The sequence below is a fragment of the Pongo abelii genome, chromosome 15 (assembly GCF_028885655.2).
Source record: "Pongo abelii isolate AG06213 chromosome 15, NHGRI_mPonAbe1-v2.0_pri, whole genome shotgun sequence".
NCBI lineage: Eukaryota > Metazoa > Chordata > Mammalia > Primates > Hominidae > Pongo > Pongo abelii.
The window spans coordinates 24,939,010-25,071,170 of record NC_072000.2 but is presented as its reverse complement, the minus strand read 5'-3'; the positions used below and the strand labels follow the sequence as shown (position 1 = coordinate 25,071,170).

At 43.3% G+C, this 132,161-nt stretch overlaps 4 protein-coding genes, 2 pseudogenes and 2 gene segments (V, D, J or C); 5 read left to right on the top strand and 3 right to left on the bottom strand.

The window, feature by feature from the left end:
* Positions 1–3,762: 3,762 nt before the first annotated feature.
* On the bottom strand, positions 3,763–4,713 carry LOC134759966 (T cell receptor alpha variable 1-2-like). The segment is given in 2 exon segments: positions 3,763–4,150; positions 4,441–4,713. Coding segments are annotated over 2 exon segments (471 nt in total).
* Positions 4,714–12,524: 7,811 nt separating this feature from the next.
* Positions 12,525–13,633, top strand: LOC134759963 (olfactory receptor 10G2-like). The gene has a single exon (XM_063715325.1). It carries the CDS (start codon positions 12,625–12,627, stop codon positions 13,579–13,581), a length of 957 nt encoding a protein of 318 aa, XP_063571395.1. The 5' UTR covers positions 12,525–12,624; the 3' UTR covers positions 13,582–13,633.
* An 11,259-nt stretch (positions 13,634–24,892) lies between these two features.
* LOC134760129 (T cell receptor alpha variable 1-1-like) lies at positions 24,893–25,877 on the bottom strand. The segment is given in 2 exon segments: positions 24,893–25,200; positions 25,539–25,877. Coding segments are annotated over 2 exon segments (402 nt in total).
* An 8,896-nt stretch (positions 25,878–34,773) lies between these two features.
* Positions 34,774–35,248, top strand: LOC134759962 (ubiquitin-conjugating enzyme E2 N-like; annotated as a pseudogene).
* An 8,985-nt stretch (positions 35,249–44,233) lies between these two features.
* Positions 44,234–45,272, top strand: LOC134759961 (olfactory receptor 10G2-like). Its single transcript, XM_063715324.1, is given in 1 exon segment — positions 44,234–45,272. A coding segment is annotated over 1 exon segment (945 nt). The 3' UTR covers positions 45,179–45,272.
* Positions 45,273–75,828: 30,556 nt separating this feature from the next.
* Positions 75,829–109,271, top strand: LOC134760054 (olfactory receptor 10G3). 3 transcript variants are annotated; one of them, XR_010136938.1, is made up of 3 exons: positions 75,829–76,764; positions 108,161–108,332; positions 109,168–109,271. XR_010136938.1 is itself a non-coding variant. In XM_063715511.1 (2 exons), the coding sequence occupies exons 1-2, from the start codon at positions 75,829–75,831 to the stop codon at positions 108,161–108,163; spliced, it is 939 nt and encodes a 312-aa protein (XP_063571581.1). In that variant the 3' UTR covers positions 108,164–108,686. The 3 variants fall into 3 exon arrangements, 2 of the variants coding, with proteins under 2 accessions (XP_063571581.1, XP_063571580.1); XM_063715511.1 differs by lacking the exon at positions 109,168–109,271 and having other exon boundaries at positions 108,161–108,686; XM_063715510.1 differs by lacking the exons at positions 108,161–108,332; positions 109,168–109,271 and adding an exon at positions 89,408–89,615.
* On the bottom strand, positions 88,263–89,260 carry LOC134760055 (histone-binding protein RBBP4-like; annotated as a pseudogene).
* Positions 109,272–115,293: 6,022 nt separating the features above from the next.
* On the top strand, positions 115,294–131,402 carry SALL2 (spalt like transcription factor 2). 2 transcript variants are annotated; one of them, XM_063715499.1, is made up of 3 exons: positions 115,294–115,679; positions 126,824–129,648; positions 130,237–131,402. In XM_063715499.1, the coding sequence occupies exons 1-3, from the start codon at positions 115,607–115,609 to the stop codon at positions 130,471–130,473; spliced, it is 3,135 nt and encodes a 1,044-aa protein (XP_063571569.1). In that variant the 5' UTR covers positions 115,294–115,606; the 3' UTR covers positions 130,474–131,402. The 2 variants fall into 2 exon arrangements, with proteins under 2 accessions (XP_063571569.1, XP_063571570.1); XM_063715500.1 differs by lacking the exon at positions 115,294–115,679 and adding an exon at positions 124,702–126,429.
* The last annotated feature ends 759 nt before the right edge of the window (positions 131,403–132,161 follow it).

The following is a 132,161-nucleotide window of genomic DNA, read 5'->3' as shown; positions in this document are numbered from 1 at the left end:
AGAAAATCTACCCATATTAAGACTTTGAGTAAGGGAAATGCAGTAAAGAGAGAGGATTGTAATTCCTTTCCCTGTTTTTTCTATGCCCAAAAGTTTTTACACAGCTGTGATTATTCTGCATATTCAATTATGCACCCTGGTTTTCTTGATTCATTGTTATGTCATAAGCAGTTCACCATTTTTATACAGTCTTAATGAACATCCTTTATTTGCTATGTGGTAGGTAAAATTTCAGTGAATAGACCCAAGATTCCCTGCCCTAATCCCCAGAATCTTGAATGTGATGCAATATTACTCTGGTGATTGTGTTGGGTTCTATGGCACAGTTGACTTTTTGTTTTGTTTTGTTTTATTTTATTTTATTTTATTTTTTGAGACAGAGTCACCTCTGTCCCCCAGACTGGAGTGCAGTGGTGCAATCTCGGCTCACTGCAACCTCAGCCTCCCGGGTTCAAGCAATTCTCCTGCCTCAGCCTCCCTAGTAGCTGGGATTACAGGTGCCCACCACGCTCAGCTAATTTTTTTGTATTTTTAGTAGAGATGGGGTTTCACCATGTTGGCCAGGCTGGTTTTGATCCTGATCTCAAGTGACCCACCCAACTCGGCATCCCAAAGAGTTAGGATTACAGGCGTGAGCCACCACGCTGAACAAACAGTTGACTTTTTTTTTTTTTTTTTGGAGATGGGATCTCGTACTGTTGCCCAGGCTGGACTGCAATGGCACGATCTCGGCTCACTGCAACCTCCGCCTCCCAGGTTCAAGCAATTCTCCTGCCTCAGCCTCCCAAGTAGTTGGGATTACAGGCGCCCACCACCACGCCCGGCTAATTTTTGTATTTTTAGTAGAGAGACAGGGTTTGAGACCAGCTGGTCTCAAACTCCTGACCTCAGGTGATCCACCCACTTCGGCCTCCCAAAGTGCTGGGATTACAGGTGTGAGCCACCACACTGGGCCCACAGTTGACTTTTTAAAAGGGAGATATCTATGTACCGGTTGACATGAGACCTTAAAAACACATGAACTTTGGAAGATTAAGCCAGAAAGATTCCAAGCATGAGATGAAATTCACATGCCATTGCTGGTTTGAAGATGGTGGGACTCACATGAGAAGGAGTGCAGATTGCTTTAAGGAGCTCAGAAGTGCCCCCAGCCCACAAACATTAAGAATATGCGAACTTTAGTCCCACATCTACATGGACTAGAATTCTGATAATAATAAGAACTGGCCGGACACGGTGGCTCACACTAGTAATCCCAGCACTTTGGGAGGCTGAGGCAAGCAGATCAGTGGAGGTCAAGAGTTCGAGACCAGCCTGGCCAACAAGATGAAACTTCATCTCTACTAAAAATAGGAAAATTAGCCAGGCACGGTGGCGAGCGCCTGTAATCCCAGCTACTTGGGAGGCTGAGGCAGAAGAATCACTTGAACCCAGGAGGCAGAGGTTACAGTGAGCCGAAATCATACCACTGCACTCCAGCCTCAGCAACAGAGCAAGACTCCATCTCAGAAAAAAAAAAAAGCACCTGTAATCACAACTCAGAAGGCTGAGTCCGGAGGATTGCTTGAGCTCAAGAGTTCAAAACCAGCCTAGGCAACATAGCAGGACCCTGTCTCTACAAAAAATATATATATTAATTAGCCAGGTATGGTAGTATGTGCCTATAGCCCTAGCTACTTGGGCGGCTGAGGTGAGAGAATTCCCTGAGCCCAGGAATTTGATCCTGCAGTGACCTATGATCATGCCACTGCCAGAGAAACACCTTGTCTCTAAATTTTAAAAAATATATAAAAAATAGACCGGGCACGGTGGCTCACACCTGTAATCCCAGCACTTTGGGAGGCCAAGGCGGGCAGATCACAAGGTAAGGAAATCAAGACCACCCTGGGTAACATGGTGAAACCCTGTCTCTGCTAAAAATACAAAAAATTAGCCAAGTATGGTGGAGGGCGCCTGTATTCCCAGCTACTCGGGAGGCTGAGGCAGGAGAATGGCATGAACCAGGGAGGCGGAGCTTGCAGTGAGCCGAGATCACGCCACTGCACTCCAGCCTGTGTGACAGAGCGAGACACCGTCTAAAAATATATATATATATATATATATATATATATATAAAATAGAAAAAAATTTAAAGAATTAACTTGGAAGAGGACTCTGAACTCTGGGTGAGCACTTGAGTACTCACCCAGCCAATGCCTCGACTTTACTATGGTTATGTCTTAAGCATAGAACTCAGCTGAACTTGCTTGGGCTTATCACCTACAGAACTACAAGCTAATATATGGGTATTGTGGTAATTTGTTATGCAGCAATAGAAACTAATACAACTTTAAAATATTCCATTGATCATAGCATTCACCATATCATTTGCATAATATTGTTTTCCCTAATTGATAACTATATGAACAATTCATACTCACCAAGTCCAAAGCCCTTAAATATCATTTCTATGGCTTCTTTGGTTTTCTTGTAAACTGGAAAAAAACAAAGCCTCATTTCTAGCCTGCATTTATTTAAATGAGAGCTCAAAAAAATGAATTATTAGACAAAAGGAACATGAACATTTCGGTGGCCTGGATTCACGTTGTCAAGATTACTTTCCAGTATGACTATGTCTGTTCAAATTCAACCTCAAATGTTCATTTTATAAATTAGAATGAAAAAGCACTCCTATCTCACCCAAAGAGAATTTTGCTTAATCTTTGACTGCAAAAAAACATATATATGTAACATATGACTGGCCATATAATTATGTTAACTTGGAGCAGCCCTCACTTTTGATGTCCCAATCACCTGCAACCTGAGCTTCTGCTCTCTGATAGGCTTTATCTCATGTGGAGGTAGCCACACAACAATCGTGTACTCTCTAAACCTAGCTGACAGCAAGTTGTAGCATTTAACAGACTTCATTAAAAGATTTGAAGAGAACATAAGGGAATTATAAAGCAGGAAAGGAAAATCTTAACATTTACTGTAAATTTTTATTGTGCTTAATGCCTACTGACTACATCTTGTCATAGGAATCTGCTACTGGCTCTCCTGCCTCACCCAGATTTGCCACCAAATTGTTTATGTTCACTCTTCCTTCCCATCTTCTATAGACTCCCCTGATTATGTTCATGCTCCCCAAGTCTAAAGCCCCTAAACTTCACTTCTAGCCTGAGTTATAAACCTTCAAAATATGTTAAGATTATATTTATTTATCAAGGATGCACATAATGAAGATAGCCTTTCATAATTAATCAGACTACTTAACATCTCACTCTGAAACATTTGCATTTGGATTTCCAAAGTTCAGAGTCCCACCAAAGAAAATGAGTATCACCACAGTGATCCTTCCAGAGCAACAATCCACCCGAACGACAAACTCCATCTAATAGCTTTAGATCCACAAGATACAAGTAGTGGTCAGGATTTCACCTTCCACAAACCAAGGGTAGAGAAATAATGAGTTCCAGTCCCAGAGGTCCTACCACATAATACTTAGTGAAAATTCAAGACTAGAATTGAAATAACTAAACTTAAATAAAGCTTACTGTGTGCCACTACTTCTCTGAGTAACACTAGATATAGCTATAAATAGAGATACAGATGATATAGAGAGTCATAACTCACAACAGCCTTGTGAGGTAGATACTCATTATTCTCACTTTCTGGATAAGGAAATAAACCAAAAAAAAAAAAAAAAAAAATAGTGACTGACTTAAGACCACCCAACTAGAAAGTAGCAAACTCAAATCCAGGCAGTCTGGTTCCAAAGTCCCAGTCTTAACTCACAGCAGGCATACACTCAGGAAATACAACTTCTCGCTGCTGTGGTTGACTTTTGAATTTTGGTGCAGCCAAAGAGGCCTCATAGTCACTGTGTCTCTCACAGCACAGAGGTAAGAGGCAGAGTCTTTCATCTGGAGCTCCTTCAAAAGGAGGTAACCGTACCCTTTAGAGCGACTAAGGAATGAAGAAACATGACCTTTCTCGTCCAAACCATCCAGAACATTGTAAGAGAGAAATGTGGGTGCTTCTCCAGCATGTTGCTGGTACCAGAACAGCCCGTTGAACCCAGATGTCTGGTACGTGCAATTGATCTGGACAATGGCTCCTTCCGTAGCTGTCATCTCAGTGGGCTGGTCAATGTTTTGTCCTGTAGTGCCTAAGACAAGATACACGACTGTTACTAGGGCAGCACTCCTGGAAACCCATTATTATTAAAAATGATGTCTCCATGTGGTCACAAAAGAACTGCCATTAAGGAGAGATTCTTAGAAATAAATGGCAGCAAAGTAGTTATTATTTGATATCCAATAACCATTAGCACCACATAAAGAAAATATCTATTAAGAAATACTCTTTTGTTACAAGTATCAGAAATGGCAATCATTTAGCTGAAAGAAAATTGTTTTGAAAACTCCCAGCAGCATTTGCTATTAGATTGAGACTTACCTCCCATCTTCATGGAAACATAAAGAAGGAAAGCTCCCCACATCTGCTGCAGGGTACCATGAGCCTGGCACTGCATCCCCGGTTCCTGAGCCATTGGAGTCTGCAGAAGGTAGACACTTCATATGGGTGAGGGAAGGAAGCTCAGTCTGGATGCAAAACCCAGTAGAATTACAAGGGGAGGAGCCCCTTTCTTGAAGGGATGACTTTCAACTTCCTTCTAAGGAGAAGCTATAGGTTCTGTTACTACAAAATTGTCTTCACATGAACATTTCCTACTGAGAAATCCACAGGTTTTAATCCAAGTGATTCTGGTAAAGTTGAAAAAGCATAATGTATAAAGAACAGAGATGGTAAATGGGAATAACATAAGACAAAGTATTCAATTTCCCCATAAGTGTTTCTCTTCTCAAGACAGGAAAAAATGGAAACATTTTGTTGCAATTAGAGGTGGTGTGTGTGTATGTGTGTTGGTGGTAGTGGTGGTGGTGGTGTTTGTGACAATAAGGAAGAGACAGAGAGTTTTCAACCATCTAAATGGTTGAAATTAATACCTGATCAGGTATTAATTTAAAGTTCAAAAGAAACATAATTTGTATGTCTGTATGTGTATGTACATGTATGAATATACAGGAAGAAATGAGAAAAAACCTATTAACATTAGTTACTGCCAGGCATGGTGGCTTACGCCTGTAATCCCAACATTTTGGGAAGCTGAGGCAGGTGGATCACCTAAGGTCAGGAGTTCGAGACCAGCCTGACCAACATGGTGAAACCCCATCTCTATTAAGAATACAAAACTAGCCAGGCATGGTGGTGCATGCCTGTAATCCCAGCTACTCAGGAGGCTGAGGCAGGAGAATCACTTGAACCTGGGAGGCGGAGGTTGCAGTGAGCTGAGATCACACCATTGCACTCCAGCCTGGGTAACAAGAGCAAAACCCTCTCTTAAAAAAAAAAAAAAAAAAAAAAATTAGTTACTTCAGAGGAGTGAAATCAAAAGCAAATGGTGAAAATGTTAACTTTTTCTTATATATCTCTGTTTCGTTTGACTTGAAATTTGTTACATAATAAACTGAGAATGTGGAAGAAAGAAAAAGAAGGAATAAAAAAGGAAGGAGGAAGACTACGTGTAAAACAGGAAGGAAAAGATGGAGGGAGGAAGAAACCTATATTTCAAACTATTTCCCATGTGTTACAAAAGGAAGTTAACTCTTTTTGATACATAGTTTTCCCAAACTAATGAATGCCTCACATATGATATCTTTACCAAAGTAATTTATATCCCTCATGAACTCTGGATTTATTTCTATTTACTTCATATAGCAACTGTACTCTGTTTCAATAAAGATGATGCTGTCATCTTGTGGCAAAATGTAGCAGTGCAACTTCACACACACACACACACACACACACACACCCCCCTAACATTTTCTTACTTTAGAATTGAAAAGAAACTTAGAAATCATCCAGTCTTTGTCGAGCTCCATCATCTTACAGGGGAAGTTCTTGAAACTCTTGAAGCTTTTATCACACTCTAGGCTTCATATCTTCATTTGTAGTCAATTTCCCAGTGTTATTTAGATTAACATGAATTTTTTTTTTTTTCCAGAGAGAGTCTCTCTCAGTCGCCCATGCTGGAGTGCAGCGGCGGGATCATGGCTCACTGCAGCCTCAACCTTCTGGGCTCAAGCAATCCTTCTGCCTCTGCCTCTCATGTAGCTAGGACTACAGGCATCCAGCTAATTTTTTGTGTTTTATTGTTGAGATGCGGTCTCGCTATATTGTGCAGGCTGCTCTTGAACTCCAGGCTGCAAGCGATCCTCCTGCCTCAGCCTCCCAAACTGTTGGGAATACAGAGCCACTGTGCCCTGCCCAACATTAAATATGAAAAAATGAATAAACGGATTTCTGAAGCTACTTGTCCTGGTATATGTAGGTCACTCGAGGATCAATTTGATGTCAGATCTACTCCAGGTAATTTTAAACATTAGATTTATATTTGAAACCACAGCTTTTTTTTTCTGCCCACAGCATTTAACATGTGTGGCAGTTTCAACTATTAATTTATTCAGAAGTACATACTGAGAAATTATTACATGCCACCCACTATGCTAGTAGTGCTGGGGATTCAAAGCTAAGCAAAACCCATATTCTAGTGAAGGGAGACAAGCAGTAAACAAACAAGTAAATACAGTGTGTCAAATGGTGGCAAGTGCTGAGAGAAAAATAAAATAGGGAAGGGAAAGGAGAGAGTCAACAGAAACCTCTCTGATTAGGTGATGCCTGAACAGAAACCTGAAGATGATGGTGGAATCCTGACGAGTATTTGGGGAGGGAAGGGGATCAGTTGAGACTTCATAACACCTCTAAGAAATTAGAGGTCATTCAAATAACATGCAAACAAGGTTATTCCCCACAGTTCCCTATCCAGGGATCCTACTGGAAACATTTCCAGCCTCTCAAAACAAAATAATGAGGATTTAGTGAGGAAAGATCTCATTAGGGACATACTTCAGAGTAGGGTTTCCCTCGAGGTTAGAATTTTTCTTCAAATCTCTTGGCAGTGTCTTTTTTTCTTTTAATCCAAAAAAGCAACAGCTGATGGAAACTGATATAAAATATGACTGAATATATACAGAAGTCACACTTGTCCAAGAACCCCAAAGACAGGCGTTCTCACAGATTCTGAACACTTATTTGCTGAGCCAAACTCCTAAAAAAAAAATTATAAAGGCTTTCTGAAACAGATGTTGGAGCCCTTTATAGTAGGCTAGACTGAATCTCTGAAGACCATCTCTCCATCCGCTGGACCGTTGCACTCAAGGACAGCCAGCCTCCTCCACAATTGTGCAGCTCTATACATGTGAGTCTAAAAGAATGGAAAAAGCAGCCCTGACACCAGCTATGTTCAAAATAAGGCTGCAGACTAATTTTGGAACTTCAAGACTTTCTGTTATTTTGTCCGAGTGTTAATGTAATCCATCTCTTTTCTCCATCTGTTTCCTCCACTCTTTCCCAAACTGCTAGAATTAAGTTCCTTCTTTTCTTTCTTTCATCTTTTTTTTTTTTTTTTTTTTGTTGAGACAGAGTCTCACTCTGTCACCCAGGCTGGAGTGCAGTGGCGCAATCTCGGCTCATGCAAGTTCTGCCTCCTGGGTTCACGCCATTCTCCTGCCTCAGCCTCCCGAGTAACTGGGATTACAGGCGCGTGCCACCATGCCCAGCTAATTTTTTTTGTATTTTTTAGTAGAGACGGGGTTTCACCATGTTAGCCAGGATGGTCTCGATCTCCTGACCTCATGATCCACCCGCCTCGGCCTCCCAAAGTGCTGGGATTACAGGCGTGAGCCACCCTGCCCGGCCAAATTCCTTCTTTTCAAACTTGGGGAAACTCTTTTTGTGTTGAGAAAATGATTCAAAAAAAAACCTTACAACACTATTTTCTTTTCATGTTCTCTTTTTATTAGGGCAGTGATAAACGGCAGAGTTGGGCAGCAATAAACTCAAAGGGGTCTTAAAGAATATTCTTCAGTGATTATGCAAACACAAAGAAAGGCTGGATTCACAACCTTTCCCTTCTCCAATGAAGAGGGCACTAAGTACTTTTTCCAAAGCAAGCTCGTTTTTTTTAACCTCCGGTAATAGGAAAGAAGATACTCTTGTGAATTCGATAAAATATGTCTAGGCCGCCTCAAATTCTATCCATTTCCTCTACTCTGCTCTAGCTCTACCAGGATGTCTAACTTGAATAAAGGATGACAGAAGGTGAAACTTCTTTTTGGAAGCAGATGTGGGTTGAGTCTTGTCACAAGGGTAAACAGGAGTCCTTTGATCCTAATGTGTCCAACGCAATGCTGCACCAGCCTTCACTCCTCATCTTCAAGATTTCATAACCGTTGCGTAGTAGTCCAGATCCCAAAGGTCACTGTAGAAACCTAAAGTTTCAAATTGCTGGGTAGAGGCTTGCCCTCCTCGGCACCTCTCTAAATACACTGCAAGAAATGTGTTCACATCAAACTAGCTTGATTTGGGGCAGAGTAGGGGCATAGAAAGCAGCTTATCCTGTGATCCCATAATGCCATAGAGGTCCCTTGAAGGTGTTCTTGACCCTCCCTGTCCTTACCTTCTCAGTGCTACTCTTTCACCTCATTCCCAAAGTCTCTTCCTAGAGTTTCCAGGATAATTGCTTTGTAAAAATATGCTGTTTATTCTCTGATGTCACTGGGCTCTTATTTTCAGATGCCTTTTATATTGAACTTTAACTTTTTGTTATTTTCATGTGTTTTGATTATTTAAATTCTGACCTATCCAATTGGAGAATATCCAATACAGTCTAAAACTTGGGAAATTTTAGAATATTTTGGTTATCTAATTAGCTAGGGTAGATATACTAAAATTGTATTTAACTTTCCTTATCTTAAATATCCTAAGTTTCAAAAGCTAAAAAAGAGGAACAGACCAAAAATAAAATGACACAAATCTGGAAGATAAGGGAGGGGGAAAAGAGGATACACAAATATGGCCTCTACGTTTGCCTTTTTCTTTTTTTTTTTTTTTTTTTTTTTGAGACAAGGTCTCAACCTGTCACTCAGAAGGAGTACAGTGGCATCATCATGGCTCACTGCAGCCTCGACCTTCCAGGCTCCAGTGATCCTCCTGTCTCAGCCTCCTGAGGAACTAGGACTACAGGTGCACACCACTATACCTGGCTAATTTTTAAAATTTTTTTCACAGACAGGGTCCCACTATGTTGCCTAGGCTGGTCTCAAACTTCTGGGCTCAAGCGATTCTCCTGCCTCAGCCTCCCAAAATGCTGGGATTACCGGCATGAGCCACCATGCCCGGCCTTTCTTTTGTCTCCTCTAAGGTGGTCCCAGACTGTTCACCTCTCTTGCCAAGAAAGCCAATCCTTCTGTAAACACACTCTTTGTTTCTCCAAAAATCTACCTTCTGGAAGTCTAAGCTGTCTTCCTCTGCAGCCTCTGAACACCAAACACCAAGCTAAAACCACTGTTCTTTACCAAGTCTGCCTGGAAAGGTATCCTGTCTTCAAATCGACCAGCTATAACCCATCTCAGTTTCCTGCCTCCTCCCAGGCAGGGAACCCAGAACCCAGAGGGGTAAAAAGAGCTTTCTTTCAACAGGGAGCCTGGGAGAAATGAAACCAGACTTATGCACAACAAAAGGGGGAAAATCAGACTGACAAAGTAGATAAATTAGGAATAAACTTTTCACTATACGTAAGTATGCATCATGGAAGTCCTTCAAATAATTGCCCCAGTGGTACAATTCTATCTGACTTTAAATATAAAAATTGATTTTCATAAAACATTTCATGAATATAGTATTTGCCTAAGTAGAAGCATACTAGTTTATATTCTTGTATTGACAAAGAAAATTACTTTAGCTCAGACGGGTGCGGTGGCTCACGCCTATAATCCCAGCACTTTGGGAGGCCAAGGTGGGTGGATCATGAGGTCAGGAGTTTGATACCAGCCTGGCCAATATGGTGAAACTCCCTCTCTACTAAAAATACAAAAATTAGCTGGGCGTGGTGGCACGCACCTGTAGTCCCAGCTACTCGGGAGGCTGAGGCAGGAGAATGGCTTGAATCTAGGAGGCAGAGGTTGCAGTGAGCCGAGATCAGGCCACTGTACTCCAGCCTGGGCAACAGAGCAAGACTCCATCACAAAAAAAAAAAAAAGAGAAAAAGAAAATTACTTTAGCTCATAATTAGTGTATACATACATACACATATATATATATATATATATATTTTTTTTTTTTTTTAAGAGACGGAGTCTCACTCTGTCCCCCAGGCTGGAGTGCAGTGGTGCAATCTCGGCTCACTGCAACCTCCACCTCCCCGGGTCACGCCATTCTCCTGCCTCAGCATCCCGAGTAGCTGGGACTACAGGTGCCCGCCACCATGCCCAGCTAATTTTTGTATTTTTAGTAGAGACGGGGTTTCACCGTGTTAGCCAGGATGGTCTCCATCTCCTGACCTCGTGATCTGTCCGCCTTGGCCTCCAAAAGTGCTGGGATTACAGGCCTGAGCCACCGCGCCCGGCCGCAATTAGTATTTTATGCACAATTTTAATCTCAACTCTTTCTGTTTTTTCTCTATATTCTTTTTTTTCTTTTCTTTTCTTTTTGAGACAGAGTCTGTCTCTGTCACCAGGCTGGAGTGCTGTGGTGCGATCTCGGCTCACTGCAACCTCTGCCTCCTGGGTTCAAGAGATTCTCCTGCCTCAGCCTCCCGAGTAGCTGGGACTACAGGCGCCCACCACCAGACCCAGCTAATTTTTTGTATTTTTAGTAGAGACGGGGTTTCACCATGTTGGCCAGGGTGGTCTCGATCTCTTGACCTCGTGATCTGCCTGCCTTGGCCTCCCAAAGTGCTGGGATTACAGGCGTGAGCCACCACGCCCACCCTCTTTTCTCTATATTCTAACCACAGAAATAAGATTTAGTTTTCCCTTCCATTTTCAAATAAATCAAAGTGTCCTCCTGAAACTCAGGCAATAAAAATCTGATATTTCTTCGTTCTTGGTGGGCAAAGGGCAAGTTTAACATTTTCCACAGACTTCAAAGAGCCAGATATATTCGGTATTATTATTATTACTACTAATAACTCTTGAATGTTAACATATGAATTAAGTTGTTTCAGAGAATACTTAAGATAAAATCTCTTTGGAGAATTTCTGATAGAGATTAAATAGTTAAACTTATTAATATTCGCATGCTGTTTATAATTAATCTATTGTCATTTTAATTGCTTTCTGAAAATAGTCATTTGCATTACAAAGATATTTTGTAGTTAAATGAAAGATAAATGCATCTCAAACCATACATACAGTGAAAAGTCTTTATCAAGCAACCTATTCAACAAAAAGAGTGAAACAAACACATTCCAACCCTCTATCTATTTTATCATCTGGTTCAGATACTTGAAAATCTGTAAAGGTCTTTAGAGAGAGTTGCTGTTTGATAGACTGCAATACATAGATATTACACACAAGCACACTAAAGATCAAGTCCTGCACTAATCAATGACCTTTTAACAAACAATAAAAATTCCTTTGTGACCTCATACCAAAAAAAAATCCAATCCCAAACCAATCAACCATATAAATCAACAAATAAATCTAAATTATATCCTGGGGCAATAACAGGCATAAATGTTTCTTGGAGTTTTTTATAATGAAATTATACCCATATTACATGGTGAATGAGGTGGTCCCTTGACCTAAAAGTCCCAGCCATGTGAGCACAAGGGTCAGACAAAAAAGATCAAGAGAAACAATGTATTCAGTCAGGGGGATTTGGCAACATCCATTCAATCTGCCTCAGTCATTCAGAAGATAATTATGGTATTTATCACTTTTAGCATGCTAGACGGGATGACTACTAAGGGAGAAAAACAGAAATTAGACAATGCAACATAATGTATGTGCTCAGAAAAGTATAAGCATTGCCCTCAGGGATCGGGAAAGCCTTCTTGAAGGTGAAGACACCGGAACTGAATCCTGAAGGAAAAGTGGGCACTACCTATGTGAAGGGAGCAGAAAAGATAGTGTGTGCATAAGTCCCAAGTTAGAGCACACTACCGTGAGAATCTTGAGGAGTGTCATGCCTCCCAACAATAAGAAGGAATTACAAGTGGTACAATAGCGATATAAATAAGGGCCAGATGAGGAATATTTTTGCATGCTATGGTAAGGAGATGAGATTTTAGCTGAGGACAAAGGGGACAATTATAGTAGGTGAAGAAAAAGTAGATGTGGTCATTATAGGGTGTTTGTTCCACACTGCTCTGCGTCAACTTATAGCCCCTCCTTGGCGAACTCACTTTTTGGTTTGAATTTTCGGTACTTCTCTGTCACTCTCATGTGTCCCTCTTCCTTCATCTGGTAAATCCTGGCTCTCAGCATTTCTCAATGGACAAGAGTTTCCTCCCATCTAGGAAACTAACCAGCCTCTGGAGGGCTTCTCCTATTAAGTAAACTTAAATAACTAATGGTGACACCACCTCCTCTTTTAAAAAACAATTTGACTCTATCTTGTTTACCTCATAATTCCTAGGCATCAATCATCCGATAAAAGCATTCACTTACAACATCATTGTGCTCTGTTTTCTCTTATCAGACTTCACCATTCATCTCAGCAGACTACAAAAAAGACATGGGAAAGACCAAAAATACATCGCTGGACACCGTGGTGACAGATTTCATTCTTCTGGGCTTGTCTCACCCCCCAAATCTAAGAAGCCTCCTCTTCCTGGTCTTCTTCGTCATTTACATCCTCACTCAGCTGGGGAACCTGCTCATTCTGCTCACCGTGTGGGCTGACCTGAAGCTCCGTCCTCGCCCCATGTACATTCTTCTGGGAGTGCTCTCATTCCTGGACATGTGGCTCTCCTCAGTCATCGTTCCTCGGCTTATTTTGGATTTTACTCCTTCCAGCAAGGCTATCCTGTTTGGTGACTGTGTGGCTCAACTGTTTTTCTTTCACTTCCTGGGCAGCACCCAGTGCTTCCTCTACACCCTGATGGCCTATGACAGGTACCTGGCAATATGTCAGCCCCTGCGTTACCCAGTGCTCATGAATGGGAGGTTATGCACAGTCCTTGTGGCAGGAGCTTGGGTCGCTGTCTCCATTCATGGGTCTATCCAGGCCACCCTGACCTTCCGCCTGCCCTACTGTAGGCCCAATCAGGTGGATTACTTTATCTGTGACATCCCTGCAGTATTGAGACTGGCCTGTGCTGACACAGCTGTCAATCAGCTTGTGACCTTTGTGGACATCGAGGTAGTGGCTGCCAGTTGCTTCATGTTAATTCTGCTCTCCTATGCCAACATAGTCCATGCCATCCTGAAGATGGGCACCACTGATGGGAGGCGCCGGGCCTTCTCCACCTGTGGCTGCCACCTAACTGTAGTCACAGTCTACTATGTCCCCTGGATTTTCATCTACCTCAGGCCGGGCTCCAAGAGTCCCCTGGATGGGGCAGTGGCTGTGTTTTACACTGTTGTCACTCCATTACTGAACCCCCTCATCTACACACTGAGGAACCAGGAAGTGAAGTCTGCCCTGAAGAGGATAACAGCAGGTCGAAGGGCTGTGAATGAAAATAAGTAACTGCATCTGCATCATCATCACTGCCACTCTCTTCAGCTACTGCTGCATGTGACAAATGCCCAATAAACTGCTAATGATTTAAAGTGAATTTACTTTCATTTTCTTTGGCAGAAAATTCTGAATTCTTTTGACCCAAAATCTTTTCCCCTAATTAAATTGGTTCAAGTTGTTTTACATAATCTTTTAGAAATAAGTGGATACATTACTTCTATCACCTCTGACTATCTTGTGAGATGAGAAAATGCCTTACCAAAGGTTGAATAGGATGAGAATGTGTCAATGTCTTAGAAGGTATATCATACCAGAAAATTTGAAAAGAATAAAAAGGGGGCTCCATAACCCCTTTTTTCATTGTCTTTGCTCGTAATCCTAGACCTCTCTAAATTCCATTTCTTTGCTTGTGCATGGCATGAATATTTCCAAGCACTTGAACTTGAAAATTCTGGATTATTTGTGTTTTTTTCCTGTCCCTCACCCTCGTCATGTGCTAACACATCAGATTCTGTCTCCTCAAAACTATGAAACCAGCTCAAACTGATTCGATGTAGACCGTCTCTCTTAATTCCTGACTAGTCTTTTATCCTTTTCCTCCTCATCTAGACCACAATCAAAATTACCCTCTGAAACACAGAATCTGTAGGACTCTTCGGTGAATGTAGAATGAGTAAGGCCAGGCTCCTTAATCTGGAATTCAAAGTCCAGTGCAATCTTAGCCTCACATACATGTTCTCTCAAGCCATTTCCTCCGTTTCCCTCTCCCACCCTCAGTGATTTATTGCCGTTCTGTGAGCATGCCCTATATTTGCCTGTACTCTTTTGCTCAAGCTCTCTTCTCTGCCTAGAATATAAGTCCTCCCTCTCCATATTGACCAAGTGACAATTTATGCTTCCTTCAGATCCATATTAAATACTTCCTCTACTGTTTTTCCCAGGCAGGACTTAACTCCTCTTCCCTGGTATTGCCATGGCTTCTTTACTATAGACCTTGCCACAGTCTGTCATGTACTACAGTCAAGAATTTATCTCTCACCGGGCACAGTGGCTCACGCCTGTAATCCCAGCACTTTGAGAGGCCGAGGCGGGCGGATCACGAAGTCAGGAGTTCAAGACCAGCCTGGCCAACATAGTGAAACCCCATCTCTACTAAAAATACAAAAAGTTAGCCAGGCATGGTTGCAGGCACCTGTAATCCCAAAAACTTGGGAGGCTGAGGCAGGAGAATTGCTTGAACCCAGGAGGTAGAGGTTGCAGTGAGCGGAGATTGCACCACTGCACTCCAGCCTAGGCAACAGTACGAGACTTCATCTAAAAAAAAAAAACAAACAAACAAAAAAAAAAGTCTAAAAAAGGAATTTATCTCTCTTTCCACTTCAAATGGATTGTGAGCCCTCAAAGGACATAAAGCATTCATTTGTGTTTGTCTGCCTCTATTGCCTAATAACTACGAGCAGACACAGAAATCAATATTGGCTGCTGAATTTTTTTTTTTCTTTTTGAGACGGAGTTTCTCCCTGTCGCCCAGGCTGGAGTACAGTGGCGCAATCTCGGCTCACTGCAAACTCCACCTCCCGGGTTCACACCATTCTCCTGCCTCAGCCTCCCAAGTAGCTGGGACTACAGGAGCCCGCCACCACGCCCGGCTAATTTTTTGTATTTTTAGTAGAGACGGGGTTTCACTGTATTAGCCAGGATGGTCTCGATCTCCTGACCTCATGATCCGCCTGCCTCGACCTCCCAAAGTCCTGGGATTACAGGCGTGAGCCACCGCGCCCAGCCATTTGTTGCTGAATTTAAACCGCACTGGGAAAGTCTCTTGAAATGTATCTTAAACTAAAGAAATTATTGTCAGTTCTGCCTATTACCTGTCCTGGTCTCACCTGGAAAAAAAAAAAAAGAGAGAACATTTAAGAGAAACTGAAGACAGAAGATTCAACTACATGGCAACCTAAAAGCAAGCATGGACAGTTCCTTGGTGAATAAACGAAAACAAGGTAAATGTATTCTTTCATTCGCTGACGTATTTTTCACTTCTTTGGATGTGTGGTGTCATGTTGGCCCATTTTAACAGTAAAATTTAAACAAATGCATGGAAAGATTCAAAATTCATAAAGGTAAAAATATATTAATGTGGATATAAGAATCACACTGTGCTATACAGAAACACCATAATATCAGGAAGGATATTATATGTTATACACACATATAATACATGTTACACACAGTATGAGATGACAAGCAAGGCAGTACAGGGTCCACAATAATTTGTTAATCTTGAAACAAGCCATTGAAAATTTCCAACTGGACATTTAAAAAATAGCATTTCTAATAGAATCTAGAAGACATTGATTGACCAATCAATCAATGTCTTCTATGTGGCACTTAAGCCAATGCGCCATATTGCTCTTGTCGGAAGAGATGAGATCTTAAGGTCATATGTAAGTTGATCCACAAACTATAACTACTCTTAGCATTATATGTATGAATGCTAAGTTCATCATTAAAACAGAACTAATCTTGAGTGATACTGAGTGATTTGTGTGTGTGTGGTACAGAGTTGTTAGCAGGAACTCACCTAGCCTCAACAAAGAAAACTCTGAGTCAAAACGGTGAAACCAGCTCAAACTCTGAATCAATGTAAACAAACATGAGGCTGCACCTGTGCTTGCTTCTGTTTGCTGTATGAAACCTGGATCCCACATGAACAGACACTTTTCAAAAGAAGACACACATGCATCCAACAAGCAAATGAAACAAAGCTCAGTATCACTGATCATTAAAGAAATGCAAATCAAAACCAAAATGCAAATCAAAACCATCTCACTTGAGCCAGTATGGCTGTTATGAAAAAGGCAAAAAAATAATAGATGTTGGTGAGGTTATGGAGAAAAGGGAACACATACACTGTTGGTGGGAGTGTAAATTAATTCAACCATTGTGGAAATCAGTATGGCGATCCTTCAAAGAACTAAAAGAAGAATTACCATTCGACCCAGCAATCCCATTACTGGGCGTATACACAGAGGAATACAAATCATTCTACCATAAAGACACATGCAAGCGAATGTTCATTGATTGCAGCACTATTCACAATAGCAAAGACATGGAATCAACCGAAATGCCTATCAATGACAGATTGGATAAAGAAAATGTGGGACATATACACCATGGAATATTGTGCAGCCATAAAAAAGAATGAAATGTATGTTTCTGTTCCTGGGTTAGTTTGCTAAGGATAATAGCCCCCAGCTCCATCCATGCTGGAGGAACCAGGAACAGAAAACCAAATATCGTATGTTCTTACTTATAAATGGGAGCTAAATGATGAGAACTCATGAACACAAAGAAGGGAACAACAGACATTAGACACTAGGGTCTACTTGAGGGTGGAGGGTGGAAGGAGGGAAAGGAGCAGAAAAGATAACTATTGGGTACTGGCCTTGACCTGGGTGATGAAATAATCTATACAACAAACCCCTGTTACACGAGTTTATCTATGTAACAAACCTGCACATGTACCCCCAAACCTAAAATAAAAGGTTAAAGAAAGCAAATATAAAGTGAGCTTTTAAATCTCTGGAAGAAATAGGCTAGTTTTAAATAAAGACAAAATAAAGACATTCAAGATAAACAAAAGCAGGGAAAAATTTGTTAGTAGAAGATTGCTTTACAACAAAAAATAAAGGAAGTTCTTCAGGCAGAAAGCAAGTGACATCACACAATACCATTTGAATCTACGCACACACACACACACAAAAAAGTGCTGGTAAAGGTAATTATGTAGGTAAGTATAAAAGAAAATATAACTGCATACTTCATCTCTTTTATTCTCTTAACTGAATTAAAAAGCAATTTCATTTAAAAAAAAGTGGGCCCCTTCATTTCAACAGCATCCTTTCTGAGATCTATTTCCACCTCCTTTTGCACAACTGCTTCTTTCTTCCTTTATTCCATCCCCTTTAAGATAACTTCCATTTGTCTGAAGAAACTAGAGGAACTGATTAAATTGATTCATGCTAAATATGAAGGGTGGCGGGTCACTTAACTTCCCAGGATAGTTGAATATCAATTTGCAGATAGTTAGTGAAAGATAGCTTTACTTCAGTGACCCCAAGTTTTAATGATAAAACCTGATAAACTTGCAGCATATCTACCCATTTTTAAAAATATATTGGCATGAAAAGGAAAGAGTACAACTTTTAGAGTCTGTTAGAAGAATCTTGGTTCCGCCATCAACCAGCTCTGTGTCGTTGGGCAAATTAACTATCCTTTCTAAACCTTGATTACTTTACATATATAATAAGGGCAATAAGACTTACTTCAAAGGAGACATAATATGGTTTGCATTTGTGTCTCTGGCCAAATCTCATGTTAAACTGGAGGAGTGGCCTGGTGGGAGGTGAGTGAATCACGAAGGCAGATTTCCTCCTTGCTGTTCTTGTGATAGTGTGTGAGTTCTCATGAGATCTGATGGTTTAAAAACTTGTGGTATTCCCTCTTGGCTCTCTCTCTTCTGCTCCACCATGGTTAAGATGTGTTGCTTCCCCTTTGCCTTCCGCCATGATTGTAAGTTTCTTGAGGCCTCCCAGTCGTGCTTCTTGTTAAGCCTGTGGAACTGTGAGTCAATTATACCTCTTTTCTTCACAAATTGCACAGTCTTAGGTAGTAAGTGTAGCAGTGTGAAAACTGACTGATACTAACTGATACTAATGAGATCTGATGGTTTAAAAGTGTGTGGCACTTCCCCCTTCACTGTCTCTCTCTCCTGCTCCACCATGGTAAGCCATGCTTCATTCCCCTTCACCTTCCAGCATGATTGTAAGTTTCCTGAGGCCTCTCAGTCATGCTTCCTGTTAAGCCTGTGGAACTATGAATTAATTAAACCTCTTTTCTTCATAAATTACATAGTCTCAGCTAGTTCCTTATAGCAGTATGAAAATGGACTAAAACAAGGTATTAAGAGCGTTGAATGAGATAACTAACGTGAAGTTTCTGAAACATGGTAGACACTTAATAAATATTGAGTGCTGCAATCATCACTCTTGTTATCATCCGGGAGTTAAAGAAGGGTTTGTCTTAAGGGATGAACAGGGAATCATAGAAGAGTGCAAATACAGAAAACATTTTGTGATGAAGGGGCCATCATTCCCTCCAGAAAATGGAGTGAAATACTGGAGGGTGAATTATCAGTAAACCAGACACGTGGAGGGTGCATCAGCAACAATCAGCAACAGCCACAGAAGCACAGACAAAGAGATTGTACATTTTCACATTCACAGAGCACTAGGAGGACCAACTTATGCTGCTTCATGAGAGCAATGACCAAACTATAACAAACTTTTAGTTCCTGAAATTTTTCATCTCCACAAGGACTGGTCTTGATTGTCTGAGGAGCTTGGACAGGTAATTAAGAGCCTTCTGTTCTTTTTCTTTTTTTTTTTTTTAAGTAGAGATAGGAGTCTCACTATTTGCCCAGGCTGATCTTGAACCCCTAGCCATCCTCCTGCCTCAGCCTCCCAAAGTGCTGAGATTACAGGTATGAGCCACCGCACCTAGCCAAGAGTCCTCTATTCCTCATGTTGATATTTATCCCTCAAAAAATGTATATTTAAGGTATCTTTAATGTGTCTTTACTAAAATGTGTACTAAACCTTAGAAGACCATGATGGCCCTGAGGAAGGGCTTGCTCTTTTGAAGTTCTTCTCCAAGGAGACAAAGGCAAAGAGTGTAAGAAAGAAAAGTCTTTAATGGTCCCTGGGTGCCCACTGATCTGAGCACAGGTGTCACATACCTCAGTTTAACATTGGACCTCAGGCTCATGTTTCTAGAGAGCAGCAGGTGCAAGTTATAAGAGCAACTCACAATGAAAGGAAGGAATGCCAATATTAGTAACCAGCAACCCCTCATCTGCCTCACCATCCAAGATGGGGCACTCAGCCACTTTTTGACCCTTGTACAATAAATTTGGGTGAGTTTTCAACTCTAGAGGTTTAGTCCAATTTATCTTTTAAGACTGTAGTTTTCCAACTTTGTTTCATTTAGAATCACTTGGGAGACTTTTATTTAAATAGTTCTGGCTCCATCACCAGAAATTCTGATGAAATTGACCCGGGATGGGACCTAAGCATAGGGAATTTTAAAATATGATTCTAATGCAGACTGAAAAGTATTGCTCAAGTAGATCTGACAGTCCTCAGGGAGATCTTACTTTCCAGATCAAGACTTGGTTAGCAAGCCGAAAAGTATGGCTAGTTTGCAAGTCAGTCCACAGACTTGGAAGGTCAAGTCCCCAAACCTAGGTTGCAATTCCCAAGGTAAGTTGTCTAGACCAGTAAGTGTAAATCTTATTTATTCTAGTTCTGCCTACTGATTAGCCACAAAATGGGCACAGGCCTCTCTTAATCAGCAGTATTATTTAAAGGTATGCCTACCTGGCCGGGCACGGTGGCTCACGCCTGTAATCCCAGCACTTTGGGAGGCCAAGGCAGGCATATCATGAGGTCAGGAGATTGAGACCATCCTGGCTAACACAATGAAACCCCGTCTCTACTAAAACTACAAAAAATTAGCCAGGCATGGTGGCAGGTGTCTGTAGTCCCAGCTACTCGGGAGGCTGAGGCAGAAGAATGGCGTGAAGCCGGGAGGCGGAGCTTGCAGTGAGCCGAGATTGCACCACTGCACTCCAGCCTGGGCAACAGAGCAAGACTCCATCTCAAAAAAAAAAAAAAAAAAAAAAAAAAAAAGAAAGGTATGCCTACCTAGGAAAGGAAGTTCTGAAATACTTCCTAATCCCCTCAGAAGTTCATAAGGAAATGTAACAACAGAGAACAGGAGATTCTGAAGTACCAGGATTACATAATTTAATTATGAGATGTAGCACCTGCTTTTCAAGTCACCTCCATCCCCACACTCAGTGACTAAGTGCTTTCACAGAAGTCAAGTTTCAGCTGAGGGGATAACTGAGGAATGGCTGGGACAAAATGGGAAGGTGAGTGTAAAAGTCCATGCCCAAAATTGGCCCAGGAGAACACAGCTGAGGGAAAGCTCATGTATGACCAATGGATGGATATGGGTCAGTTGAAAAGTACAAATGCATATAAAACTCAATAATGAATAATGGATAAGCATGTGGTAACCACTGTAGAGGCAGAGTCAAAATATACTTAAAATTCGGAGTATATGTGAGTCAAATATGTGAACTAATGGCTTCCAGGCAGGAAGCACTTGCTTGAGATTCAGAAAGATGGCAAATAGGAAAATTATGTGCTGGCACTTGCTCAAAAGCCACACAGAATACTGCCTAGCAGAACATTCAACCAAAGCTGTGTTTCACCCTCATTTTCTTTTTTTTTTTTTTTAGATGGAGTCTCACTCTGTTGCCCAGGCTGGAATGCAGTGGCACCATCTCAGCTCACTGCAACCTCCGCCTCCCGGGTTCAAGTGATTCTCCAGCCTCAACCTCCCGAGTAGCTGGGATTACAGGTGCACCCCACCATGCCCAGCTAATTTTTGTGTTTTTAGTAAAGATGGGGTTTCACCATATTGGCCAGGCTGGTCTCAAACTCCTGACCTTGTTATCTGCCTGTCTCGGCCTCCAAAAGTGCTAGGATTACAGGCGTGAGCCATTCATCCTCATTTTCTATCTGGAATTGAGATTCCTCATTTAGGAAAAAAGACAGGGTTTCAAAAGGGCACTGGCGGAGTCCAGCTTAGAGTTTTACTCCACCTCATAAACTGATCCCTCAAAATGTCAGCTTTTGTCTGCCTTTACCCTTGGTTCAGTATCCAAACCACAGCCTCAAGGGTTGTCTGAGAAGGGTTATGTGTGCATTCTGGGCCTCCAGCGCTCATGTCCTAAATCCAGTGGTACACAGCACACTCCTTGTTTCCCATCCAAATTCATATTGTCAAATCTCTTAAGGATTTTTCTTAGAAAAAGATCCAACTATTCCTTCAAAATTTTTAAACTCTTCTTAATGAAGATCTTGGTTTTTGTATTTCTTCCAACTGACCTCCTTCACTTCCCTATACCCCTGAGTACACGTGCAAATCACTCTTAAGGCACATGGATGGTGCTGATTTTCCAAAAAGCAATAGATAGCCTACTCAAAACATGATAATTTGAGGAGAGTTTTCTCTGCATAGGAACTATGTACAAAGATATGGGAATAGAGGAACCACAAGGAACAGTTGAGTAAACTAGGGCTCAGTAACACCTAAATTATTTACCACCCTTAAGCCAAAAGAAACAAGAGAGGTATCTAAGTTTTCCTGAGTTATGTATGTAATAGTGAACAGTTCACCTCCAAGATAGAGTGTAGTCTTCTTGATGCAAGCCTCTTCCACCTGTGTTCTTTTGTTTGTCTTCCTTAGGAACTAGAACTAAAGAGAGGTTAACTGCCACAGGGAGAACATGCTCCAGACATCTGAGTATCAATATGGCTCTGGAAACTCCACAGATACCACAGGACTAGAAAATACTGGACAATGGGATGTTCTATCTTGCCCGCACTGAGGGATATAAAAAGCTCCAAAGGTAAGATCTCGAGGCAAGAGACATTGAAGCTGGACCCATCCCCAACTACTCAAGAGAACAAAGTCAAAGAGATGCTCAAAACTCAGAGCTTTACTCAAACATTGTAGAAGATAGATTTGATACATGTCAAATTCCTTCCAATCCTTCCTATGTTTCTTTCATGCTGTGAGATTTTATCTGATCACCCTGTGAAGCTTGGATTTGAACTTAGAAATATCTAACTCTGAAGTCCAAACACAGCTACTGCTCTTTGAACATGACAACAGAGCTGGGTTCCCACTTTGATCTACAATAATTCGAAAAACCTTGTCTCCTATCCTCTGGTAACGGTTTGCTCCAACATCCAGCATCCAACCACCTTCTAGGTGGAAATGAAAGAAGTTGCTGGGTTAAAGAGAAACTCTACTAGCAGAGAGAGAAAGTAACAAAGAATGGTACTCTTTCTTCTTGAAAATCTCTGTGGCAGAAAAACATGTTATCTAAAAACTTAAGGCTTGGCCGGGCATGGTGGCTCATGCCTATAATCCCAACACTTTGGGAGGCCAAGGTGGGTGGATCACTTGAGGTCAGGAGTTCGAGACCAGCCTGGCCAACATAGTGAAACCCCATCTCTACTAAAAATACAAAAATTAGCCAGGCATGGTGGCATACCTGTAATCCCAGCTACTTGGGAGGCTGAGGCATGAGAATCACTTGAACCTGGGAGGCAGAGTTTGCAGTGAGCCGAGATAGTGCCTCTGTACTCCAGCCTAGGCGACAGAGTGAGACTCCATCTCAAAAAAAAAAAATTAAGACTTTAGGAGAAAATAGATATAAAAACAAGGTCAAAATGAACCTATAAAAATTCTTACGTATACTCTTCATGGTCACTAAATTAAAAAGATAAAAAGATAGCATACTGATTAAGGAGAATATCAGTAACTTACATATCTTCAAATTTAAGATAATTGATTTTGTATAGTTCATTTCCATTGACCATTCACTCCTTGCTGAAAGTTTTTTAGACTTTATCTCCTTCTTGATTTCAATGAAGCACTTGAAATTTTTTTCATTTTTACAAATAACTCACATGTTAAAGGTCATTTGCCTCAGTGTTAGATTCTCCATCCAAATGTTCAGTATCTTTCTGATTTTATATAGGGTCCCACTATAGACACAGCCACATTTGAATAATTTGAAAGACTGAGATTCTTTGGATAACTTGACTTTCAGTCTTATAACTATCCAATGTTATACATCCCTTATTCAGCTGATGATTAATTTATATTATAAAATTATAACAAGCACGGGCCATCAGCATTGCTTACATACATCTCAGCTCTCTTCCTATTAAAGACAATGAAGCTGAGTTCTGAGGGTCAAATGTATTTTCCCTGTGCTTTCAAAGTCTGCTAAAACATCTATTTATTCTCTCTCTTCACAAGAACATAAGCAACCTCAGTGCAGGTATGGTTTATTTAGTGATGCACCATAGCAACTGAAAGAGTGCCTAGCACATGTAAGTATTCAATAAAACATTTGTTGAGTGAAAAACATCCACTTTACCTTTCTACTCCCTACCACCAAGTCCCTCTTATTCTGTTTACCCCAAAATGAGTCATTAAAAATTAGCTAATAGAGATCAGCGCGGTGGCTTACACCTGCAATCCCAGCACTTTGGGAGGCTGAGGCTGGTGGATCACGAGGTCAGGAGACCGAGACCATCCTGGCTAACACGGTGAAACTCCTCCGTCTTTACTAAAAATAGAAAAAATTAGCCAGACGTGGTGGCCGATGCCTGTAGTCCCAGCTACTCAGGAGGCTGAGGCAGGAGAATGGCGTGAACCCGGGAGGCGGAGCTTGCAGTGAGCCGAGATCGGGCCACTGCACTCCAGCCTGGGCGACAGAGCGAGACTCCATCATAAATAAATAAATAAATAAATAAATGTACTAAAGCCAAAAAAGAATTCACCTATGGGGAAGAAATTCTGCATTGCCCTCTAAGGACAAACTATATAGGCTGAAATGTTTAACAAACTTCAAAAACATTTAGGATAGCACACAAAAATTACAATTCAGTAAAAGAAAATCTTTAAACTGAATATTTTATATTACTGTTCTGTCCATTATCCAGTGCTTTTACAGGAATTCCCTCCTGACCAACTCCTTCCACGCTTCACCCCCACCTCATTGCGTGACCTCACTCTTCTGTTTCACAGAGAAGAGCTCTCCATGATCTTCTCTTCACCCTCTAAGTCCACAGCCCCCACACTCTCCAATATGTTGGATAAATCCACCAAGAAATGTTAAATAATATCAAAATTATCACTCAGGTAAATACAAAAATGAGGACATATTTGACATAATTAAGTGAAATCGTACTATCTCAAGCTGAGGAATTTGCATTTACTTCACAAATGTCAGAGCCTCCCAAGGATACATGAATATGAATGTAACTTACTACTGCATAAACTACAGCACTCACCAAGGGATCCTTCCCTTGTATAAAAAAGCTTCCTCCAAAAGTAAATTCCATCTTCCATACGTGGAACCACAGGATACTGGAGGCGTAAATAAGCAGGAGGAAGGGGAAAAGAAGAAAGAGAGAGAGAGAAAATAGTTTATCCTTCTCTTTAGCAATCAATGGTTCGGAAAATAATGGGGTTCAGTCTCAGAGCCCTATGCTACATATTCTAAACAAGCTTAAAATTAGACGGTAAGCAAATATACACTCAGGAAGTTCTAGAACTTCTCAAGCCCACCTGTACTCCACTGGTTGTCTTCTGAATTTTGGCACAGTTAAGGAGGCCTCATAGTCACTGTGTCTCTCACAGCGCAGAAGTAAGAGGCAGAGTCTTTCATCTGGAGCTCCTGTAGAAGGAGGTAACCGTAACTATCAGAGCGACTAAGGAATGAAGAAAAATGACCTCTCTCCTCCAAACCATCCAGAGTACTGTAAGAAAGAAATGTGGGTGCTCCGCCATCATGTTGCTGGTACCAGGACAGCCCATAAAATCCAGATGTCTGGTATGTGCAGTTTATCTGGACAATGGCTCCTTCCACAGCTGTCACTTCAGAGGGCTGCTCAAGGCTTTGTCCTGCAGTGCCTATGACAAGATACATGATTGTTACTAGGGCAGCACTCCCAGAAGCCCCATCATTATTAAAAATGATGTTTCCTCCAAAAACTATTGAAATAATTTTTTAAATGATGCTTCCATGTGGTCACAAAAGAACTGCCATTGATGGGAGAATTTCTTAGACTGAAATAAAGTGTTGCAGTAACAGCAGCAGCAGTAGTAACAGGAAGACAATTAGCACCACATTAGGAAAATGCATATTCAGGAAATACTCTCATTACAAATGTCAAAATTTGCAATAATTTAGCTGAAAGGAAATTGTTTTGAAAATTCCTAGCAGCATTCGCTATTAGATTGAGACTTACCTCCCATCTTCATGGAAACATAAAGAAGGAAAGCTCCCCACATCTGCTGCAGGATACCACGAGCCGGGCACTGCATCCCCGGTTCCTGAGCCATTGGAGTCTGCAGAAGGTAGACACTTCATGTGGGTGAGGGAAGGAAGCTCGGTCTGGATGCAAAACCCAGTAGAAATACAAGGGGAGGAGCTTCTTTCTTGAAGGGATGAGTTTAAGCTTCCTTCCACTGGAGCAGCTATGGTTTCCCTTACAGGAGTATCTTTACATGAACATTTTCTACTGATAAATCCACAGGTTTTAAGCTGGGCACAGTGGCTTATGCCTGTAATCCCAGCTACTCAAGAGGCTGAGGTAGAAGAATCCCTTGAGGCCAGGAACTGGAGACCTGCCTAAGCAACATAGTGAGGTCCCTATCTCCAAAAAACAATCCACACATTTTAATCCAAGTGATTGTGGTGAACGTCGAACATGCAAAAAACAGAGAAAACAAATGGGAACATAAGGCAAAGTCAAAACCAGTCAATTTGACCATACTAACAGTTTCCTTTCTCATGACACAACAAAATGAAATCCAGGATCAATTAGAGATGCAGTGTGTGTGTGCATATACCAAATATTGTTTATTTGTATGTCATCTATATTTTGAAAGCTAGAAAGAGAAGGAAATTTACCTACCATTTAAGTGTGCTTACAACAGCTAATATAGAAATAATCTTCAATATATTCAAAAGTTGCAGAGTGATGAGTATTGAATGACATTTTTATCATAAACTTATGTACATATGCATAGAGTTTTAAAAGTGTGAGGATATACTCAATAAACTACTAACATTGGTTATGTTAGGGGTTACGGTGGAAAAGTTGAGTAAGTTCATTTTTTTTTGTACATCCCTACATTGGTTAATGTTAAAATAGACATGTTTGATTATGTAATTTTTTTAAAAACTTAAGGAAAGAAGAGAGGTATAACAGGAAAAAAGAGCTGCGAGCAGTGGCTTACACCTATAATCCCACCATTTTGGGAGGCCAAGGCAGGCAGATCACTTGAGGTCAGGAGTTTGAGATCAGCCTGGTCAACATGGTAAGACCCCATCTCTACTAAAAATACAAAAATTAGCCAGGCGTGGTGGCATACGCCTGCAATCCCAGCTACTCAGGAGGCTGAGGCAGGAGAATCGCTTGAACCCAGGAGGCAGAGGTTGCAGTGAGCCGAGATCAGGCCACTGCACTCCAGCCTGGGCCACAGAGTGAGACTCCATTTCAAAAAAAAAAAAAAAATAGAGGAAGAAAGATCTGAGAAAAAAGGAGGAAAACAGAGAGGAAAAAATGAAAACTTCAACAATATGTTAAACTATTTATCAAGATGTCTCAGAAAGAAATTTCTTATATCTAAGAAATTTTTTCATACCTATTTTTCATACCTATTGGCCTCTCATTAATACTATTTAATATCAAAGGTGGCTACAATTAAAGAAAGACCTATAATAACAAGTGTTGGCAAGAATGTGGAGAAGTTAGAAACTTCATACATTGCTGGTGGAAATTTAAAATGGTGCAACCACTTGGAAAACAGTTTGGTAGGTCCTCAAAACATTAAACATAGATTTACCATGCGACCCAGGAATTCTAGGTATCTATCCAAAAGAAATAAAAACATATGTTCACACAAAAACTTGTACATAAATGCTAATAGCAGCATTATTCCTACTAGCCAAAAAGTGTAAACAACTGAAATGTCCCATCACCTGATAAACTGATAAAATATGGTATATCCATAAAATGGAATATTATTCAGCCATTACAAGGAATGAAGTATTAACTACATGCTACAACATGGATGGCCCTTGAAAACATTTTGCTATGTGAAAGAAGCCAGACTCAAAAGGTCATGCATTGTATGATTCCATTTGTGTGAAATGTTCAGAATAGGTAAATCCATACAGATAAAAAGTTAATTAACCGTTGCCGGGAATTGGGGGCTGGGAGAGCCAGGGTAAGTACAGGGAGGGGCTACTAATGTGTATGGGATTTCTTTTTGAAGTGATAAAAATGTTCAGGAATTAGCTAGTAATCAATTCACAACTTTGCAAATATACTAAAAATTCCTAAGTAATATACCTTAAAAGAATAAATTGTATGTTATGTGAACCAATGTTCATAGATATTGGAGAATCTCACTCTGCTTGAAATCAATGTACCATATTTTTTAAAAAGGTATTTACTGAGTCCTGCCATGAGCACAGTTCAGCTTTTGTAACCTGCTGTCTGACTGGTATTTTAAATCTTTGCTGCTCCTTTTTGCCACAGAGTCAAAATCATCTTCCCACAAAGAAAGCTATGGAATCAAGAATGTTAAAATTGGCCAGGACTAGGAACAGTGGCTCACGCCTATAATCCCAGCACTTTCAGAGGCTGAGACAGGAGGAGCACTTGAGCCCAGGAGCTGGAGACCAGCCTGGCCAACATAAGGAGACCCCATCTCTAGAAAAAATAAAAATAAAAAACTAGCCAGGCATGGTGGTATGCACCTGTGGTCCCAGCTACAAAGGAGGCTGAGGTGGGAGGATCACCTGAGCCCAAAAGGTCAAGGCTGCAGTAAGCCATGATTGCACCACTTTGGGAGGCTGAGGCAAGAAGATCACTTGAACCCTGGGCAACATAAGGAGATCAGCCTGGGCAACATAGAAAAAACCTTTGTCTCTATAAAAATTTAAAAATTATCCAGGCATGTTGGCAGGCACCTGTAGTTTCAGCTATTCAAGAGGCAGAGAAGGAAGGATCACTTGAGCCCAGGAGTTCCAGGCTGCAGTGAACTATAATCATGCCACTGTACTCCAATCTGGGCGACAAAGCAAGACCCTGTCTCAAAAAAAAAAAACTGACGCTACTGTTGCACCATGGGAAAAAAAAGTGTTAAAACTACTGCTGGGTCCATGCTGACTTAAGTTTCTCCTTGATTTTCGTAAGTATATACTGTAACTTGTATGTGCTGAATTCAGTCTCTTGTACAACAGCAGACTTTTGCGTAACAGTAGGTGGATTGAGAATGTGGAGGAGAGGGGGTATTGCCTCCCTCCTCACCTTAAACAGCATTATTTGTGCATTTCGCCCATGTTTCATAAAAATTAGTAGAAAATGAGAAACTTAAATTTTTAGTGCCAGGGATGAAAAAATTGAAATAAACTGCATGCAACTAGGATAAAGATAGAAATAAGCTTGCTGTAAGCAAAAAAATTTCAAAGGCAATTTATATTCTTATGAACCCACTGAAAGCATTATTTTCTATTTACTGCACATAGTAGGCTCATAGCACCTGGATATAATAAATATAATGCTGCCATCTTGTGACACCACATATCATTGCCATTTTATACACACAACCCCAAGGATTAAAATGTTCTTTCCCTATCAAAAATATAAAAAAGAGCTCAAGGTGGGCCTTAAAGCCAGGCTGGAGAGTTTGGACTTAGTCCTTAGGGCAGTGAGAAGGCACTGAAGAATCCAGACCAGAGAACTTCAGAAAAATGGCAGATAGGAGACAGGACTAACTTGCAGCTCCCACTTGGACGCACAGAGCAGCGTATGGAGACTCACATCATAAACTTCTGCTCCCAGGACTACCACAAAAACATACGAGGAAAGCCGAGATAATCCACAGACCTTTTGGAGGAAGTGGATTGCTGCTGCAGGCCCCTGAAGACAGCTGAAAAACTGTGAGTGCCCAAAGTGTGAAAGTGTGAAAGAAGAATCATCTGCCCCCAAACACACACCCTCACTGGGGAATCTGAAGGCCCAAATCACAGGAGAAGAATTTGACCTCACATACAGCTGAGACCAATTTAGAGAGCTGAGCAAAATACAGGGGTAGAAGAAGAGGTGGGAAGAGCCCTTTGGGTACCCTCAGTCCCCAGAGAAGCCATTTCTAACTTTGTCTCACAGGAGCTTTGGGAAGGGCTGCCAGAAGAACTAGGAAAAGACCATGGCGAGAAGAAAACTTCCAGCTGAATCTTGTAACAATTTCCACCAAACACAAAGTTTCCTGGACAGAACCTAGGGGAGGGGGTGAATCGGAGCGCAGACACAGCACAGAAGCCATGGCAGGCAGGGGTGCAAAACCTGAAAGCCCTGCTTGCTTTCTCAGCCAGGAGGCTGGTAGCCCCGGGCAAGTTCTCAGCTCTGCTCACCCACTGCCTGGAAATAAACTCAGTGTTGTTGGGAGTGGGAAAGGAGGGTCATGACAGGAGTGAGACCAGCCTTTTGGGCTGCATGGGAGCTGGGTGAGACCTGTAACTGCCGACTTCCCCCACTTCCCTGGAGACCCTCATGACACAGCAGAGGGAGCCATGATCCCCCTGGAAACATAACTCCGTTGGCCTGAGAACCACACCTCCATCCCCCACAGCAGTGGCAGCAAGCCCCACCCAAGGAGAGTCTGAGCTCAGACACGCCTAGCCCTGCCCCTGCCTGATGGTCTTTCTCTACCTGCCTAGGCACGGATGGGCAGAATGGGTAGAATCAATATTCTGAAAATGATCATACTGCCAAAAGCAGTCTACACATTCAATGCAATTTCCATCAAAATATCATAGGAAAAACAATCCTAAAATTCATATGGAACCAAAAACAATTCCATATAGCCAAAGCAATACTAAGCAAAAACAACAAATCTGGAGGCATCGCATTACCCAACTTCAAACTGTACTGTAAGGCCACAGTTACCAAAACAAAACAGCATGGTACTGGTATAAAAATAAGCACGTAGACCAATGGAACAGAAGAGAGAACCCAGAAATAAACCCAAATATTTACAGCCAACTGATCTTCCACAAAGCAACCAAAATCATAAAGCGGGGAAAGGACACCATATTCAACAAATGGTTCTGGGATAATTGGCTGGCCACATGTAGAAGAATGAAACTGGATCCTCATCTCTCACGTTACACAAAAATCAACTCAAGATGGATCAAAGACTTAAGTCTAATACCTGAAGCCATAAAGATTCTAAAAGATAACATCAGAAAAACTCTTCTAGACATTGGCTTAGGCAAAGAATTTATGACCAAGAACCCAAAAGCAAATGCATCAAAAACAAAGATAAATAGATGGAACTTAATTAAACCAAAAAGCTTCTGCACAGCAAAAGAAATAACCAGAAGAGTAAATGGACAACCTACAGAGTGGGAGAAAATATTGACAATCAATACATCTGACAAAATACTAATATCCAGGATCTACAAGGAACTCAAACAAATCAGCAAGAAAAAAAAACAAACAATCCCATCAGAAAGTGGGCTAAGGCCGGACGCAGTGGCTCACTTTAGGAGGCCAAGGCGGGTGGATCACCTGAGGTCAGGAGTTCAAGACCAGCCTGGCCAACATGGCAAAATGCAGTCTCTACTAAAAAATACAAAAATTAGGTTGGGCGCGGTGACTCATGCCTGTAATCCCAGCACTTTGGGGAGCCAAGGCAGGCAGATCACCTGAGGTCGGGAGTTCGAGACCAGCCTGACCAACATGGAGAAATCCCATCTCTACTAAAAATACAAAAAATTAGCCAAGTGTGGTGGCACATGCCTGTAATCCCAGCTACTCGGGAGGCTGGGGCAGGAGAATCACTTGAACCCAGGAGGTGGAGGTTGCGGTGAGCCAAGATCATGCCATTGCACTCTAGCCTGCGCAACAAGAGTGAAATTCTGTCTCAAAAAAAAAAAATACAAAAATTAGCTGGGTGCAGTGGCAGTCACCTGTAATCCCAGCTATTCAGGAGGCTGAGGCAGGAGAATTGCTTGAACCCAGAGGCAGAGGTTGCAGTGAGACGACATTGCACCACTGCACGCCAGCCTGAGAGACAGAGCAAGACACCGTCTCAAAAAAAAAAGAAAAAAAAAAGTGGGCTAAGGACATGAATAGACAATTCTCAAAAGAAGATATACAAATGGCCAACAAACACATGAAAAAATGCTCAACATCACTAATGATCAGGGAAATGCAAATCAAAACCACAATGCAATACCACCTTACTCCTGCAAGAATGGCCATAATAAAAAAACAAAAAATAATAGAGGTTGGGATGGATGTGATGAAAAGGGAACATTTTTACACAGCTATTGGGAATGCAAACTAGTACAACCACTACGGAAAACAGTGTGGAGATTCCTTAAAGAACTAAAAGTAGAACTACCATTTGATCCAGCAATCCCACTACTGGGTATTTACCCAGAGGAAAATAAGTCACTATATGAAAAAAATACTTGCACGCACATGTTTATAGCAGCACAATTTGCAATTGCAAAATAGGAAACCAACCCAAATGCCCACCAATCAAGGAGTAGATAAAGAAATTGTGATATTGATATATATGTTGATATATATATACACACACACACACACACACACACACACACACACCATGGAATACCACTCAGCCATAAAAACAAATGAAATAATGGCATTCACAGCAACCTGGATGGAGTTGGAGACCACTGTTCTAAGTGAGGTAACTCAGGAATGGAAAACCAACATCGTATGTTCTCACTCATATGTGGGAGCTAAACTATGAGGATCCAAAGGCATAAGAATGATACAATGGACTTTGGGGGCTCACGGGAATAGGCTGGGAGGGTGATGAGGGATAAAAGACTACAAATTAGGTACAGTGTACACTGCTTGGGTGATGGGTGCACCAAAATCTCAGAAATTACTAAAATCATGTAAACAAATATCACCTGTCCCCCCAAAACCAATTGAAATAATAAATATAAAAATTTAGAATCAAGGCCAGGGACAGTGGCTCACGCCTCTAATCCCAGCAGTTTGGGAGGCCAAGGCAGGCAGATCACCTGAGGTCAGGAGTTCAAGACCAGCCTGTTCAACATGGTGAAACCCTGTCTCAAGTAAAACTACAAAAATTAGCTGGGTGTGGTGGCACATGCCTGTAACCCCAGCTACTCGGGAGGCTGAGGCAGGAGAATCCCTTGAACCTGGGAGATTGGGCCACTGCACTCCAGCCTGGACGACAGAGTGAAACTACATCTCAAAAAAAAAAAAAAAAAGAAATCCTTCTTATTCTTATCTCTTACCACTATTTATATGAGCCCCCTTCCTTGGGTGTGCGTCCAGTGATTAGCACTTGCTAATTCTTCTTGAGGGGCTGGAGGAATCTGTTTGTCAAGTCACATGTACCTGAGTCTCACTGGGAGGCTCTAGTCAGTGCCAGTGAAGAGAGAAACATCTTGGATGTCTCTGGACAGACAAAACACACAGTGATTCAAACATATGAGCTTCAAATTGGGAGCCACCGGGACAAATGCTCAAAATTGCAGGGGTAGATTTGTAATCACGCTGCTTCTCATCTAGACCACTTGATTCTGCATTAGCCTAAATTAATAGTAGTAGGGCTTTATTTGTTTAACGATGGTTACTCTTATTTTGAACAACTTTTGGGAAAAAACCTGGTTTTGGATATAGGAACAGAGCCTTATAAGGAATTTTGCTACCTACTCTAGATTTACATATCAATTGTAGAATGAGACAACTAAAAAGGACTATATGGTTTTTAAGCTTTGTTTTGATTCTAAATTTTTTTTTTTTTTTTTTTTTTTGAGACAAAGAGTCTCACTCTGTCATCCAGGCTGGAGTGCAGTGGCCCAATCTCAGCTCACTGCAACCTCCGCCTCCCACGTTCAAGTGATTCTCCTGCCTCAGCTTCCCGAGTAGCTGGGACTACAGGTGCCCACCTCCATGCCCGGCTAATTTTTGTATTTTTTTAGTAGAGACAGGGTTTCACCAATGTTGGCCAGGCTGGTCTCCAACTCCTGACCTCAAGCGATCCACCCACCTCGGCCTCCCAAAGTGCTGGGATTACAGGCGTGAGCCACTGCACCCGGCCAGGGATCTTATACTAACAGAGTATCAGTGTTGTTCACCATAGTCTATCTCTATTCCAAACTACATTTTAAACAGATACATGAGTGATCAATGTACAATTTCAACTTGGCTGTGACATTCTCCTACTTAAGGTCTTCAGTGGCTCCCCAGCCCCTACAAAGTAAGGGCAGATTATTATTCCATCATATAAAGTTCCAACTATGTATCACTTAAATCCACTTAACCTATACTGCAGATACTCTGAATTACAGCCTGGTGTGAATGGCCTTTCCCCATTCACACAGGGCGGCTTCAAGCACCCCGCCTTTTGCTCCCTTTTTCCTCTGCTAAAGTGTCCCTCCATGTCTACTTATCTTTCAAGAGGAGCACAGGGCTACCCACTTGGTGAAATTTTTCTAGTCTCTGCCTCTAATTCCACTAAAACCATCAGCAAACATAACTTCACTCTTCTTTGTGGTCCCACTCTAACCTGTAGTTAATATATTCTTCCCACTATAATATAAACTTATTGAAGATGAGGTAGGACTAAACCATTTTTTCCCCAAATAAATACCTGTGTGTATATGTATAGTCACCGATGATCTTGAAAACAAAAGTTTTATGAAAGTGGAAGACGAGGAAAATCCTACTGCACTAAATTTAAGAGATAAAGTCAAGACAGTGAATATTAAGTAATATTTGAAGGATTTTGGCATAGAAGGAATCATGGAAATAGAAAAGATGTGGATAAAATGTATAAGATATATTATGAGTAATATACAATTTTTTATGTGAGGTTTTGCTCTCCCAAAAGAGATAGTGGTGATGCTAGAATGGGAAATGAGAATAAATATTAGATGAGGGAGAAAGGAACAGCCTGGATTCAGAGAGGGGGAAAAGTATGCTTCCAGGAACAATGTGGGGGTGGTGAGAAGGCAGGCCTCCAAACTCAGCTCTGTTGGAAGAGGGTTACACTTACCTGAGCTAAACCAAAGAGCCAGGTCACTGAGGAGCTGTGGCAATGGCAGCCCAGGCTGTGGTGGCTGTGGGAAAACAGCATGGCTATGGCAGTGAGGGGAGAAAGACATCCTGCCTACATTTGAACAATAAGAGATCATGACTGGGTTGATGGAGGGAACTTGCCCATGGCACTGAGGCAGAGATGGCAAAAAATCTTCTGGACCACCAGTGACATCATGCGGCCAAAGATCACCAGACTTCTCTACTAAAAAGAAGTTGCTGGATTTTCCCTTCTAGAGAATGTTACAATTACACTGACCTCTAGAAATGAATAAGCCAGCCCAGGACTTCCACTCCTGCCTGAGGGGAGCGGAGCCGGAGACGAGACCAGAGGTCGAACTCGGGTTCTGACAAGATGGCTGGGCTGCCCGGCAGAATCATCAAGGACACCCAGCGTTTGCTGGCAGAACGAGTTCCTGGCATCCAAGCAGAAACACGTGAGAGCAACACCCGTTACTTTCATGTGGTCATTGCTGGCCCTTAGGATTCCCTCTTTGAGGGAGGGACTGTTAAACTTGAACAATTCCTTCCAGAAGAATATGCAATGGCAGCCCCTAAAGTACGTTTCATGACCAAAATTTATCATCCTAATGTAGACAAGTTGGGAAGAATATGTTTAGATATTTTGAAAGATAAGTGGTCCCCAGCACTGCAGATCCGACAGTTCTGCTATCGATCCAGGCCTTGTTAAGTGCTCCCAATCCAGATGATCCATTAGCAAATGATGTAGTGGAGCAGTGGAAGACCAACGAAGCCCGAGCCATAGAAACAGCTAGAGCAGCGACTAGGCTATATGCCATGAATAATATTTAAATTGATCTGATCACCAAGTGTGCATCGCTTCTCCTGTTCTGCCAAGACTTCCTTATTTTTGTTTGCATTTAATGGAGACAGTCTTAGAAACATTACAGAATTTTTAAAAAGCCCAGACATCTTCAGCCTTAGGTGATTAAAAGCAAAAAAAAAAAAAAAAAAAAAAGGTAATGGATAAGCCCCAGGGTCCTTGAATTTATCACATAAAAAAGGTAGTGGTGGCAGGCCGGGCGCGGTGGCTCACGCCTGTAATCCCAGCACTTTGGGAGGTCGAGGCGGGTGGATCACCTGAGGTCAGGAGTTCAACATGGTGCCTGGCCAACATGGTGAAACCCTGTCTCTACTAAAAATACAAAAATTAGCTGGGTGTGGTGGTGCATGCCTGTAGTCCCAGCTACTCGGGAGGCTGAGGCAAGAGAATCGCTTGAACCCGGGAGGCAGAGGTGCAGTGAGCCGAGATCGCACCACTGCACTCAAGCCTGGGTGACAGGGCGAGACTCCACCTCAAAAAAAAAAAAAAAAAGAAAAAGGTAGTGGTGGCAATAAGAATATTTTCACGATAGCTACATGGAGACTCCTGAAATTTAACTCAAATATTCAAAGCTGCCACTTTATTTTATATCACAAGGTGAAGTGAGACATACCAGCTCCTTATATTCCTCCCAGCTATAGGAAGAATCAGTCTTAATCCCTCTGTCCTTTAATACCTCTGCAAAGAAGCAATACTTTTATATATCTTGATGTGCTCTTCTATTCGCAAGTCTATGAATAGCACCTTATTCCTAGCCACTTAAAGCATCAATATGCTGGGAAGGGGGAAAAGGGAGGAAGTGTGGCAAAGATTAAGATAGCAATGTTGCAGTAGAAATAAGCAAGATAAAAAGAATCATTATTCAGCTTCCCATAGCCAAAATAGGTTTTCATGTCTGCAGCAAGCCAATCAGCTTGAAAGGCAGGACTTGTCATGAAAGAAACAAGTTTTCTAAATTAATTTATCTCCCTCTGTAATACATCAAGCCAGGCTTGGTAGACTTGGTCAAAGAATTTATATGTTGAAGGCTCTACATAGAATTAAGTGAAAGCAGGAAAATCTCGCCCCTGCAAATTTGGGAGGATCATGAAGGGAAACAGAGGTAAACCAAGGAGGTTAGATGCCAGGGTTCTTTTTTTTTTTCCTTGACTTGAAACCAACCCTTAAGATAAATGGGAGCTTATGGAGTATAAGAAAACCTAAGGTCACCAAAGATAGTAGCATGTTTCTGCGGGCATGACACAGACAGGCTGCAGATCCGTAGAACAACTCTGGCTCATTGTATAAGGGGACATGACTATACGAATCCAGTTTTCCAGTGCCTGGAAATAAGGAAATCAAAGGTGCCTGTATGTTTTGCCAGGGAAGATAGAGAAGCATGCAGAACAATAGTGCAACAGCACAAGGCTAGAATCAAAGCAAAGTTGCTACAGCATGCAATGACTTCCAGGAAGAACAGGAGCTAGAGATTCCAGCCATGAGTATGCTGTTAAATATTTAAAAACTCTCTATCAGAAAAAAAAAAAAACCCTGGTAGGTAGTATTTGCCCATTTTTATGGTGTAAATAATCCCACTATAGTCAATTTCAAGTTCCAACATGACACCACTACTTATGAGTTTAGTAAGAGATATGTAGTAGCACACTATTTTATGGTATTTCTACCATAAAGATATGATAGATGTGAACGATCTCATAGATATTAGTAAAACACAGTGAAATAATTAGGAAATGATGAGTTTTTAGTATTGTATTGTTTTGATATAATTTATTTAATTGAAAATGTCTATTAAGTACAAATTTATATAATATATATATATTTTTTTTTTTTGAAACAGGTTCTTGCTTTGTCACTCAGGCTGAGTGCAGTGGCATGAACATGGCTCACTGCAGCCTCAACTTCCTGGGCTCAAAGGATCCTCCTGCCCCAATCTCCCATGTAGCTGGGACTACAGGCATGCGCCACCACAACTGGTTAAACTTTTTAATTTTTGTAGAGAAAAGGTCTTGCTATTTTGGCCAGGCTGGTCTCGAATTTCTGGGCTCAAGCTATCCTTCTACCTCAGACTCCCAAAGAGCTGAGATTGCAGGCATGAGCCACTGTGCTAGGCCTACAAATTTATATTTTAATTGCAGGTTTAGCAAAGAGCTCACAAAATTTCTGAAATTTTAACAATTAGCTATTGCAAGCCAGTACAAACCAACTCCAGCACATGATTGATTCTAGCTATGGATAAGAGCAAGCACCCCAAATGTCTAGGCATCACTGTCCTTACCTATATGATTCAAGAAGTCGACCAGACCTACCTGCCACACCCCAGCGAAGAACAAAAGTCAGGCTGAGCACGGTGGCCCACGTCTGTAATCCCAACATTTGCGGAGGCTGAGGTAGGAGGACTGCTTGAGGCCACGAGTTTGAGACCAGCCTGGGCAACAGAGCTAGACCCTGTCTCCGTTTTTTTTTTTTTTTTTTTTTTTTGAGACAGAGTCTTGCTCTGTCGCACAGGCTGGAGTGCAATGGCATGATCTCGACTCACTGAAACCTCCGCCTCCCAGGTTTAAGCGATTCTCCTACCTCAGCCTCCCGAGTAGCTGGGATTACAGGCACTCACCACCATGCCCGTCTAATTTTTGTATTTTTAGTAGAGATGGGGTTTCTCCATGTTGGCCAGGCTGGTCTCAAACTGCTGACCTCAGGTGATCCGCCCCCCTCGGCCTCCCAAAGTGCTGGGATTACAGGCATGAGCCACCACACCTGACCTTTTTTTTTTTTAATTAAAAGAATTTCCAAAACAAGAAGAAGAAGTATCTAAGGAATGCTCCAACGATCTGAAGCCATCTTTTTCCCCACTGTTATAAAAACAATGGAGTCATCCAAGACTTTTTAGATTCTCTGGCAAATTTGTTTGGCATTTGTTTGTTTGTTTTGTTTGTTAGACAGGGTCTTGTCATGTTGCTCAGGCTGGTCTCAAATTCCTGGGCTCAAGTGATTCTCCCAACTCAGCCTCCTGAATAGCTGGGATTACAGGTATGAGCCATTGCCGCCCAACTCAATTTTTTTTTTTTTTTTTTTTTATAAACTGGAAGTAACTAAATTTAGTCAATTGACCTAAATTTAGGGGATTTTTTTTTCTCTCAGGTCCAGAGAAATGGGAATATGTAAGAAAGATTAGCTTAATTATTAAAAATTCGACACATTTTCTTTTTTTTCTTTTTTCATTTTTTTAAACGGAGACACTCTTAAAAATTCAGTACATTATCAGTTCACTTCTGAGTATAATGTGGGTAAATGTGTGACCCTCACAACAACTTAAATAAAGAAATCACAGAAATTTGAGGTCATTCAAACAGCTCATGTTGTTCTTCACAGCTCACTTTCTAGATATGCAGAAATGATTCCTGCTTGCTGTCAAAACAAAAAATAACGAGGATCTTGGGAATGTAGTTCTCATTTGGGAAATGTTTCAAGGTAGAATTCCAAGGAGGTGAATAGTTTTCTTCAAATCTCTTGACAGTGTTTTTAAAAACTGGATCAAAGGAGATCCAGCTAATAAGGGTAATTAATTCAAGATCATAAGTAGAAGAGTCACACTCCATAAATAACCAAGTCTCATCGATTCTTAAATCAGTCAATGAGCTGATACCTTGGAAAATTTTAATTCCATTCCAAAGCAGAGATTCAGTAAGCCATCACCACAAGCCAAAGGGATGTTCTGAAGGATGCTTTCCTTACCTGCTCCGCATTCCACCTGAGAATACACCAACTTTCTCCAAGATTTTGCTGCTGTGTCCATGTGAGTCCAAGAAGAAAAGCATTCCTAAAGCTGGGGCATTTCACAATGGAACAAATACTTAATTCCCAGACTTTAAACATTTTCACAATTTTGTCTAAAACAGTATTTAATCTGTCTCTTTCCCCCTCATCTTCTTTCTCAACTCACCCTCTACACCCAGAGTTAATTTGTTAGGCAGATAAATTTTGAATTAAATTATTATTTCTCCCAATTAAAGAACATTCTTCTTTGAATTGAGGAAAATAATTTTAAAGAGCTATCATTTATTTTCTCTCTTTTGGGAAAGATGATAAAGCAATATAGATGATGTATCAGATTAACTGTTACTGTGTAAACACAGTAAGAGATGGATTATTTAACCCTGGGTTTTCCAGAACACATTTAGTTCAACCTACTTGAAAACTGGAAGGCCTTTGTTTCAAGCAACTTTTCTTAAGTAAGCTCTTTTTCTTTTAACTAAGAATACAAGAACACTGGCAGAATAATCAGAGCAAGAAAATATGAGCTCTGCCTCCCCACTGTACCCAAACTCTATTCATTCTCCTTGCTTCAACTCTTTGCTCAGGCTGCCTAATGGCCTAAAAGGGCTATGGTCAAGTCTGGCCCTAAAGGCAAACAAGAGTGAACAACTCAATGCTGGGTCAGCCCTCATCTCTCAGCCTCAGGGATTCACATCTGCTCTAAATGGGGATCGCACCAACTCAAAAGTGCCCTGTAGGAACCCCAGCTCAGTGCAGACATGCCAGAAAGAAACCAGCTTTTCTCTGGGATAATCTGATTTTTTACAAAGTGAAAAATGCTACTGCCTGCAAAGCATTCAACATGAATTGGCCTCCTAGTAAAGAAGAGCACAGTACTTAGCCCATCCTATGGTTTCCTACCTAACCCTATCTCATCCCTTCCTTACCATTCTCTCTCAATGCTCACCTCATTCATTCCATCCCTAGGACCCCCTCCTTTGAATTTCTGGACAAAAGCCCCTGCACCTAATTATTTGCTGTTTTAAATGCTGAATCTATCAGTGGTATATTCTTATTTTCTTTAATCATATATTTTGATATTAAATTACAACCATTTAATAAGATGACCTTAACAATACTAAATACTATTTAAATAGGAAATTTTAGAATATGTAACAGATTAGCCAAGATGTAGACACTTAAAATTTTTTTTAATTGATACATCTAAGTTTCCTTCACTCCTCAATGTAAGAAGCCTAAGACTCCACAGCTTCAAAAGATTAGTAGGCTCATAATAAAATATCACATTTACGTTACAAGGGAAAACATTTGATCAGTTTTCTTCTTTTGTATTTTTCTAGGCTGGCCCATTTTTCTCTAGAACAAAAAAAAAAAAAAAGACTTCTCTCTTCTAAAACCACACTCTCTCTCTTAGAATGACTTGGTCCTTCTGCAAACATGCTCCCTGCCCTACAGAGATTCCTCCTTCTGAAATTCTCCTCTACCCACATTCCCATAGTCTGCCTTCCTCTGCAACCCCATTACACCACATCAAAATCACCATCTTCTGCTGCCTCTGCCTGGAAAAGGAGCCTTGCCCTTATACTCACCCACTGTGAGCACCACCAGAGTCCCTGTCCTGCCAACCAGGATGTCCAGGGCCAGATAGGAAAGCAGGGTGAGGGTGGAAGGAACCTTCTCTCAGCAGAGGATTTGGGAAAGTGTACCCATATTTATGCACCACAGCCAGGGAAAAACTCAGATTGGTGAAGAAAGGTAACATTTTCCTTTTTTTTTTTTTTCTGAGACAGAGTCTCTCTCTGTTGCTCAAGCTGCAGTACATGGCACGATCTCGGCTCACTGCAACCTCCACCTCCCAAGTTAAAGAGATTCTGCCTCAGCCTCCCAAGTAGCTGGAACTACAGACACACACCACCATGCCCAGCTAATTTTTTTTTTTTTTTTTAGTAGAGATGGGTTTTCACCATGTTAGCCAGGGTGGTATCGATCTCCTGACCTCGTGATCTGCCCACCTCAGCCTCCCAAAGTGCTGGGATTACAGGCATAAGCCACCGTGCCTGGCCGAAGAAAGATAACATTTTTCATTATGCATAAGGATTTATTATGTTCGTTATGTACGAACATCCAAATGGTTGACATTTTAGTATAATTCTAATATGATTTAATGTGTGAAATTTTGATTTTTATAAAAAGTTTTCAAAATACATTATTTGGCTGGGCACGGTGGCTCACACCTGTAATCCCAGCACTTTGGGAGGCTGAAGCGGATGGATCACTTGAAGACAGCAATTCAAAACAAGCCTGGCCAATATGGTGAAACCCCATCTCTACTAAAAATACAAAAATTAGCCAGGTGTGGTGGCACCTGACTGTAGTCCCAGCTACTGGGAAGGCTGAGGCAGGAGAATCACTTGAACCCAGGAGGCGGAGGTTGCAGTGAGCTGAGATGGTGCCACTGCACTCCAGCCTGGAGGACAGAGGGAGACTCCATCTAAAAAAAAAAAAAATTATTTGTCTAAAGTAGACTCACATTTATAGTGTATATCTCCTCTAGTATGTATCTCCTCTCACTGGTAGAATATAAATTTGGCTCATAATTGGTTCATATACAAGTGCTCAAACTTTGCCATTTCTTTCCATTCTAGACAAAGAAAGTACCATCCACCCATCCTAAAAGAAATTATCCTTCCTTCTGAAAATAAGGTAATAAAAATCTAATATACTCTAATAAAGAGATCTGTGGGCAAAGTCTGTACTTAACATTTCTAAGGACCGTATAATTAGTATAAATGCATTATTAATAATAATTAGTAAAAATGCAGTATTATTAATAATTATTATATGCACTTAATTCCTTTTAAATAATAATGAAGATAAAATTTGTTTGAGTCTGACATTTATAAACGGGAATTTTTCTAATGGCATCCCTGTGGTTATAACTGTTAATGCTCAGATCTTTGTATAATTAATTTCTTACTAGTTTGATTTTTGTTTCTTAAAGGACACAAAGTAGCAAGTATACAGAATGAACAAGTCTAAAGCTCTAATGTACAACATGAGGACTATAGTTAAGAATATTGTATATTTAGGATTTTTTGCTAAATGACTAAATTTTAGCTGCTCTTGCCACACAATAAAATGGGTAACTATGTGAGATGATGAATATGTTAACTTACTTCACTGTAGTAACCATTTTACTATCTATATATTTCATAACACCATGTTGTATATTTTGAATATGTATAATAAAATTTATTTTAAAAAAACAACAAACAACAAAAAAGAACTGTAAGATATTTTAGTTGAGCAATGGGTAAAAGTACCTAAAACACTCTTTTTTGAACAAACCATTTATCAAAGAGAGTTTTTTGTTTTGTTTTGTTTTGTTTCAAGACCTAGTCTCTCTCTGTGGCCCAGGCTGGAGTGCAGTGGCCTGATCTTGGCTCACTGCAACCTCCACCTTTCAGGCTCAGGTGATTCTCGATTCTCGTGCTTCAGCCTCCTGAGTAGCTGGGATTACAGACATGCACCACCACACCGGGCTAATTTTTGTATTTTTAATACAGACAAGGTTTTTCCATGTTGGCCAGGGCTGGTCTTGAACTCCTGGCCTCAAGTGATCCGCCTGCCTTGGCCTTCAACAGTGCTGGGATTACAGGTGTGAGCCACTGTGCCCAGCCAAAGGGAGTTTTTAAATAACATCTGGCTTAGATGTTTAATATCTTTGAAGGCTTTTTTGAAATCCTATTTGTTGGAAGGCAAACAAAATCTATTAAAATAACAATGTACTAAAAGCCAAATCCTATAATAATCAATGCTGTGGCCGGGCTAGGTGGCTCACGCCTATAATCCCAGTGCTTTGGGAGGCTGAGGCGGGTGGATCACCTGAGGTGGGGAGTTCAAGACCAGCCTGACCAACATGGAGAAACCCCACCTCTACTAAAAATACAGAAATTAGCCGGGCGTCGTGGCACATGCCTGTAATCCCAGCTACTCGGGAGGCTGAGGCAGGAGAATTGCTTGAACGTGAGAGGTGGAGGTTACGGTGAGCTGAGATTGTGCCATTGCGCTGCAGCCTGGGCAACAAGAGTGAAACTTCATCTCAAAAAATAAATAATAATAATAATAATCAATGCTGTTATCATCCAAATGAACAAAACTACTAAACTACTTAGGTCAATTAATAAATGTAAATAACATTCCAGAGCAAACAGAAGGTACAAATTAGACTTTGTTTACACTGAGCATAGGCTCACATTGCTTGAAGTGCAGGCCCTGTCCTACAGTCTTGACTATATGGAAAAAGCATGAGAGATGTGATCATGGAGGGAAACATGATACAGGATTAGTAGGACTTGACACTATCCACTTAGCCAGTCAACCAACAAATATTTATTAACTTATTATTGCCAAGCACCAGAGTAGTTGCTGCAAATACATCAAAGAACAAAATAGACTGCTCTTTGCTCTGAAGGATCTTAAAATCTAGTAGAAGAAACCGGTAAGTACCTAAGCAAATAGCTCTTAGAATATTGTACTGTAATCACCCTTTAATATAAGTTCTTATTTCCCAGAAAATTGTCTTCTAGTGGAGGATAATTCTTTCCAAGGAGGTGACAGATGAAATGAATCCTGAGGAATGAAGACATATTAGATGAATCAGCATACTCCTAAGTCCAGAGGAAGGAGGGTGTGGTGATCTGAGAGAACTAAAACAAAGAAGATTATTGAAATATGCAAGAACCAGATCATAAAGTTTCTTGTAGATCTCAGAAGGAGACATTTCAAGGATATTAAGTCATAAACCAACAATAGGAATGATAATTGTGGGGTAATAGTTCCACACTGCTTCATATCACCAAAATCTATTTCTCTGTGGTCCCCTTTGGGGGCATAGACCTATCATATGCCCTTACACTATTATTCAGACACAACCCTGTGCTTGGTTTCTAATACCTGTATGTCGTATCTGCCATTAAAGAGGCATTTCAGGGTACCTAGAGACTAAACAGCCTCTGAAGGTTGTTTTGCCAAGCAAACCCAGGTGACTGATGGCAAATGCTTTCTACTTAAAATATAGAAGACTTCTGTTTACCTCCCAAATTCTGATCATTAGACAAAAGCATCCTGTTATCACTCCACTCCTGCATTTTCCTTATCAGACTTCACCATTCATCTTAGCAGACTACAAAAAGACATGGGAAAGACCAAAAACACATCGCTGGACACCGTGGTGACAGATTTCATTCTTCTGGGCTTGTCTCACCCCCCGAATCTAAGAAGCCTCCTCTTCCTGGTCTTCTTCGTCATTTACATCCTCACTCAGCTGGGGAACCTGCTCATTCTGCTCACTGTGTGGGCTGACCCGAAGCTCCGTGCTCACCCCATGTACATTCTTCTGGGAGTGCTCTCATTCCTGGACGTGTGGCTCTCCTCAGTCATCGTTCCTTGAATTATTTTAAACTTCACTCCTGCCAACAAGGCTATCCCATTTGGTGGCTGTGTGGCTCAACTGTTTTTCTTTCACTTCCTGGGCAGCACCCAGTGCTTCCTCTACACCCTGATGGCCTATGACAGGTACCTGGCAATATGTCAGCCCCTGCGCTACCCAGTGCTCATGAATGGGAGGTTATGCACAGTCCTTGTGGCAGGAGCTTGGGTCGCCGGCTCCATTCATGGGTCTATCCAGGCCACCCTGACCTTCCGCCTGCCCTACTGTGGGCCCAATCAGGTGGATTACTTTATCTGTGACATCCCTGAAGTATTGAGACTGGCCTGTGCTGACACAGCTGTCAATCAGCTTGTGACGTTTGTGGACATCGAGGTAGTGGCTGCCAGTTGCTTCATGTTAATTCTGCTCTCCTATGCCAACATAGTCCATGCCATCCTGAAGATGCGCACCACTGATGGGAGGCGCCGGGCCTTCTCCACCTGTGGCTGCCACCTAACTGTAGTCACAGTCTACTATGTCCCCTGTATTTTCATCTACCTCAGGCCGGGCTCCAAGAGTCCCCTGGATGGGGCAGTGGCTGTGTTTTACACTGTTGTCACTCCATTACTGAACCCCCTCATCTACACACTGAGGAACCAGGAAGTGAAGTCTGCCCTGAAGAGGATAACAGCAGGTCGAGGGACTGAATGAAAATAAGTAACTATCTACGGCCGTACCACCCTGAACACACCCGATCTCGTCTGATCTCAGAAGCTAAGCAGGGTCGGGCCTGGTTAGTATTTGGATGGGAAAATAGGTAACTACAGCTACATAACCATCGCTACCACTCTCTTCAGCTACTGCTGCATGTGACAAATGTTCAATAAACAGATATTAGTTTCAGCTGAAATGAATATAATTCTACTAGGAAGAAGCTTCTGGTGCTATATTCAACCTCAAGAAATTATCCATAACTGTTTTACCCTTTTCTGACCCAGCTCTCAAGAGAAAGCACATATGTTGACTCTGAGAAATTGATGCTTTCTTCTAGAAGGAGGGGAAATTATTCCAGGCAAATTTGGGGAAAACCAACATAATACTGTCCTACATTCATTCGCTTTGCTCCTAATTTCCCAAGACTCTAGGCATTCAGAATTGCTTTGCTCACATCAAGACAAATCCATTCTTCCAGGTACTTACTTAGAATCTCTGTGTGGCTCATCTGTGTTTCCTTTCAGCCCCTCACTTTTCTCCATGTAGTAATTCATCAAATCCTGTTCACTCTGCCTCAGAAATGTCTTTCTGGCGTCTTAAGTGGTCTCCTTGTCACCTCCACTTTCCTCCATACAACCACCAGAGTTTTCTTTCTGAAACATACAACTAAATATTTTATTTCCTGTCCTTATAAATATCTACTGGCTTTCCACTGCATATAAATAAAGCCCTACCTCTTAGCTTGGAATTCAAAGTCCCCCACAATCTGGTACCAACATACCTCATCTCCCAAAATATCTCTACCTCCCTTTTCTCTTCCGGACCTATTAATTAACTGTCATTCCTTAAACATTCTCTGTACTTCCCTGCCTCTGAGCCTTTGCTTGAGTTATTCTCATATCTGAAATAGCCTTCCTCCTCTATATTGGTAAACTGATGTTTTATGCTTACTTTGAGGTCCAGGAAAAATCTTTATTCCTACAAGAAGTTTTCTTATTCTTCCACTCATAAGTTATATCCTCCTCCTTGTATTCCAGTGGGCCTTCAAATTTTATAATAGTACTTTTCTTTGGCTGGACTGTATTATACCTTAGACTGGAGTTTCTAGAGAAAGGAAAGCATTTTTTTTTCTTTGAGATGAAGTCTTGCTCTGTTTATCACTTTGCATCTCAAAGCGCTGGGATTACAGGTGTGAGCCACTGCGCCTGGCCAGGAAAGTATGTTTTATTGATGTTTATGTTGTAGCCTCCTTTTCCCCAGTATCTACTAGTATCCACTTATAGAGGAGATGGCTGGGTGTCCACAAAAATCCATTCTCTCTTTCCCTAGTTAGAAGGCTGTAGCTAGAATGTGGCTGCTCTTCTGTGGATATTTCTCATTGTCTGTTGCAGCCAGATCTAGTTACATATCTAAGTTTTCCCAAATTGAATGTGAGAAGACTGTATATGTGAGATACTTCCACCTACATATACACATAAGGCCCTCAAAACTGGCACATGACCAGGCACAGTGGCTCACATCTGCAATCCCAGCACTTTGGGAGGTCAAGGCAGGTGGATCACCAGAGGTCAGGAGTTCAAGACCAGCCTGGCCAAAATGGTGAAACCCCATCTCTACTAAAAATATGAAAATTAGCCGGGCATCATGGCGCATGCCTTTAGTCCCAGCTACTCAGGAGGCTGAGGCAAGAGAATCGTTTGAACCCTGGAGACAGAAGTTGCAGTGAGCCAAGATCGTGCCACTGCTCTCCAGCCTGGGCAACAGAACAAGACTCCATCTCAAAAAAAAAAAAAAAAAACTGGCACATGAATTTTTCCACATTCTTTTTCTGCTCTGAGCTGGAAAAGGCACATGATGGGCACCCACAAGGAGCAACTTCTGACCAAGTAGAGAAGAGTAACCTACCAACCTGGATCATTCACCTCAGAATTTTAAGTGAGAGGGAAATAAATCTTTAGCTTCTTTAATCCAGTGATTTATTGTTGGGTTACTTTGTTAGAGCAGTTTTTAATCCACTGATTTATTGTTGAGTTACTTGGTTACCTAATCCTAACTAATGCTTTACCCAATCAACAATTTTTTAAATTGAAACAGCACCAGGGTTGAGCACGGTGGCTCAAGTCTGTAATCCCAACTACTTGAGACTGGGAGGACAGTTTGAGGCCAGGAATTCAAGACCAGCCTAGGCAACCAAGCAAGATCCCATCTCTAGAATATGAACAAACAAAAACAGCACCAGGAAAGTCTTTTGAATTGCATCTAAATTGTCCAAAGCATCCAGAAAAACTTTTGGTTAGTTATCACAAGCCAAGTAGACAAAGACCTAGAAGCCAACCGGTCAGTCATTCAGTAGGTCACTGAGTAAATCATGCAATGTCTTCTGACCAGGCCAGGCTGATGTAAATAACCCTTGCATTTTCCTCTGTGACCTATCCTGGTCTTACCTGGAGGAAAAAGAAAACATGTAAAAGAAGCTGAAGACAGAAGACTCAAGTATGGAACAATATGAGAGCAGTGTCAATCGCTCCTTCCAGAAAAATGAAGGACAAGGTAAATGTGTTCTTTCATTTGCCAACAGTTTTTTTATTCATCTGTATATGAGAGATCATGTTGGCCTAATTTTAAATAATAGATCAAGCCAAAGACTCAGAAAAATAAATAAATAAATAAATATATATATATATATATATATATATATATCTGAGACAACTGGAATAAACATGAACATCAATTTTGTTAAATGCCTTTATGACCAGCCTGGGCAATATAGCAAGACCTCATCTCTACTAATTAAAAAATAAAATAAAATAGGCTGGGTGCGGTGGCTCACACCTGTAATCCCAGCACTTTGGGAGGCTGAGGTGGGCGGATCACGAGGTCAGGAGATCGAGACCATCCTGGCTAACACGGTGAAACCCCGTCTCTACTAAAAATACAAAAAAAAATAATTAGCCGGGCATGGTGGCGGGCGCCTGTAGTCCCAGCTACTCGGGAGGCTGAGGCAGGAGAATGGCGTGAACCCTGGAGGCAGAGCTTGCAGTGAGCGGAGATTGCGCCACTGCACTCCAGCCTGGGTGACAGAGCGAGACCCCCTCTCAAAAAAAAAAAAAATAGCCAGACGTAGTGGTGTACACCTGTAGTCCCTGCTGCTTGAGAGGCTGAGGCAGGAGAATCACTTGAGCCTAAAAGGTGAAGCCTTCAGTGAAACATAATCATGTCACTGCACTCCAGCCTGGGCAACAGAGAGACCCTGTCTCAAAAGAAAAAAAATTATTTATGAGAAAAAACTGTTACGGTGAGATTACAAGATATATTTATATCTTCTCCTATAAGAGAAGCCATTTAAGACAACTTCTGCATCTACAGTAATTTATTTTTTCTCAAAGCCAATATTTTTCACCAATACATAATAGATATATTTTTTTTCAGGGTTCATGTGGTAGTTTAATACATTCACATAATTTGTAAATATCAAATCAGTGTAATTGAGATGTCCATCAACTTAAATGTTTGTATTTTCTTTATGCCAGAAACATTTGAATTATTATTTTATAGTGACTTTGAAATATACAATAGTTTATGATAAACTATAGTCACACTACTAATCTATCAAACATTAGGTGTTACTTTGTCTACCAAATAGTATATTTGTACCCATTAATCAACCACTCTTCATCCCTACCTACTTCCCACCTTCCACCAATCTACTCCCTATATTTATGGGATCCACTTTTTCAGCTCCCACATATGAGTGAGAACATGCAATATTTGTCTTTCTGTGCTTGGCTTATTTCACTTAACATAATGGCCTCCAGTTCCATCCATGCTGCAAATGACAGGATTTGTGTGTGTGTTGGGGGGTGGGGGCACTAAATATTACGTTGTTGTGTATATATACCACATTTTCATTACCCATTCATCTATTGATGAGCACTTAGGTTGATTCCATATTTTGGCTATTGTAAATAGTGTTACAACAAAGAGGAGAGTGTAGATATTACTTCAATATATTGATTTCCTTTCTTTTGGATATATATCCAGTAGTGAAGTTGCTGGATCATATGATAATTCTATTTTTAGTTTTTTGAGGAACCTCCATGCAGTTTTCCATAATGCTTCTACCAATTTACCTTCTCACCAACAATGTTCAAGGGTTTCCCCTTCTCCGCATTCTTGCCAGTTTTCATTATTCCCTGTCTTTTTGATAAAAGCATTGTAACCAGGGTGAGATGATATTTCTTTGTAGTTTTGGTTTGCATTTTTCTGAAGATTAAAGTTGTTGCACATTTTTTATATAACTATTGGCCATTTGTGTGTCTTCTTTTGGAAAATATCTATTCAGATCTTTTGCCCACTTTTTAGTTGGATTATATGGGGTTTTTTGTTATTGAGTTGTTTGAGCTCCTTATGTATTCTGATTATTAACCCGTTTTCAGATGGATAGTTTGCAAATATTTTCTCCCATTCTGTGAATTGTCTCTTCACTTTGTTTATTGTTTCCTTTACTATCCAGAAGCTTTTCAACTTGCTACCATCCCATTTGTGTATTTTTGCTTTGGTTGCCTGTATTATTGAAGTCCTACACAAAAAATCTTTGCCCAGATCAATGTCCTGGAGCATCATTCAATATCTTCTTGTAGGAATTTCATAGTTTCAGATCTTAGATTTAAGTCTTTTGTCCATTTTTATTTGATTTTTGTACATGGTGAGAGATAGTGATCCAGCTTCTTTCTCCCGCGTTTGGTTATCTAGTTTTCCCAGCACCATTTATTAAAGGACTATCCTTTTCCCGTCATATGTTCTTGGTGCCTTTGTTGAAAGTGACTTGGCTGTATGCTTGGATTGATATCAGAGTTCCTTATTATGTTCCACTGATCTATGTGTCTGTTTTTATGCCAATACCATGATTTGGTTATTATAGATTTGCAGTATGCTTTGAAGTCTGGTAGTGTGATACCTCCACCTTTGCTCTGCTTCCTCAGGATTACTTTGGCTATTCAGGGTCTTTTGTAGTTCCATATTAATTTTAGGGTTGTTTTTCTATTTCTGTGAAGAATGTCATTGATATTTTGATAGAGATTGCATGGTATCTGTACATTGCTTTGGGTAATATTGACATTTTTAAAAATATTAATTCTTGGCCGGGCACAGTGGCTCACGCCTGTAATCCCAGCACTCTGGAAGGCCGAGGCAGGCGGATCACCTGAGGTCAGAAGTTCAAGACCAGCCTGGCCATGGTGAAACCCTGTCTCTACTAAAAATACAAAAAATTAGCCGGGCGTGGTGGTGCACACCTGTAATCCCAGCTACTCGGGACGCTGAGGCAGGAGAATCTCTTAAACCTGAGAGGCAGAAGTTGCGGTGAGCCGAGATCGCACCATTGCACTCCAGCCGGCAACAAGAGTGAAACTCCATCTCAAAAAAAAAAAAATTAATTCTTCTGATCCATGAGCATGGAACATCTTTCCATTTCTGTGTCCTCTTCAATTTATTTCATCAGTGTTTTATAGTTTTCCTTGTGTAGATCTTTCATTTCTTTGGTTACATTAATGCCTAAGTATTTTATATTATTTGTAGCTACTGTAAATGGGATTGCTTTCTTGATTTCTTTTTCACATTGTTCACTGTTGTTCTAAATAAATGCTACTAATTTTTGCATGTTGATTTTGTATCCTGCAACTTTTCTGAATTTGTTTATCAATTCTAACAGTTTTTGGTGGAATCTTCAGATTTTTCTAAGTACGAGATCATGTCATCTGCAAACAAGGCTAATTTGCCCTCTTTCTTTCCAATTTGGATACTCTTTATTTCTCTCTCTTGCCTAATTGCTCCAGCCAGGACTTCCAGTATTACCCGGAATAAAAGTGGTGAAAATGGTTGTCCTTATCTTGTTCCAGATCTTAGAGGAAAGGCTTTCAATCTTTCCCCATTCAGTAGGATGTTGACTGTGGGTTTGTCATATATGGCCTTTATTATTTTAAGGTATCTTTTTTTCTATACCCAGTTAGTTGAGGGTTTTTATCATAGAGTGATGTTAAATTTTATCTAATTTTTTTAGCATCTATTGAAGTGGTCATACGGATGTTGGTTTTGGTTCTGTTAATGGCATACGTCGCATTTATTGATTTGTGAGGGCATTGTTTTTGGGTTTTCGTGTCTTTTGGTTTTTGTTTGGTTTTTTTTGGGGGGACAGATTCTCCCTCTGTCACACAGGCTGGGGTGCAGTGGTGCGATCTCAGCTCACTGCAACCTCTGCCTCCTGGGATCAAGTGATTCTCCTGCCTCAGCCTCCTGAGTAGCTGGGATTACAGGTGTGTGCCACCACACCTAGCTAATTGTTGTATTCTTAGTAGAGATAAGGTTTCACCATGGTGGCCAGGCTGGTCTCAAACTCCTGACCTCAAATGATCCACCCACCCTTGGCCTCCCAAAGGGCTGGGATAACAGGTGTGAGCCACCGCACCCAGCCTAATTTGTGTATTTTGAACTATTCTTGCATCCCTAGATGAATCCCACTTGCTCATGATGAATGATCTCTTTAATTAATTTTTGCGTCTATGCCCTTCAGCTTTATTAGCCTATAGTTTTCTTCATTTGTTGTATCTTTATCTGGTTTTGGTATCAGGTTAATGCTGGCATTGTAAAATGAGTTGGGGGCCGGACACAGTGGCTCACACCTGTAATCCCAGCACTTTGGGAGGCCGAGGTGGGCGGATCACTTGAGGTCAGGAGCTAGAGACCAGCCTGACCAAAATGGTGAAACCCTGTCTCTACTAAAAATACAAAAATTATCCCGGTATGGTGGTGCATGCCTCTAATCCCAGCTACTTGGGAGGCTGAGACAGGAGAATCACTTGAACCTGAGAGGCAGAGGTTGCAGTGAGCCAATATGGCACCACTGCACTCCAGCCTAGGTGACAGAGCAAAAGATTCCACCTCAAAAAAAAAAAAAAAAAAAAATTAGTTGGGAAATATTTCTTCGTCTTAAATTCTTTTGAAGAGTTTGAGTACAATTGGTATTAGTTCTTCTTTAAATGTTTGCTAGAATTCAGCAGTGAAGCATCAGATCCTGGACTTTTCTCTGATGAGAAACTTTTTATTATGGTTTCAATCTCATCACTTGTCATTGGTTTGTTGAGGTTTTCTATTTCTTTTTTTTTTTTTTTTTTGAGACAGTTTCGCTCTTGTCACCTAGGCTGGAGTGCAATGGCGTGATCTTGGCTCACTGCAACCTCTGCCTCCCGAGTTCAAGAGATAAGAGATTCTCTTACCTCAGCCTCCTGAATAGCTGGGATTACAGGCATGCACCACCATGCCCAGCTAATTTTTGTATTTTTAGTAGAGATGGGGTTTCACCATGTTGGCCAGGACGGTCTCGAACTCCTGACCTCAGGTGATCTGCCTGCCTCGGCCTCCCAAAGCGCTGGGATCACAGGCATGAGCCATCGCTCCTGGCCTGAGGTTTTCTTTCTTCATTGTTCAATCTTGGTATGTGTGCAGGAATGTATCTATTTCTTCTAGCTTTTCCAATTTGTCTGTGTATAATTATTCATAATAGTCTTTAATGATACTTTGTAGTTCTGTGGTCTCAGTTGTTATGTCTCCTTTTTCATTTCTGATTTTATTTACTTGGGTTTTCTCTCTTTTTTTTCTTAGTTGGTCTAGCTAAAGGTTTGTTAACTTGGTTTACATTTTCAGAAAAACAACCTTTTATTTTGTTGATCATCTGTGTTGTTTTTCTTTTTTTTCTTTTTCTTTGAGACAGGGTTTTACTTTGTCACCCAGGTTGGAGTACAGTGGCACAGTCATAGCCCACTGTAACTTCAGACTCCTGGGCTCAAGGGATCCTCCTGTGTCAGTTTCCTAAGTAGCTAGAATTACAGGTGCATTCCACCATGCCTGGCTAGTATTTTTATTTTATTTTTTGTAGAGACAGGGGTCTCATTATGTTGCGGAGGGTGGTTTCAAATTCCTGGCCTCACAGAATCCTCCCACCTCAGCCTCCCAAAGCACTGGGATTATAGGCATGAGCCACCATACCTAGCCTTGTTTTCTTCATCTCAATCCCATTTAATTCTGCTTTTATATTTTTTCTTCCTATATTAATTTTAGGTTTTGATTATTCTTGCTTTTCTAGTTCCTTGAGGTGCATCATTAGGTGGTTTATTTGAAATCTTGTTTTCTTTTCTTTTTTGAGACAGGGTCTCACTCTCTCACCCATGCTAGAGTGCAGTGGCACAATCACAGCTCACTGCAGTCTTGATCTTGTGGGCTCAAGCCATCCTACCACCTCAGCCTCTTGGGTAGCTAAGACTACAAGTGCATGCCATTATGCCCACACAATATTCTTTATTTTTTGTACAGATGAGGTCTCGCTATGTTGCCCAGGCTGGTCTTGAACTCCTGACCTCAAGTAATCCTCCTGCCTTGGCCTCCCAAAGTGCTAGGATTACAGGCAAGAGTCACCGCCCCCAGCATATTTGAAGACATTCTACCTTTTTGATATAGGCATTTATTGCTGCAAACTTCCCTCTTAGTTCTTCTTGTCCTGTATCCCATAGATTTGGGGATGCTGTATTTCTATTTTCATTTGTTTCAAGAAATTTTTTTAACTTCTTAATTTTTTCACTGACCCACTGGTCGTTCAGGAGCTTATTGTTTAATTTCCATGTGTTTGTGTATTTTTCAAGGTTTCTCTTATTATTGACTTCTTTTCTTACCAATGTGATACTTGATCAGTGTGATACTCGATATAATTTCTACTTTTTTGAATTTGTTAAGACTTGTTTTGTGGCCTAAGATATGGTCTATTCTGGAGAATGTTCCATGTGCTAACGAAAACAAAAATGTGCATCCTGCAGCAGTTGGGTGAAATGTTCTATAAATGTCAGTTAGACCTATTCGGTCCAGTGTGTAGTTAACTCTGATGTTTCTTTTTTTTATTTTTTTATTTATATATATATATACATTTTTTTATTTTTTAGAAGGAATGTCGCTCTGTCGCCCAGGCTGGAGTGCAGTGGCGCGATCTCCGCTCACTGCAAGCTCTGCCTCCCGGGTTCACACCATTCTCCTGCCTCAGCCTCCCGAGTGGCTGGGACTACAGGCGCCCGCCATCACGCCTGGCTAACTTTTTGTATTTTTAGTAGAGACAGGGTTTCACCGTGTTAGCCAGAATGATCTCGATCTCCTGACCTCATGATCCACCCACCTCGGCCTCCCAAAGTACTGGCATTACAGGCGTGAGCCACCGCTTCCAGCTCTTAACTCTGATGTTTCTTTGTTGATTTTCTGACTGGATGATCTGTCCATTGCTGACAGCGTGGTGTTGAAGTCCTCAGCTATTATTGTATTGCTGTTTATCTCTCACTTCAGATTTATTAATGTTTGTTTATATACTTGAGAATTCTCGCATTGGGTGCATATTTATAATTGTTATATCCTCTTTCTGAATTGACCCCTTAGTCATTATATAGTGACCTTTTTACAGTTATGGTGTCTCTTTTTACAGTTTTTGATTTGTAGTGTATTTATATAGTGTATCTTTTTATAGTTTTTGAGTTGTAGTCTAGTTTATCTGACATAAATATAGCTACTCCTCCCCTTTTTTGTTTCTAGTTGCATGGAATATCTTTTTCCACCCTTTCACATTCATTCTATGTGTGTCTTTATAAGTTGGGTCTTATTTCTTTGTTTATTAAACCACTTTGTGCCTTTTAATTGAAGAATTGAGTTTGTTTACATTTAGTGCTATTGATATGTAAAAACTTACTACTGCCATTTTGTTGCTTGTTTTTTTGGTTGTTTTATAACTCCTCTCTTCTTCCTTTCTTACTGTCCTCCTTTGATTTATTTTCTCTGGCAGTATGTTTTAAATCATTGCTTTTTATTCTTAATGAATCTATTATATGTTTTTACATAGCAGTTACCATGAGGCTTACAAAAAATATAGATATAACAAGTTATTTTAAAGAGATGACAATGTATCTTACATCATGAATAGAACAGAAATAGAGAAAAATGAGGTTGGGCACGGTGGCTCACACCTGTAATCCCAGCACTTTGAGAGGCCAAGGCGGGTGGATCACGAGGTCTAGAGTTCAAGACCAGCCTGAACAATGTGGTGAAACCCCGTCTCTACTAAAAATACAAAAATTAGCCGAGTGTGGTGGCAGGAGCCTGTAATCCCAGCTACTCTGGAGGCTGAGGCAGGGAACTGCTTGAACCCGGGAGGCAGAGGTTGCAGTGAGCTGAGATTGCGCCACTGCGCTCCAGCCTGTACAATAGAGCGAGACTCTGTCTAAAAAAAAAAAAAAATTTTAATTTTAAAAAATTTTAAAAAAAGAAATAGAGAAATATGAAAACAGAAACTCTGTACTTTAACTCCATCCCCCCATATTTTGATTTTATGTTGTCTCAATTTACATATTTTTGTTGTATGTGGTGGCTCATGCCTGTAATCCCAACACTTTGGGAGGCCAAGATGGGTGGACCACTTGAGGTCAGGAGTTTGATACCAGCCTGGCCAACATGGTGAAATCCCCTTTCTACTAAAAATACAAAAATTAGTTGGGCGTGGCGGCGCAGGTCTGTGTTCCCAGCTACTCAGAAGTCTGAGGAAGGAGAATCACCTGAACCCAGGAGACGGAGGATGCAGTGAGCCAAGATGGTGCCACTGCACTCCAGCCTGGTGACAGAGCAAGACTCCAGCTCAAAAAAAAAAAAAAAAAGAAAGAAAAAGAGAAAAAAAAAACATTTTTATATTGCCTACCTCTTAACAGGTTGCTGCGGCTGTTATTGGTTTTTTGTTTGGTTTTGTTTTGTTTGCTTGCTTTTTGAGATGGAATCTGATTCAGTCACCCAGGCTAGAGTGCACTGGTGCACTCTCTGCTCATTGCAACCTTTGCCTCTCAGGTTCAAGCGATTCTCCTGCCTCAGCCTCCCAAAGTAGCTGGGACTACAGGTGCACGCCCCCACGCCTGGCTAATTTTTGTATTTTTAGTAGAGATGGGGTTTCACCACGTTGGCCAGGCTGATCTCGAACTCCTGACCTCAGATGATCCACCCGCCTTGACTTCCCACAGTGCTGGGATTACAGGCGTGAGCCACCATGCCTGGCAGCTATTATTGTCTTTAATAGATAGCCTTTTGGGCCTCATACTAGAGTTATGAGTATATTACACACTACAATTACAGTATTAGAGTATTCTAGGTGTGTCCATGTACTTTATTTTACTAATGGATTTGATACTTTCAAATGTTTTCCTTTTTTTTTTTCTTTTTTTTTTTTTTTGTGATAGAGTTTTGCTCTTGTTTTCCACGCTGGAGTGCAATGGCACAATCTCAGCTTACTGCAAACTCCACCTTCTGGCATCAAGCGATTCTCCTGCCTCAGTCTCCTGAGTAGCTGGGATTACAGGCATGCACCACCATGCCCAGCTAATTTTATAGTTTTTTTAGTAGAGATAGGGCTTCTCCATGTTGGTCAGGCTGGTCTCGAACTCCTGACCTCAGGTAATCTGCCCACCTTGGCCTCCCAAAGTGCTGGGATTACAGGCGTGAGCCACCACATCTGGCCTCAAATGTTTTCTTTTTGCCCATTAGTGCTTCTTTTTTTCTTTCAAATTGAAGAATTCCCTTTGGCATTTCTTGTGGGCCTCATGGTGATGAATTCTCTCATCTTTTGTTGTCTGGGGAAAGCTTTATCTAACCTTCATATTTGAAGGGTGGCTTTGCTGGATACAGTATTCTCAGATGGCAGGTTTTTTTTTTTCTTTCAGCATGTTGAAAATGTTGTCCCTTTCCCTCCTGGCCTATATGGTTTCTGTTGAGAATTTTGTCACCAGATGAATTAGAGCTCTTTTATATGTTATTTGCTTCTTTTCTCTTGATGCTTTTAGGATCCTCTTTTTGTCCTTGACCTTTGAGAGTTTGATTATTATATGCCTTGGGGTAATCTTATTTGATTCAAATCTGTTTGGTTGTTGGAAATAAATTTTTGGTGCCACAAAAGAAATAGCACTCCAACATAAATTTTCTCAGCAAGGCAATTTTACTTCTATAGAAGGGTGCATCTCATGGATGGAGCAATGGCGAGAGCACACCTGAACAAGGGAGGGGAAGGGGTTCTTATCCCTGACCCAGGTAGCCCCTACTGCTGGGTCATTCCCCTATTGGATAGGGTTGGACCACACAGTCTAAGCTAATTCCGATTGGCTGTTTTAAAGAGCAGGGGTACGAGCCAGGGTGTCAGGGTGAGTAGTTTGGCGGGAAGGATGGTTAGGAACAAATGACTAAAGGTGACTCAGATCAAGCAGGTGACCAGGGGTGACTCAGGTCAGAGCAGGTGACCAGGGGTGACACAGGACAGAGCAGGTAACCAGGGGAATAAATGTGAACTACTGATTAGAACTGCTGGGAAAGGCTGTTTACTGAAACTAAGGGCAAGGAGACAAGGAGAATGAGGAAGTTAAACTTCAAAATGGAGAATGAAGAACTGAACATACTGATATACTGATTCTTTGAAGAGAAATTTAGAACTTACTGTATTTAACATGGTGTTATCTGACCTTGCCATACCTGGATATTTATCTCTTTCTCAAGTTTTGGAGTGTTTTCTGTTACTAGTTCTTTGAACAAGTTTTCTACCCTTTGCCCTTGCTCAACTCCCTCTTGAACACCAATAATTCTAAGATTTGGTCTTTTGAACTACCTTTCTGTATCTTGTGGGTGATCTTTATTCCCTTTCATTTTGCTCCTTTTCTCCTCTATGTTTTTGCAAATAACCTGTCTTAAAGGGCACTGATTCTTTCCTCTGCTTGATCCATTCTGCTGTTGAGAGTCTCTAATGAATTTTTCAGTTTAAAAAAAAAATTTCTCAGTTTTAATATTTGTTTCTTTTTTTATTATTTTAATCTCTTTGTTAAATTTCTCTGATAAGTTTCTGAGGTCCTTTTCTGTATTGGACCTCACTGAGTTTCTTTAAAGCTGTTATTTTGAATTCTTGGCCAGAGAGTTCACATATTGACATCTTATTAGAGTTAGTCACTTGCTCCTTGTTTTGTGAGTTTAAGGAGGTCATCTTCCATGATTGCTGTTGTTTCTTGTGGATGTACATCTATGTCTTTGCATTGAAGGATTAGTTATGTATTCTAGTGTTCTCTGTCTGGCTTGTTTTGGTTTCATTACATATGTTTGCTTAGAGATTGTTTATAATTTACCTGTTGATTTTCTTGCTTTTTTTTCCCACTAGGCCACTGTGTCCGTTTCAGTACTAAATGGCATCTTAAGTCCAGGTTTGCCTCAGTTCTAGTGAACAATCAGAATGCCCCTTATTCTGAATTGAAGAAGTCTTAAAGGAGATATCTCAGTAATGTGGGAAAGCTGGTTAAGGGCACATACCCAGGGGGTGTGGAACAAACCTCAGCACGGTGCTGTTGAACCGCCACTCTGATTTGGCCCAGTTACAGAGCACAGTTTCCAGGGCTGGGGATGGTAGTCCCACTTCCTGTCTTTGTCTCTGGCTGTCCTCAGGAATATTTCTCCTTTCAGGCACTCCTGATGTTTCTTATAGAACAGGTCTCCTGCCAGGGAACCCAAGATGGTGGGGAAGCAGGTTGTCCACCTCAATCTCACCTTTTTCAATGTAAATATTGTGAGCCAAGGGAAAATTTTTGTGTACTTGGTGCTGGGCATATTATGGGGAGGGGCACTGCAGATATGTAAGTCCAATTCTTTTACCATCAGCTCAAAATTTTTTCATTTCTCTGTGACCCGGGGAACAGTCTCATCTCATGTTTGAGTTTTGGTTTTTTATGGGGAGGAATGAAGCCAGTTTGCTTCTTTTTTTTTTTTTGAGACACAGTCTTGCCTTGTCCCCTAGGCTGGAGGGCAATGGCGTGATCTTGGCTCACTGGCTCACTGCAACCTCCACCTCCCAGGTTCACACAATTCTCTTGCCTCAGCCTCCTGAGTAGCTGGGATTACAGGCACGCACCACCATGCCCAGCTAATTTTTGTATTTTAGTAGAGACGGGGTTTCACCATTTTGGCCAGGCTGGTCTCGAACTCATGACCTTGTGATCCACCTGCCTCGGCTTCCCAAAGTGCTGGGATTACAGGCGTAAGCCACTGCACCCGGCCCCAGCTTGCTTCTATGTCACCCTTTGGAAGCCAGAAATCTCAACTCATAGACCTACAATAATTTATTAAGGTTGGAGCAGCTACTTTTGTTTGAATTGCCAATTGTGACATAAATAAAATAATGTTAGATAGAAACCAGAGTTAAGGGACATGTGTTTTGTATAGCACCTAAGCTGGAAAACCTTATTGTTCTTGTCAGTGGAAATGAGATGCTGTTAAGGCTGTGAGATCTTGGGTTCATATGTAAGTTTAATCCATAAGACCTAACTACTCTCTTAGGGGTATATGTATCATTACAAATTTCATCAATAAACATATTTTTGTAGAATACAGAATGACTTTTGTAGAACAGAGCTGCCAGCAGGGACTCAGCTAGCTTCAACGTGAAACTAGACCAAGATGTGAACAACTTTTAAAATGATATATAAACCTGCACCTATTCATATCTCACTTCATAAAGTACCTCCTCACACATACTCTGGTTGCCACATACAAACCTGGTCCCATAAAATTTACAATTTCCTTTCTGAAACCTACTTCAAGTGAAACCTCCTCCCTTCCCCAGTTCTTTTCTTTTCCTTCCCTTCTTCCTTTCATCCGTACTAAAATGGTTTCCATCTTACTGACAGGATCTCAAGTAGCATTACTAAGGAACTGATTAAACTGAGCCACACTAGGTGAAAATGACTGATGCACACTCTAACCATTTCAAAGGTGTTTAGGGCACCTGGGCATCTTGGCTACCTGGGGAAAAGCAGCACGAGGACACCAAGTTGTAGGGTGGGAGCAGGAGTGAGGAGGAGAGAAGGGAGAGGATGAGGAGGCCACAGTGGGACAGGGGAGGTATGGCCTGCCTGCCTGGGTTGTGGATAGTGCTGGGTGGTGGATAGTGCTGACTGAGCCTGATGCTTTCTTGCTATTGCTTTGCCTTCCCAGATCCCCATCCCACCCACCCCCCACAGAGAAGGCAGCTCAGCTGTGGATGGTCAGATGCCTCATCTCCCACTGCCAATTTCTGGCCCCTATCAGCATGGAACAAGTGGCAGCGGCTGCAGCAGCAGCAGCAGGGTAAAAGGAGGAAAGATGACCTGACAGCTGACAGCCTGTATAGCAGACTGTGGCACTGGGTATACAAAACCAGGATATGTCCAAAATAAAGAATTTCCGTTTACCATCCCTTCCTGTACTGCCATTAACAACTCAACAAAAGTGAGTGGTCAAGTTCAAAAGGAGGGTGATGAAACATGCTGATGACTTAGACATCTTTACCGGTGATGAAGCATTGGAAAATCTACATATACAACAAAGAGCCCATCCATCATGGTCTAGTTAAAGATTGGAACTTGGTGGAAAGCTTTATAGAGCAAGTGATCTTTAAATATTTAAGGGCAGAACCTGAAGACCATTATTTTCTTTTGACTGGACCTCCACTGAATACTCCAGAAAGCAGGGAATGTATTCCCGAAATAGTGTTTGAGTCCTTCATTGCTCAGGTTTGTACATTGCTGTGCGGGTTGTTCTTGCTGTAGCTACATCCTGGACCACAAGACAAATAGGAGAATAGATGCTGACTGGTAGGTTATAGATAAGTTGAAACGGTGTCACTCATGGCATTTCTGCGTCTGAAGGGTATGTGATTCAGCGACTTTGGATATCACTTGCAATGAGATATGAAAAGAACTGTAGATGTCAGGCTGACCTTAAGTGAGGAATTAAGTAGCAGTAGATTGAAGCCAGTAGCTATTGATGTACAAGTCACACTACGTGGTGTACACACCACGTAGAGCAATATGCAATTTGGTTTGGAGGATCAATGCAGACTTCTATGCTTGAGTTCTATCAAGTATGCCACCCCGAAAAGGATTATAAAGAAATCGGACCTAGCATTTGTCATCACAATCTAGGGTTTGGAGTCATGTCATAAAATTGAGTTTATACTTATTGAGGTTAGGGAGGTGGGGCTGAGATAATCTTTCTGATTACCCATTTTGTCTGGATGGCAGATTTTGAAGTTTTATATCTGACTTGAAATAGTAATACCAAATGTGATTATGCAGGAATATTTTAATAAATGTATCAACATGCAACCTAGAACACAGTAAAAATGATTGCTTTTCTTCAGACTGAATATTTGAATCTTGTGTGTGACAAAAATAAAGTGGGTTTACTTCTTTCTGTGCCCTGATATTTTGTATATTCACGAGTTATCCAAGATTTTATGCAGTTTATCAGTGTGTAGATAGTTCTATAACTTCTTTTTGTTTTTGTTTTTGTTTCTTTTTTTTGTTTTGTTTTGGTTTTGGGTTTTGTTTTGTTTTGTTTTTGAGACAGAGTCTTACTCCATTGCCCAGGCTGGGGTACAGTGGCGCGATCTCAGCTCACTGCAACCTCTGCCCCCCAGGTTCAAGCAATTCTCCTGCCTCAGCCCCCCGAGTGGCTAGGATTACAGGCACCTGCCACCGCGCCCGGCTAATTTTTTTTGTATTTTCAGTAGAGACGGGGTTTCACCATCTTGGACAAGCTGGTCTTGAACTCCTGACCTCGTGATCCACCTGCCTTGGCCTCCCAAAGTGCTGGGATTACAGGCATGAGCCACCGCACCCTGACCGATAGTTCTATAACTTCTAACTGTACAATACAAGAGCTTGTTTATATTTTATATTTCATATGTGTTATCCTTTGAGGGGAAAAAGTCAAAGAAAAATAATACTTATTATTTGAGAGAAAAAAATGACCAAGTAAAGGATAATTCAAAAAATAGCCTCATGAGACTTGGCACCGTCATGGGGTTCCAGTTATTATGATGTGCTTCAATCCCCCTCCTCCCCTTCCCCTTAAAAGTTTTTCTTTGCAAGTGCTTTTGGAATTAAGAAATTAATATCTTCTATTAACTGTTGCCTTCTAGGGCTTTCTGATTACTTGCATTCTGTTTCTTGCTTTAAAGACAAGGCAGGCTGGGCGCAGTGGCTCACACTTATAATCCCAGCACTTTGGGAGGCCAAGGCGCACGGACTACCTGAGGTCAGGAGTTCGAGACCGGCCTGGCCAATGTAGTGAAACTCCATCTCTACTAAAAATACAAAATTAGCCGAGTGTGATGGTGCACACCTGTAATCCCAGCTACTTGAGAGGCTGAGGCAGGAGACTCACTTGAACCTGGAAGGCGGAGGTTACAGTGTGCTGAGATGGCGCCACTGCACTCCAGCCTGGGCAACAGGTGAGACTGTCTCAAAAATAAATAAACAAATAAAAATAAAAGACAAGACAAGAAGTGGGACAGGGGAAAAAAAAGATATTTGAGCATCATGTTGCTAATGGGTGGTAGAGAAAATCTTTACTGGAGGGACCCAGTGTTTTATCTGGTAAATATACATGCCTTTAAACAAAGTACTCTCTGATTAAATCCTGGTATGTCCTTTAGAGAGACATCATGATATAGTGGAGTAGAAAGAGCATAGGTATTAAAAAAAATACACTGGATTTGAATCCTGACTTTTCCACCTACTGGAAATATGGCCTTGTGCCAAATTCTAATTAAACTCTATGAACTTAGTTGCCTCTTCTGTAAAATAAGGATATTCATATCTACCTCAATAAGAATTTATTAAATTAACACTTGTAAAACTCTTAAACATGGGAGGTATCCAACAAATAATAATAAACATCGTCATCCATACTGTATTCTTAGTAGTAGCATAAATAAAGAGTCTTAAAAAAGATGTGTCAGAAATTTGAGAACGAGGATCATAAGCTTAGATTGCTAAGTATGGATGACTGTGGAATCAGAAAAATTCTTTGATGAAAATGGCCACAATCCCCTACAAGAGGCAGAGTGAGCCATTCTGTGGGAGGTGACCAACCAAACCAAAGATACATAAAAAACTGAAAGCGGCCGGGCACAGTGGCTCACTCCTGTAATCCCTCCACTTTGGGAAGCTGAGGTGGGTGGATCACCTGAGGTTGGGAGTTCGAGACCAGTCTGGCTAATGTGATGAAACCCTATCTCTACTAAAAATACAAAGAAGTAGCTGGGCATAGTGACACATGCCTGTAATCCCAGCTACTCAGGAGGCTAAGGCAGGAGAATCGCTTGAACCCAGGAGGTGAAGGTTGCAGTGAGCCAAGATCACACCACTGCACTCCAGCCTGGGCAACAAGAGCAAAACTCCATCGCAAAAAAAAAAAAAAAAAAAAAAATTGGTCTGTCAGTCACAGGAGTACTGGAAGAAGTAGAGATGGAGACCTATTGAGTTACCATAATAAGGCCACACACAATTTGGACCAAATGATGTCTTCTTCTGATAGGGACAACAAAATATCCCAGTCACCAGAGCTGCCCTATATTCTGATTCATTCCCAGTTCCTGACCAGTCCATCATCATGAGGCCCAGCTCTGCTGCAGATCCTGTTTGTCTAGGCAATTTGGCTGTCAGTAGTTTGTATTTTTTTACTTTCCACATGTAAACATATGGTACACTTTATTACTTAAGCTAATCTTAGTGTAGCTATGTTCCTTGCCACCTAAAAACAAATCTAAACAATCAGTAATCACAATCATCTTTATTAATGTTTTCATTTGGAGACAATCTCCCAAGATCATGCAGAAGAAAACACGAGGAGAAAAAAAAAAAGAAAGAAAACTTGAGTTCCCAGATTACTGCCTGGTTTAAACATGATGTCTGGGTACATGACTCAATGCAATATTGCATTTCATGCTGAAAGTATGCTTCCTGGAGTAGTAGAAGCAACAAAATACAAGAAAAGATCAGGACGTCAAGGGGAAATACCAATATTTGCGTGGCTTCACCTGCCCACCTGCAGCAGTCTTCTACCCACACGTGTGGTATAATGAGTTTGATTATTGTCACCCATCATAGTTCTATGCAATTTATCCTGTAGGATACATGGCAGCCCTCTTCAAATCAGTCCCAGAGCAATCCTACTTTCCAACTTAATTCCTGGTTATTTGCAAACCAGTCTATACCCGGGGAACAGATCACAATCAGAATTATGAGCCCACAATTTGTTGGAAGGTCAAATCTCAAACCTAAGCTGCAATTCCTGAAGTTATGGGGATCAGTATGGGTTGTGGCTCTGCACGAAATCCACACACACAGACTTGCAGACATTTCTCCTCACTGATTAGCCACAAACATGCTTCCTGTTTCCCCAGATCAGCTCTATTCACCTGTGCGCCAAATTTCATGTGTTCTGTACAACCTGTTAAGAACTTACTTTTTTTTTTTTTTTTTTTTTTAAGAAAAGATCTCAGACCGCGCGCGGTGGCTCACGCCTGTAATCCCAACACTTTGGGAGGCCGAGGCGGGCAGATCACGAGGTCAGGAGATCGAGATCATCCTGGCTAACACGGTGAAACCCAGTCTCTACTAAAAATACAAAAAATTAGCTGGGCGTGTTGGCGGGCGCCTGTAGTCACAGCTTCTCGGGAGGCTGAGGCAAGAGAATGGCCTGAACCCGGGAGGCGGAGCTTGCAGTGAGCGGAGATCGCGCCACTGCACTCCAGACTGGGCGACAGAGCGAGCCTCCGTCTCAAAAAAAAAAAAGGAAAAGAAAAAAAGAAAAAGAAACGATCTCACTCTGTCACCCAGGCTGGAGTACAGTGGTACAATCACAACTCACTGCAGCCTCATCCTCTCGGGCTAAAGTGGTCCTCCTATGTCAGCTGCCCAAGTAGCTGGGACCATAGGCATGCGCTACCACATCTGGCTAATTTTTTTTTTTTTTTTTTTTTTTTGGTAGAGAAAGAGTCTCACTATATTCATTATGCTGGTCTTGAACACCTGGGCTCCACCTTCGCCTCCCAAAGTGCTGGGATTACAGGTGTGAGCCACTGCACCCTGCTAGAACTTACATTTCTTAAGTAGTTGAAAAAAGCAAAATGAAAATAATATTTCATGATACATGAAAATTATGACATTCAAATTATAGTATCTATAAGTAAAGTATATAATTAAGTAAATAAATAAAACCATGCCGGGGTTGGGCTAGGTGGCTCACTCCTGTAATCCCAGCACTTTGGGGGGCCAAGGTGGGCAGATTGCCTGGGGTCAGCAGTTCGAGACCAGCCTGACCAACATGGTGAAACCCTGTTTCTACTAAAAGTAAAAAAATTAGCTGGGCATGGTGGTAGGTGCCTGTGATCCCAACTACTCGGGAGGCTGAGGCAGGAGAATCACTTGAACTCAGGAGGCAAAGGTTGTAGTGAGCCGAGATTGCACCACTGCACTCTAGCCTGGGCAACAGAGCGAGACTCCCGTTTCAAAAAAAAAAAACCCATGCCCATTTGTATGTGTATTTTATGGCTACGTTTGCATACAATGGCAGAGTTGAGTAGCTGCAACAGAGACTGTATGGTCCTCAAGGCCAAAAACATTTATGATCTGCCTCTTTAGAGAGAAAGTGTGCTTACCTCTGCTTTAGACACTTTAACACAATTGTGGCTTGGAAGCTATAGAGACCTCCACAAAAGTTTGGTGATAAAAATAATAAAACTAAACCATATTCAAGGTGTTCTCTTACAACATAGACCATCTCTGGACATTTGAAGAAAGTTGGGAAAAAGGTTGGAGTAGTAGAAGCAACAAAATACAAGAAAAGATCAGGATGTCTAGGAGAAAGTAAGTTAGACCAAATTCAAAGTATTCAAAGAAACAAGACCAAGAAATACTAAGAAAAATAACAGGCCAGGCGCAGCGGATTGCACCTGTAGTCCCAGCATTTTGGGAGGTAGAAGGAGGAGGATCACTTGAGCCCAGGAGTTCGAGACCAGCCTGAGCAATCTAGTGAGACCTAGTCTCTACGAAAAATTTAAAAATTAGTCAGGTGTGGTGGTATGTGCCTGTAGTCCCAGCCACTTGGGAGGCTGAGGTGGAAGAATCGCTTGAGCCTAGGAGGATGAGGCTGCAGTGAGCCATGATCATGCCACTGCACTCCAGCCTGAGTGACAGAGCAAGACCCTGTCTCAAAAAATAAATAAATAAATAAATAAATAAATAAATAAATAAAATTGTAAAATTAAAAAAGAAAAATCACTGTTCAGGGAGCTTGACTTAAAACATTACAGATGATAGTTGGATCAGATGACCCCTAATGTCCCTCCAACCCTGAAATTCTGTTTCTTCTAGTCTGTGAAGATCTATGTTAGCACCTTAGTAATTCAAAGTGTGAATTTCATAAAATGTGAATGCACCAATAAGAAAACATCTCTTACCAAGTAACAACCATGTTAGCTTTTTCTTCTCTTTTTTTCCAAATTTACTTTGGAACAGAAAGAAAACCACAGATCTGAAGATTTCAACGAGACCTGTTAAGCCCCACAGACTTTGTCCCACCTGCTGTTACAAAATTGGAAAAAGCTAGAAACCCAGAGAGTCTCCTAGGAAACAAACTATGGATATTGGTCTTGCCTATCACAGGAGTGCTGTTACAATATTCCCCAAGCTGAAGGTCGCACACATAAAAACTGACTCTGAGGGAAATAAAAGAAGTAGTAGAACACAGGAGAGACCAACCTTAACAGTTACCTTCAGTAAAAGCCACAGCTCTTCCCCCAGTTCATAAGGAAGCTGGAAGCAGATATCTCTACAAATAAGCAGGCAAATAATAAATTAAGTTTCCGTAGTTTGACCCTTTACTTTGATCCAGCCAAAAGTAATTAGTTGGGTCTTCTGCCACGAGCTCTTCATAATAATTGCTGCTGACCTATGAGATATTCAAGATTCTCTAGGAATAGATTTGTATCCTTTCTCCCCATTTGCAAGAAGAATTTTTGATGGATGCTGACACCTTCAGATGAGAGTACTCTCCTCTCAAAATAGCACCTGCCACTGTTCTAATCCCATTTTTCAGAGATAAATGTTAAGTCCAAACATTGTGTAAGGGGTTTCTCTACTCTGAGTCACTTCATCTCTCAATATCCTTACTTGTTTAGTTACTCAGTATAGTTCTTTTTCTGCTGTCACAAAAATTTTCTTTGCTGTTCTGCTCATATGACTATGTAACTACCATTTAGCCTTTTTATAAATAGTGGCTAATAGGCCGAGCATGTTGGCTCACACCTGTAATCCCAGCACTTTGGGAGGCCAAGACGGGCGGATCACCTGAGGTCAGGAGTTCAAGACCAGCCTAACCAACATGGTAAAACCCCATCTCTACTAAAAATACAAAAATTTGCTGGGAGTGGTGGTGCACACCTGTAATCCCAGCTACTTGGGAGGCTGAGGAAGGAGAATCACTTGAACCTGAGAGATGGAGTTTGCAGTGAGCCAAGATGGCACAACTGCATTCCAGCCTGGGCAACAGAGAGAGACTCCATCTCAAAAAAAAAATTAAAATTAAAAAAATTAAAAAATTAAAAAATAGTGGCTAATATTGGATAACACTATTTCCCCCAGGCTTTTAATTGGCTACATTTTTCTCCAAAGCTATTCTCCATTAAAAGTCCATTCACTGGTTTTAATACCAACCAGACTAGGAAGAGCATCTTCGAGTTCTGAGGTGGTGCCACCCTTGCTCTGTTCTTTTTGTCCTCACCAGGTCCCTTCCACCTATAAGACAAGTTCTCTGCCCAAAATTTGAAAAATGGACATGAGTAAAGCTATAACCTGATTTCTTTATTGGCAAATATTTTAAACAGACAATTCTGACTCATTGCTAATAAGAGTTTTACATTTTAATAGAAATTCTGTCTCATGTGTCTCAATTTAATAACTCAAACTTTTCTCATAGTATATATGTATTTATTTGTTCCATTGTTATTCATCTTTAGATTATTTTCCATTTTATTTGTCTTATTGTGAAATTTATTTTAAAAAGAAATTAATTATATTAGTTTTCTAAATATTTGAAAAGCTTTTTATAAATAAAAACGTGTGTTTGAGTCGATTTTCAGAAAATAATAAAATTTTTAAAGTTTTCTTCATGGCCATTTGAAAGATGAGTTAGGGATACAGTTTGGGACCAGAATTAAGTAAAATTCATTTGCTGTAATGAGGTTAAGCCTGTGCCCTTTGCCTCATTAGAAAAGGTGTCTAATCTCCTTGGTTGATCAAAATTACACACTTGTATTTAGTTTGTGGTCCCCTGATATTTCTCATATATTTTTCAAACATTCTTGTACTAGATGGTCTTTTATTTTATATTATTTACGTATTTGAGATGGAGTTTCGTTCTTTTTGCCCAGGCTGGAGTGTAATCACACAATCTCAAGTCATTGCAACCTCCACCTTTAAGCTATTCTCCTGCCTCAGCCTCCCGTGTAGCTGGGATTACAGGCTCATACCACTATGCCCGGCTAATTTTTGTATTTTTAGTAGAGACGAGGTTTCACCATGTTGGCCACACTGGTCTCAAACTCCTGACGTCAGGTGATCCACCAGCCTTGGCCTCCCAAACTGTTAGGATTACAGGCGTGAGCCACCGCAACCAGCCTCTAGATGGTCTTTAATATTTGATATCAGATGAGAATTCAAAAACACATTTAATCAATATCTTCAAAGACTAAGTATCTGTGAAACAAAAACACTACTAAGTCTTCAGGCTTTTTTGTGTTTTTTTTTTGAGTCAGAGTTTTGCTCTTGTTGCCCAGACTGGAGTGCAGTGGTGTGATCTCAGTTCACTGCAACCTCAGCCTCCCAGGTTCAAGCGATTCTCCTGCCTCAGCCTCCTGAATAGCTGGGGTTACAGGCATTTGCCGCCACACCCAGCTAATTTTGTATTTTTAGTAGAGACAGGGTTTCTTCATGTTGGTCAGGCTGATCTTGAATTCTCGACCTCAGGTGATCTGCCCACCTCGGCCTCCCAAAATGCTGGGATTACAGGCTTGAGCCACCGCGCCCGGCCTCCCTCGGGCTTTTTTAAGAAACACTCAGTGTGATAGATTGTCAGACAATGAAGGAAGTCGGGCAACTTCATGAATTCATTGTAACTAAATTTCACTCTAGTTTGATTTTAGAACTTGCTCTTAACTCCACTGTGTCTCAATTTTGAAATAGGGTAGTAACACCAGTTTAGAATCCTTGACAGAATGAACCATAAAACTCTTAAAATTGTTATTCAGTTCACATGATTTACTACATTATTTTGATTTGGTTCCTTGTGGGAAGGAATTTTCAGTAAAATGTAGAAAGAGTGCTGGACTAGAAACAATACAATCTGGTTGGAGTCCTTACTCCAGCATTATACAGCTGTGAGACTCCTCTGCCATTTAACCTCTAAGGATTCTAAGAACACTACACAGGTGGACTCCTCTGCCATTTAACCTCTAAGGATCATAAGAACACTACACAGGTGTATCTCTCTCTCCCTCCATGTCTCTTTCTCTCCCTCCGTATCTCTCTCTCTCTCTCTCTTATTTTTGAAAGCATTTAAATAAAGTGTCTCAGAACCACATGTGGATATTAATGAGCCAGAGAGTATGCAGAAGGGTGGTTACCTAGCAAATACTAAGCTTCATGCTTGGAGGTTTATGATAATGGCAGTGACACAGGGAGAAAGGTCTTAACAGATCAGAGGTAAAGGGAAGTTTTTCTGTTAATATTTATAACTTACTGAGGAGGAAAAAGTTAGAGAAACAAAAAGAAGAAAACAAAAAGAGGTAACTGGGATGAAATCACACCCAATAAAGATAGTCAGTATTACAAATAAAACTGCATTACTTCCTCTCATTCGTCCCATTAAGATGGTTCTAAAATCTAAGGACAAAGAAAATACTATTCTCTCTGATTGAATTAAACAAGAATCATCATACTATGGGTAGACTGTCATTCCCTATCAATGGAAAATTTTGCAAAAGAAATAACACTTTTTAGAGAGTAAATCTTAGAATATTCTCCAAAGCAAACAAGAAAACAGTATGAAAAATAAATCAGGGAAACATAATTGGGAACTCTAAAAAGTTAGGAAAATGTTGAAAAAGAGCCAGTGGAAATAACAAAGGCAATCTAAAAAGATAGAAATTCAGGAAGAAAATAATTAGAATAAAATTTTGTTGATGTATCTTCGTTACTGCCCAAGGGAAAAAGATAACTGTATCTGAAGGGAAAATTGAAGTATTCCCTTAGATAAAGATGCTGTGTGATTTACCAGGTGTAATTCACCGTGACCTAAATTAAGTGTGCTTCATGAAATTCCCCTTGCTGTGATTCAAAACTCAGAAATACACATTTGATTTCTAATTTGATTTCCAGGGACCTTGATAGTATTAATAAGTGGGTGCCCTGGGCAGTAGACACATCATTTCAGTCATGGGAGCAAGATCTCCCACTGTAAAGTAATAAATTATTTGTTTGGTTTTTAAGTCATTCTCTCAGGTACTTGAATAGTGTGAACTGATTTCCCTCAACCTGATTCTCCCAGAGAGACCTAACCAAATCAGGCTTCTAAATCTGGACACTTTAACATCAGACCTCAGTGACCCCAGAAAACTATAGCATCCCATGACACGACACACAGACCAGAGCAGCCACCTGAGCTCCTTCAGCTCAGGGCTACCAATGTGCACTGCCATGAATTTCCCAAGGAACCTGTGTGGGACCTTGAGCCTCTGTACTTTCTGAAGTCAAGGAACGCGGGGAGGAGGACAGCATCTGTAGCTCTGGCATCTGGAAGACGATTGTGGTCAGTTTTTGAAGTTCAACCGTCACTGTGTTCCTGTGACTATAATGTTTAAAACTGAAGAATTTATAAACTGCATTTTATTTACTTGAAAGAGGATAAAATGGCATGGGGTGGCTGGATTTACTGCTTTTTTTTTAAGTTTCATAACAGAGATGGTTAAATGATGAGAGCTAAGCTCTGAAAGAGCTTGGGTACAGCAGTTTTAAAGCTAAGTGTTTAATGTAAAGACTATTGAGCCGAGGGCAGTGGCCCACATCTGTAATCCCAGCACTTTGGGAGGCTGAGGTGAGCAGATCATGAGGTCAGGAGTTCAAAACAAGCTTGGCCAACATGGTGAAACCCCATCTCTACTAAAAATACAAAAATTAGCCGGGCATGGTGGCGCATGCCTGTAATTCCAGCTACTCAGGAGGCTGAGGCAGGAGAATTGCTTGAACCCAGGAGGCAGAGGTTGCAGTAAGCCGAGATCGCGCCACTGCACTCCAGTCTGGGTGACAGAGCAAGACTCCATCTCAAAAAAAAAACAAAAGACTTGAGGCCGGGCACGGTGGCTCACACCTGTAATCCCAGCACTTTGGGAGACCGAGGCGGGCGGATCATGAGGTCAGGAGATCGAAACTCTGTCTCTACTAAAAATACAAAAAATCAGCTGGGTGTGGTGGCGGGCGCCTGTAGTCCCAGCTACTTAGGAGGCTGATGCAGGAGAATGGTGAGAGAACCCAGGAGGCAGATGTTGCAGTGAGCCGAGATCTCACCACTGCACTCCAGCCTGGGCAACAGAGCAAGACTCTGTCTCAAAAAACAAAACAAAACAAAAAAGACTTGAATATAATTATCCCTTGTTTTTCACTATTTGTCAAAATTGGATCCACAGTCTCATTCCGCATCCTCATATCCCCAGTGAAGAAATTGAAACCCAGAGGAGTTGGCTTTTTTGTATGTTGTTTGTGTTTTTGTTTTGAGACAGGGTCTCTCATTCTGTCACCCAGGCTGGAGTGCAGTGGTTCACCTTGACCTTCTGGGCTCAAGCAATCCTCCCACCTCAGCCTCCCAAGTAGCTGGGAACACAGGTGCGTGCCACTACGCCCAGTAAATTTTTTTTATTATTTTTTATAGAAATAGGGTCTTGCTATGTTGCCCAGGTTTGTCTCAAACTCCTGGGCTTAAGCAATCCTTCCGCCTCAGCCTTCCAAAGTGCTGGGATTACAGGCATGAGCCACCGCACCCAGTCCCAGAGGAGCTTTGAGACTCGCTTAGAACCAAGAAGTAAGCTAATGACCAGATCCATTATGATGACAAGCTGACGACTGAGATCCATTATAATGTTTACATTTGTTGCTCTCAGCCAGCAACAGGACCATCTGTCTATGATGACTTACTTCTTCACCAAGGCTGCCAGTTCCCTGCTCTCCACAGTCCCCCGACCCAACAAGGCAGAATGCTGCCCTGCACAGGAGTGAAGGTAAAGAGAATCATTAATCAGAAAGCTCCTGACATTTCCCTGTTAATCTTACTCTCCTCCTTCTGAGTGGATGGAAATCAGTCCAGAGAAAAAAAAAATCAATCAATTTCAATTTTTTTGACATCCTACCTCAAGTCATGAGTATTTTTCAGTAAAAATTTTCATCAAGCCTGTTTTATTTAAACTTTTATTTTTAATCAATAAATAATAGTTAAATTAAAATGTGATGTTTTGATAGATGCATATACATTGTAGAATGATTATATCAAACTAACATATCCATTGCCTCACATACTTGTCTTTTTTTGTAGTAAGAACACTTAAAATAAGCTCTTTTAGCAATATGAAATATATAATATATTATTATTAACTATGGTCACCATGCTGTACTCACTTCTCCTGTCTAACCGAAACTTTGTACTTTTTTTTTTCTTTTTTTTTTTTTGAGACAGAGTCTTGCTCTGTCACCCAGGCTGGAGTGCAGTGGCACGATCTCAGCTCACTACAACCTCCACCTCCTGGGTTCAAGCAATTCTGCTGCCTCGGCCTCCTGAGTAGCTGGGATTACAGGCACGTGCCACCACACTGGGCTAATTTTCTTATTTTTAGTAAAGACAGGGTTTCACCATGTTGGCCAGGCTGGTCTCAAACTCCTGACCTCAAGTGATCTGCCTGCCTTGGCCTCCCAAAGTGCTGGGATTACAGGCGTGAGCCATTGCACCCAGCTGAAACTTCATACCTTTTGATTAACATCTCTGCATTCCCCATCCACATTCCCATCCCCGGCATCTAGTAACCACCATTCTCTTTTTTTCTTTTGTAAGTTCAGTTTTTTTTAGATTCCACATATAAGTGAGATCATGCAATATTGTCTTTCCATGCTTGGCTTATTTTGCTTAATATAATGTCCTCCAGGTTCATTCATATTGTCAAAATGACAGAATTTCCTTCTTTTCTAGGGCTGAATAGTATTCTGTTGAATATATATGACATTTTTCAGACAAATGTGGTAGAACTTTTCCCGTTTTCTTCTAGTAGTTTTACAATTTCAGGTCTTATGTTTAAGTTTTTAATTCATTTTGAGCTGATTTTTGCTAATGGTGTGAGATAAAAGTCCAATTTCATTCTTCTGCATATGGATATCCAGTTTTCCCAATACCATTTATTGAAGAGACTGTCCTTTCCCCATTGTGGAACAAAAAGATACTGAATAGCCAAAGTAATCTTGCACACACATAGAAAAAGCCACAGGCATCATATTATCTTATCTTAAAGTATATTATAAAGTTATAGTTATCAAAACAGCATGGCACTGGCATAAAAACAAACACATCAACCAATGACAGAATACAGAGCCCAGAAATCAACCCATCCATTTAAGATCAGTTAATTTTCAAAAAAGGTTCCAAGCCATGAGTTTAGATATCTGAAAATTATAGGACTAGAAGGAATTTTAAAAGCTCATTATTCCAACCCTTTTCTTTTTTTTTTTTTTGTTTGTTTGTTTGTTTGTTTGAGATGGAGTCTCGCTCTGTCGCCCAGGCTGGAGTACAGCAGTGCAATCTCTGCTCATTGCAGCCTCTGCCTCTCAGGTTCAAGCAATTCTCCTGCCTCAGCCTCCCAAGTAGCTGGGAGTACAGGCACCCACCACCACACGTGGCTAATTTTTGTATTTTTAGTAGAGATGGGGTTTCACCATATTGGCCAGACTGGTCTCGAATTCCTGACCTTGTGATCCATCTGCCTTGGCTTCCCAAAGTGCTGGGACTACAGGCGTGAGCCACCACACCCAGCCTTTTTGTTGTTGTTGTTGTTGTTGTTGTTGTTTGAGATAGAGTTTCACTCTTTTGCCAGGCTGAAGTGAAGTGGTGCAATCTCAGCTCACCTCCACCCGCTGGGTTCAAGTGATTCTCCTGCCTCAGCCTCCTGAGTAGCTGGGATTATAGGTGCCCACCACCGCGCCTGGCTAATTTTTGTATTTTTAGCAGAGGCGGGATTTCACCATGTTGTTCAGGCTAGTCTCGAACTCCTGACCTCAGATGATCCACCCTCCTCGGCCTCCCAAAGTGCTAGGATTGCAGGCATGGGCCACTGAGCCCGCCTGCCAACCCTTTTCTTTAGGTTAAAAAATACCAAATAAGCTGGGTGTGGTGACTCATGCCTGTAATCCCAACACTTTGGGAGACCAAGGCAGGCAGAGCACTTGAGGCCAGGAGTTCAAGATCAGCCTGGCCAACATGGTGAAACCCCATCTCTACTAAAAATACAAAAATTAGCCAGGCATGGTAGCATATGCCTGTAATCCCAGCTACTCGGAGGCTGAGGCATGAGAATTGCTTAAACCTGAGAGGCAGAGGTTGCAGTGAGCTGAGATCATGCTATTGCACTCCAGGCTGTCTGACAGAGAGAACTCTGTCTCAAAAAAAAAGAAAAAATGCCAATCAAGGAGTTGGACTAAGAACTTAAAATAATTCTTCCACACTGAGAATGGTTTGTTTTGGTCTAGCAATCCTCTCATTCTCTCCAATCATCCTTTAATTTTCCTTTAATCTCTGACTTCTCACTAGAGCCAGCCCTCATTTCTACTTTCTCTCCCCTCTTTACCATGTCTTAAGGCTAAATGATTACATGCAAAGCAACTGAATTATATAGCACCAACTACCAACCACAGTGCATAGTGGCGATAGTCCTCACCTTATTTATGTACTTACAGCTTCATGGTCATTCTCTTCCTTTTAATGGTAAAGAACTTGGAAAGTAGATCTGTACAGCATCAAGCACTGTCACACATAAAAATCAGCCACTTATTCAAAATTCTATTTCATTCTTTATACAGAAATGGGTTTCTGCATTTCCTTTCTGCATATTCCCCACTCTATCTAAGTTTATATGCTGGCAGAGATAAGAGTGAGCTAGTGGCCTCTGGAAGATTCTGAGCTGGCAGAGCACCTAATAAAACAAATACCCTTTCTCACATATGTCATGTTTCCAGGAAATCCTGGCCTGTACTAACACAACAGTCAATGATTATTTTCCAAAGGTTATTGGAAAAAGTGCTCTGAGTACAAAACCCTCGGTGCAAACTTTTTCTATAAATGTCCAGGGAGTAAATAGTTTATGTTTTGCAAACTAAATACAACCACTCATCTCTGTCATAGTAGCTCCAAAACAGTTACAGACAATATGTAAATAAATGAGCAAGGCTGTGTTCCAATAAGAACTTGTTTACAAAACACCTGCCAGAGAACATTGTTTCTCTCTACTTGTCATCTTTCCACGTAAGAAAGAAACTTCTCTGCCACCACCCCTAGTTTTTACAATCTCTTTTTCTAGTTCCCCCTCACTTTCCTCTCACCTCTGTGTTAATTTTTGTTTTGTCCATTCTCTAGGTAAGATTCTCTGGGATATGGAAAGAAACAACAGTACACTGTTGACTGCGTTTATCCTGACAGGAATTCCTTATCCACTCAAGCCTAGGACACTCTTTTTTGTGTTCTTTTTGCTAATCTACATCCTGACTCAGCTGGGAAACCTGCTTATTTTAATCACTGTCTGGGCAGACCCAAGGCTCCATGCCCGCCCCATGTACATCTTTCTTGGTGTTCTCTCAGTCATTGACATGGGCATCTCCTCCATCATTGTCCCTCGCCTCATGATGAACTTCACTTTAGGAGTCAAACCCATCCCATTTGGTGGCTGTGTTGCTCAACTCTATTTCTATCACTTCCTGGGCAGCACCCAGTGCTTCCTCTACACCCTAATGGCCTATGACAGGTACCTGGCAATATGTCAGCCCCTGCGCTACCCTGTGCTCATGACTGCTAAGTTGAGTGCCTTGCTTGTGGCTGGAGCCTGGGTGGCAGGATCCATCCATGGGGCTCTCCAGGCCATCCTAACCTTCCGCCTGCCCTACTGTGGGCCCAATCAGGTGGATTACTTCTTCTGTGACATCCCTGCAGTGTTGAGACTGGCCTGTGCTGACACAACAGTCAACGAGCTGGTGACCTTTGTAGACATTGGGGTGGTGGTTGCCAGTTGCTTCTCCCTGATCCTCCTTTCCTACATACAGATCATTCAGGCCATCCTGAGAATCCATACAGCTGATGGGCGGCGCCGGGCTTTTTCAACTTGTGGAGCCCATGTAACCGTGGTCACCGTGTACTATGTGCCCTGTGCCTTCATCTACCTGAGGCCTGAAACCAACAGCCCCCTGGATGGGGCAGCTGCCCTATTCCCCACGGCCATCACTCCTTTCCTCAACCCCCTTATCTACACTCTGCGGAACCAAGAGGTGAAGCTGGCCCTGAAAAGAATGCTCAGAAGCCCAAGAACTCCAAGTGAGGTTTGAAAGCTTTCTCCCACTTAGGGAAGCTGTCACAAGTAGAATTTATTATAATGTTTAGGCCTCAGTAACTTTTTTCTTTTCTTCTTGCTTTTTCTCTTTTATATAGCCATATTGTATGATCAAACACAGTTTAAGGTAAAATACTAACTTTCTAACAGTTCCTTAGTATCCTCTCAAGATAACTCTCAGCCACTACAAGAGTAGAGAATGAGACCAAATTCTCACAAACTAAACCACATTAAACAATCCAGAAGAAAGAATGCAGTAGTGTATTTTCCAATGTCTCAGTAATAAATTCTCCCACACCAAAATGTAGAGTTCAATATGATATTTCCCAATATGATATTTGATATTTAATATTGAGTGTCAACTTGATTGGATTGAAGGATACAAAGTATTGATCCTGGGTGTGCCTGTGAGGGTGTTGCCAAAAGCGATTAAGATTTGAGGGCTGGGAAAGGCAGATCCACCCTTAATCTGAGTAGGCGCAACCTAATCAGCTGCCAGCGAGGCTAGAATACAAGCAGGTAGAAAAATGTGAAAAGAAAGACTGGCCTAGCCTCCCAGCCTACATGTTTCTCTTGCGCTGGAAGCATCCTACCCTCAAACATAAAACTCCAAGTTCTTCAGTTTTGGAACTTGGACCGGCTCTCCTTGCTCCTCAGCCTGCAGACAGCCTATTATGGGACCTTGTGATCATGTGAGTGAACACTTAATAAACTCCCCTTTATATATATATATATATAAAATATATATATATAAAATATATATATATAAAATATATATATATAAAATATATATATATAAAATATATATATATATAAAATATATATATATAAAATATATATAAAATATATATTTTTTTTTTTCCATTAGTTCTGTCCCTCTAGAGAACCCTGACTAACACCAGGCGCGGTCACTCACGCTTGTAATCCCAGCACTTTGGGATGCTGAGGCGGGTGGATCACGAGGTCAGGAGATCAAGACCACGGTGAAACCCCGTGTCTACTAAAAATACAAAAAAATTAGCCGGGCGTGGTGGCGGGCACCTGTAGTCCCAGCTACTCAGAGAGGCTGAGGCAGGAGAATGGCGTGAACCGGGGAGGCGGAGGTTGAACTGAGCCGAGATCGCGCCACTGCACTCCATCCTGGGTGACAGAGTGAGACTCCATCTCAAAAAAATAAAAAATAAAAAAAAAGAGAACCCTGACTAACACAGGGGTGAAAGATAACAGACTACATATTGGGTACGGTGTACACTGCTTGGGTTACGGGTGCACCAAAATCTCAGAAATCACCGCTAAAGAACTTATCCATGTAACCAAAAACCACCTGTACTCCAAAAACTATTGAAATAAAATTTTCTTAAAAAGCAATTTTTTTTTAATTACTATTTCTGGGGCCAGGCATGGTGGCTCATGCCTGTAATCCCAGTACTTTGGGAGACTGAGGAGGGCAGATCACCTGAGGTCAGGAGTTTGAGACCAGCCTGGCCAACATGGCAAAACCTTGTCTTTACTAAAAATACAAAAATTAGCCAGGCGTTGGCCGGGCGTGGTGGCTCACGCCTGTAATCCCAGCACTTTGGGAGGCGGAGGAGGGCGGATCACCTGAGGTCAGGAGTTTGAGATCAGCCTGACCAACATGGAGAAACCCTGTCTCTACTAAAACTACAAAATTAGCCGGGCATGGGGGCGCATGCCTGTAATCCCAGCTACTCAGGAGGCTGAGGCAGGAGAATCGCTTTAACCCGGGAGGCAGAGGTTGCGGTGAGCTGAGATCACGCCATTGTACTCCAGCCTGGGCTCGAAACTCCATCTCAAAAAAAAAAAAAAAAAAATTAGCCAGGCGTAGTGGCACGTGCTTGTAATCTCACCTACTCAGGAGGCTGAGGAAGCAGAATCGCATGAACCCGGGAGGCAAAGGTTGCAGTGAGCCGAGATATCACTGCACTCCAGCCTAGGCGACAGAGCAAGACTCTGTCTCAAAAAAAATTAAAATAAAAATAAAAAATACTTTTTCAAAGCCATAGCCACAAGAATCTCAGGAAAAATAGAGGTACAAGCTAGTACAAGGCTCTAGGATGGAAAAAGAAAAAAAAAGCTTGGCATGTTTGAAAGGAAAGCTAGTGTTGGTGAAAGGTAGTATATGGGGGAGAGATTACATGACCATACTACACATGAAGGGTAGATATTGTAAAGCCTCAGAAACTATGTAGGAAGTTTGGATTTAATCTAACATAATAGGCAATGTGTTAGCAGCAGAAATTTAGCGCCTTAAACAACATCCAGCCGGGCGCAGTAGCTCACGCCTGTAATCCCAGCACTTTGGGAGGCCAAGGCGGGCAGATCACCTGAGGTCAGGAGGTTGAGACCAGCCTAACCAACATGGAGAAACTGCATCTCTACCAAAAATACGCAATTAGCCAGGCATGGTGGCGCACGCCTGGGAGGCTGAGGCAGGAGAATCTCTTGAACCCAGGAGGTGGAGGTTGCAGTGAGCTGAGATTGCACCATTGCACTCCAGCACTCTTAGGCAACAAGAGCCAAACTCCGTCTCAAAAAAATAAAAAAGAAACAACATCCGATTTATTAGCTCACAGATTTATAAGTCAGCAGTCCATGCACAGGGTCTCACAAGGTTAAAATCACTGTATCCCTGTGTCCCTGAGTTGCATTCTCTTTGATTGTTTTTGTAGAGACAGGGCTGAGGCAGGAGGATCGCTTGAGATTGGGAGGTCAAGGCTGCAATGAGCTGTGATAGCACCGCTGCACTCCAACCTGAGCAACAGGGCGAGAACTTGTCTTAAAAAAGAAAAACAGGAAAGAAAGAAAAGAAATTTGGCTGGGCACGGGAGCTCATGCCTGCAATCCCAGCACTTTGGGAGGCCAAGGCTGGAAAATCACGATGTCAGGAGTTCAACACCAGCCTGGCCAACATGGTGAAACCCTGTGTCTACTAAAAATACAAAAATTAGCCAGGCGTGGTGGCACATGCCTGTAATCCCAGCTGCTCGGCAGACTGAAACAGGAGAATTGCTCAAACCCGGGAGGTGGAGGTTACACTACAGCCTGGGCGACACAGCGAGACATCATCAAGAAAGAAAAAGAGAGAGACAGAGGAAGGAAGGAAGGAAGAAAGGAAGGAAGGAAGGAAGGAAGGAAGGAATTATACAAACATTTCTTTTTTTTTTTTTTTTTTTTTTGAGACAGAGTCTCACTCTATTGCCCAGGCTGGAGTGCAGTGGCATGATCTTGGCTCACTGCAGCCTCCACCTCCCGGGTTCAAGCAATTCTCCTGCCTCAGCCTCCCGAGTAGTTGGGACTACAGGTGCACACCACCACGCCCCTCTAAATTTTTGTATTTTTAGTGGAGACAGAGTTTCACCATGTTGGCCAGGCTGGTCAGACTTCAGGTGATACGCCCTCCTCAGCCTCCCAAAGTTCTGGGATTACACTTGTGAGCCACCGCGCCCTACCCTCATGTCAATTTCTATTGCATTGAGAGCCCAAGAACCCATGGTCTGTAACATCACCACTATTAAATAACATTGTTCTGAAAGCACTAGCCAAAATTATTAGACAAGTGAAAAAATAATGAGTGAACATTTGAACGCAGGATCTGAAGAAGAAGGGGTTATATCCCAGTTGATGCCATTGCGAAGGGCCCCCGGTACAAAGACAAAACGGAGCTTTCTTGCTCCCTGGCCATCCTGGCTTCTGCTCTTGGTTGGGGTCCTTCCCGCACCTAAGGCCAGAAGATGCTGACCACAAAGAAGACAAAATGTCGCTGGAGTCTATCAACTCTAGGCTCCAATTCATCATGAAAAGTGGAAAGTACGTCCTGGAACACAAGCAGACTCTGAAGATGATCAGACAAGGGAAAGCCAAATCAGTCATCATCACCAACAACTACCAGGCTTTGAAGAAATCCGAAATACAGCACTATGCCGTATTGACCAAAGCTGGTGTCCATCACTGCAATGCAATAATACTGAATTGGAGGCTGTGCATGGTGGCTCATGCCTGTAATCCCAGCACTTTGGGAGGCCAAGGTGGACGGATCACTTCAGGTCAGGAGTTTGAGATCAGCCTGGCCAACATGGCGAAAACCCATCTCTACTAAAAAGGTACAAAAATTAGCTGGGCGTGGTGGCACACGCCTGTAATCCCAGCTACTCAGGAGGCTGAGGCAGGAGAATCGCTTGAACCTGGGAGGCAGAGGTCGCAGTGAGCTCAGATCACGCCACTGCACTCCAGCCTGGGTGACAGAGCAAGACTCTGTCTAAAAAAAAAAAAAAGTAGGCTGGGCGCTGTGGCTTACGCCTGTAATCCCAGCACTTCGGGAGGCCAAGGCGGGTGGATCATGAGGTCAGGAGTTCAAGCCCAGCCTGGCCAAGATGGTGAAACCCCATCTCTACAAATACAAAAAATAAAAATAAAAAAAAAGCCAGGAGGCCGGGCGCGGTGGCTCACGCCTATAGTCCCAGCACTTTGGGAGGCCGAGGCAGGCGGATCACGAGGTCAGAAGATCGAGACCTAACACAGTGAAACCCCGTCTCTACTAAAAATACAAAAAAAATTAGACGGGCGTAGTGGCGGGTACCTGTAGTCCCCGCTACTCCAGAGGCTGAGGCAGGAGAATGGCATGAACCCGGGAGGCGGAGCTTGCAGTGAGCCGAAATCGCGCCACTGCACTCCAGCCTGGGCGACTGAGCGAGACTCCGTGTCCAAAAAAAAAAAGCCAGGCATGGTGGCGGGCGCCTCTAATCCCAGCTACTTGGGAGGCTGAGGCAGAGAATTGCTTGAACCCGGGAGGCGGAGGTTGCAGTGAGCCGAGATGACGCCACTGCACTCCAACCTGGGTGACAAAGAGAGATTCCGTCTCAAAAATAATGATAATAATAATAATATTGAATTGGGCACAGAATGCAGAAAACAGTACAGACTGTGCACACTGGCTCTCATTGATCCAGGTGATTCTGATGTCATTAGAAGCGTGCCAGAACAGACGTGAAAAGCAAACCATGCAAAATTTTCCTTTATTAAATTTACAGAGCTTATTTTATTTATATGTATAATTTATTATATATAATATATATAATTACATATAATATAAAATATATTTTATATAAAATATATTATATATTATATATTATATAATTATATATATTATATATATGGGGTTGGGAAGTTGGAAGGAATGTCTGTGGACACCCCAGAGAGAAGACAGGAGAGAGGCAAATCCTGAATATGACTGAAATGTCTAAGAATTACCAAATTTCCTGGAATTTACCTGGAAGTGGCTCAAATAGACTGGGTGCAGTGGCTCACGTCCATAATCCCAGCACCTTGGGAGGCCGAGGCAGGTGGATCACCTGAGGTCAGGAGTTCCAGACCAGCCTGGCCAATATGGTGAAACCCTGTCTCTACTGAAAATACAAAAAATTAGCCGGGCGGGGGCGGGGTGGTACTTGCCTGTAATCCCAGCTACTCAGGAGGCTGAGGCAGGAGAATCACTTGAACCCGGGAGGAGGAGGTTGCAGTGAGCGGAGATCATGCCATTGCACTCCAGCCTGGGCAACAACTGTGAAACTCCATCTCGGAAAAAAAGAAAGAAAGAAAGTGGCTCAAATAAGTGTTTTTTTGTTGTTATTGTTGTTTTGTGAAGGGGTGGGTCGCCCCTCCAAACCTGTGGGTGTTTCTCGTTAGGTGGAACGAGAGACTTGGAAAAGAAAAAGACACAAAGTATAGAGAAAGAAATAAGGGGGCCCAGGGGACCAGCGTTCAGTATATGGAGGATCCCCCTGGCTTCTGAGTTCCCTTAGTATTTATTGATTATTTGTCGGTGTTTCTCAGAGAGGGGGATGTGTCATGGTCACAAGACAATAGTGGGGAGAGGGTCAGCAGACAAACACGTGAACAAAGGTCTTTGCATCATAGACAAGGTAAAGAATCAAGTGCTGTGCTTTAGATATGCATACACATAAACATCTCGATGCTTTGCTAAGCAGTATTGCTGCCCGCATGTCTCACCTCCAGCCCTAAGGCGGTTTTTCCCTATCTCAGTAGATGGAACGTACAATCGGGTTTTATACCGAGACATTCCATTGCCCAGGGACGGGCAGGAGACAGATGCCTTCCTCTTGTCTCAACTGCAAGAGGCATGCCTTCCTCTTATACTAATCCTCCTCAGCACAGACCCTTTATGGGTGTCGGGCTGGGGGACGGTCAGGTCTTTCCCTTCCCACGAGGCCATATTTCAGACTATCACATGGGGAGAAACCTTGGACAATACCTGGCTTTCCTAGGCAGAGGTCCCTGCGGCCTTCCACAGTTTTTGTGTCCCTGGGTACTTGAGATTAGGGAGTGGTGATGACTCTTAAGGAGCATGCTGCCTTCAAGCATTTGTTTAACAAAGCACATCTTGCACAACCCTTAATCCGTTTAACCCTGAGTTTGACACAGCACATGTTTCAGAGAGCATGGGGTTAGGGGTAAGGTCACAGATTAACAGCATCTCGAGGCAGAAGAATTTTTCTTAGTACAGAACAAAATGGAGTCTCTCATGTCTACTTCTTTCTACACAGACATAGTAACAATCTGATCTCTCTTGCTTTTCCCCACAGTTTTGTTTTTTATTTTTGACGGAGTCTCGCACTGTTGCCCGGGCTGGAGTGCAGTGGCGCAATCTCACTGAAACCTCTGCCTCCCGGATTCAAGCGATTCTTCTGTCTCTGCCTCCCAAGTGGTTGGGATTATAGGTGCCTGCCACCACGCCCAGCTAATTTTTTGTATTTTTAGTAGAGATGGAGTTTCACCATGTTGGCCAGGCTGGTCTCAAACTCCTGACCTCGTGATTTGCCCACCTTGACCTCCCAAAGTGCTGAGATTATAGGAGTGAGCCAGCGCACCTGGCACAAATAAGTTTTTTATATCAGAGGGAATGAGAGTTCCAGATAAAAGAACACTGTACATTATAGAAAAATCAAAAAGGTTACCTTTTTTTTTTTTTTTTGGAGACAGAGTCTCACTCTGTCACCCAAGCGGGGGTGCAGTGGCACAATCTTGGATCACTGCAACCTCCGCCTCCCAGGTTCAAGTGATTCTCCTGCCTCAGCATCCTGAGTACCTGGGATTACAGGTACATGCCACCGCATCTGGCTAATTTCTGCATTTTTAGTAGAGACAGGGTCTCGCCACGTTGCCCAGGCTGGTCTGGAACTCCAGGCCTCAGGTGATCCACCCGCCTCGGCCTCCCAAAGTGTTGGGATTACAGGCTTGAGCCACCACGCACAGCAGGTTACTTTTTTTGAGTTTATATAAATGTGAAAGCTATGCACACTTTATGTGCAAATTATATAAATAGAGAATTCATAGAAAAAGGAATACAAACAGGTTTTACATACAGGGAAAGATAGTCAACCTTGTCCACAATAAAATAAATATAACTTAAAAAACAGTGGAATGGCATTTTTTTTTTTTTAATTTTTATTATTATTATTATTATTATTATACTTTAGGCTCTATGGTACATGTGCGCAATGTGCAGGTTAGTTACATATGTATACATGTGCCATGCTGGTGCGCTGCACCCACCAACTCGTCATCTAGCATTAGGTATATCTCCCAATGCTATCCCTCCCCCTCCCCCCACCCCACAACAGTCCCCGAAGTGTGATGTTCCCCTTCCTGTGTCCATGTGTTCTCATTGTTCAATTCCCACCTATGAGTGAGAATATGCGGTGTTTGGTTTTTTGTTCTTGCGATAGTTTACTGAGAATGATGATTTCCAATTTCATCCATGTCCCTACAAAGGACGTGAACTCATCATTTTTTATGGCTGCATAGTATTCCATGGTGTATATGTGCCACATTTTCTTAATCCAGTCTATCATTGTTGGACATTTGGGTTGGTTCCAAGTCTTTGCTATTGTGAATAATGCCGCAATAAACATACGTGTGCATGTGTCTTTATAGCAGCATGATTTATAGTCCTTTGGGTATATACCCAGTAATGGGATGGCTGGGTCAAATGGAATTTCTAGTTCTAGATCCCTGAGGAATCGCCACACTGACTTCCACAAGGGTTGAACTAGTTTACAGTCCCACCAACAGTGTAAAAGTGTTCCTATTTCTCCACATCCTCTCCAGCACCTGTTGTTTCCTGACTTTTTAATGATCGCCATTCTAACTGGTGTGAGATGGTATCTCATTGTGGTTTTGATTTGCATTTCTCTGATGGCCAGTGATGGTGAGCATTTTTTCATGTGTTTTTTTGGCTGCATAAATGTCTTCTTTTGAGAAGTGTCTGTTCATGTCCTTTGCCCACTTTTTGATGGGGTTGTTTGTTTTTTTCTTGTAAATTTGTTGGAGTTCATTGTAGATTCTGGATATTAGCCCTTTGTCAGATGAGTAGGTTGCAAAAATTTTCTCCCATTTTGTAGGTTGCCTGTTCACTCTGATGGTAGTTTCCTTTGCTGTGCAGAAGCTCTTTAGTTTAATTAGATCCCATTTGTCAATTTTGGCTTTTGTTGCCATTGCTTTTGGAGTTTTAGACATGAAGTCCTTGCCCATGCCTATGTCCTGAATGGTAATGCCTAGGTTTTCTTCTAAGGTTTTTATGGTTTTAGGTCTAACATTTAAGTCTTTAATCCATCTTGAATTAATTTTTGTATAAGGTGTAAGGAAGGGATCCAGTTTCAGCTTTCTACATATGGCTAGCCAGTTTTCCCAGCACCATTTATTAAATAGGGAATCCTTTCCCCATTTCTTGTTTTTGTCAGGTTTGTCAAAGATCAGATAGTTGTAGATATGTGGCGTTATTTCTGAGGGCTCTGTTCTGTTCCATTGATCTATAACTCTGTTTTGGTACCAGTACCATGCTGTTTTGGTTACTGTAGCCTTGTAGTATAGTTTGAAGTCAGGTAGCATGATGTGGAATGGCATTTTTAGTTGTCAGATTAGCAAAGATCAAAAGCTGGATAATACTCAGATTACCTTGGCTGGGAGAGGTGGCTCACACCTATAATCCCAGCACTTTGAGAGGCCAAGGCAGGCGGATTACGAGGTCAAGAATTCGAGACCATCCTGGCCAACGTGATGAAACCCCATCTTTACTAAAAATACAAAAAGTTAGCCGGGTATGGTGTCGCACACCTGTAGACCTAGCTACCCAGGAGGCTGAGGCAGGAGAATCACTTACACCTGGGAGGCAGAGGTTGCAGTGAGCCAAGTTTGTGCCACTGCACTCCAGCCTGGGCAACAGAGCAAGACTCTGTCTCAAAAAATAAAATAAAATAAAATAAATAATAAACTGTATATTTTGAAGTAGCATGGTCTTCAAGACATGTACTTAACTGAGGCCAGGCACAGTGGTTCATGCCTGAAATCCTAGCACTTTGGGAGGCCAAGGCGGGCAGATTGCTTGAGCTCAGGAGTTGGAACCCAGCCTGGGCAACATGGCAAAACCCCATCTCTACAAAACATCCAAAGAAATTAGCCAGGTGTGGTGGCGCACACCTGTAGTCCCAGCTACTCTGGAGGCTGAGGTGGGAGGATTGCAGCCCAGGAGGCAGAGGCTGCAGTGAACTGAGATTGTACCACTGAACTCCAGCCTGGGTGACAGAGCAAGACCTTACGTCAAAAATAAATAAATAAATAAATAAATAAATAAAGACATATACTTGACTGAAAAAGTAAGGTGCGGAACAATGTATATCGCCTGTGACTTTTTATTTATTTTTTGAGAGGGAGTCTCACTCTGTCACCCAGGCTGGAGTGCAATGGCGAGATATCAGCTCACTGCAACCTCTGCCTCTGCGTTCAAGTGATTCTCCTGCCTCGGCCTCCTAAGTAGCTGGGACTACAGGTGCACACCACCACACCTGGCTAATTTTTGAATTTTTAGTAGAGACAGGGTTTTGCCATGTTGGCCAGGCTGGTCTCCAACTCCTGACCTCAAGCAGTCTACCCCCCAACGGCCTCCCAGAGTGCTGGGATTAAAGGCATGAGTCACAGCCCCTGGCCAAAGGATACATAATTTTAATATTCATAGATATTACTATGTTTCTTCCCCCAAAATTGTAGCAATTCATGCTCCTAATTCATACACCCACCCCTAATTCATACACCCACGAGCCATATGTATGTGTGCTTGTGCGTGTGTCTGTATCAATGCCTACTCCCACACTCACCCACACTGAACCTTATCAACTAATTTTTGCTAATCTAATGGGCAGTTCATTTTAGTTTTAATTCCTCCTGATGAATAAAGAGACTGGGTAGATTTTTTTTTTTTTAATGTAGAAAAGAATTTATTGCATTTTAAGCACTTACACAGTTTGTCATGGAGAGTAACAGGCCTGCTGGTGAAACAGGTCACCCAAAATGGAGATGGCATCAAACTAGTGGTCAAGGACTAACTCCTAAAAAAAAAAAAAAAAAAGAAGCAGCAACTTTTATCAAGGATTAATTTAATTTTTAAAACAAATACAAATTATTGATTCACTCTTCTCAACTTGACAGTCTACCTGTGGTATTACTGTCAGGTAAAAACATACATCTTTACAACTTGGTATTCCTAAGTTAAAAAAAAAAAAAAAAACCATTTCACAGAAAGGAAAGAAACAACATGAAAACAGCTTAAGAAACACACGAACGGCTGGGTGCGGTGGCTCACGCCTGTAATCCCAGCACTTTAGGAGGCCAAGGCGGGTGGATCACGAGGTCAGGAGATCGAGACCATCCTGGCTAACAGGGTGAAACCCCTTCTCTACTACAAATACAAAAAATTAGCCGGGCGTGGTGGCGGGTGCCTGTAGTCCCAGCTATTCGGGAGGCTGAGGCAGGAGAATGGCGTGAACCTGGGAGGCGGAGCTTGCAGTGAGCTGAGATTGTGCCATTGCACTCCAGCCTGGGCGACAAAGTGAGACTCCATCTCAAAAAAACAGACAAACAAAAAAAAAAAACCATAAACTAGCAAAAATATATGGGGAAAGAGGAACGTGTAGTTCTGACTTAACTGAAGAAACCAAGAGGAAACTGTTTCCTGTTTCCTGGTCTACTGGTCTTCATGTGCATCCTGGAAAGTCAGGTTATCAAGATTTTCGAGTAGGAATCTATATGACTTGAATCTCCCCTATTTCCTGAATAAAAGTGACATCTTTCAGTATTTATACTTCATGGCTCAGACACCTACCTCATTTGGCTCTATTCCTTACTCACTCTAGCCTTTACTTAAATGAGTCTGAAAAACTTGGGGATATAGCATAAGAAGAAAAATAATCACACATAATATTCCCCTTTCTGTAGCTACTTTAGCCCTGGTTTTGTTACTAGAAAATTCCTGAAAAAAAATTCAGTGTAATAAGTCTGTGGCTTTGCTGAATCAAGCCCCCCTACCATTAATATTTAGAAAACACCCACTGTTTGGGCTAATAGCATTATTGGTGGTAGCTATTACATAGAGGGATAGCTGAACAAAGTTTGTGTCTCAAAACCAGTGTTAAATCACTCTCAGGGTTGAGAAGAAAAAAGGGGAGTCTAAAATCACAAGAAGTAAAGATAAATCTAGGACCCTTGTCCTTCTGGATCCACACTCCTTTCAGGTTCTTCACCGTTAGAAATGTTCTCTGCCATTTGCCACACTTCCATGATGTTGTTTTCTGATACAGAACAAATCATCTGAGGTTCATTGGGATTCCAGGAGAAATCAAGTATCTTGGCAGTGCGACCACCATGAATAAACAACTCTGGTGGCCCGTCTTCTGCATCTTCTGGGGATTGTTCCTCTGTGATTTTACTTAAATCCCAGACATTCAGTCTGTGATCAGTACCACTGGAAGCCAAAATAGTCTCATCGTGAGGTGACCACTGAACCTGGAATATTTCATCCTTATGTGACTCAAAGGAATGTAACTTAAGTTTCAGATTTCTCAGATCCCACAAGGCAACAGTCTTGTCAGCTGATCCTGTAGCAAGAATGAACTCACCATAAGGATTGAAAGAGAGGCAGTTCACTTCAGCAGTGTAAGCGTCAACTGAGTGGCTTGGTTTGGAAGTATTTTTTGAACGAGTATCCCAAATCATAAGTTTCTGATCATCAGCAACTGACCTAAACAGAGACTCATGAAGCAGATGCCAGAAAACATCTTCTGCTACAGCTGTATGCCCTGTAAAGATGGTCCTCGCATCCACTTTTCCCTCCTTTGGAATGGCACTGATGTCCCACAGGCAGATGGTGTGGTCATCTGAAGCACTAAGTAAGTACCCACCGAGATTGTGCGTTCCGTGAAAGCCCATAGCCTTCCTTCTGACGTCCATGGAGACGCAAGTCTGGGTTGCACTCTCCAGAAGGATCTGGTTTAGAAGGGTGTTTTGTATAGTCAAAGACAAGAACATCACTGGAAGGAGTCTTTGTTGCAAAGATGCAAGGGTTCTGGGGCATATAACGGGCCCTGTTTACTTCTCCTTCACGGTTGATCTTGATTTCTATTTCAATTTTTCCACTAACTGAACCAAAACCTCCAAATTCTCCTTTCTCACTGTCATAGTGTGACGCATCAAACTGAGCACTATCATTAGGGGTTGCACACTGGCTATAACAAGATTTTTTTTTCATCCAATGTGTGTGTCCCCAGGACAAGTCGATGAATGCTGAAATCTTTCCCTTCTGGTCTGGTTTCATCTGGAAGCCACTGGGCAGTTAAGCTGGCCACTCCAGAGCATGGGTCATCTCCAAATCGTAAAGAAAAGGGGTGTTTTTTTTCCGTATTTTGTACTCATCGTTGATCACTGGTCTTCCACTCCCTCATCAAAGGCTGCTTCCTTGACGGCCATGGCAGGCAGGCAAGCCGGGGGAATCCTGGGGTCGAGCATTGCGGGAGGGGCGGGGAGGCTGCCTGGGTAGCTTTTATTAGACTTATTTACCATTCAGAAGGCTGGGCGTGTTGGCTTACACCTATAATCCCAGCACTTTGGGAGGCTGAGGTGGGCGGATCACGAGGTCAGGAGATTGAGACCATCGTGGCTAACATGGTGAAACCCCGTTTCTACTAAAAAATACAAAACTTAGCCGGGCGTGGTGGCCCATGCCTGTAATCCCAGCTATTCGGGAGGCTGAGACAGGACAATTGCTTGAGCCCAGGAGGCTGAGGTTGCAGTGAGCTGAGATCACGCCACTGCACTCCAGCCTGGGCGACAGAGTGAGATTCTGTCTCAAAAAAAAAAAAAAAAAAAGACTTATTTACCATTCAGAATTGCTCGTCTGCCTTTTGCCTGTTTATATCATTTGCCTATTTTTCTATTGAGTTGTCAACTTTTTCTTCCAATACTAGGTCTTTGTATATTAGAAAATTCATCCAATGATGGTATGGGTGCAAATATTTTCTACCAACTGTATTATTTGTGTTTATGCTGTCTTTTTTCATCTCAAAGATTTTATTTTTGTGTAGTAATACTTTCTTTATAGATTCTAGGCTATTTTGTTTAAGAAGTGCATCCCCAGGCTGGGCGCGGGGGCTCCCTCCTATAATCCCAGCACTTTGGGAGGCCGAGGGGGGCAGATCACGAAGTCAAGAGATCGAGACCAAGATCGTACCACTGCACCCCAGCCTGGGCAACAGAGCAAAACTCTGTCTCAAAAAAAAAAAAAAATGAAGCACATCCCCATCCCAAGATTTTATAGGGTCCTAAATTTTCTTCTTTTTTTGTTTGTTTGTTTGTTTGTTTTGTTTTCAGATGGAGTTTCAGTCTTGTTGCCCAGGCTGGAGTGCAATGTGCCATCTCGGCTCACGGTAACCTCCGTCTCCCGGGTTCAAGCGATTCTCCTGCCTCAGCCTTCTGAGTAGCTGGGATTACAGGCTTGCCCCACCACACCCAGTTAATTTTGTATTTTTAGTAGAGACGGGGTTTTGCCATGTTGTTCAGGCTAGTCTTGAGCTCCTGACCTTAGGTGATCCACCCACTTCGGCCTCCCAAATTGCTGGGATTACAGGCATGAGCCACCATGCCTGGCCTTCTTCTAACGTTTTTATAGTTTTGTTGTGCTCATTTATATCTTTATTCCATATGAAATTTACTTTTGCATATGGTGTGCAATAAGAACCTAGGTTTATTATCTTTTCTTTTTTGTTGTCACCCAAGCAGGAGTGCGGTGGCACAATCACAGCTCATTACAGCCTCAACTTCGTGGGCTCGGGTGATTCTCCCAACTCAGCATCCCAAATTGCTGGGACTAAACACAAATCTTACCTAAACAAAATCTTAAAACCTCTGGGGCCAACAAAACTCTGCTCTGGTCCAATTTAGATTAATCATCCTATCCTCTATATTACTTATAAATTTCTTCTATTGGAAACCTACTTTACATCAGCATAAGAGAAAAGCCTCACTAGCTTCCCCCTTTCTCTCACACTCATTCCACCCTACTTCTAAGAACTTCACTTAGCCCTTTATTCACTGTTATCCTCCCACTGTTCTCCCCAGGGCCACAGTAGGGTCATCACAACTACCTCTGTCCCTCCAGTGAAAGAAACACTTCCCAGCTGCGCAGTGGTTCACGCCTGTAATCCCAACAGTTTGGGAGGCCGAGGCGGGCAGATCACCTGAGATCAGGAGTTCAAGACCAGCCTAGCCAATATGGTGAAACCTCATCTCTACTAAAAATACAAAAAATTAACCGGGCGTTGTGGTGTGTGCCTATAGTCCTGGCTACTCGGGGGCTGAGACAGGAGAATCGCTTGAACCAGGAGGCAGAGGTTGCAGTGAGCCAAGATCGTGCCATTGCACTCCAGCCTGGGTGAGAGAGCGAGACTCCCTCTCAAAAAAAAAGAAAAAAAACAGAAACACTTCCCATACCCACTCTCTATCCTGTGTGTGCTCCTTTACTTGACCTGACGCTAAGGCTCCTGGAGAGTTAGGTCCTAGAGGTTCTTAGGCTAAAGAAGTCTCTGAGCCTCTTTTCTCTTAGGATGTGTTGTTATAGTACCCAGCTGTAGGTGGTGGAAGACTGTATGGGGTGAGACTAAGTAACTTGGGTACTGATCCATTATTTTCTGACGTTGCAAGATGCTGATAATTTCTGGCCTGATACCCAAAACAGATCTCATTCTATTCTCCACTTAATGAATTCAAATAGCAAGAGCTGAATTTTCCTGGGGATAGAGCTCACATAGCCTGAAGTGTGAAATGAGGCAAAGGCAAGGTAGCCTAGACTCCTGGGTCTCCTGAATAGCTTTGTCTCCATTCTCCAGGCCTCTGTTTATTGCAAATTATATAGGGAAAGGAGCTTATGGTATGGAAGGCCAGGTATTAGTCTGCTAGGGCTGCTATAACAAAATACCACAGACAGGGTGACTTAAACAACAGAAACTTATTTTCTCAGAGTTCTGCAGGCTGGAAGGCTAAGAGCAATGTGCTAGCAGGATTGGAAACCAACCTGAGGCCTCTCTTCACGGTTTGCAGATGGTAGCTTCTCCTTGTGCCCTCACGTGGTCTTTCCTTTGTGCCCACATATTCCTGGTGTTTCTTCTCTTCTTATAAAAATGCTAACCACATCGGGTGCGGTCACTCACATCGGGTGCAGTCTCAGCACTTCGGGAGGCCGAGGCAGGCGGATCACGACGAGGTCAGGAGTTGGAGACCAGCCTGGCCAACGTGGTGAAACCCCGTCTCTACTAAAAAATACAAAACTTAGCCGGGCGTGGTGGCCCATGCCTGTAATCCCAGCTATTCGGGAGGCTGAGACAGGACAATTGCTTGAGCCCAGGAGGCTGAGGTTGCAGTGAGCTGAGATCACGCCACTGCACTCCAGCCTGGGCGACAAGAGCCAGACTCAGTCTCAAAAATTTTTAAAAATTATTTTTAAAAATAACAAAAAATAAAAATAAATAAAAACGCTAATCAGGCTGGGCACAGTGGCTCATGCCTGTAATCCCAGCACTTTGGAAGGCCGAGGCAGGCGGACCACCTGAAGTCAGGAGTTCGAGACCAGCCTGGCCAACATGGAAAGACCATGTCTCTACTGAAAATACAAAAATTAGCTGGGCATGGTGGTGTGTGCCTGTAGTTCCAGCTACTCAGTAGGCTGAGGCAGGAGAATCGCACAAACCCAGTGAGCAGAGATCGTGCCACTGCACTCCAGCCTGGGCAACAGAGCAAGACTCTGTCTCAAACAAACAAATAAACGAAACACCAATCAAATTGGATTAGGGCCCTACACTCATGACATCATTTAACTTTAATTACCTCCTTAAAGGCCTGTCTTCAAATACAATCACATTGGGGGTTAGGGCTTCAACATATGAATTGGGGGTTAAAGGGAACAATTCCACTCTTTTTTTGTTTTGTTTTGTTTTTGTTTTTGTTTTCGTTTTGAGACGGAGTCTGGCCCTGTCGCCCAGGCTGGAGTGCAGTGGCACGATTTCGGCTCACTGCAAGCTCCGCCTCCCGGGTTCACACCATTCTCCTGCCTCAGCCTCCTGAGTAGCTGGGACTACAAGCGCCCACCACCACGCCTGGCTAATTTTTTTGTATTTTTAGTAGAGACAGAGTTTCACTGTGTTAGCCAGAATGGTCTCGATCTCCTGACCTCATGATCCACCCGCCTCAGCTTCCCAAAGTGCTGGGATTACAGGCGTGAGCCACCGCGCCCGGCCAGTTCCACTCATTTTTGTTTGTTTGTTTGTTTTTGTTTTATTTAGACAGGGTCTTGCTCTCTCACCCAAGCTGGAATGTTGTGGGCTGCAGCCTCGACCTCCCGGGCTCAAGCAATCCTCCCACCTCAGCCTCCTGAGTAGCCGGGACTACAGGAGAGGGCCATCGCACCCAGCTAATTTTTGTATTTTTAGTATACCCTTTTTCTTTAAAAAAAAATTTAAGTGACTTATTTTTCCTCAATATAAAAGTATTCATGCCGGGAAAAAAAAAAAATTTTTTTTTTTTTTTTTTTGAGACAGTCTCACTCTGTCACCCAGGCTGGAGGGCAGTGGCTTGATCTCCTCTCACTGCAACCTCTGCCTCCCGGGTTCAAGCAATTCTCCTGACTCAGCCACCAGAGTAGCTGGGATTACAGGTGCCCGCCACCATGCCCGGCTAATTTTTGTGTTTTTTCATAGAATGGGGTTTTGCCACATTGGCCAGGCTGGTCTCGAACTCCTGAGCTCAAGCAATCCCCCCGCCTCGGCCTCCCGAAGTGCTGGGATTACAGGCATGAGCCACCACCTTCCGACCTGTCTTTAAAAAAAGAAAGGCCGGGCGCAGTGGCTCACACCTGTAATCCCAGCACTTTGGGAGGCTGAGGAGGGTGGATCATCTGAGGTCAGGAGTTCGAGACCAGCCTGGTCAACATAGTGAAACCCCGTCTCTACTAAAAATCCAAAAGTTAGCTGGGCATGGTGGCATGTGCCTGTATTAGTCCCAGCTACTCAGGAGGCTTAGGCAAGAGAATCGCTTGAACCCGGGAGGTGGGGGTTGCTGTGAGCTGAGATTGCACCACTGCACTCCAGCCTGGGCGACAGAGTGAGACTCCATCTAAAAAAAAAAAAAAAAAAAAAAAAATCTGGTATGGAGTTGGGAGACATAAGACTAAATCTCATGTTCCCATATTTGAATTGGATGCAAAAAAAAAAAAATTTGGCTAGGCGTGGTGGCTCACACCTGTAATCCCAGCACTTTGGGAGGCTGAGGCACCTGAGGTCAGTAATTCAAGACCAGCCTGGCCAACATGGTGAAACCCTGTCTCTACAAAAATACAAAAATTAGCCGGGCATAATGCAGGTGCCTGTAATCCCCAGCTACTCGGGAGGCTGAGACAGGACAATCGCTTGAACCCAGGAGGCAGAGGTTGTAGTGAGCCGAGATTGCACCACTGCACTCCAGCCTGGGCGACAGAGCAAGACTCCATCGCAAAAATAAATACATAAATAAATAAAATTTTAAAAAATAAAAATAAAAAATAATTCACCAACATAAAGATTATATTTAAATCTATATATGTGAGAAGGAACAAGTACTAACTGCATCACAATTAAACAGTTTCCTAGGAGTGGCTTCTGAATGTTACTTCTTTGTATCTTATTTTTGTATCTGAATGTTACTTCTTTGTATACTTACTGGCCTGTATTGCAGGCTTTCACTTGTTAATTGAGTTCTCTTCTTAGGTAATTTGGCATTTCTGCCACCAGGTGGAGATGTCCCACTGTCTTTCATTTACTCATTGTCGAACGAGAGGCTCTTAAAGAATTTGGGGGTGGGGGGAGGGATCAGGTTATGTCCTTCTACTAGTTATACAAATAAGCGCTTGCCTTCATGCCGAAAAGCGAAAAGAATTTGGAGGGGGAGGGTAAGAGGTCAGGCAGTGGCTGCCTCTTCCTCCCTATTTGTTTTCTTAGTCGTTTGGTTTCCATGGGAATCCATGTTTGAGCAGCAACTCTGAATCCATTTACTGCCCCACCAGGCTTGGGGCTGAGCCCACAGACAAGCTGTGAAGAACAGCAGATGGGTAGAAAGGAGGGGAAGATTTATTTAGTACATTTGGATAGCAAAAGAGGCCAACAGGTGCTGAGGGAGCAGTAGTGAGGTGGTGTGCACGAAGGAATGTGAAAGGCAGACAATGTTTTTTAGTTCAAATAAAATTGGGGAACATTAAAATAGTTTCCAAAACTCTTCAGTCAGGGATACTCTGTTCTCTCCCCGTAGATCATTGTAGGACACACTCTGGGCCTTGTATATTACCAGGTCCTTTCTATCTCTTATCCAAAAAAAAAATCAACAGGCTAGGCACCATGGCTCACACCTGTAATCCCAACATTTTGGGAGGATGAGGCAGGAGGATCACTTGAGCCTAGGAGTTTGAGACCAACCTGGGCAATAGAGGGAGATCCCATCTCCACAAAAAAAGTTGTTTTAATTAGCTGGGCATGGTGGCTCACACCTATAGTCCCAGCTACTCTGAAGGCTGCGGTGGGAGGATCGCCTTAGCCCAGGAGTTCAAGGCCACAGTGAGCCGTTATCTTTTTGCCAGCCTGGGCAACAAAACAAAACAAAACAAAAATGTCAGCAGACAAGTGTCAGAACCTGCCCAAGGTTCTCCTCACGTGTCCTCCTGTTCCAAAAACCCTTTGGAGTAAGAGAACTCCAAGGAAAAAACCTCCACTGCATTCCCCAGGCAAAGCATAATTCCGCATACAGCAAGCTCTCAGTAAAATATTGGTTGAATGAATTAATGAATGAATGAATGAATGAATGAGCAATAAGAATCAGATGGCCTTGACTAGCCTTACTTAGTTCCAGCTTGAGATAACAAACTCAGCACAAAGAAAAATCATCTATTCTGTCATCAAAATCATGAGGATGTGAATGTTTTCTTTCACAGATTAAGTCATTCAAAGAATGATGAGGGTGTTTTGTTGTTGTTGTTCTGCTTAAATCAGATGTTTTTCATACTTGCATTACTAATACCCCAGTTTCTAAGAGTATTTGCATTTCAGTTTGTTTGTGACAATATTCGGGTATCCATTCACAGATAGCAGTTGATCTGCATATGAACAGCTTTCTACCTTGAGATGGAATCAGGTCTTCCCTCTAATTCCTTAACCACCAGCCTCACTCTTCCTCTTCACTTTCTGACCCACTACCCTGTTTAATTATCATTCTGTAGTTATCTTATTTATTTGCTTACATTTTTATTGCTTGTCACTTCTACAAATGTTAGGTGACAAGCTTCTTTCTTTCTTCCGGATCACTAAGCCTTCTCTAAGTTTTATCGTCTAAATGTTCATCTTGCTTTTTTTTTTCTTTTTTTTTTTTTTTTGAGACAAAGTCTCGCTCTCTCGCATGGCTGGAGTGCAGTGGCACGATCTTGGCTCAATACAACCTCCGTCTCCCAGGTTCAAGCAATTCTCCTGCCTCAGCCTCCTTAGTAGCTGGGATTACAGGTGTGCGCCACCACGCCCAGCTAATTTTTGTATTTTTAGTAGAGACGGGGTTTCACCATGTTGGCCAGGATGGTCTCAACCTCCTGACCTCGTGATCCACCCTGCTCAGCCTCCCAAAGTGCTGGGATTACAGGCACCCGTGCCTGGCCCTTATGTTCTTTTGAAATCCCCAATTTAAGTGACTTCTTCATGATTCGAATTTAATCTGCTCACCCTCCTGCCCTCCAAATGGAAATGGCCTTTCCTTCCTCTGAACTTGTACACAGTTGATCTGCATTGCTTATAGCACTCACCTGTTGGTCTCTATGCAGAACAGTGTAATAATATTAACTATCAAATGTTGTGAATTTGGTGGCCGGGCGCAGTGGCTCACGCCTGTAATCCCAGTACTTTGGGAGGCCAAGGCAGGCAGATTAACTGAGGTCAGGAGTTCAAGACCAGCCTGGATTAGCTGGGCATGACGGGGGGCGCCTGTAATCCCTGTAATCCTAACACTTTGGGAGAATGAGGTGGGAGGATCACTCGAGCCCAGGTGTTCAAGACCAGCCTGGGCAACATAGTGAGACCCCGTCTCTATTTTATAAAAAATATAAAAATAGCTGGGTGCAGTGGCTCACGCCTGTAATCCCAGCACTTTGGGAGGCCAAGGTGGGCGGATCACCTGAGGTCAGGAGTTCCAGACCAGCCTGACCAACATGGAGAAACCCCGTCAATACAAAAAATTATCTGGGCATGGTGGCACATGCCTACAATCCCAGCTACTAGGGAGGCTGAGGCAGGAGAATCGCTTGAACCTGGGAGGTGGAGGTTGCAGTGAGCCGAGATCGTGCCATTGCACTCCAGCCCGGGCAACAAGAGTGAAACTCCATCTCAAAAAATATATACATACATACATACATACATAAATACATAAATACATAAATAAATAAAGTGCTGGGATTACAGGCGTGATCCACCGTGCCCGGCCTCACTCTTCATCTCTTGCCTGGATTTCTGGTATCTCTTCTGTCCGTTCAGTCTCTTTCCAATTTTAAATCATTTTCCACATTTTCAATGGTTGACCTTCTAAAATATAGCTCTATGCCAGGCGCAGTGGCTCACGCCTATAATCCCAGTACTTTGGGAGGCCAAGGCTGGTGGATCACTTGAAGCCGGGAGTTCAGGACCAGCCTGCCCAATATGGTGAAACTTCGTCTCTACTAAAAATACAAAAAATTAGCCAGGCATGGTGGCGGGCACCCGTAATCCCAGCTACTCAGAAGGCTGAGTCAGGAGAATCACGTGAACTCAGGAGGCAGAGGTTGCAGTGAGCCAAGATTGTGCCACTGCACTCCAGTCTGGGTGATGAAGTGAGACATGGTCTCAAAAAATAAATAAATAAATAAATAAATAAATAAATAAAATTATTAAAATAATAATAATAAAATACAGCTATATTCTTTGTTTTAAAACTTCCAATGTCTTCTCATTATATTCAATTTGTTAATATAGCATAAATGGTCTTTTACACTCACCCCAAACTTCTTTTCAAACTTTCTTTCCCTATACATTTCTACTTTTTCTTTTCTTCTTCTTTTTTTTTTTTTTTGAGACAGTCTTGCTCTATCCCGAGGCTGAAATGCAGTGGCCTGATCATAGCTCACTGCAGCCTCAACCACTTGGGCTCAAGGAATTCTCCCACCTCGGACTCCCGAACAGCTGGGACTACAGGCATGTGCCACCACACCTGGCTAATTTTTGTATTTTTTGTAGAGACGGGGCCTTGCTATGTTGCCCAGGCTGGTCTCAAACCCATAGGCTCAAGTGATCCTCCCGCCTCGGCCTCCCAAAGTGCTGGGATTACAGGCATGAGCCACCGTGACTGGACTCCCCATTTCTTTATTCATCTAAACCATATTGCGCATAACATCCATCTTACATGTGACCTCCTCTCTGAAAATCTCTTCAGTTCACTCAGGTAGTATTATTCAAGTCTCCCTTCTTCCCAGGGAACTTTATGTATACCTTTACGACAGTTTCTCATATTGTATCATCTTTATCTGTTCAAAATTGCCCCTCCTCCCAGGGAGAAGCAGGGCCCGTGTCTTATTTGCCTTTGTAACCCCGGCATCCCAGTTCTCTCATCTCTTTCTTAATATGAGCATGAATGTGATTCTATGTTGAGAAATGTCTACTCGTTTGTTCTACTTTCACCCTAAATGCAGGCCTAGTAAGTGAAATCTCAAATGCATTTGCCAAATGTTTGTTGAAAATGTAACAAATTGGAACATCTACCTTGGAGCTTATGTCCCAAAAGAAGGAAAGGATTTCTATGGCCTGGGCTAAATCCTGAGATGATTCTGCCATCTGGAGATACAGAATCACGAATGTCTAAGCTGCTTTGGTTTTTTATTGGACTTACTTCTGGAGGTCACAGAGGTTAGCAGACCTGAGGTTTGTCGATGGACTTTCATATTTTAATTTAATTTAATACAAGTTAAATTTGAATATGCAAATTAAACTATAATTAGGATCCCCAACAACAATGTAAAGAATGCAACGGAATCTCCCTCTGACATACCATGCAGTGAGCCCAGGTTGAGTCTCTCTGTCCTCTTGTCCCTCTCTATATAAGCATGAGTGTGATTCTATATTGAGAAGTGCATAGTTTTATTCTACTTACCTCATAAATAAATGCAGGCCACCTACTTCCTCCAATATTCGCCAAATAAATGACAAGAACTTCTTCTAATACCAGAGCAAAAGCAGTCTCTTGGGCATTCCTTCCTCAGAAATTTTTCAACTTTGACTCTAGACCTCGTCTTAAGTAAGGGTTTAGAAATGACCATCAGGGGCCATGTGAGGTGGCTCACACCTGTAATCACACTTTGGGAGGCCGAGGTGAGCAGACCACTTAAGTCCAGGAGTGCAAGAACAGCCTGGCCAATATGGCAAAACCCTGTCCCTACAAAAAATACAAAAATTAGCTGGGCATGGTGGCATGCACCTGTGGTCCCAGCTACTCAGGAGGCTGAGGTTGAGAGGCTAAGGTGGGAGGATCACTTGAGCCCAGGAGGTGGAGATTGTACCACTGCACTCCAGCTTGGGCAACAGAGTGAGACCCTGTCAAAAAAAAAAGAAAGAAAAATAAAGAAAGGAAGGAAGGAAGGAAGGAAGGAGAAAGGAAGAAATTACCATCATAAATTTATAATTGTAGGACCCTATGTAGAAATTGTTGCAGTAGATGCATCTTGTTGATTGATATAGATGTTCACATATACACACACAAACTGTTAAAGCTGGGTAAGAAAATCATTGGGTCTAATTCCATCAGTGCAGATTGAGGTCTGAGAGGTAAACACTTGGGAAAATTCCTAAGGGGATTGTGCAGTGGTGTGATCACTGCTCACTGTAGCCTCAATCTGCCAGGCTCAAGTGATCCTCCTATCTCAGCCTTCCAAGTACCTGAAACTACAGGCTGCCACCATGCCTGGATAATTTTTTTTTTTTTTTTTTTTTGGAGGAGTCTCATTCTATTGCCCAGGCTGGAGTGCAGTGGCACGATCTTGGCTCACTGCAACCTCCACTTCCCGGGTTCAAGCGATTCTCCTGCCTCAGCCTCCTGAGCTGCTGGGATTACAGGCGTGCACCCTGACACTGGGCTAATTTTTGTATTTTTACTACAGATAGGGTTTCACCATGTTACCCAGGGTGGTCTTGAACGCTTGGCCTCAAGTGATCTGCCCGCTTTGTCCTCCCATAGTGCTGGAATTACAGGCATGAGCCACCGTGCCTGGCCTTTTTTTTTTTTTTTTTTGAGTAGAGATGAGGTCTCACTATGTTGCTTAGGCTGATCTCATACTATGAGTTCAAGCAATCCTCTTGCCTTGGCCTCTCAAAGTGCTAGGATTACAGGCATGAGCCACCATGCCTGGCCCAAAGGGGATTTAACTGGGAATAGAAAGAATTTGACTAGAACCCAAATGTGATGATTTTTCCACTAAAAATGAAAATGTATGTCATATGAGTTCTATTTGTCAAGTAGACTTTCAATATAAATTCTTGGAGGGTGGAAAGGATATGAAGTTATATTGACATGCATCATGCCCAGCTGGCATAGAGTGGATGCCCAGTAGGTATTTTTTGTAGAGACGGGGTCTTGCTATTTTGCCCAGCCTGGTCTTGAATTCCAGGCCTCACGCAATCCTCTCACCTCAGCCTCCCAAAGTGCTAGGATTATAAGTGTGAGCAACTGTGCCCAGCCTACTGGTTTGGTTTTGTTTTTTTTGTTTTTTTTTTTGAGACAGAGTTCACTCTTGTTGCCCAGACTGGAGTGGAATGGCACGATCTCGGCTCACCACAACCTCTGCCTCTTGGGTTCAAGCAATTCTAGTTTAGTGGTTTTGTTCATTTGGATAATAACAGCATCGATTATTATTATTATTTAGTTTTTTTTTGTTGTTTTTTTTTTTGAAATGGGGTTTCCCTCTTATTGCCTCAGCCTCCTGAGTAGCTGGGATTACAGGCACGCGCCACCACACCTGGCTAATTTTTGTATTTTTAGTAGAGACGGGGTTTCACCATGTTGGTCAGGCTGGTCTCCAACTCCTGACCTCATGATCCACCCACCTCGGCCTCTCAAAGTGCTGGGATTACAGGCGTGAGCCACTACACCCGACCCCTAGGTTTGTTTCAAGAATCTGATGAGGCCAGGTGCAGTGTCTCACTCCTGTAACACCAGCACTTTGGGAGGCCAATGTGGAGGAATCATTTGAGCACAGGAGTTTGAGACAAGCCTGGCCAACATGGCGAAACCCTGTCTCTACTAAAAATACAAAAATTAGTCAGGTGCAGTGGCAGACACCTGTAATCAGATTACAAATGGTGTGTATGGAAGGATAGTAGATGTTTGGAAGGGAGAGACGGAGGTAGGTAATAGAAAGAATAATTTATCTTGAGTAACAGGCCTATTTCTCTCAGGTTTCTCTCCTTCCCCTCTCTTTTCTTCAAGACTTCCATCTAATTTTTTGGAAACACACACACACATCCTGGTAATATTTATCCCTTGACCAAAAGATGGGAGCAGAGGTCGTTGAATCAAATAAGGAAAATGTAGTCCTAAATCTCATAGACACACAATGTAGTCATTAAGTCCTTCCCCTACAATCCCCACTTTCTTCTACCAAATCCAGTGATCCTGAACTTTGAGTCTAACTTCCCCATGGCCCAGCCACCCTGTTCATAGTCACTATCAGGTACTCTTTCCCATCTGCTTCCAAAAGAACGTTCTGCCATCAACTGTCACTGCCTCCAGCAATTTCTACATATCATCGGCTGCCTTCCTGGCTTGCCTGTTGGGATCCCTTGAAAAGCATCACATGGGCTGGGCGCGGTGGCTCACGCCTGAAATCCCAGCACTTTGGGAGGCCGAGGCAGGTGGATCACGAGGTCAGGAGTTCGAGATCAGCCTGACCAACATGGTGAAACACTGTCTCTACCAAAAATACAAAAATTAGCCAGATGTGGTGGCGTGCACCTGTAATCTCAGCTACTCAGGAGGCTGAGGCAGGAGAATCGCTTGAACCCGGGAGGTGGAGGTTGCAGTGAGCCGAGATCGCACCACTGCACTCTACCCTGGGCAACAGAGAGAGACTCCGTCTCAAAAAAAAAAAAAAAAAAAAAAAAAAAAAGCATCACATGGCCAGGTGCTGTGGCTGACACCTGTAATCACTTTGGGAGGTTGAGGAGGGTGGGGGAGTTCAAGACCAACTTGACCAACATGGAGAAAATAAAAATAAAAATAAAAAAATAAAAACACAAAATTAGCCAGGTGTGGTGGCACATGCCTGTAATCCCCAGCTACTCAGGAGGGTGAGGAAGGAGATTCACTTGAACCCAGAAGGTGGACATTGAGGTGAGCCAAGATCTTGCCACTGCACTGTACCCTGGGTGACAGAGGAAGACTGAGTCTCAAAAGAAGACAAACAAAAAAACCAAACCTAGGGCTGGGCGCAGTGGCTCACACCTGTAATCCCAGCACTCTGGGAGGCCAAGGCAGGTGGATCACCTGAGGTCAGGAGTTCGAGACCAGCCTGGCCAACATGGTGAAACCCCATCTTTACTAAAAATACAAAAATTAGCTAGGCGTGAGGCCGGGCGTGGCGGCTCATGCCTGTAATCCCAGCACTATGGGAGGCTGAGGCAGGCTGATCATGAGGTCAGGAGATTGAGACCTGGCTAACACAGTGAAACCCCGTCTCTACTAAAAATACAAAAAAAAATAGCCAGGCATGATGGCAGGCTCCTGTAGTCCCAGCTTCTTGGGAGGCTGAGGCAGGAGAATGGTGTGAACCCGGGAGGCAGAGCTTGCAGTGAGCCGAGATCATGCCACTGCACTCCAGCCTGGGTGACAGAGCAAGACTCTGTCTCAAAAAAAAAAAAAAAAAATTAGCTAGGCGTGGTGAGGGGCACCTGGAATCCCAGCTACTCAGGAGGCTGAGGCAGGAGCATCGTTTAAACCCAGGAGGCAGAGGTTGCAGTGAGCCGAAATCACACCATTGCACTCCAGCCTGGGCAACAAGAGCAAGTCTCCATCTTAAAAAAAAAAAAAAAAAATGGCCAGGTGTAGTGGCTCACACCTATAATCCCAGCACTTTGGGAGGCCAAGGCAGGCAAATCACGAGGTCGGGAGTTCAAGACCAGCCTGGCCAACGTGGTGAAACCCCGTCTCTACTAAAAATACAAGAAATTAGCTGGGCGTAGTGGCAGGTGCCTTAATCCCAGCTACTCGGGAGGCTGAGGCAGGAGAATCGCTTGAACGTGGGAGGCAGAGGTTGCAGTGAGCCCAGATCATGCCACTGCACTTCAGCCTGGGCAACAGAGTGAGACTGTCAAAAAAAAAAAAAAACCTAGGTGCCTCAGTTTCATATAAAGGGGTATTAAAATAATGATTACTGCCAGGCATGGTGGCTCACACCTGTAATCCCAACACTTCGGGAGGCCGAGCAGGTGGATCACAAGGTCAGGAGCTCAAGAGCAGCCTGGTCAAAACAGTGAAACCCTGTCTATACTAAAAATACAAAAATTAGCCAGGCGCAGTGCCAGGTGCCTATAATCCCAGCTACTCGGGAGGCTGAGGCAGGAGAATTGCTTGAACCCAGGTGGCGGAGGTTGCAGTGAGCCGAGATCACACCACTGCACTCCAGCTTAGGTGATAGCCAGAGTGAGACTCCATCTCAAAAATAAATAAATTAATTAATTAAATAATGCTTACTGATATGGTTTTAGCTCTGTGTCATTCAAATCTCATCTTGTAGCTCCCATAATTCCCATAGGTTGTGAGAGAGACCTGATGCATTGAGAAAAGACTAATACAGTAAATTGGTGCTGGGAGTGGGGTGCTGCTGAAAAGATACCCAAAAATGTGGAAGCAACTTTGGAACTGGGTAACAGGCAGAGGTAGAAACAGTTTGGAGGGCTCAGAAGAAGACAGGAAAATGTGGAAAGTTTGGAACTTCCTAGAGACTTGTTGAATGGCTTTGACCAAAATGCTGATAATGATATGGACTATGAAATCCAGGCTGAGGTGGTCTCAGATGGAGATGAAAAACTTGTTTGGAACTGGAGTAAAAGTGACTCTTGTTATGTTTTACCAAAGACACTGGTGGCATTTTGCCCCTGCCCTAGAGGTCTGTGGAAATGACTTTGAGACTTTGAGAGAGATAATTTGAGAGAGATAATTTGACTTTGAGAGAGATAATTTATGGTATCTGGTGGAAGAAATTTCTAAGCAGCAAAGCATTCAAGAGGTGACTTGAGTGCTGTTAAAGGCATTCTGTGGCCGGTGGCTCATGCCTGTAATCCCAGCACTTTGGGAGGCCAAGGTGGGTGGATCACGAGGTCAGGAGATCGAGACCATCCTGGCTAACATGGTGAAACCCTGTCTCTACTAAAAATACAAAAAATTAGCCGGGTGTGGTGGCGGGTGCCTGTAGTCCCAGCTGATCTGGAGTCTGAGGCAGGAGAATGGCGTTAACCTGGGAGGAGGAGCTTGCAGTGAGCCGAGATCGCGCCACTGCACTCCAACCTGGGCGACAGAGTGAGACTCCATCTCAAAAAATTAATTAATTAATCAATTAACCAGGCGTGATGGTGTATGCCTGTAATACCAGCTACTTGGGAGGCTGAGGCAGGAGAACCGCTTGAACTCGGGAGGCGGAGGTTGCGGTGAGCAGAGATCAGGCCATTGCACTCCAGCCTGGGCAACAAGAGCAAAACTCCATCTCAAAAAAGAAAAAAAGGCATTCTGTTTCAAAACGGAAACAGAGCATAAAAACTTGTATAATTTGCAGCCTGACAATGCAATAGTAAAGAAAATCCAATTTTCTGAGGAGAAATTCAAGCCACCTGTAGAAATTTGCATAAGTAATGAGGAGCCAAATGTTAATCACCAAGACAATGAGGAAAATGTCTCCAGGGCATGTCAGAAACCTGTGTGGCAGCCCCTCCCATCACAGGCCCCAAGGCCTAGGAGAAAAAAATGGTTTCCTGGGCCAGGCCCAGGGTCCCCATACCTTGTGCAGCCCAGAAACTTGGTGCCCTGCATCCCAGACGCTCCAGCCATGGAGCCATGGCTGAAAGAAGCCAACGGAGAGCTCAGGCTGTGGCTTCAGAGGGTGCAAGCACCAGGCTTTGGCAGCTTCCACATGGTTCTGAGCCTGCAAGTGGACAGAAGTCAAGAATTGAGGTTTGGGAGCCTCTGCCTACATTTCAGAAGATGTATGGAAATGCCTGGATGCCCAGGCAGAAGTTTGTTGTAGGGGCGGGGTCCTCATGGGAAACCTCTGTTAGGGCAGTGCGGAAGGGAAATGTGGGGTGGAAGCCCCCACACAAAATCCTCACTGGGGCACTGCCTAGTGGAGCTGTGAAAAGAGGGCCACAGTCCTCCAGACTCCATAATGGTAGATCCACCAACAGCTTGCACCATGCACCTAGAAAAGTCGCAGACGCGGGCTGAGCGTGGTGGCTCACGCCTGTAATCCCAGTACTTTGGGAGGCCGAGGCGGGCAGATCACAAGGTCAGGAGATCGAGACCATCCTGGCTAACACTGGTGAAACCCCATCTCTACTAAAAATACAAAAATTAGCCAGGCATGGTGGCGAGTGCCTGTAGTCCCAGCTACTCGGGAGGCTGAGGCAGGAGAATGCCGTGAACCTGGGAGGCTGAGCTTGCAGTGAGCTTAGATGGCGCCACTGCACTCCAGCCTGGAAGACAGAGCAAGACTCTGTTTCAAAAAAAAAAAAAGAAAAGCCGCAGACACTCAACACCAGCCTGTGAAGGCAGCCGAGAGGGAGGCTGTACCATGCAAGGATACAGGGACAGAGCTGCCCAAGACTATGGGAACCCACCTCTTGCATCAGCATGACCTGGATGTGAGACATGGAGTCAAAGGAGACCATTTTGGAGCTTTAAGATTTGACTGTCCCCCTGGATTTCGGACTCGCATGGGGCCTGTAGGCCCTTTGTTTTGACAAATTTCTTACATTTGGAATGGGTGTATTTACCCAATGCCTGTACCTCCATTGTATCAAGGAAGTAATTAACTTGCTTTTGATTTTATAGGCTCATAGACAGAAGGGACTTGCCTTGTCTCAGATGAGACTTTGGACTACGGACTTTAGAATTGGGTGGAATGATATGGTTTGGCTCTGTGTCCCCACCCAAACCTCATCTTGTAGCTCCCATAATTCCCACGTGCTATGAGAGGGACCTGATGAAAGATGATTGAACTATGGGGGTGGGTCTTTCCCCTGCTCTTCTCTTGATAATGAATAGGTCTCACAAGAGGCAGAGCTTGCAGTGAGCCAAAATCGCACCACTGCACTCCAGCCTGGGCAACAGAGCAAGACTCCGTCTCAAAAAAAAAAAAAAAAAAAGAAAAAAAAAACCCAGTCCCAGGTATGTTGTTACTAGCAGCGTGAGAACAGACTAATACACTTGCCTTACCGGACCGTGCCAATAAAAATCACAAAGAGATACCACCAAAAGAATGAAGTCCAGGACCAAGCATGGTGGCTCATGCCTGTAATCCCAGCACTTTGGAAGACCCAGGTGAGAGGACTGCTTGACCCCAGGAGTTTGAGATCAGCCCTAGCAACATAGTAAGATTCTGTCTCTACAAAAAATTAGTGGGTCATGGTGGTGTGTTTCTGTAATCCCAGCTACTCGGGAGGCTGAGGCACAAGAATCCCTTGAGTCTGAGAGGCAGAGGCTGCAGGGAGCCAAGACTGTGCCACTGCACTCCAGCCCGGGCAACAGAGTGAGACCCTGTCCCAAAAGAAAGAAAGAAAGAATAGGCCGGGCACGGGGGCTCACGCCGGTAATCCCAGCACTTTGGGAGGCCGAGGCGGGAGGATCAGGAGGTCAGGAGATCGAGACCATCCTGGCCAACAAGGTGAAACCCTGTCTCTACTAAAAATACAAAAATTAGCCAGGCATGGTGGCGGGCGCCTGTAGTCCCAGCTATTCAGGAGGCTGAGGCAGGAGAATGGCATGAACCCGGGAGGCGGAGCTTGCAGTGAGCTGAGATCGTGCCACTGCACTCCAGCCTGGGCGACAGAGCGAGACTCCGTCTCAGAAAAAAAAAAAGAAAGAAAGAATGAAGTCCAAATAATTACAAAATGGTGGTATAATAATCAACAGGGCAGAATCTGTTTCATTTCCCATCGTATACTACCTACTTAGCACACATGAGGTGCCCAGCAAATACCTGTTGAACTAAGTAAATGTAAATGAATAAACTCAGCCAAGGACATATTGAAATAATTTTCACTTAAAATATAGGAATTAATTAGACATCACCAAGAATTTTCTCAGTATCTCTTTGCTGGAATGATCTCTAAAATGGGGAATGGATTATTAACTCACTAAAAGGCATTTTTTTTGTTGTTGTTGTTTTTGTGTGTGTGTGTGTGTGGTTTTTTTTTGAGATGGAGTTTCGCTGTTGTTGCCTAGGCTGGAGTGCGATGGCGCAATCTCGGCTCACCGCAACCTCCCCCTCCCAGGTTCAAGCGATTCTCCTGCCTCAACCTCCTGAGTAGCTATGGGATTACAGGCATGCACCGCCACACCTGGCTAATTGTGCATTTTTAGTAGAGACAGAGTTTCTTCATGTTTGTCAGGCTAGTCTCAAACTCCCCAACTCAGGTGATCTACCTGCCTCCTCCTCCCAAAGTGCTGGGATTACAGGCATGAGCCACCGTGCCCGGCCTGTTCCTCTTTTTTTTTTTTTTGAGACCGAGTCTCTCTCTGTTGCCCGGGCTGGAGAGCAATGGCATGATCTCAGCTCACTGCAACCTCGGCCTCCTGGGTTCCAGATTCTCCTGCCTCAGCCTCTGGAGTAGCTGGTATTACAGGCGCGTGCCCCACGCCCAGCTAATTTTTTTTTTTTTTTTTTTTTTTTTTTTTTGTATTTTTAGTAGAGATGAGGTTTCACCATGTTGGCCAGTCTGGTCTTGAACTCCTGACCTGAAGTGATCCTCCAACCTCGGCCTCTCAAAGTGCTGGGATTACAAGCGTGAGCCACCGCACCCAGCTGGCCTGTTTCTCTTCTTAAATGTTTCTCCTGGATGCTCTGACCTCATTTCTATTGTAAGTTATCAATTACTCATATTTTCTGTCATACTTCAACCCATATGTTCCAGTTCCTCCAAAGACTTGCCTCTGCCACTTAACTCTTTCTTTCTCATCATTGATTTGTTTTCCTTTTTGATTGCTCTGTTTATCTTTTTGTGGTTTTTTGCCTTTCTTGATCCCCACCCTCTGAGGATTTCTTTTTCTAATGGCCAACCTTAGGATCCCCAGAACTTTAACAAATTATCCTTACAATTTATCCCTCAAAAGCACTCTCTCTCTCCCCGCCAACTCCCTGCCACCACCCTCTCCTTCCCCCACTGGCTGCTAGGCTCTTGGCCCTTCCCCCACAACCTCCCTTTCCTGTCCGACTACCTTGTCCTCTTTACATACTCCCGATTCCCTTACATTTAACATGAGGAATGAGAAGTGGAAAAATGAAGAAAAGCAAAAAGAATAAAGTCTATCATTCCTCCTCTGAATGTTTAAATTCCTTCCATCTTCTGCCGAATGAACTCTGAAAAGAAACACCAGACAACACTCAGTCTGAATGACCCTCCTTGCTCTTCGCTCCCTCCGTCTTCCCCTAAAACACCATGGCAACTGCCACCTGAAAGAGGTTAGGCAGAAATCATCTAATAAGACCAGAGGTTGTTTGCCAAGGCTTTCTTACTTGGGGAAGTTTTGCAAAGGGCGCTTCACCCTAACTCTTTATTCTCTCACTTCCTTAATGCTAGCAAGACAAAGAACATGTGACAGTATATGTTATTATAAGATCCATAATTTTAGTAAATGTTGACTTTGTAGATCTTCAAATTTTCTTTGCAATTTGTAATTTTAAGTTATCCTCCAGGTCTGCAGCCAGAAGGCAAGGCCCATAACAGAAGCAGAAATCACCAGGATGGCAATAAAGTATTAAATTGTGTGAAAAAAACATAGGTTGTCCAATCAGGCATTGCTTGCACAAATTTCAACCCTGCTCTTTATCAGCTACAAGACCTTGAGCTATTAAGCTATATTGCCTCTCTAAGCCTCAGTTTCCTTATTTGTAAATTGGGGTGTTCTCCATGCATGAGATGGGGACTATATAATGCTCCCTTTGCAAAATTATTTTAAAGATTTAATGAGATCATGTGTTCAAAGGGCAGGGTGCACAGAATACACCACAGCTATGATTATTATCAACCAAAACAGTACATGTGTTTCTAGATTCCTAGTTCATTTCTCTTGCAATTAAATCAAGTCATGAGATCATAGGATTCTAACGCTTCAGAAGGTAGAGAAAATGCCTCCACAATACCTCCATTTCTGAAAACAAACTAGAAAAAGAAGAATAAGAGCAGAGTGTTTTCCTGAGAGAAAAGGCATTGAATGAAATGGCAAAAAGTTTTCCGGACTCCCTCATGACTATCATTTTATTTTTAGGGAAAAGCCCCCTAGAAGCTTAGAAGCTTTTTTTTTTTTTTTTTTTTTGAGACAGAGTCTCACTCTGTCGCCCAGGCTGGAGTGCAGTGGTGCAATCTCGGCTCACTGCAATCTCTGCCTCCTGGGTTCAAGTGATACTCCTGCCTCAGCCTCCCGAGTAGCTGGGATTACGGGCATGCGCCACCACGTCCAGCTAATCTTTGCATTTTTAGTAGAGATGGAGTTTCACCATGTTGGCCAGGCTGGTCTCGAACTCCTGACCTCAGGTGATCTGCCCGCCTACACCTCCCAAAGTGCTAGGATTACAGGTGTGAGCCACTGCACCTGGCCAGAAGCATTTTTTAAAATTTATTATTATTATTATTTTTTTTTTTGAGGCAGAGTTTTGCTCTTGTTGCCCAGGCTGAAGTGCAATGTTGAGATCTCAGCTCACTGCAACCTCTGCCTCCCGGGTTCAAGCAATTCTCCTGCCTCAGCCTCCCAAGTAGCTGGGATTACAGGTGCCCGCCACCACGCCCAGCTAATTTTTGTATTTTTAGTAGAGACAGGGTTTCACCATCTTGGCCAGGCTGATCTTGAACTCCTGACCTTGTGATCCACCTGCCTTGGCCTCCCAAAGTGCTAGGATTACAAGCATGAGCCACTGTGCCAGGCCAAGTGTATTCATCTTAACAACATCAAAACATTTGGCTAAAGGCAGTATACACATTTGTGAAGCATGTTATGTATTTGGTCCACAGGCAGCGCTTGGTTCATGGGTACCCAAAACCATTCAAACATAATTGTTTCAAATTTAACTCTGCAAAGGAATCATTCAAGAGCTTGTTTAAATATCTTAGGCTCCACCCCCAGAGATTCTGATTAAGTAAATCTGTGGGGGAGCCCAGGAATGTGAATTCTCCATAAATTCCCCATGTGATTGTGGTGTTTGGGAGTCACTAGACCAAAAGAGAGTAGAGAGCTCTGGCAATAAGCATTCTTGACCGGCTCCTCATCTTTCTCTTCCTGAGATGTCACTCCAATCACCTTCTCCTTGCTCCTCACAGTTCCTGGCTTCTTTAACTGGGGTGATGGGCTGATGCCACAAAACAGCATGTAGGAAACTCTGAGAGTCAAATGACTAATATTTTTTATTTTATTGTACTATTTTATTTTATTTATATATGTATATACATATATATATATATATATATATATATATATATATATATTTTTTTTTTTTTGAGACGGACTCTCGCTCTCCCTGAGGCTGGAGCGCAGTGGCGTGATCTTGGCTCACTGCAAGCTCAGCCTCCCAGGTTCACACCATTCTCCTGCCTCAGCCTCCCAAGTAGCTGGGACTACAGTCACCTGCTACCATGCCCGGATAATTTTTTTGTATTTTTAGTAGAGATGGGGTTTCACCATGTTAGCCAGGATGGTCTCGATCTCCTGACCTCGTGATTCGCCCGCCTCGGCCTCCAGAAGTGCTGGGATTACAGGCATGAGCCACCGTGCCTGGCTGTTTTATTTTCTGAGACAGGTTCTCACTCCACCCAAGCTGGAGTGTACCAGTTTGATCACTGATCATGGCTCATAGAAGCCTTGACCTCCTGGGCTCAGGTGATCCTCCCATTTCAACCTCCTGAGTAGCTGGGACTACTGGCATGCGCCACCACACCTGGCTAATTTTTAGTATGCTTTTGTAGTGACAGAGTTTTGCCATGTTGCCCACGCTGGTCTCGAACTCCTAAACTCAAGTGATCCACCCGCCTCAGCCTCCCAAAGTGCTGGGATTATAGACATAAGCCACTGCACCTGGCCAGCTTTCTTTTTTCTTTTCTTTCTTTCTTTTTTTTTTTTTTTTTTTTTTTTTTTTGAGACAGAGTCTTGCTCTGTCGCCCAGGCTGGAGTGCAGTGGTGTGATCTTGGCTTACTGCCGCCTCTGCCTCCTGGGTTCAAGCGATTCTTCTGCCTCAGCCTCCCGAGTGGCTGGGACTACAGGCACGTGCCACCACGCCCAGCTAATTTTTGTATTTTTAGTAAAGATGGGGTTTAACTGTATTGGCCAGGCTGGTCTCGAACTCCTGACCTCGTGATCTGCCCGCCTCAACCTCCCAAAGTGCTGGCATTACAGGTGTGAACCACCGCGCCTGGCCAATTTTTTGTATTTTTAGTAGAGATGGGGTTTCACCATGTTAGCCAGGATGGTCTTGATCTCCTGACCTCGTGATTTGCCCACTTTGGCCTCCCACAGTGCTAGGATTACAGGTGTGAGCCACCTCACCCGGCCCAGCTTTCTTTAAAAAGCAACAGGAGCCGGGCGCAGTGGCTCATGCCTATAATCCTAGCACTGTGGGAGGCCAAGGCAGGCGGATCACCTGAGGTCAGGAGTTCGAGACCAGCCTGATCAACATGGAGAAACCCCATCTCTACTAAAAACACAAAATTAGCCAGGCATGGTGGCACATGCCTGTAATCCCAGCTACTCGGGAAGCTGAGGCAGAAGAATTGCTTGAACCCGGGACGCGAAGGTTGCAGTGAGCCGAGATCTCTCCATTGCACTCAAGCCTGGGCAACAAGAGCGAAACTCTGTCTCAAAAAAAAGAAAAAAAAAAAAAAAAAAAGCAACAAGATACAGTCACATAGAAGATGAGGGTAAAAAAATAAAAAGCAACAACATATCTTTTTTTTTTCTAAGGATTTAATTTTGACACCCAAATACCTTAACATTCATTTTAACTAATCCAGAGGCAACCTGTGCACACAAATGAAGGAAACAGGGATTATGCTCAAGTGGCCTGGCTTGAAAATTGGCTCCTTGATGTAAACACCTCAACGATGCTGTAAACGATTCCTGAAGATAGATAAATTATTAGACCAACACCCAATAGGGAAGCCAAAATAAGAAATGTTGATAAAATTAGAAAATATCATAAGAATGAGCCACAAATCCAGAAAAAAGAGCCCATCTTCACCACCAGTTGCCCCAATCCAGAATATTACACAACCCTCCCCACCACCCCAGAGCCTGTCTAGCCCTGGCTCCCGTATATGGGAAGAAACTGGGGGTGGGGTGCCAAGATAAGTCCCTTTTTCCTATCTTTTATTATCTCCCATGCTCTCGAGTGCCTCTTCAGCTTCTTGGGAATGTAAGCCCTGAGTTTACAAGGTCAAAAGACCAAGGAACATTTTCCAAAAATTAGATTACAAATTGAAGAAAGAAAAGTGGTGTTGTTATTTTTAATATTCTCTTCTAGTATTAAGTTTGAGTGTCTCTCTTCTATTTCTCTGTCTCCTTTCATTCTCTTGCTCTTTTTCTCTCCCTCCCTTCTTTTCCCTCTATCCCTCTCCTTCCCCTCCCCTCTCCACTTCACCACACACAGAAACCCCTTTTCAAAGGGGCTTTTTTCCAACTCAGTGAAGTAAAGTCTTTGCCCCTTTGTGGGGAAGGCTCATTAACATTCCCACAGCAGCATCTCTTCAAGGATTTTACTTTTGTAACTCTGTGGGGAGGTCAAGAGGCCACAGTGGAGAGGTAAAAGGAAAAAAAATGGTAAACTGGGGAGGGCGGAAGAAAGAAGAGGAGGGGAAAGAGTCCTTCCTTTCACAATAAGACCCACAAGAAGGAGGGGGAAAAATAGGAAAAGATGAAGACAGCCAAGATTCAGGAAAAAAGACAAATGTGGACCCTGAAATCTGCTCCCTTGGAGATTTCAGACTCCTGAGAAAAGCAGAAAGCTATTTTCCTTCTCTCCTTTCCTTTCCTGGAAGGAAATAAATGCTGGAAACAGTGGGGTGAGAGGATGACAGGACTCAGTCTATTCCATGGAGGAATTAGAAGCTTTCCTAGACTCAGTACCCCCATTTCTCCTACAATGGTCTAGTAATAAATAATGGCACCTGTCTACCACAGGGAAGTTAATAGGATGAATTAGATAATGTCAGCAACAAGAGTTCCAAGGGTAGACCTGAGAAAGCCACCCAGGGCCCTGACACCAAAGGACTGGGAAAAAAAATGGAGATTCAGTGAACTCCAAAGATGAGAGCATTTTCCAAAACTCTTCAGATGTAATGTGGATACCTGCTTCAATTATCACTAGCAGCACCCCCTGCCATCTGCTGTCTCCCTTTTCCTTTCTTAGTATTGCCAAACTAGCTTGAAATTGTGTAAGGGAAGAAATGCATAAACCTTCAAATTTGCACCCAAACCTGTGAGTGAGCTTTATTTTGCTGTTCTCTGAAGATAAAGCCATCAGAGATTTACATTACTAACCCTAAAAGGGGAAAATACTTCCCACTTTTCCAACTAATGGTGTTTCAGATGCTATCTCTGCCAGAAGAATAAAATAGAAATCATGCTAAAAGAAAGGGGCCCAGGCATTATTGCCAGAAGACAGGGCATATCCAGAATATTCTATGCCCAGTATCTCAGTAGTACTCAAATATAGGTAGGAACACCGCAGCCAGAAGTTAAAGAAAAATAAATGAATCACCCTCAGTGTACAGGCTGAGCAGGAGATACCTGGTTGTTGCCAAACAGTGTATTGTGGAGATGAGGGATTCCTTTTTTTTTTTTTTTTTGAGATGGAGTCTTGCTCTGTCACACAGGCTGGAGTGCAATGGCACGATCTCGGCTCACTGCCACCACTGCCTCCCAGGTTCAAGTGATTCTCCTGCCTCAGCCTCTGGAGTAGTTGGGATTACAGGCGCCCACCACTACGCCCAGCTAATTTTTGTATTTTTAGTAGAGACGGGGTTTCAACATGTTGGTCAGGCTGGTCTCGAACTCCTGACCTCAGGTGATCTGCCCGCCTTGGCCTCCCAATGTGCTGGGATTACAAGCGTGAGCCACCGTGCTCAGCCTAATTTTTGTGGTTTTAATAGAGATGGGGTTTCACCATGTTGGCCAGGATGGTCTCCAGCTCTTGACCTCATGATCTGCCCACCTTGGCCTCCCAAAGTGCTGGGATTACAGGTGTGAGCCACCGCGCCCAGCCATGGCTATTTTAAATGAGATTCCTTGAGATCAATCACTTTTTTTTTTCATGATAGCAGTTTGGTGGCATATTGTGTCTTTACTGATATAGAGGAAACAACGTTAGGCTACTGTCAGATGCACCTGGATTCCAGGCCGGTGTCTGATACATCATAGCTGTGCAACTTTGGAGAAGTTACTTAACCTCACTGGGCCTTTTGATTCATCTATAAAGGGACTCAGCTATAAATAGTAGTAGTAAAGCCTACTGTGTTCATCTCAGAGTTATAATATTCAAAACACGTTACAAATGAAAATATTCTATAAATTATAAAGAGCTATACATATATTACTCATAATCAGGACATATCAGAAGGTTCTTATTTCAGTTTATACCCTAGAAGCAGCTACATTATCAGAGGGGCATAGAAATATGACAGACCCAAAAAGCACAGTGAAGATCTTGGAAGAAGAGTTAGAAAAACAAGCCAGGGACAGTTTCTGAACAGACAGCACAGGGAGAGGCCCAGAGCCCTTGCAGGGAGGAGAGGGTTAAATCCTTTCCTCTGCAGTACAAAAGAAAAGAGTGTGCGGAAAGATTAGGATTTTTGCTTTTACAATGGGAGCTGCAGAAGCGTAGGGAAGAAGCTGAAGAAAAAAAGGGGCGTCTCCCCTTTAAAGACTTGCAAAGATTGAGAGAGAAAGAGAGAGAGAGTCAAGAACAGAGAATCAGAGAGAGAGAGAGAGAGTCTGTCTGTCTCTGGGAAAGAAGAACATCTCTGCTTCACAGTGATTTGCGCTGGGGGAGAGGCATCAATTGGCTTCGGACCCAAGGGGGAGACAAGACCAGGTCACCCCGGTTAAGACTAAGTGAGCGTTGCCCCTCCCTCTCCCAACTCTCTACCCGAGAATGTCTCGGCGAAAGCAGCGGAAACCCCAACAGTTAATCTCGGACTGCGAAGGTCCCAGCGCGTCTGAGAACGGTGGGTGCCTGGGGAGGGGTGGGGGCCCCTAAGTCCAAGCCTGTGTGGGTCAGGCCAGGGCAAGGGGAGGGCACTCGGGCCATGGGCGAAACCAGGCGGGGGCGGACTTGGTCACTGGGGGTTTGAAGGAGTTGAGATGCAGGGAGTAAGAGATGACCTGCGCTGGGGAGAAGCCCCGCTTGTTACTTGGGATTGATTCTGTTTGTGTTTTCCTTGTTTTTCTCTGGATGAAATGGAGTTTTCAAACTGGCTCTGTCTCCCCACCCAAGAGTTTTCTCCTCAGGTCTCCCTTTGCTCACTGGTCTTTGTGCCGTTGCTAAGTAACGTCCTCAGACCTGAAGACCTTCTCTTAGGGGTGGGATTTTCCCCCCTTTTCTTTCTGGAGAGTTGGGTTGCAAGAGAATGAATTGGATAAACGTGAAGGCTCCCCTGAGGGAGACGAGAAAAAAGTTTCTCATTGTTGGGTTGAACTGAGAGCCGATCAGAGCTCCCAGAGGGAGAGAGCTAAGGTCGGTCAGAATGCAGCCTGGTTTGGGGTGTGTATGCGTGTCACCTGGAGGACAGCTGAAGGCTAGATCTGGATGAGGGGCTTAGGTTTGTGCTTCAAGGAAAGCAAAGCAAAAAAAAAAAAAAAAAGTGCAAGAAAACACACCTGTTACTACATGCATATCATTTTATGAGGATACCGTGTTTTTGAAGCAACAGGTGTCCCTTATGAGGGGGAAAAAATTGTATGTATTCTTGTAACATTCCGTTAAGTGACAGACAGACAGTAGAGCAAGCAGGGAATTGAAGAGTGAAATTGCTCAGAGTCTGAGAGACAGGCAAAATCAGGACAAAAACTTAAATTTCCTAATGCTCAGAGCTGGTGGTGCTCACTCCACTAAACCTGGGTTTTAAAAACTTGCCTGATTGTGAGTACATCTGAGCCAGGGTATAGGAATCTATATATTTTGCAAGTGTCCAGGTAATTCTTAGGATCAAAGAAGTTTTGGACATACTTGTCAGTGGTATGGCTCCATATGTGCAGACTGAAAGTCTGGAAGTTCTGGCTCCAGAGAGGCAACTGTTTAGCATGCAGTTGATACACCCAACAGTATAGTATAGGATTAAGCACAAGGGTTCTGAAACCAGACTTTTAGACAAATCCCAGCTCCACCACTTGGTTAGCTATGTGACCTTGGCTGGTTTATTTTGCCTCTCTATGCTTCAGCTTCCTCACCTGTAAAATAAAGATGTGTATACTAGCTACCTCATTAGGTTGTTGTGAAAATCTAAATGAGTTAATATGTGTAAAACCCTTGGAACAATACCTAGCATAAATAAGTGCTTAATACATGTAGTAAAGTACCTAGCATAAATAAGTGCTTAATATGTGTGAATATCATTATTATCATTATATGTGAATGCAGAGACACTTCCTGCAAGTGCTGTAGTATGATTAAAACTCAGGAACCTCTTGGCTTTTTTTTCTTTTCTTTTCTTTTTTTTTTTTTGAGAGAGAGTCTCGCTCTGTTGCCCAGGCTGGAGTGCAGTGGTGCAATCTTGGCTCACTGCCCGCTCCACCTCCCGGGTTCACGCCATTCCTCTGCCTCAGCCTCCTGAGTAGGTGGGACTACAGGTGCCTGCCACCATGCCCGGCTAATTTTTTGTATTTTTAGTAGAGACGGGGTTTCACCGTGTTAGCCAGGACAGTCTGGATCTCCTGACCTCGTAATCCACCCGCCTTGGCCTCCCAAAGTGCTGGGATTACAGGTGTGAGCCGCCGCGCCCGGCCATCAGCATTTCTTTATGAGACATGTGTCATGAAAAGCTCTAAGAGAGTGTATTGGTGGCGATTAAAATTATAGATTAAACTTGCCTTTCCACCTGTTAAAAAACAAAAACCTGAGGTCAAATCAGTGCTCCATGTGCTACAAAATAACCTTAACAGACATATTATGATTTGGGCAGAACACATCCTCCCTGAATCACTGCTTTTCTGGGATCCTACTGTGCCCATATTTAGAGGTTCTATGGTGATGGCATCCTTCCCTCCTGAGACACATTAGCCCTTCTTAATGCTGCTATAGGCCGGATGTTTCCTGCTTGTGCTCTACAGGAGACTTCCCCTAGAGCCTCAACTCTTCCCCAGAGTTGCCTCACAGTTCTGCTCTCCTGCTGGTTTGATTGTGGAACTATGCTGAACACCCTCCAAACCCCCAAGAAGCATTCTCTCCTCGTCTTCCTGCTTCTCCCATCTGCTCACCCATTCCCCATATCATAGCTGAGGAAAAATCTTCTGTGAGGGAGTCAAAAGCTATCTTTAGCAGCTGTCCTGAATGGATTTTCAAGCCCTTTAAGATATAGCTTCCACTTGGGGGCATGGTAATGCTGCTACAAAGCTATCCCCATAGAAACAGTAAAGGTTTAAACCCAATGGCATCAACACATTTTTGATGAAAATTTGCCTTTGAGCTATGAAAGGCAGAAACAAACGTAAGGAGCAAGGAAGCAGTAGTACCCTCTGTTAAGATCTACCTTAAGAAAGCCTAAGGGTTTTCTCATCAGAATTCTCCTGGAGTGAAAGATCCTAGGCTACTTATGATCTGGATGTCATTGGGCCTCATCTGCAAAAGGAGGTGGCTCTGTTTGATCATATCTAAAATTCCTCCTTGATCTGATAAGCTTATAATATATAAATTTCACATTTTCTGGTTTTCTTTTAAATTAATAAATTTTCTTAATCATGAATGGGGCAGCATCCATTCTGCAAAACAGAATGAGAGCTCTCCTTTTCCCTAATTTTTTATAGACAGGGTTTCTATTCACTTATGTGATCTTCAGGCATCTGACTTCCTTCTACCCCAAAGCCTGCTCCACAGTTAGGTAGGAAGGGCTCTTATTTAGGGGCACATGTATCCTTTGGTGTACCTGTGAAATTATGGATATCATCATGAGTATCAGAAGACATTTAGTCAGTAGTCTAGGGTGCCAGTAATGTTTCCAGGAGCCTTTTGCCTTCTTTTAAGCAATATGTGCCATATACAACACGCAAATGCTGAGCCTTTGTTACACATTTGAAAAGCCAAAATTCTGCAGTGACCTAAGACATCACCAAGAAACAGTCTGAAAAATCTGTTTTCCAGCCGTTTTTGCTCAGCTTCCCTGACCAGAGCATCAAAACCTAACAGAATAGTTATTGCATATAAGTGATGGGCAGGAAATACTCTATTTCACTTAAAAACTCTAGAGAGGAAAAAAAACCCTTCTCTCTCCCCTATAGAGTCTAGAAATCTGGATTAGAGAACACAAAGGATGTGACTGGGGGAAAAATGCAAACCAGTACATCTGGGAAATAAAGGAAACGATCAGAAACCCAGATATTTAGTGAGAAGGAGAAACCAGGACAGCAGCCAAACAGATCTAGAGGGAGAGAGGGGAGTACTTTAGATGGAAGCTGGCAGACAGCAAGAACAGCAAGAGGGGAAAGAAGGCAAAGGTAGAGTTTTGGGGGCTCTGTTTACATTTGGAAGTAGAGAGCCTCATCTCTCAGGTTATTGATCCCTGGGCCACTCAACCTAGGTATTCCCAGATCAGAAAAAAACACATTTTGGAATAGAGAGCATCTCAGTCCTGGTGTTACAGAGTACTAGATAAGAAAACAGAAAACTTGGTTTTCAATATAGTGTGGACCTTGAAGCTATGTGACCTTCAGCACATAGCTTTCTTTCCCCAGGGCTTCATTCAGCTTTTGACATTCAAATAATAACTAACACCCATGGCTAATATTTGTGGAGCATTCAGGTACTGTGCTAGGCCCTTTTTGCATTTCCTCTTTTTCCTCCCAACTCCGTTATTATTATTATTTTATTTATATTTTTTTGAGACGGAGTCTCGCTCTGCCGCCCAGGCTGGAGTGCAGTGGTGTGATCTTGGCTCACTGCAAGCTCCGCCTCCAGGGTTCACGCCATTCTCCTGCCTCAGCCTCCCAAGTAGCTGCGACTACAGGCGCCCACCACCACACCTGGCTAATTTTTTGTATTTTTAGTAGAGACAGGGTTTCACTGTGTTAGCCAGGATGGTCTCGATCTCCTGACCTCGTGATCCACCCACCTCAGCCTCCCAAAGTGCTGGGATTACAGGCTTGAGCCACCACACCCAGCCCCAACTCCCTTATTATTACAAAGACAAATTTTTTCTTTTTTTGAGACCAAGTCCTACTCTGTTGCCCAGGCTGGAGTGCAGTGGCACGTCTCGGCTCACTGAAACCTCCACCTCCAGGGTTCAAGAGATTCTCCTGCCTCAGCCTCCTGAACAGCTGGGATTACAGGTGCATGCCACCACACCCGGCTAAAATTTTTTTATTGTAGTAAAATATGTGTAATAAAATTTACCATTTTGACCATTTTTAAGTGTACAATTCAGTGGCATTAAGTACATTCACTATGTTATGTAACCATTACTGCTGTTTCAATATCTTTTTCATCATCAAACAGAAACTCTGTAACCGTTAAACGATAAATCCTCATTCTCCCATTCCCTCAGCCCTATTAGCCTCTACTCTGCTTTCTGTATGTGTGAACTTGCCAAATTTCATATTAATGGACTCATATAATATTTGGGTACCTCATACTAATGGAATCATACAATATTTGTCCTTTTGTGTCTGCTTTATTGCACTTAGTATGTTTTCTCTTTTTTTCTCAATTAAAGTCAAATTTGTCTGAGAGCATAATGTTTTCAAAGTTCATTCATGTAGCATGTATCAGAATTTCCTTCCTTTGTACGGCAGTACCCTCATTTTAAAGGAGAGAAATCAGCCAGGCACAGCAGCTCATGCCTGTAATTCCAGCACTTTGGGAGGCTGAGGTGGGCAAATCACTTGAGGTCAGGAGTTCAAGACCAGCCTGGCCAACAAGGTGAAACCTCGTCTCTACTAAAAATACAAAAATTAGCTGGGTGTGATGGCGCACACCTGTAATCCCAGCTACTTGGGAGGCTGAGGCAGGAGAATCGTTTGAACCCAGGAGGCGGTGATTGCAGTGAGCCGAGATCACGCCATTGCACTCCAGCCTGGGCGACAGAGCAAGACTCTGTCTCAAAAAAAAAAAAAAAAAAAGCTGGCCAAGCGCGGTGGCTCATCCCTGTAATCCAGCAATTTGGGAGGCCGAGGTGGGCAGATCACCTGAGGTCGGGAGTTCGAGACCAGCCTGACCAATATGAAGAAACCCCATCTCTACTAAAAAAAATACAAAATTAGCTGGGCATGGTGGCACATGCCTGCAATCCCAGCTACTAGGGAGGGTGAGGCAGGAGAATTGCTTGAACCTGGGAGGCGGAGGTTGCGGTGAGCCGAGATCTCGCCACTGCACTCCAGCCTGGGCAACAAGAGTGAAACTCTGTCTCAAAAAAAAATAAGAGCGAAATCAAACTCTGGGAGAGATTAAGAAATTTTCCCAAGATCACAAAGATTAGAATTTTCTAGAGCTGGGACTTTAACTCAGGTCTGAATCACTGTGCACAATGACAATGAGAGTGTCAGATCTCTGAAGTCCCAGCTCCGAAATGGTATGAATTCCATGTTAAGTGTTGAGTCCTTTGATGTCAAAGAAATTTTCATTAAAAGAACATTCTTATGTTTGATCTAAGATATTCCTGTTCTGGAAACAAATATATTTTTCTCACTTAGCACCAGGTGTACCAATCATTGTGCCTGTTAGTCTATTGTGTTACACAGGCCATAGTTACATTAGTAGGTCTGGGTTGCAAAGGATTATTATGTGTCTACGTTTAGGAGAGAGTAAGGAGGAGAAGATGAGATATTTCCCCAAGAAGTAGTCAGTAGTAATAGTTACAGAATCAATTCATAATTATGGAAGCTACCAATTAGCATTGTTCAGTGTCAATAATAAGTAAGTGGGCCAGAGGCAGTGGCTTACATCCGTACTCTCAGCACTTTGTGGGGACAAGGTAGGAGGATCCCTCTAGCCCAGGTATTCCAGAGAGCCTGGGCAACATAGTGAAACCTCATCTCTACAGAATAAAAATTTTTAAGTAGCTGGGCATGATTGCGCATGCCTGTAGTCCCAGCTATTCAGGAAGCTGAGGTGAGAGGATCACCTAAGCCTGGGAGGTACAGTCTGCAGTGAGCTATGATTGTACCACTGCACTCCAGCCTTAATGGGTAGATGATGCTTGAACTCTGTAGAACATAGCCTTTCACCTTACAATTAGAAACATGGTGGCCGGGCGTGGCGGCTCACGCCTGTAATCCCAGCACTTTGGGAGGCCGAGATGGGTGGATCACCTGAGGTCGGGAGTTTGAGACCAGCCTGACCCACATGGAGTAACCCCATCTCTCCTAAAAATACAAAATTAGCCGGGCTTGGTGGCACATGCCTATAATCCCAGCTACTTGGGAAGGCTGAGGCAGGAGAATCGCTTGAACCTGGGAGGTGCAGGTTGCTGTGAGCCGAGATCGCGACATTGCACTCCAGCCTGGGCAACAAGAGCAAAACTCCGTCTCAAAAAGAAAAAGAAATATGGCTCAAATATCAATTAAAAAAGAAAAAAATATGCTTCAAGATACCCATACCTGGGAAAGAAATGCAATCACTTAAACTTACAGTAAGGTGTAAATTATACCAAATTCTATTCATGGAAGCAGATTTTTCACTGGGAAAGGACGCAAGGAAGCTAATGTGTGGTTGTGGGCACTGTAGGGAGGGGAACTGATGGGAAGGTTTAGCATTGAGAGTTCATTTTGTCTGTGTCCCAATTGTGGCCACGTTTAGCTCAGGTAAGATTTGTCAGGAGCAGGGTGGAAGGGTGGAAGGTGTGATAGAAAGGGCAGTCCTCTATGTGGGTCTCATCATTGTGTCACCATCTTTGTATTATTATTGGAATCACCTGAGGAGCTTTATAAAACTAATGCCTGGATTCTATCCTCAGGGATTATGAATTAATTAGCCTGGGATGTGGCCTGGACATAGGGATTTTTTTTAAGTTTGGTTGGTTGGTTGATTTTGCAGAGATGGGGGTCTCACTGTGTTATGCAGGCTGGTCTCAAATTCCTGGCCTCAAGCACTCCTCCTGCCTTGGCCTCCAAAAGTGCTAGGATTATAGGCATGAGCTACCCACTGTGCCTAAACTTTCTTTTCTCTTTTTTTTTCTTTTTTTTTTTGAGATTTTGAGATGGAGTCTCAAACCCTTGAGCTCAAGTGATCCTCCCACCTCAGCCTCCAGAGTAGCTGGGACTACAAGGAACAGACCACTGCACCTAAACATAAAAATTTTAAAACTCTCTTCTGGTAATCCTAATGGGCAGCAAAATTTGAAAACCACTGTTCAAATGTATCACCCTGCTACATACGACCCACCTATTTTTCTCTTTGTTCTCCCCAACAGTTCTCTCTGAAGCCTAAAGAAGCAATCTGATGGGACACTAGGTTTAGAGGGGAAGCCACCTGGTTTCCCTTTTCTTTGTCATTTCAGCTGTCTGTAAGTTTAAACAAGCTTGTCCAGGTCTTAGTCCCACCCCAGACTTTGCATTTGACCGGAGATAGCTTACCTCACCTTATCTGCTATCTAGGGACACCATTACCAGTTTAGTTTATTCCTGCATTTGTGACTTCATTCATGTTTGTGTAAGAATCCTGCCCCCCTTTTCAGGATGGGCAGTGAGTGCAAAGTACTGAGAAATGGAGGGTTCCTCTTACAGGTGGCTGTTGATCCAGTCACCTTTCACCAGGGACTAAATTTACCTTAAAGAAGAGCTTAGATCAAATTACGCATCAGAAAGCACATTTCATTAAAGAGCAAAAAAAGGGACAGTGTTTCCCAGGAGATGAAAAGAAAAGGATTTCTTTTCTCGTCAGAAGACTTGACAAAACAGCAACTGGATATCAAATGTTCAATGCTAATTAACAAATGCTCAGTAGAAAGCCTCCATCTGATTCCCTCTCCCTGATTAAGGCCAGGGAGCAAATGGCAGGTAGAAGCCACACAGGGCCCTTTCTCTAGCATTAGGGAAGCCATACAATGTTGATGTGCTTGAGAAAGCACTGGACAGGAGTCAAAATTCTGAATGCTTGCTTCACTGAATTACTGTGCGAAGTTGGAAAAGTCACTTAACCTCTCCAAGCTTCAGCTTCCTTATCTGTAAAAATAAACCACATTGCACAAAACTGTGACTTGTCATAAACTGAAATAGAACCCGCCTCCCTCATTTGTAAGTCCAGGCCTGGAAGCACAGAACCCATCCATTTCAGAATTATGATTCACAATGCTAAGAGCCTTATTATCTGAAGTTTCAAAATGTAATTCAGTACGACGTTTTAAGTTTAAAAACACAGGCAAAATTTATGTTGAGAAGTAAAGTGGATGTTACTAATATTTTAAATAGGTTGTTTCAGCTCCCCCAGCCCCTGCAATAAAAGACTTCCTACCTTTGAAATATGCCACTGATATTAGCCAATATCTTACCTCAGAAATTAATAAGATTAATAAACAACATGGAAAACAGATCTAATTTTAGTATATGTGTATTTAAGGTTACTTCGATTATTTTGCTACTGACAATGTAAATTATCTCATTGATAAAATTCAGGACTCCCCAAACTTTAAAAATCTCACATGTACATATTCATTTTTTTAGACTTTTTTTTTTTTTTTTGAGACGGAGTTTCACTCTTGTTGCCCAGGCTGGAGTGCAATGCCACGATCTTGGCTCACCGCAACCTCCATCTCCTGGGTTCAAGCCATTCTCCTGGCTCAGCCGCCCCAGTAGCTGGTATTAAAGGCGTGTACCACCATGCCCAGCTAATTTTTGTATTTTTAGTAGAGACAGGGTTTCAACATGTTGGCCATGCTGGTCTCGAACTCCTGACCTCGTGATCTGCCCACCTTGTCCTCCCAAAGTGCTGGGATTACAGTGAGCCACCGTGCCCGGCTTTTTTTTTTTTTTTTTTTTTTTTTAAAGTAATGGGGCCTCACTATGTTGCCGAAGCTGGAGGGCAGTGGTTATTCACAGGTGTGATCATAGCTCACTGCAGCCTCAAACTCCTGGACTAAAGTTCTCCTGCCTCAGCCTCCCAAGCAGCTGGGGCTACAAGTGTGCATCACCATACCTGGTTTACACATTAATATTGTCAAATTTTTCAATTTTTGTCCCCACAATATTTTTCTGAGTAAGATACTGCAGCTACATTATTACCACTTCATGAAGAGTGAAACGGTGGTATAACATGGTGTGACTGACCACCATGTCTCAATTTATCAGTGAGGCAAGAATAGAACTGGGATTAAAACAATTTAGGTTTACTGATGCCCAGGGAAACCACAAAACCAACGACTTGTGGTCACTTCCTGCATGTAAGAGAAAGTATTTTAGGAAGTGGGAAGCATTTTAAGATTCATTTCAAGGTAAAAAAGAGAATGCCAGAATACCTGGTCCAGGAAGCATTTTATTCTTACTTATCCTGTCTGAATAGGAGGCTGCCTCTGTGATGGTGAGCAGGTGTTAGCTATTTCTAAGCATTCAAATCAGGCTGGGGCTGAAAGGGCTTTAGACACTGAGGGCTGCCTGGTAGCTCCTACCGCATTGTTTAAAGAGGGCTCCCCTCCCCCCAGGTTAGAGCTGGGTGGGCCTCCCTAGGCCTCTGCAGGCTAGCGTCTCCCCAAACCCACTGTCTTTAATAGTGACGGTGTGAGGAATGTTGCAAGAGGAGAATACAGGAGGAAGAGGGTACTAAATAGGAGATGGCTTATTAAATAAGCATGGACTCTATAAATTAGGTGTTGTGTAGGCTGAGCGATCTGCGGAGTAACCTGCATTCAGCTATTATTCTGGGGGAGGAGGGGCGGGGAGTAAAGGGGCTTCGTGTTCCGCAGAGAGTCCCGAAATGACTTCCTTGGAAATCCTACCTTGCAGCCGCCCACCCTGAGAAACTTCTTTTGTGGAGAGGGATGGGGGTAGGGTGGGAATGGAAGTGAGAAAGACGAGACAAAACTTCGAATATTTTGGGGTGTCTGTGCTGGTGAGGAGTGGATGTTCTGAGCTCCCCCTCTTCTTCTGGCCCTCAGACCTCTGAGGAGATCAGACGACCCTCTCTGGAATCCACGTTTTCCAAGCTCAGCGGATCCTTTATCCAAAGAAAAATAAGAGAAGCCTATCGCCTTGCTCCATTGAGCAGGGCTAAGTTTCCCACTGTGCCCCTAGAGCTTAGGAGGGGAGGGCGGGGGGAGGAGGGTAGGCCTGGGCAAAGGCATCTGCAGATGGGGGGAGCCGGCCAGGGACCGGGAAAGGTGGACCCCCGCAGTGCTTCACAGCACCTGTCACTGCGCCTCCGGAAACTCTCCGGAGCTCTGAGCTCCCGCCCCCACGCCCCCGCTGGCGCTCCCTTCTCCCGCCTCCTCTAGCTCCCGCCTCCCTCCCCAGCAGCTCCTCCCCATAAACTCCCCTCCTCATCAGCTCCTCCCAGATCTCCCCTCTCCCAGCTTTCTCGCTCCAGCTCCTCCCCGCCTCCTCGCTCCCCTCCCCCTCCGCCGCTGCTCCCTGCCCCCGCCGCTGCCGATCTCCATCTCCGCAGTCTGGGCCGCTGGGTGCAGAGGCTGCCGCAGACCCAGCGGCCACCGCCGCCTTCCTCAATCCCAATATCCATTGTCTCCCACCCCACCTGGCCTTCCACTTCCCCCACAACCATGGCGCACGAATCCGGGAGGAGCTCTCGTCTCGGGGTGCCCTGCGGGGAGCCGGCAGAGCTCGGAGGTGCGGTAGGGTCGGTTGGGCTGAGCAGGGGTGGGGGCGGAGGGGGATGCGCAGGGGCGGCGAAGACTTTCGGTGGGCGGGAGAAAATGCATGATTCTCTGCGTAGGCTCCTGTCCCCACACCTATTCCGTGAACTCGCTTGTGGCCTGGGGAAGGGAGGGTGACTGAGGAGGGGAGTAGCATGCTCGTGCCCCCCTCCCCACCCCCCTGCCCCATGCCGGGTTGTCTCCTGTCCACACTGATCAGGCCTGAGCTCTAGACTTCTGCATGGCCCTGATGGTGAGCTCATCTCCCCACCCCCAACTAGCGGTTACTGGCCTCCTTGTTAATTAGAGCCTCGGTATACCCAACCCAACTGCGCCACCCACGCTCTCTCTCCTTGTCTTCTCCCCAGGTGATGCTAGCGAGGAGGATCACCCCCAAGTCTGTGCCAAGTGCTGCGCACAATTCACTGACCCAACTGAATTCCTCGCCCACCAGAACGCATGTTCTACTGACCCTCCTGTAATGGTGATAATTGGGGGCCAGGAGAACCCCAACAACTCTTCGGCCTCCTCTGAACCCCGGCCTGAGGGTCACAATAATCCTCAGGTCATGGACACAGAGCATAGCAACCCCCCAGATTCTGGGTCCTCCGTGCCCACGGATCCCACCTGGGGCCCAGAGAGGAGAGGAGAGGAGTCTTCGGGGCATTTCCTGGTCGCTGCCACAGGTACAGCGGCTGGGGGAGGTGGGGGCCTGATCTTGGCCAGTCCCAAGCTGGGAGCAACCCCATTACCTCCAGAATCGACCCCTGCACCCCCTCCTCCTCCACCACCCCCTCCGCCCCCAGGTGTAGGCAGTGGCCACTTGAATATCCCCCTGATCTTGGAAGAGCTACGGGTGCTGCAGCAGCGGCAGATCCATCAGATGCAGATGACTGAGCAAATCTGCAGGCAGGTGCTGTTGCTTGGCTCCTTAGGCCAGACGGTGGGTGCCCCTGCCAGTCCCTCAGAGCTACCTGGGACAGGGACTGCCTCTTCCACCAAGCCCCTACTACCCCTCTTCAGCCCCATCAAGCCTGTCCAAACCAGCAAGACACTGGCATCTTCCTCCTCCTCCTCCTCCTCTTCCTCTTCAGGGGCAGAAACGCCCAAGCAGGCCTTCTTCCACCTTTACCACCCACTGGGGTCACAGCATCCTTTCTCTGCTGGAGGGGTTGGGCGAAGCCACAAACCCACCCCTGCCCCTTCCCCAGCCTTGCCAGGCAGCACAGATCAGCTGATTGCCTCACCTCATCTGGCATTCCCAAGTACCACGGGACTACTGGCAGCACAGTGTCTTGGGGCAGCCCGAGGCCTTGAGGCCGCTGCCTCCCCAGGGCTCCTGAAGCCAAAGAATGGAAGTGGTGAGCTGAGCTACGGAGAAGTGATGGGTCCCTTGGAGAAGCCTGGTGGAAGGCACAAATGCCGCTTCTGTGCCAAAGTATTTGGCAGTGACAGTGCCCTGCAGATCCACCTTCGTTCCCACACGGGTGAGAGGCCCTATAAGTGCAATGTCTGTGGAAACCGCTTTACCACCCGTGGCAACCTCAAAGTGCATTTCCACCGGCATCGTGAGAAATACCCACATGTGCAGATGAACCCACACCCAGTACCAGAGCACCTAGACTACGTCATTACCAGCAGTGGCTTGCCTTATGGTATGTCCGTGCCACCAGAGAAGGCCGAGGAGGAGGCAGCCACTCCAGGTGGAGGGGTTGAGCGCAAGCCTCTGGTGGCCTCCACCACAGCACTCAGTGCCACAGAAAGCCTGACTCTGCTCTCCACCAGTGCAGGCACAGCCACGGCTCCAGGACTCCCTGCTTTCAATAAGTTTGTGCTCATGAAAGCAGTGGAACCCAAGAATAAAGCTGATGAAAACACCCCCCCAGGGAGTGAGGGCTCAGCCATCAGTGGAGTGGCAGAAAGTAGCACGGCAACTCGCATGCAGCTAAGTAAGTTGGTGACTTCACTACCAAGCTGGGCACTGCTTACCAACCACTTCAAGTCCACTGGCAGCTTCCCCTTCCCCTATGTGCTAGAGCCCTTGGGGGCCTCACCCTCTGAGACATCAAAGCTGCAGCAACTGGTAGAAAAGATTGACCGCCAAGGAGCTGTGGCAGTGACCTCAACTGCCTCAGGAGCCCCCACCACCTCTGCCCCTGCGCCTTCATCCTCAGCCTCTTCTGGACCTAACCAGTGTGTCATCTGTCTCCGGGTGCTTAGCTGTCCTCGGGCCCTACGCCTTCATTATGGCCAACATGGAGGTGAGAGGCCCTTCAAATGCAAAGTGTGTGGCAGAGCCTTCTCCACCAGAGGTAATCTGCGCGCACATTTCGTGGGCCACAAGGCCAGTCCAGCTGCCCGGGCACAGAACTCCTGCCCCATCTGCCAGAAGAAGTTCACCAATGCTGTCACTCTGCAGCAGCATGTCCGGATGCACCTGGGGGGCCAGATCCCCAATGGTGGTACTGCACTCCCTGAAGGTGGAGGAGCTGCTCAGGAGAATGGCTCCGAGCAATCTACAGTCTCCGGGGCAGGGAGTTTCCCCCAGCAGCAGTCCCAGCAGCCATCACCGGAAGAGGAGTTGTCTGAGGAGGAGGAAGAGGAGGATGAGGAAGAAGAGGAAGATGTGACTGATGAAGATTCCCTGGCAGGGAGAGGCTCAGAGAGTGGAGGTGAGAAGGCAATATCAGTGAGAGGTGATTCAGAAGAGGCATCTGGGGCAGAGGAGGAGGTGGGGACAGTGGCAGCAGCAGCCACAGCTGGGAAGGAGATGGACAGTAATGAGAAAGCTACTCAACAGTCGTCTTTGCCACCACCACCACCACCTGACAGCCTGGATCAGCCTCAGCCAATAGAGCAGGGAAGCAGTGATGTCTTCAGAGGCAAGGAAGAGGGGGGCAAACTGGAGAGAAGCTCAAGTCCAGCATCAGCACTCACCCCAGAAGGGGAAAGTACCAGCGTGACCTTGGTAGAGGAGCTGAGCCTGCAGGAGGCAATGAGAAAGGAGCCAGGAGAGAGCAGCAGCAGAAAGGCCTGCGAAGTGTGTGGCCAGGCCTTTCCCTCCCAGGCAGCTCTGGAGGAGCATCAGAAGACCCACCCCAAGGAGGGGCCGCTCTTCACTTGTGTTTTCTGCAGGCAGGGCTTTCTTGAGAGGGCTACCCTCAAGAAGCATATGCTTCTGGCACACCACCAGGTACAGCCCTTTGCCCCCCATGGCCCTCAGAATATTGCTGCTCTTTCTTTAGTCCCTGGCTGTTCACCTTCCATCACCTCCACAGGGCTCTCCCCCTTTCCCCGAAAAGATGACCCCACGATCCCATGAGCCTGTTTTTCTGTACCTGCTGCTCTTTGTCCCACAGAGCAGAAACAGCTTCACAAAAGGACCTCCCAGAGTTATGAGCCCTGATTTTGTCTTTTTCTCTAAGTTCTTAACATGATATGTCTCTAGTGGCTTTTCTCTAGTCCCTGAGCTTGGAAATTACTGTGCTTACAAGGGGATGGCCCCCTAAGGAATTTTTCTTCCCTCCTCATTCTTTGTACCTGAGGAAAATAGATTCTCTGCAGCTTTCTCAAGGGGAACCCTCTCCAGCTTCCCTGGTGTGACCCTTCTTCCCCCTCCTCTTTCCTCTCTCTTTCCCTTTGGTAGGTGCGCCTGAGCACCTACATTTGGAATTGCAGCCTAGCCCAAAAGGGCTGGCAGCTGTCTGTGGAGGGCCCAGTGCCACTCCTCTGGGGTGACCTTTCTGCTCAGCTGGTGGGTGTGGGTCCCCTATCTTTCTAGAACCAGTATGTGGCATTCCTGTCGAGTGGCCTGCCCATGAAGCCCTGGAATTCCAGCTCCACCTCCACTACCACTCCAAGCCTGGTCCCACCAGTGCTGTTTGGCCTAGGAACTGTGGCTGGGAAGGTGCCTCCAACAATGGGATCCAGGGAAGCCAAGGAGAAGACAGCCCCCCTCCTATTTCAGCCTCCTGCACCCAAGGCAGTGCCTGAGAAGCCCATCATAGACAAGAAGTAGCAAACTGTACATTCCTTCTCCCTCCCCCTGCTCCAGAAGGTGCCGGTACTGAAGATGCTCCAGTAATTGGTGACCCAACCCTAGGAAGTAGGGAGAAATGAAGGAAGGGCATAGGAACATTTTCCCAGTAAATCCCCTGATGGTCACATTAAGGTAAAGGTGTGGGCTGGTCAGTGTGCCAAGACCTCTCCAGCTTCTCATTCATGATGACCTCTCAAAGTTGGGAAACAAGCTGATTTCTTGCCAAGAGGTCTCCCAGGAGATATTTGGGAAATGTGAAGTTCGTATCTTTAAGGAGCATTGTTGGTCATCATGGTTGATGAACTAATGATGAGTTAAGGAATGTTGCTAGAACATAGGGCTTGCTGGTACCTATGTGACTAAGAAAGGGACATGATATAAGGGAAAAGGCCTCAAATTCTTGTGAATGTGGACATTCTCGTTAATATTCTTTTGGGCTAATAGTGACATAGTGTGCAGAGGTGTACCAGGGATCATGGGGGATTTCCTAGCACTAGTATGCTTCTAGTTTTAGATAACTCCCTCCTTTATTCCCTGGCCCCTTGTATTTTCCTTATCTTCCTCTTTCAAGACCCCTATCCTCCCCATTTTGCCTATCCGTAGGCTGGGGCTTGTGTCTTCGTCATTGTCTGGTTCTTAAGAGTCCCAGACTTTGGGAGACCAGCTCCAGGTGGCGTCCTCCCTGCCTCTCCATCTTGTAATGAGATGTAGTATTTACTCTTAACATAGGATCATTTGGAACAGGAGTTCTGAGGAGGAGAGAGTGAGGGTTTTGCTATTTACTGACTTGAACGATGCCTTCTCCTCAAGCTGTAGGCTCCAGAGCTTCCTAACCTAGTAAAATGTCAAGAACAGACAGGGGAGATATTAGTGTCTTTCCCTCTATCATTAAAGGTGTTTTAACCAAATATTTATGTGTTTCTCCTTATTTCATGATTACATAGCCAGCTGGGGTGTGATATGGGCATTCCCCAACATTGAGATTCCCTTCCCACCTACATCTCCTGCCAAAGCTGAACATATGGTGTTGAAATATTTACTTTATTCAGACTTGTCCTAAGACAACCTTCAGTTAATGTAACTTCCCTGTGGAAATTGTTCCCTGTGGAGTTTGTATTTCCAAAAGGTAGGCATTTGCCCACTGTGTCCAGTCATTGTCTAGATTTTCTCTACCTAGAAGCTTCCACCACCAGGCTTTTGTGTGGGTTTTGTTTGGAGGTTGGAAACTGTTTCTTTTCAGTCTTTCTCAAACCACAGATCAGCCTTCTGACATCAGCGAATCCGTAGAACCAAGGTGAATTAAACTTTATGATCCTTGAGATCTGATGTCATAATCAGAAAGAAAAAAATGTAATTCAACCCTAATAATTTCTACCAACAAGACAAAGGAGGATTCTTATCATTAGGAATTCAGAGGAAGCACATAGGGGTGGGGTTAAATAAAACATATATATTTTTTTTTTCTCCCTGTCACAATGGCTCACGTCTGTAATTTCAACAGTTTGGGAGGTCGAGACAGGCCTATAGCTTGAGCCCAGGAGTTTGAGACCAGCCTGGGCAACATGGCAAAACACTGCCTCTTCCAAAATTACAAAAATTAGCTGGATGTGGTAGTGCACACCTACGGTCCCAGCTAATCAGGAGTCTGAGGTGGGAGGATTACCTGA

Coding starts and splice junctions, on each gene's coding strand:
- LOC134759963 (XM_063715325.1), top strand. CDS start 12,625: ATGGGAAAGACCAAAAATACATCGCTGGACACCGTGGTGACAGATTTC.
- LOC134760054 (XM_063715510.1), top strand. CDS start 75,829: ATGGAAAGAAACAACAGTACACTGTTGACTGCGTTTATCCTGACAGGA. Junction 76,765..89,407: donor GCCCAAGAACTCCAAGTGAG/GTTTGAAAGCTT, acceptor GTGTGTCCCCAG/GACAAGTCGATGAATGCTGA.
- SALL2 (XM_063715499.1), top strand. CDS start 115,607: ATGTCTCGGCGAAAGCAGCGGAAACCCCAACAGTTAATCTCGGACTGC. Junction 115,680..126,823: donor TCCCAGCGCGTCTGAGAACG/GTGGGTGCCTGG, acceptor TCTTCTCCCCAG/GTGATGCTAGCGAGGAGGAT. Junction 129,649..130,236: donor TGCTTCTGGCACACCACCAG/GTACAGCCCTTT, acceptor CTATCTTTCTAG/AACCAGTATGTGGCATTCCT.